The following is a 142382-nucleotide window of genomic DNA, read 5'->3' on the forward strand; positions in this document are numbered from 1 at the left end:
ATGAATTTTTAATAAGAAATGGATTTGATGTAATGCTCTTCTCACTATGGTTTCACTCTTATAAATTTTTAATGTGAATTTCTCCTTCATGTGATACTCCTCTCCCATGAATTCTTCTTTATTCTTCTCATGAAAGATAAATTTCATGAATTCCAATAGATATCTTAATCATTAAAAGATAAATTTTCATATGTGATAATTATTTGCAAGATTGGGGATTTGATTTCATATGGATATCTCGATCCTTTTCATGAATCCCTTCTCTTTGTCAAAATAAAAGCATGTTTTAACGAAAACTTATTTATTGTTTTTGACTTGATGTAAATCATTTCATAAATTGAGTTCTTAATGGATTTCCTCCTTACCTTCTTTCCTCTCTCTTCATACAAAATGTGATGACAAATGAGGAGAAGTTGTTGGAATCTATCGCTTTAATGTTGATAACATTTAATGATGAGAACTTTTGAGTGTAAAACTTGCTTAAATTTTTTTTATTACACTTGTATTGTTGAATTGTTCTCCTTTTTGTTGATAACAAAGGGGGAGAAATAATACCAAAATGTGGTAAATTGATGACAAATGTTTGTAATGTATTTCATCATATATACTTGAAATGTTTGCTTGATAAATTTCTTTCATTATGATAAGATATCTAGAGCTTAAATTACTATTTTATAATTGATATCTTGTCATAAAATGATGAATTACTATCTTTGTCATCTTTCATATTTGAAATATCATACTTGAAAATGGATGTCATGCCTTGATATCATTTTGAAAAATACTTGGTATTGTATTTTGAGAATGTTAGATCATGATAGGAATCATGATGTACATGGTGATAAATTTAATAAACTTATCTGATCAGTTTGTTTCTTGAATTCAAAGGTCTTGAATTCAAAAATGTCTTTTCTCAAGTATGGCATATAGATAGGGGGAATTAAGGTTAACTCCATCATAAATTGATTGCCATCATAAAAAAGGGGGAGATTGTTGAATCTCATATTTTGATGACGAAGTCAATTATAAATTGTTTGATCTAATCTATATGTTGAGAAAAGTGTGCAAGATTAACTACGATAGCAGCAAGACATAAAGTAGGTGTTGTGCCAGAGTTAAGATCGAGATCTCATTGGGAGTTCGAGAGTTCATCGGAAGTTCTACCAGAACCAACCAAGAAGTCTAGGAGCTTGCCAAAGAAGCTAGTCGGAACTTGCCAAGAAGATCGTCGTAAAGTCCAGGAGCTTACTGGGAGTCCGCCGAAGCATTGTCGAGAGTTCGTCAGATATTTGGCAAAAGTACGTCGGAAGCTCGCCGGAAGAGCAATTGGCACATCGGAATAAGAAGTACTGTGATTATGTCTTATTTATCATAGTTAGAGTATAAATTAAGTTATGATTGGGAGGTAATTCCACTAACTTAATTAGGGGCCAATTGGGCCCTCAATAGGGCTGAATTAGCCGAATTGAGCAGCCAATTCAGCCCCTAAAAATATGGCCGGCGATGGCACCGCTATGGCCGGCGGTGGGACCGCTATGGCTGGCGGTGGCACCTCCTGGAAGGTAGTGCCCCAGGATTTCTGGGCGGTGGTACCGCCCAGACTAGGTGGTGGTACCGCCGATAGTGAAAGCTACCAGCGGTGGTACCACCTAGTGTTAGATCAGTGACGGTAGTTCCGCCCAATAACAACGGTGGTACCGCCAGTACCCCAGAATCCGGGGATGTGACACTTTTTTGCTTCAATTTTGAAGTCATTGAAGCCTATAAAAACCTCACCCTTTTCAACATGAAATGACACAAAAGCATTGGCATAATCTTGAATTCTTGAGTCTTAAAAGTGTTGTAAAAGTGAGAAGAGTTCTTTTCCTTCATCTCTTAGCCTTGTAACCATCCAAGAAAGAGGAGTGAGACTTGTAAAGGTTATCTCCTACACCTGGGAAAAGGAGAAAGCATTGTAAAGAGGTGGTTGGCCTTCGCATATTGAGGGAAGGTCTTTAGTGGATGCTAGTGACCTCAACGGAAGAGGAATCTGAAAGTGGATATAGGTCACATTGACCGAACCACTCTAAATTCTAGTTTACTTTTCATTTGTATAATTTACATTACTGCAAATCTCCTTAATCTTCTCTTGTTTTTTTACGAAAGCTTTCAAATTCAATTTCTTTTCGAAACAGATTGAATCGAAACCATTTTCATTGGAATCAGTTTTAATCGAAACAAAGACTTTTGAAATCCAAAAAGTTTTCCGTTGCACTAATTCACCCCTCCTCTTAGTGTCGCTCTTGATCCTAACACTTTTATCATTTTATATTCAAAAAATTATTATTCCTTAAATCACTAAATAACTTAATGAAGGCGAGAAATAAATAACATTAATAAATTATTATAAAATATTAATATTATTGCTGATGACTTGTAGAATAACCATAATCGATAATTTTGAAAAAATCTCAAAATGAAAGGGGACATACTAATTTTAATAAGTATGTGATATATTTATAAGAATTATATTATGATATAAAAATCAAAATGATTCCTCATTATGTTCATAAGTTATGGAAAGTGATAATTTTGAAAAATAGTACGATACAATAAAAGAAGAGTTAAGATCAATAGACTAGAGTAGCATCTGATCACAGGTCAAATTAGCTAATAATTGTGAAAGAGTTTGTTATATGTGAATCTTTAAGAATAAATATAACTAAAGAGTTATATCAAATAATATAAAGTCAGACTTATGGTTAATGATTTTACTAATAAAGAAAGCATTAACCATAACGAGATATTTTTTCTATATTTTTTAAAGAACTCGTTAAGAATTATCATAATATTAATGACTTATTATGATTTTGAGTTATATTTGATGAATGTGAAAATAACTTTTTTGAATGAAAATTTAGGTGAAAAAAATTATATGAATTAACATAAACAATTTATAAAGAAAAAAATAAAATTTGGTACATAAATTTAAAAAATCTATTTATAACCATAAATAAGTTTTTACATAATAGAATATAAAGTTTCATGATACCATTATTTTCTTTAGATTTAAGAAAAATATTATTAATTAGTATTTATATCTAAAAATCAGTGAAAATACTTATTATATTAGTCTTGTACGTAGATATTAATTTGTGATATTGGTTTATTGCATGAAATTAAAAAAATTTCACATGAATTTTAATATAATTAATATAATTGAGATAACTTATCTTATTGACATAGAGATACTTAGGATACATCTCATTAATTATTAAGATTATTTAAGAAAAAAATTATTAATCAAATTTTAGAGAGATTTAATATATAGCTTTGTTAATCAAATAACAAAAGTGTAAGATTTAATCAAAGCTAGTGTTTTCTAAAAATTGACTTATAAAAGAATCAAATAAAAAACACATAAAAGAAATATTTCGTATAGTTGAAAGTCTATTATATGCTCAAGTCTATTACAAGTATTTAGGAATTAAATATTAGAAAATTATAATAAAAAATATAATAAAAATATTTACAAGGGATAAAGGACTATGCTCATATATAGGAAATTAGATCAATTTAAAATAATAATATTTTTAAATTACCTCGATGGTAAAAAATCCATTTTATGAATTATATTTACATTAGTTGGAAGAACAATTTACAAGAATAGTACAATGCAAATTATATTATTAATAGTAGAAACTGATTTCATGGTATTCTTTGAGGCTACTAATCAAAATTTATGCCTATGAAATTTCATCTCAAGACGTGGTGTGGTTAAACTCAATTGATAAGTCATTGAAGATATTTTATGATATACCATAATTGCTTTCTTCTTTAACAATGATAAATAGTATAGTAGTTCTAAGCCTATTAGCATATATTATTTGGTGGTTAGAGAAAGAGTCTAGAAATAACTATTGTCAAATAAGAACCTAAGTATCACCGTATTAATTACGGGCCTTACGATCTAAAGTATTTGAAAAATATATTTTTATGATCGAGATTATGAGTAACCCATAAAAGATATAATGATGCATGTTTGAGAGAATATTATTATTGATATTCTTGTTTATGTAATTAAAGTTACTTATTTTTATTTTCCTATTTACATTTATATATATATTATGATTGAATATGAATAATAAAATTATCTTAATAAAATAAAATATAAGGGTCATTTTAGATTATATTAGGAAAGACTAATAGTGTTGTAGTATATAGAAGAAAGTATGACAATGATAACAAATAACTAATATGACTTACATTATTAGTTAGACTTAATATAATATTATTATATTTATTAGACTTATTAGTACATTTTTAAATTCGTGTGCATATAAATGATTTTTAAAATTTTAGAATCCAATAGAGCAAAACTATTTTTAAATATATTTTATTTTATTTATTTTAATTTTAAACTCTTTTATATTTTACTAATTAATTAGATAAGTTAGATAATGTTAGATTCTATGATCTCATCTAATTAATTAAGATATATTATATATCTAATTAGATTCTAATTACGAACATCGATCAATAAAAAAATTAATTATGGTAATATTCATTCGATGATAATCTTGATGAAAAGAACTCTCATAATTATCTTTTATAGACCTTTTACTCTTGTTTATATATAAACAAAACCTTATAGGGATCCTATCATGATCATAGACATCTTTTCTCTTATCTCCCAATTATTTTTTCTATTCCATCAATTACAGTTATTCTGAAAATAGGAAGAAAAGAGAATGAGAGTTTAGTTTATTTCCTATGTAGCTTCATAGCGCATACGGATCACACGGTGTGTTACTTCACGACATCCAATATACCCTATTGATTATCATGTTCAAAATGTATGCACATTTTATCTTAGATCTATGATGCTTGATTTCAATTTTGATATTAATTTTTTATATAATAATTTTATATTTTACACTCCTCTTTAGAAAGAAATAAGAAGATTTGATGGGTCGTACGTAAGTTCTTGACAATTTAGTTGACTATCTCATTTCTTTCCTTACGTATATTGAAATCACAAATATATCAAAACTTACTTTGGAGGAGGACGCAAATATCATGTATTAGGAGAAGGCACTAGGGAGGAGGTGGGTTCCTCTTCCTATCTTCACCGATATTCCTAAATTTAGATTTCATATAGATGTGAGAATAAGCCATCCGTCATCGCTAGTTTGAGTCCATCCCCCACTACAGCAACCTTACAAGATATTCCACTGCTTCGCCATTGTGCTTGCAACAAAAAAATAACATTACTAGCATTGTATCTTAGAACAAATCCTAAGCACCCTATCTGATCATACTCAAGAGGTCCATCACAGTTCAGTTTTTTCACCCATCCATTTTTGGGGTTTAAGCCACCTAGCCTACCATCGTATACCTTGCAGATTAATCATCATATAGTTTTAGCCTGACCACTGGTCAAGACTAAAAGCTACAGCCTTACGAAAAAATTTTTCTGATTGAAATCAGTCTTCTCATTTCTAGTCAGCCACAGCCATCAAAGATAGTAGGCACTAATAGACACCAACGTCCAGCCTTGTCACCCAAAAGCAGCCCGCCTCTTTTGGGTGTTATAAGCTTCTGTAATGCCATGTTTGAAGCTTCCAAAGCACCACAAAGTTACTCTGGAGAGCACAAATACCCGTTCATTTTGTTGATATATGATTCATAGTTATCTAGATTGTTATCATGATCTAGTGGTTACGTGATGATTTCAATAACCACTTGATCATGATCTAGTAGTTTCAATAACTACCTTATGATCTAGTAGTTATAGGGTGGTTGTCATTAGGTCCTATAAATAGGACCGTAGTTCATCTAGCAAGACATTGAGATTGAGGAGAGGAAGATAAAGAGTCTGTGTGCATTTGGTATCTTGCAAGTGTTCCTTCTGTTTTTAATACTACATCAGTTTTCTTGAGTCAAAAGGATTCTTTTTACTCGTATCGTAGTATTCTGTCACTTCCTTGTTCCTCCATCTCCAACATTTGTGGTATCAGAGCCTAGTTTCAATCTGAACTGGGCATTATGGCTTTTAACGGCAATTCCGTGTCTCAACCCCTTATCCCAATCTTCTCGGGCAAAAGTTATGAATTTTGGAGTATCAAGATGAAGACTCTATTCAAGTCTCAAGATCTTTGGGACTTAATAGAGAATGGATATGCAGATCCAGATGACGAAATCAGGCTGAGGGAGAATAGAAAGAAGGACTCAAAGGCATTGTTCTTCATTCAACAAGCTGTACATGAGACGATCTTCTCAAGAATTGCAGCAGCGACAACCTCAAAGCAAGCCTGGTTGATACTTCAAAATGAATTTCAAGGCTCATCAAGGGTGATTACGGTAAAACTTCAAACCTTCCGTCGTGAGTTTGAAATTTTGTTCATGAAAAGCAATGAATCGGTACAAGATTTTCTTTCTCGAGTGACTGAAATTGTTAGTCGAATGAAATCTTATGGTGAACATCTTCCTGATCATATAATTGTTGCAAAGGTTTTGAGAAGTTTAACTCCGAAATTTGATCATGTTGTTGCCGCAATTGAGGAATCAAAAGATTTATCTACTTATTCATTTGATGAACTAATGGGTTCCTTGCAAGCACATGAAGTAAGGTTGAACAGGTCACTTGAAAAAAGTGAAGAAAATGCATTTTAGGTTAAGGGAGAGTCTTCTACTTCAGAAGAAGACAAAAAATCAACAGGAAGAGGACGTGGCAGAGGAGGATTTCGTGGTAGAGGAAATGGAAGAGGAAGAGGACACTTTGATGAATAAGGGCAATCAAATTATGATCAAAAAAATTACAAAAGTGGAATTCAATGTCACTATTGTAAAAAGTTTGGTCACATGAAGGCAGATTGCTGGAAAAGAGAAAAACAAGCAAGCTATGTGGAGAAAATTGAAGAAAATAGTAAGTTGTTTATGACTCATTCACAAATTCATAACATCTCAAATGATATTTGGTTTTTGGATAGTGGATGTTCTAATCATATGTCAGGCATAAAATCAATATTTAGAGATATTGATGAGACTCACAAGTTGAATGTTAGACTTGGAGATAACAAGCAAATCCAAGTGGAAGGGAAAGGAACAATTGAGGTGAAGACAAATCAAGGGAAGGTAAAATACCTTGATAATGTTTTCTTTGTTCCTACTTTATCACATAATTTGTTGAGTGTTGGACAATTAGTAAATGATGGATATCAAGTAATATTTGATGATGGTTCATGCACTATTAGAGATAAGAAATCTGGTTTGATTATAGTAAATATTTGCATGACACAAAACAAGATGTTTCCACTTGATGTGTCAAATATTGAAAGACATGCGCTTATCACAACTCAAAAGAATGAGTCTAGTTTATGGCATTTAAGATATGGACATCTTAACATTAAAGGTTTAAGGTTGTTAAGTCAAAAAGGAATGGTTTTTGGATTGCCTAAGATTAATACGCTTGACGTATGTGAAGGATGTATATATGGCAAACAAAGTAGAAAACCATTTCCTATTGGAAAAGCATGGAGAGCATCTAATTGTCTTGAATTAATTCATGCTGACTTATGTGGACCTATGAATACAAAATCATTTGGTGGAAGTCAATATTTTTTATTGTTTACGGATGATTATAGTCGCATGAGTTGGGTATATTTTTTGAAATTGAAATCTGAAACATTTGATAATTTTCGAAAGTTCAAGGCACTTGTAGAAAGACAAAGTGGTAGATATATAAAGACACTTCGGACAGATAGAGGTGGTGAATTTTTATCTAATGAGTTTAGTTCTTTTTGTGAAGAAAATGGTATCCACAGAGAATTGACAGCACCATATACACCGGAGCAAAATGGTGTAGCTGAGCGAAAGAATCGGACTGTCGTTGAAATGGCAAGAAGTTTGCTTAAAGGAAAACATCTTCCAAATCAGTTTTGGACAGAAGCAGTTGCAACAGCAGTTTATTTGTTGAATATTTCACCAACAAAGGCTGTTATGAATCGAACTCCTTTTGAGGCTTGGTATGGTATGAAACCAAGTGATAGACATCTAAGAATTTTTGGTTGTATTGCTTATGCTTTGGTGAATTCACAAAATCATCACAAGCTTGATGAAAAATCAGAGAAATGCATTTTAATTGGTTATTCTTTACAATCTAATGCATATCGATTATATAACCCTATTAGTGGCAAAGTTATTATTAACAGAAATATTATGTTTGATGAAAGGGCAAGTTGGAATTGGGAGACCAATAAAGGTGAAACACAAATGCAGATTCCAGCAGAACTATACACTTCGCAGAATCAAGTGACAGATCCTGCTCCAACAAATTCATCGTCAACCTCACCCAATAGCAGTTCAAATTTAGATTCCTCAGATGAAACCCCTCTAAGAAATTTCAGATCACTGACAGAAATTTATAACTCAACATTTGCTTTGTTTATTTCAGATCCGACAACTTTTGAGGATGCAGTTATAAAAGAGGAATGGAGAAAAGCAATGAAGGAGGAAATCAAGTCAACTGAGAAGAATGAAACTTGGGAGCTAATGGATCTACCGAAAGAAAAGAAAGCGACTGGGTTAAAATGGATGTTCAAAACAAAATTTAAATGTAAATTATTTGGTTTCACTGATAGTGATTGTGCAGGAGCTTTAGATGATCGAAAGAGTACTTCAGGCAAGTGGAGCTATCACAATGAAGTATTGTGGAACGGATGAACAAGTTACGGATATCTTCACCAAATCACTTTCATTTCGAAAGCATATTTATTTTATGTCGCGAATTGGTGTATGCAACTATGAATCAAGGGGGAGTGTTGAGATATGATTCATAGTTATCTAGATTGTTATCATGATCTAGTGGTTACGTGATGATTTCAATAACCACTTGATCATGATCTAGTAGTTTCAATAACTACCTTATGATCTAGTAGTTATAGGGTGGTTGTCATTAGGTCCTATAAATAGGACCGTAGTTCATCTAGCAAGATATTGAGATTGAGGAGAGGAAGATAAAGAGTCTTTGTGCATTTGGTATCTTGTAAGTGTTCCTTCTGTTTTTAATACTACATCAGTTTTCTTGAGTCAAAAGGATTCTTTTTACTCGTATCGTAGTATTCTGTTTCTTCCTTGTTCCTCCATCACCAACACATTTATCATCGGAAATGGATTTGTAGTGTCAGAAAAACAATAATGACATGTCGTCATAGGACAGTCGTGGAATTCATTTGGCTATGGCAGATTGATTGTATCTTTTAATGGTATTCATGAAACCATCTATCACGAGTTTAGTACATGGGAACGTATCAGTAATTTACGTAATGATTTGGTAACCTTTCTTCTCGAGATCGTCAGCTCCAGCAGTCTGAAAACACCAACAGGAAGCACTCATGCCCGCCTCTTACTGTGACTTGCTCTTCTCCAGTGAGACAGGGCAGACTGCGACCGACGACGGTTGCGTGAGGGATCAGCTTTGGGAAAAGCCGAGCGGCCATGGGATGGTCGCAAACAAGCAGCATCATCATGTGGACGGAGGTGTCTGGCCGCCTAATACTAACCAGCAGCCCTTGCAAATTGCCAGTGCTGTGGCTCAAGATGCAACAACACATCAACAAGGTGGATGTGTCAGCAGCACAAATCATGGAACCAGATGAACCTGATGGTTGGTGTCAACATCAGGTGAAGAATAAAGGAGCACACAGATAGGCCAAACGAAACAGGACCACCAACCCACCCAGTCCATGTGATAGTTTCATGAGCTCCAAGTTGGGACATAGTTGAGTCAGCCTGCAGTAGCTGGAGTTCTTGCTGTGACCTCCATGAATTCATGCTTCACTCGAAGCAATACATTTCATAGAACCATGTTCAATAGCAAAATAAATCCGCTCCCCCCCAAAAAAAAAACCATCTAAAAGTTGCATGGGGTTTGATTTTAGATAAAGCCAGAAACACAAACATAGTTTTCTTCTAAAGATCATAAACGCAAATATGTATGTAGAGTCTTTTCCTCCAACCACTTATTCCGGACATTCATGCAAGATTTCGAACATTCCTTCATACATTACAGAAACTACACATGCAACAGTACTAGTCGTGGACATTTGAACATAAACTGAGGAAGAAAATGAAGCAGCAGCAGCAGCACGCACGAGCGAAGGTTGTACTCATCCACGTTACATTTGGTCCCACTCCCACCATGGCAGGTGGGCCTCCTCCTCCTGGTGTTGTAATTCCATGAACATGGCATCAGGGTAATAGCTGCATCCCTCGTCGCTCAAATCGTCGTCCTCGGTGCGGATGCCACAGGCGACCAGCCCCACACCGTGGTAGGTCTCCGGGAGGTAAGACTGCCGGCTGCTCTCCTCCGGGTGGTTAGTGCCCTCCGCTTCGACCACCACTGTGCTCCCGCCACTCCCAGTGCTCAACTCCACAGTCTGCTGGATGTTCGGGGCCATCAGATCAGCACTTGAAGCCGCCTGCTCATGCTGCACTACCCCAGTGACCTCGGATGCACCCTGCTCCTTCGCTTGTAGCTGTTCGATCAGTGAGTTCACCTGCAAGAGATGTTGTCTAGTTAATCTCACCCGTAAATTAGCGGAAATAGCACACGCTTTAAACTGCTTTTTCCGCTAATTAATTCAGCTAATAATAGGCAAAGGAGATGAGAGATGATTATCTATCTAAGCTATTTGCAAGATTACAATCTCTTAATGAATGACATCAAGTTTCATGCGCGACCTTATGAATAATGGGAGTCCCTCCATGTCTTTTCAGGATTCCACTCACATTCATGCTGGAATCTGACTTAGTAACCATTGAGCTTCATGTCAACTCATGGTGACGTTCACCAGAGGTTCATGAACATTGTTGACTTATTTTCATATGATTTTCGTACATCTGTAGCACTTTGATAGCTCTACAATCGTGTATTTATTTTGCTAGTGGAGTCAGCACAACAGCCGTCCAGATAATATTTTATGCATGCAAAAGACATGAAACACAGGCTATAAGTTGAAATCTTAAGGACATTTCCGTCACTTTGGACGACCAACTGCGCCAACCGATGAAAACACGAAATGTCTATAAGCATTATAGTTTCCAAAGACTCCAGATTGGTTGACCTAATTAGAGTGCATGAGTGGTAGAACATAGTTTAATTATATAGCAATAAAGTATGTACACAAATTGCATTACCTAAAGCAAATTGTCAGATTGAGGTGACCGGTGTCGAGCATATGGGGAGAGAGAGAGAGAGAGTACCTGCGACCGCAGGCGGTCGTTGTCCTTGAGGAGGGCATCGTGATTGGCCAGGAGAGCGTCGTAAGAGGATCTGAGCTGATCGAACTCGCGCTCGAGCTGCTTGTTCTTCCATCGAGCACGCCGGTTCTGGAACCAGACCGCCACCTGCCTCGGTTGCAATCCTAGTTTTCGAGCTAGCTCGCTCTTTCGCTCAGGCTCCAGCTTGTTCTCCTCCTCGAAGCTCCGCTCCAATAAATGTATCTTTTTTACTCCAAAAACTCATGGTTACCATCCCTCGATAAATCAATCAACATGAATATATGCATGAAATTTTGCAGGATTACAATAACAGTTTATGTTCGTAGAAGACTTAAAAGCAACACAGATCGTAGAAATATGATGCCATAAGCTAAATATTTTGAGACACTAATGTATAAATTGCTTGTGATCTAATTTTTCCTTTCCACTTTGACCAAGCAAAAAAGACCCCTTTTTTTTTTGACTCAGCTATTTTGCACAACAAATCATTTTGTCCCATTCTTTTGGTTTCTTTTTTTGTTTTGATTCTCTAATAGTTATGATGATAACGAAGAGAATCTTAAGAACGCACACGAGTGTTGAAAATAAGAGCTACGCTTTACCTACCATTTCAGAGTTTAATTCTCTAACACACACCTGCTTTATGATTAGGGTTAGTAATGAGATCGGTCGAAGGACAAAAGGAAAGCGACAAATTTGGAATTTGGTGATTTGAGAAGGGGCGATCGGTAAAAGAATTTCTAGGGAAAATCACCCTAAAATACTAGTAATGATCATTCTGGGAAGAAGAATTACCTGTTCAAGCGTGAGGCGGCGCTTCTTCTCCGGCAGCTGTTCCTCGTAGTACTCCTCATAAATCTCATCCGGGGAGGTGAAGAACGGCCGCCGCTTGCTCGCACCGCCATCCTCCCCAGCCACCACCGACCTCACACCTTCAGTTCCACCCCAAAACATTTACCAAGCCAGAACCAAAGCCGGACCAAAATAGCGGCAAGCGAGGTAGTACCTTGAAAGATGGGACTCCCGCCGCCCAAGACGAGCAGGCGGCCGCGGGAGGACGAGGACGAAGAGGAATCAAAGATCAGACAGCTAGAACCCATCCCTTGGTCTTAGATCGGATCGATCGACGGTCAGATCTGGATTCGACGGGTATGTATGTGTCTGTCTAGGTACTCGCTTCTAGATATGAGTGTCTATGTGCTCTTTCTGTCTCCCTTGGATGTCGATCTGGATCGATCGATCGATCGAAGGGGATTCCCTGCGGGAGCTTAAAAGAAGAAGAAGGCGAGGATGAAGATGGTCTTATGGCGGAAGAAGCTGGTGCTCCAGAGAAGGCGCGTCGACGTCTTCATGGGGTAGAGGGAAAACCCCATCATGCAGGTCGGGGTTGCGGGGACCTCAGGCCAGCAGCAGAAGAAGTAGAACCCTCACCACCACCTTCCGGCGGAGGCCCGCCGGAGACCGCCTCAGAGCCCGGCGAAGACGGAGAGACGCCGGGAGAGAGAACAAAGTCGCTCCAAGGAGGGAGTTTCCGAGAGGGTGTCGTCGCCGGAGCTCGAGATTCCGGCGGAGGAGGACTTGGCGGTGGGGTGTGGATTTGTCGCTAATATTGCGTGGTTTATTTGGAGGGCTAAAGCTTGGGGATTTGGAGGGGCGGGCATTTTATAGCGAGAAATTTTTTTGCCGAATGGACGAAAATGCCCCTCGGCAAAGCAAAATAAAATAGATAAATAACAAAAAATTACTCAGGAGAAAAATTAAACTATTGGATTGGGTGGATACATATTTTTTATTAGTTAGAAAAAATATCATAAATAGATTTTTATTTGGAAAATTATTGTGGGACGTCTTTATTTCCTGACTCGTTCTCCAACTAATTGGACGCTATTAATTTGGTAAAGTGCTAAGGGTGACCTAACCAACGTTGATAAGTAATGATAATATAATAGGCAATGGCATGATTAGACTTACGATTTCTTTATTGGGAGATTATTTTGAATCTATGGTGCTGGGCCATTTTTAAATTAGGTCCTGTAAGGTTGTAATCCATGTGATAGATTTTGTACATAACTCAGATTAGATCCACTTGGATTTATATATATATATATATAATAAAATAAGCATTCTTATCGTCGCCATCTACTTACTGTATCATAAAAATAATCTTTAGAAAATATATGATTTCTAAAGAAGAGTGTATTCCTTAATTTAAGATCATAAATAAAGGAATCTTTTTGCTTTGGGCTCGCTCAACTGTATTTCCTTTGTGCTCGCTCAACTCCAAATGCCCCCAAACCGCATGGTGAAAGGATGCGATCGACCCGATGATCCGTTAATTGGGGTTGCATTTGACGCTCCAAGTGACCAAACCTCGGGATGCAAAAGGGCATCCATCATCGGGTGATGTCAAATCAACACGATTATTTGGCACATGATTGATTGGCTTTCTCTTCCGGAGACTGCCAGATCCATCCAACCCACATCTCCTCAGCAACCACGTGGAGCTGCTTCCGTTGGTCCTCGCTCACCTTATCTTCCGACCCTTCATTCAATTCCTCTCTCGTATAGTGAGTGATTGATAGTCTTACATAACATAGTTTTTACCCGTCGTTATAATAATTCTTCTATAATCAACCATCTGTGTTGAACTAAATTGGGACATCATAAATTATCATCATCTTTACTCTTGGAGATGCCACGCACTGTTGGATTAATATGACTACAGAAAGGTTCACCCGTCATATCTAATATCTCGATCATCACATCACATGGATGAACAAGACATCATAGTATAGTTAAAACTCTCATCCTTCCTACTACTCATACGAAAGGGACTTGGGGCGGGGTAGGATGTCTCATGCGCAACACATCATTGATCAAATGAGTATTCCTATTCTCCAATTAAAACATGGCACTTGCTGGAGTATCTTTGGATGTACTGAATCATATATAGAATGATGATCTAAAAGCTTACATAGATAGTTTTCTTTTTTTATATATTTCCGTACAATGGATTACATGACAGATAAAATTAAGCATAGGTGAGATGAGCGGAGGATCAAAATCGTTCCCGACCCAAACCCACCACGAGAGGCCAAACAAACAAACAAAGAGTTCCGAGTGTGACGTGCTCGGGGAAGGAGACAACGTCAAGGGACAAAAAGTAATCCAACCGCGGGGGGCGGGGGTCCATCGTCCATCCGACACGCGACAAGTGTCCACCCATCCCCATCCCCATCCCCCCCGACGGATTGCCGACTTGCAAACATCCAGGGAGGTCGATGGCTTCCATGTCGACGCCGCATCGACCGTCGGATCTCGATCCGATGGTCCATGTTGATGATGTGAGAGGAACTAGAAGACACTGACATGTTGTGCATGCGCGCTCGTTGGGGTCACAAAAATAGAACATGTGGTTGTCACGCTGCCGCACATCAGTTTGGGCATGGCAAGTTAATATCGATCGATGGGGAATAATGCAAATGTAAATTAATTTAATGTGAAAAAGAGTTATGTAGTCCACAGCTTGGATGCATCAAAGAAGAATGTAGGGAATTCCATTCGGCATCCTCTTTTGAATCCGTGAAAGAGATGGTGATGGGTAAGGCTTGCTGCTCAGTACACGGCTGCTGATATCCTTTGTTGTATTTTGTCTTCTTATCATAACGAGTCAATGGTTGCGTTTTGCATCTAACTCGATTAAGCTGAAGCCGATTGGATTTTTAGACTTTTGATTTTTTTTTTTTTTCTCTGATCAGATTTTACACGTGTAATACATGATCCCAAAAAAATCAATGCACAAAATCTTACCTCCATATACCTGGAGAAACATTTTTATCTTGTGATCTAAAATAAAATATGCCAGTGTGTATATATACATACATATATATACTTATAACAAAATAATTGATGATATTTATTTGATTATATTTTATAAATATAATATCAATTTATGTAATCTTGTCTCTATACAATTGTATATATATAAAAAAAGAAAGATGTTATATCTTATAATTTACCATAGCTCCATCAAATCTTATAGTCTATATCGTAGGGTTTGAGGTTCCTTGTCAGAGAATGAACATCAAATTTTTTTGAAAATGAAAACAAAGTAGATATAAAAGTAGATTCATGTCTTTACACTTATATTACTTTTAGAAGGGAAAACAAAATGGTAAGAAGAAGGTGATTGGGGGAATAACATAGAGGGAATGCCCAAGTGGTATGTCAGAGGTTGAGTTGTGTAAGTTATGCCCATTAGGTATGATATCATGCTGATAATATTCGAACCAAATCTTGCATCACTCTGACTAAATGGATTTGTGCTACCTCAGAAAACCACTAGATTTCAGATTCCACACTCGAGCCACATCAAATGACAAGCTCATCTTAACTTCCACAGATTAGAATATCTCAACTTCTGCTGACTACTAAGTTGATTGGATCATCCAATCAGATGAATCAACACCTCTTATTTTCCAACAGCGGACCTGAAGGCTAAAAAATAAATAAAAAAAATAAACCAGTGGATAAAAACTATTTAGCTCTTATTACATCATATCTGAGTCTCGGATCTTGTGAAGTCATAAGATCGGGGAGCATGGAAGAGTCTCATCAAGGCAGTGCAGAATCCCTGAACCTTCGTAATGGGGAGAAGGCAAGAGAGAGAGAGAGAGAGAGAGAGAGAGTCCAGTGGGTCTCCACTCCCACCAACAAAGCTAAAGCTCTGTAGCTTGATGTTTACCAAATCTCATCAACTTCCTTTTGTCGTTACTGTCATTTCCTATAGTTACTTGGAATGGATGCACATAGATCAACATGTCCAATTTGGAGGCTGCACCATTGTGGCTGCTACCTGCAAGCAATCCTGCACATTTGACTTCTCCTGCGGCATCATCAATGCCACAAGTCAATTGGGTTCGTAAGTCTCAATGCGTGCCTTCTTTATTTTTATTGTTCAACGAATGTGCTGTGAATGTGAAGCAAAGCTATCGACTTTATGTATAGACTTACTGAAGCTCGCATACCATCATATCAATATTTTAATTATAAAATTTAATAAATGAGATTTTGAGATCTCAACATTTGATAAATGGAACGATATATCATCACAATATGTCTACTCGGGATTGATAAATCTACTCGGGATTAAGAATAAAAATGAAAAAAGAAACTAAAAACAAAGTGGCTAAAACTGGATAGAATATATGTTTGGGTAGGTGAAGAAGAGTTCACTAATTCCTCCAAATACATTCGACCGATCACCTAATTCTTTCTGGCATGTCAATGCTTTGCACTCGCACTTCAAACAAGTTGTGGCATACAAATTTTGACCAGGCAGGCGTTTCAAGTTGCCTCACATGCTTGGCACGGTGGAGATTAACTTTTTTACAGAATTGAGTTCGACACATAGGCACGCAGATGTCACGACAACAAAAGCCACTTTGTCCAACTCGGTGTCATCTTTTTATGGCTTCATAGCACCCACACCCGCACCCATAGGATCATCATCTATCTGGTTTTGGATACATGTTGTACCCAACACATCTTTCCCAGGCTAATCATATCTTTGTTTGTTGTTAGTGGGGAGTTGCAGGAACCACTTATTAGTATTGGCAACAAGAATACCAATGAAAGCTACAACAGAGAAGAAAGCTACAGTAATACTACAGTAAAAAAGAAAGCTGCAATAAAAAAGAAATGCAGCAAAAGAAAGAGTTCCCCCTACTTTGCCCTGTAGAGGCAAAGGATGTGAAGAATGACAAGCTTCGATGGTCGTGGAGCCTCACTCGTCTATGGTGAATGACAAACTTCGATGGTCGTGGAGTCTCGTTCGTCTCACCTGTTCTAATACCATATTAGAAAGAATAGAAGATAAGAAGTTTTATTGAAGTCAACAGAATAGATGATTTCTCTCAATATAGTAGAGAAATTTTCTCGTATAATTGAAAAAATTTTAACTGATTGAGATTCTATGTGATGAATGCTCGGCACGTGTTTTGTAATCTTTCTTTAATTCCTGATAGATTCTCTCGAATCGGGGAGTTTTTGCTTTGTAGCAATAAGATTCAGAAAAAGGGTTGGGGTCGCATCGCCTTTGTCACGACGAGGTGACAACCAAAATCGACAATAACAACTTTTACAAAGAGACTACTAAGTTTTATTTAAAGAAGAGATGTGATAAAGTTTAAAACCATGTTTTTCGGATTGCCTTATCGATTAAGAATCCACAAAGATAGAATACTTCATCTTCTCTTTGCCGTCTTTGATCAACGCTGCAGAGTGAAAACCAAGTCGTGCGTGCGCAAAACAAACTGTGGTCTTTCTTTTTCTGTCCCTTGTTTTCTTAGCTACGAAGGTAAGGACTTCGAAGTAGAAGAAGAAGATGATCAGCCAACTTCGATGCAGTTTGATGGAAGGTGCCTATAGCTTTTTAAGAAGAAAAGTGGGTGGGAAGAAAGGGAGGGTGGTGAGCTGAGAAAAGGGTAATGCGATTGCAGGATGGAGCACAAGAACAAGTAGGATGCCTTTGGAGATAAGGTGCGCGTCTGAGAGAGAGAGGTCGGCGCACGAGCTAGCGCTCCTCCCTCTTCTTCCCACTGCTGCGGCCTCCTCAAAGTGCTGCTCGCTGGTGCTTCAGAAAGCTTGAGGACCACCTTCTTTTTCTCTCTAGTGTGAGTGTGAGTTAAAGTTGGGATCTCATAATCTAATCTGGACTACGTAGCAAGCAGCAGCATTGCTTTTGTTCTCTCCTTCTGTTCCTTTCTTTAAGAAGGAAACCGGAAAGCCAACAGATGAAAGCAGTGTCTGTGTTTCTATTTTATGGCCACAGAGGTTGCCCACTTCCGAAAGTCGAGCTACAGGCGAAGATAGATAGTCTAACCTAAATCAAGCTAAAAAACAAAAACATAAAGAGAACGCAGCTTTCTTCTCCTGATATCCGAGTGTTGGTGGAGAGAAAAAGAAACAGGAGCACTTGCAGGCCAAGTTGAGCTTGTGGTGCTTGGCTTCATGTGATTAAATAGTTCTGACAAAGTTTAGGATAACTTCATAGTGTTGTTCTCAAGCAATAAACAATTTGTCATCGCATACGTGAGTTAATTGATACTACTCGCTTGAGCAACAGGGAACAGATGAATTTAAGTGGCTACAGAAATGTTTTGTCTTGTTTCTGCCATATGCTGCCGTGCCAAAAAGATTGATGAAGCACATGCCATTCTTGCATAGCATCAACATGGTTGTTACATACTTAATTCTGCAGAACCAATCAAAGATGACTGTTGGGCTGACAGCTCATATAGTGGGATTTTTTTTCTTAATCTAACCTTAATTAGGGTACATGATAGTTGTGAAAATAGATATAAATAAGGCAGCAATGAGTGCAGCACGTGTGATCCTTACAGTAGCAAAAAGGAAGAGAAAAAGATAAAAATCTAAGGAAAAAAAAGGGAAGAAAATAAAGACAACATAGATAGACTGTTTGTGATTACTTGGAGAGAATTAGGAAGAATTTAGAATTTTGAGCACGGTGACGTAATCCTTGTATCTCAGTTATTTTCTTGTGATTGTTGCTAGGGTTTTAGGCAAAAGATTGAGATTTATATATTCATTGTTATGGATTATCTCTAATTTACCCCGTGGTTTTTACCCTTCACATTAGAAGGGTTTTCCACGTATATCTTGGTGTTCTATTTGATTATGATTCCATTTAATTCCGCTGCCTCTTATGGCTTGCCAATATTTATTCATATACAAAAGTTTATTTCTCTTTATATCCTATCAATTGATATCAAAGCAGGGATTTGGTGATTTAATTTTGTATTTGAACATGGAGGCCAATAATGTTTCTCACATGATTAGTTTGAATGAAAATAATTGGATGATATGAAACCAAGAATGAAAAATCTCTTGTATTGCAAAGATTTGTATGGACCTTTGTAGGTGGATAGTGCAAAACCCACAACTATGACAGATGATGAGTGGAAGAGATTAGATCGAAAAACAGTTGGGTTTATTTAATAATAGCTTGATGATAGGGTCTTTCACCATGTTTCTATTGAAAGTTCTGCATATTCTCTTTGAAAAAAATTGAAAAGTCTTTATGAAAGAAAAACAATTGGCAACAAAGCTTTTTTTATTAGAAAACTTGTGAACATAAAATATAGAGAGGGTGCTTCTATGGTTGAGCTTTTGAATGAAATGCAGAGTATCACTAACCAGTTATCCTCTATGAAAATGTCTCTTGATGATGAGTTGTAGGCATTGTTACTTCTTAGTTCATTACTAGAAAGTTGGGAGACACTGGTGGTTTCCCTTAGTAATTCTGCGCCAAATGGTGTTATCATTATGAGTCAAGTAACAAGCAATTTGTTGAATGAGGAGTTGAGACGAAAGAATTCATCAACATCTTATAATGATTCACAGGCACTTATCTTAGAGAACAGAGGAAGGTTAAAGTATAGAAGCAGTTCACGCATGGATAGAAGCGAGTCAAGATTAAGAAAAGATATTGTTTGCTATAATTGTGGTGAGAAAGGACATTATAAAAATCAATGTAAGCAACCTAAGAAGAACAAGAAAAAGGAAAAAGAAGTGGAGTCTACAGAGTCAAAGGAGAATACTACAGCTATAGTGCAGGGTGGTGATTATTTGATTTTGTCTCCTTTTGATGATATTTTTTCTTGTGTGTATCAGGATCTTGAGTGGGTGATTAACATAGGTACTTCATATCATGCTACATCACGAAGGAAGTTTTTTGCTACATATAGGTCTGAAAATTTTGGTGTTGTCAAGATGGGCAACTATGACATGACAGACATCATTAGCATGGGTGATATGCATTTAAAGATCAACCTTGGCTGTAAATTAATGCTTAAGGATGTGAGGCATGTGGCTGACTTGAGGCTGAATTTAATTTCAGTTGGAAGACTATGATAGTAGATTTTACATAGGGCAATGGAAGCTCAATAAGGGTTCTCTTATTATAGCTAGTGGAAAGAAATGTCATACCTTATACAGGTTGTAGGCCAAAGCTTATGGTGAGCAGTTAAATGTTACAGAGAAAGACTTCAACATGGAGTTGTGGTATAGGCAATTGGGACACATGAGCGAGAAGAGGCTACAAGCTCTTTCCAAAAGAGAGATATTGCCAGACCTTAGAGGTATACATTTGCACCCTTATTTTAATTGTTTGGCTAGTAAACAACATAGAGTTTCATTTGCTAGTCCTGCTATATCTAAAAAAATGTATGCCTTAGATCGTGTTTATTATACATATATATGTGGTCCTTCGAGGACAAAAACTTCTGATGGATCTTTTGATATTCTTGGTATAAGTGATGCACTTTATTTTGTCACTTTTATAGATGATTTTTTCAAGAAAGTTTAGGCCTATGAAGACCAAAGATTAGGTGATTAATGTCTTCAAAGAGTTTCATGCTAGGGTTAAAATGAAGATAGAAAGGTAATTGAAATGTATAAGATCAGATAATGATGGTGAGTACACATTATTATTTAATGATTATTGTAGGTCACATGGGATCTAATATGAGATGACAGTTCCTGGTACACCTCAGCATAATGCAATTACAGAGAGGATGAACCGCACCATTATGGAAAAAAATCAGATGTATGCTTTCACAGGCCAAGCTACCCAAAAGTTTTGGGATTCAGTTTTGAGGACCGTAGTTAATGTGATCAACTTATCATCATGTACAGCCCTAGATGATGATGTTGTAGAGCATATATGGTCAGGGAAAGATGTTTCCTACAGGCATTTGAGAGTATTTGGTTGTCGTGTATTTGCACATGTTCCAGACAATGAGAGATCCAAGTTGGATGATAAGACTAAAGAATGTATTTTTCTTGGTTACTCACATGATCAGTTTGGTTACAGGCTTTGGGATCCAGAAAAGCAGAAGGTGTTTATAAGCAGAGATGTAGTCTTCTTTAAGGATCAAACCTTTGACGATTTGAAAAAGAAGATATCGGCCAAGACTTCTGTAGAAGGATTAGCAGATTGTGACCTAATTACTCCTCCAGTATATCAGGGTGATGGGGGAGATGTGTAGGAAGATGGTGTAGAGCCTAATATTGATCTACTTGTGGGACATGTTAAGCAAGAAGAAGTTGGAGAGCAACTTCCCGTAGAACCTTAGTTAAGAAGATCTTCTAGACAACGTCAACCTTCCAGATGATACTCTATAGATGAGTATGTGATGCTTGTTGAATCTCGTATTTTGATGATGAAACCAATTAATAATTATGTTTATGTTTTAATCTGTGTTTTGAGTGACAGCCTCTAGTGGATGCCGATGACCTCGTCGGAGGAGGAAGCCGAAAGTGGATGTAGGTCACATTTGACCGAACCACTCTAAAATCTGGTTTGCATTTCCTTTGTGCTATTTATCTTAACTGTAAACTGCCTTCTTTACTTTACTTCAAATACGTTTCCGTAAGTTTCAAAGTTATTATCTTCATGAAATGACTTTTACGTCGGAATCAGATTTCAACGTACGAGAGATTTCACGAAGTTATTATTTTTATCCACTGCACTAATTCACTCCCCCCCCTCTTAGTGCTCTTGATCCTAACAATGTTTACTGATGCAGGTGAACCAAAGAGTTACTATGAAGCAGTTGAAAGTGAGCAGAAAGAGGAGTGGTTAGTTGCTATGCAAGAAGAGATGTATGCTCTTCAGAAGAACCACACTTATGATTTGGTACTACTATCAAATGGAATGAAGGCCTTGAAGAATAAGTAGGTTTTTAGGTTGAAGACTCAAGAATATTGTTCTCAACCAAAGTACAAAGCTAGATTGGCTGTGAAAGGCTTTGGTCAAAAGAAAGGTATTGACTTTGAAAATATTTTTTCTCCTGTTGTTAAAATGTCTTCTATTCATGTTGCTCTTAGTATTGCTGCTAGCCAGGACTTGGAGGTTGAGCAGTTAGATATTAAGACAGCTTTCCTTCATGGTGATTTGGAGGAGAAAATTTATATGGAGCAACCAGAAGGCTTCAAAGTCAAAGGTAAAGAGAACTTTATCTACAAGTTAAAGAAAAGCTTGTATGGGCTAAAGCAAGCTCCAAGATAGTGGTATAGAAAGTTTGATTCATTTATGACAGAAAATGGATACAAAAGAACGGCTTCAGATCATTGTTGAAGAAGGAACTGAGTGAGTCTTTTGCAATGAAGGACATGGGGCCAGTAAAGCAAATACTGGGCATGCAGATTTCTCGTAACAGAAAAATGAAGATGATTTGGTTGTCACAAGAGAAATATATCAAGAAAGTATTAGAAAGGTTTAGTATGAGCAATGCAAAGCCAATTGGTTCTCCTATTGTAGGTCACTTCAAGTCATGCTCAGAACAGAGTTCATCAAGTGATAAGGAGAAGGAGAAAATGCAAAAGGTTCCTTTTGCTTCAGCAGTTGGAAGTTTAATGTATGCAATAGTATGTACGAGGCCAAATATCACATATGCAGTTAGTGTTACTAGCAGATTTCTTGTAAATCTAAGCAAACAGCACTGGGCAGCAGTGAAGTGAATTTTGAAATATCTCAGAGGGAGCTCTAAGGTTTGTTTAAGCTTTGGAGGTAGACCACCTGTGTTGATAGGTTACACAGATGCAGATATGGCAAGAGATATAGATACGAGGAAGTCCACATCAGGTTATATATTTATTTTTGTAGAGGGAGCTGTGTCATGGCAATCTAGATTGCAAAGGTGTATTGCTCTCTCCACCACAGAAGCAGAATATATTGTTGCTACAGAGGTTTGTAAAGAAATGTTATGGATGAAAGAATTCTTACAAGAATTGGGGCTGAAACAGGAAAATATATGGTGCATTATGACAGCCAGAGTGTCATCCATTTATGTAAGAACCCAATGTTTCATTCCAAGTCAAAGCATATAGTTGTAAGATACTATTGAATTCGAAATGTATTTAAAAAGAAGCAGTTGTAGCTTTAGAAAATTCACACAAATGACAATGGAGCAAACATGTTGATAAAGACTTTATCAAAAGAAAGACAGGAGATATGTCAACAACTGGTTTGTATAGCTTCATATTGAGGAGTCATGGGACAACCTCCCTTATGGGCTGAAGGGGGAGGTTGTTGGGCTAACAGCCCATGATTCAGCCCATAGTGGGCTTGAATAGCCCACAACCCATCTTCTCTCTTAATCTAACCCTAATTCATATTAGGGGGGTGTGTGGTGGTTACGAAAATAGACATAAATAGGGCAGCAATGAGGGCAGTAGGCGTGATCCTTGCAGCAGTAAAAAGGAGGAGAAAAAGATAGAAATCCAAGGAGAAAGAAAGGGAAGAAAACAAGGACAACGGAAAGAGATTGTTCTCAATTATCCAGTAGTGTTCTCATCTCAGGTTAGATCAAATCTATAATAGATTTTTACTGTGATTACTTGAAAAGAATTATGGAGGATTTAGAATTTTAAACATAGTAATATGATCCTTGTATCTTAGTTATTTTCTTGTGATTGTTACTAGGTTTTGGGCAAGAGATTGAGATTTGTATATTCATTATTATTATAGTGGATTATCTATAGTTTGTTCCGTGATTTTTACCCTTCATATTGAAGGAATTTTTTACGTATATCTTGATATTCTATTTGATTGTGATTTCATTTAATTCCGCTGCATATTATGATTTACTAGTATTGATTCATATATAAAAATTTATTTTACTTTATATCCCATCAATAACATTGGTAGGGAGTCCAAGAACATATACACCTATACGCAAAAGTTCATGGTAACTCCTGCAGTGTTTTTTCCGAGGGACTTGATTTCAAGTTACAACATGATCAATATCTCTAATATTTAAATTGAACTGATAGAAACAGATGAAAGTGTGCTGTTTACCTGCGAAAGGAATAATCTTTTATTGTCTCCATAAGAGGCACTACTGGTTATAAAAGCCCTCCATCCGAGTCCCGCGAAGAGAAGAGCTGATAGATTTGGTCCTTCATATTCCTTCTTTCTACTTGAATTAGCGAAGAGGTATGCGAATGTAGGAAACATTTGGATTTCCACTTGATGGATTCTGGAATAGAACTCAACAGACTGCTAACAACTGTTGACAGTAAAAGAGGTCAATCTAATGGAATCAGTTCAGCTTTCAGGCTTCTCAATAAATTCGGAATATTTTTTGGAGCTGAACTTCTCTACAATGACTTGGCATCAAAGTCATATCTCACATGAAATTTGTATTTTTCTATTGGAAGAAAATTTCAATTTGGTCTTTCATTTATTATAGAAGGAAAATGCTTCATGTTCATGAAGGACCATGAAACCTTTTCTTTGGCTATGAGAAACAAGCTTCTGTAGCTAAAGTTTTCTTCAGCCTTCCCCCTTTTTTCTTGCTAATGTTCATTCATGGTTCTTGAATTCTTGTAGGAAGTTTGTTCAGCATCAGATGGTAAAGTTCGATTGCTCGTAGCTTCTGCTCACTAAATTTTCTAATGGTAGCTGAATGCCAACAGCTTAACAACTTAATTTCTGGCCTCCGCTTATGTCCTCGATGTATCAAGCAATCAGCTTATAATATCCTTCCAAACAGCCAAAAATAAGGTGATAAGCTTTCAAAGTTCTGCTGACAGATTTTATTTCATTTTATCCTGCTTTATAAAAAATCATTGCACAGAATAAGTTGTATATAGTATGTGGTCCTGTAGTTATAATATGTTGTATCTTGAATCAAGATAGTAGGATCACTGATGTCCTATGGTTTCGATGAAGAACTTGCCGGCATTCATTTAGCCGAAGATATACAGAAAGGCTCTTGAAACACTTTTTACAAATTGCTCCATACATAAATAATAACATCTTTCCAACCTAAAAAGAAACATTTTTTATGATTTAACATTTAATCAAATCTGACTATGGTTATTTGGCTGCCAGGTTACTTGTGTTAAGAACTTGTTGGATGCAGTCAGGAAGCAAAGTGGGACAATATAACCAGACTCATTTGTATTAGCTGATGCATGCATTGTACAATAACAACATAACATGCCATACCCTGCATACCTTATCTTCACAAAAGATAAAAAAAAGTTACAAAAGAATCACCTTCTGCCTGAGAATTTTCAGTTCTCAACGCTCCCAGGAAGAAGTTTCCTAGTCGACTGTAGGGCCGTAGAGCTGGTGGTTCCAAACCGAGCTGCAGCAGCAGGAATGACCCTCGAAGGAGACAGAACCTCAACAAGCGATGCATTGTATGAGTCTGTGCCTAAACGGCTCTGCAGCCATCCCTTCCCCCCGGAGAATCCATCCGTCACAATCCAGCAGTTCTTGAAACCAAGGCTGGTGAGTGTCCTTGCGACAAGTTTCGCTATATCAGAGTAGCTGCACATTTGAATTGTATTGTGTGCCTCAACTCACTATATCATGAATTTATAATGGAAAGACTGAAGTTCTGAGCAGCAGGAACTCACGAATCCATTATCACGATGTTGGATCCTTTGTTGATTTTCTTAAGGTACGAAATCTTTAGCGCGGCTATATCAGCTTCCACTTTCTTTGAGCTCGTCACAAGGCCCTTTATCTTGCTAGGAAGTTCCTCCAAACTACAAGAAAAAAGTGAGCTCAGTAGTCGCATCTTCTGCTGTTTTATATAACAACCAACAAGCACATAGGAATAGAAGGTAGAATTTCTTACGGCACTGAGATCATCTTGTTCTTTGCATTCGAGGGCAGGCGAGGAACACCAGCTTTATTTTTGTCTTTCTCTGATCTTATGTCAATCATAAGATAATTCTGTGCGGTTATCACGTCGAGCGCCTGAGCAGGACTGAGATTGCCTGGTGAAGAGCAAAAGAAAGGGACAAATAAGAACATAGTCGTCCACCAACAAAAATAAAGTTATTTTTGCAAGAATGAAACATGAAGCGTGAGAATTGGTAACCCAACTCTTGTATCATGTACATATACTTGTAGCATTTCATGTACCGTGTTACATGTGGCAAAATAAGAGTTAAGCTTGGAGTCTCCAAAATTGGGTGTAGATTGAATGAATAATGAACATTATCCAATTTTACGTATGAACCAGTCAAAAAGAAAAGTCACACTAAAATATATACAATAAAAGCTCAATGAACAAAAGATATTAACAACTCTAAGGCTTTTAGATTTTTCTATAATGTTGTTTTTACATAATTAAATGCATAGCTAATGACTAGCAAGACTAAGACATTAAATTTAAGGTAACAAGCTAAGTGATTCAATATGTAGGTCAACCAAGTAACCAGATATTAAATGATATATACTGTACCTGCACTCATACAATTATCTACTTCATTCCACATCCCAAGTAAACTGTAAGTCAGAATTGCTCGTTGTTAGTCTCTTTTTATTTATTACAAGAACTTCATTGTTCCTTAATAAGTCTAACTTCAATCTTATGCCAACAGAAGAAATTGATGCAGTCAAACTATTTCGCCACATTACCTTCTGCAAATTTCTCTTAACCAAAAAGTACAAGCTATTTAATTATAAATACAAAATGGTAAACCAATCCTCCTAAGTTCTCGAACAAGATGATCTGTTTGGAGAACAATGCTCTTCGATATAAATTCTCATTTAGTTTCTCTCCATTAATCCCTTATGATCGATGTCTTCCTTTTTTGCAAGCATAACTCAACTATTGCTCCAAGCTACGTAATGTAAGTTTCATGCATAATTGGTGTTGTTAGTTGCATAAACGTATAAAAAGACTAGATTTGAGAGTCAGAATATGTTTGATGAAAACCACATTTCTGGTTGTTCATCGAGCATGTAATTCACCTTTATAACCACGGAAGTTGAAAGAAATGGTGGACCAAATTGGTGGGAGAAGAAGGTATCCAACAAACAATGCTCCGGCAGTGACAACAACCACTGAAGGACTAGAGGATGTGATCTTCTCCACGGTTGCCGAAGCAAGGGGCTTTGCTCCTTCTATGATTTTTGTTGTCTGCTGTGCTGCATCGGCGATTGTCTGTTGAGATAAAAACTTCATCAGGAAGGTGATCCTCTGTATAAACTAGTACTAATGGAATTTGAAGAATCCAGAATTAGAGAGTTGAAACATCAATAATATCAAGATTCCACAATGAATACATAAGTACTTTGGACAGCCATAATTCGACAGAGAAAGAAACTTGACAGGCTCTTAACAGAAGTCATGTTAAATAGGATATTAATGTGAAATAAGCGTAAAAATGACTTGGAAGTTTAATCTCCTAGGAAAATAACTACAAGATTGATGAATAAAGACGATTTTTTATTTTGCAAAGGGTAAAGGCTCATGACCCGACCTGACCAAAATGCTTAAGACCTGTCCTATTACTAGATCGGTTCTATTACCAAATGTCATAACCCAGCTGTCTATCGATTTTATTTGACGTAAATCACTTACCAAAATGCTTAAGTTGAAATTGATAATAATATTCTCATTCGACCCTTATATGTTAATCTTAATCTTGTCCATTTCCGATATAGGATATAGGATCTTGCAATAATCTATCATGGTCTTTACCAACGAAACCCCAGCCGACATCTGATAAATTTTACATCTAAGCTAGCCAGTTAAGCTTAAAATTGAATAAGTTCTTAACTACGACATAGGAAGTCGAGGGTTCAAAACCACATCAGATAAATTTTACATCTAAAATATTGGTATGATAGGGGGCTCAAAACCTAATTTAAACTTCTAAAACATTGGTCTCTAAGGTGCTAGCTAACTTGTAAAGGATCATCTTAAGGTCCTAAGATCAGAACCAGTCTAACACCACTTACCAGTAGCAAAAGAGAGAGAAAAAAAGTATCTATCGACATTTTGTATTTGGCAATTAGAAAATGACGCACATTTAGCCTGGAATGCAGAGAAGAGGAGGAGGAGGAGGAGAACAAAGAAACAACCTGTGCTGCGGTCAGAACAGGACTTGGATCAACCCCAACGCTCTGAAGCGCTTCTTTGGCCTGCTTGGAAGCATCGGAAACCACCGGAGAGGCGATCTTCAAAGCCTCCTTACTGGCGCTCTGCAAGATCGGTAGCGCGGCGTCGACTCCTGGCTTGAGCGTCTCCGACAAGGACCTGAACACGTCCAGGGAGAAACCCCAAACACTCGAACCAACATCAACTACCTGGCCAATCGTGTCCTCCGCCTTCGATAGATGGAGAAGAAAGAAAAGATTTAGGGCAGTGATCTAAAGATAGAGAAGAATGGGGAAGGGGGCGTCGTGTGGAACCTTGGTGAGGGAGGAGACGATGTCTTCCTTGGGGAAGGAGAAGGCCCTGGCTTCGCCGGGGACGGCTGCGGAGAGGACGGCGACGAAGGAGAGCGCGGCGGGCGTACGAGGTGGGAGCAGAGGAAGAGATTGCTTTGGGTGAAGCAGCTTGGACTGATGATGTTGTGGCTGCGCCTGTTGTGGTTTGGACAGGGGAGGGCGAGGACTGGTCGACGCTGCCGCCGCAGCTCGGAACGCCACCATCGCCATCTCCTCTTCCTCCTCGTCTCCCTCCCCCCTCGCTCTACTGCTGCCGCTGTGTGTGTGATCGATGCGGACTTTTAAGACTGATTCGGTTGTGGTTGGCTCGATCGGGCGACGAGTGGATTGGGTGCGTGCGACAGTCGGCGATCGAGTGGTAGGTTGTGTTCGGTATAAGAGTAGATCTTCTTCGCCGGACCTTTTGTGTGGTGGAGGGTTGTCGAAGAATCTGACGCTGGATTGTGTGGACGAGGAGATCTGCCGGGTGATGACGGTGAGCGCCGCCGGAGCGTCCCAATCTTCTGGAGATTGCCTATTTCGTCCAATGCAGGGAACAGTCATCCGCACGCCGCCGCTGCCCCGCACAGATCAGGTTTTTGAGAGCCCCACGCATGCTTTGGGTCTCTAATACTGTACCCTTTCTTGACATAGACAGGTAATCTTTAGAAAATTGTAATATGTTTACAATTACTTGTAAATTTTGAGTTCTTAGCTCCATTATCTCTTAAAATACAACAAGATTTATTATCACCTCATAGTGATTGTTATTCACTAATTCTTAACTTGCTAGGCTAAATGTCATTAAGCATTGCGCTATATGCGTGTATATATCTTTGAATCTACATGTATGCTTGCCTACTTTTCATTAAAATCTACAAATGCTCCTATTTGCCAAGTAAGCACATAGAGAGCTCAAGCAATGTATTCTCTTATGGAAATCAAATTAGAAATCGTCATCTGTATCACACGTTTGATATTTCTAACCAACGTTAAAGTTTGATCTCAGAATTTTGCTATGAATAATAAAAGATTTATAAGTTGAAGTATAATTATTGTATATCAAGTGAATGATTCATAGTGTCTATAGTAAAGGGTGAAGAATATCTAAAAACAGGAAATGTTTTTTAAATTGTCCTGTTTTGGGCCCATTGTTTTAGGTTTTTTCTGTCCCATTTTTAGAATTCCTTAATATTTTTTTCCCATAATATTTGAAATGCTTTCCGCCACGATCCTTTTCTTTCTTTCTTTGTCCTATTTTTATATATTATATTTTTTGATATTATTAAATATACTATAATATGATATAAAAATATTATAATTAGATCGAGTCACTCCAAGTCAAAAGGTTAAAAAAATAAATGATTGACTATGAAATTAAGCATATGATTTTCTATTAGGTATTAGGTTCGAATGAATCCTATTAGAGAATTGAGAGGCAATACCCGTGAAAAATTCAAAAAATGACTTCTTTTTTTTTCTTTCGAAATTTCGTCCTTGTGTTTTTGTTTTTAGAAACAAAAAGCAATAAAATAAGAACATCAGGGAAACAGAGCGAGAGCACATCAAACTGGGCCGGACTTCTCCGAGCCCAACACTAGTTTCGTCCCCTAATCTTCCAGGGATTGCACTCTCGGGCTCTCTAATCTCTCCTTGGGGAAGAGAGAAGACGGTCAGAGGGGGAGACTTCCCAGGGTTCCTAAACCTACTCCTCTTGCTGCTCTTCTTCTTTTCTGAGATGGAGGCCGTCCGCCTCCCGAGTCCGACGAGCTGCTGCTGCTGCTTCTCTCGGTCTTTGATCCATCGAAGACCGTCTCTGCTCCTCCCCGCGAGGTACCCTCTCTTGATTCTTGCTCAGCTGTTTTTCTCTTGGCTAATCTCTCTACTTTTTTGGGGTATAGATCTTCTTGAACGTTTGCTATTTTTGGGTTCTTTTTTTTGTCGGATCGCAGGATGCCGGCGGGGAAGAGGGCTGGCGGAGCAGCATTTGGGACTCCGAGGTGCTCGTTGGACGCGGCAATCGGCGGCGGCAACTATAGTTACGGTACGATAGATAGTTTGAGGTTTGTTTACTTTGTTTGACGCAATTTAAGGGTAAAAAGGAGAAAAAAAAGAGAGGATCTTTTACTCTCTTGTTTTCAGTTCCAATTGAACTTTCTATTCTTCGTTAAATAGCCTAATGAACTGTGATCAGCTTCTTGGGATTTTGTAAAAGGAAGGAAAGAAAACACAGAAATAGATGTTCTAAATAGAGGTGGCCAAAGGGTGTTGGGAAATTCCTGCATAGTGATACGCAGTCAGAACTAAGGATTTCTTCGTTCCTGCTTAACTTTGTACAGATCGAAAGGTAAGGAAAAAATGTCGTACTAAATATATTAAAGTAGATGGTATAAAATCAACTATCAAAAGATAATCTCGTTAAATGGATTCATACCAGAGGCCAGCCTTGAATTGTTGCCACTTGCTTTTGTTGTCTAACCAGATGGTTTGAACTGAATTAATTTTGTCTATCATACATTAGGATGGAAGGCCGTGTTGATGGAAAAGACATACATGTACAATATAGAGGTGCCATTTTATGTGTATGTGCTTTTTCTAGGAGACACACTAGGTGCAATTCTTTGGTGCACTTTGTATGCCATCTTGATTGAGATGAAATGCAAAACTTTGGCCTCGATGAACCTCTGGACTTAGCACACCTTTACTAAATTTGGTTCCGTGTCGTTGAAATTGATTTCTCTTCATGCCTTAATATTCAGGAACCAACATGGCACACACCATAGTCTGTGAACATGCTCTGTCAAAGCTATTGGCTCAAACTAGAAATATGTTTTTCTTTATCGGTATGTGACTATGTTCTGAGCTATATGTGATGAGTTCTTGTGTCTAATACTGATCTTCTTATACTGTCCATGGATATTCTAAGCACATTTTTCTATGATTGGCCATTTGGCCCTTTTAGTTCTTGATGCATATGAGCATGACAATCATGAGGCGAGTTCATACATGAAAACGTAAACAACTTTTTTTTTTCTCGATGCTTAATCATAGATGTGGCATCAGGATTTTTTTTATCATCCTTTTCTGTATTTTTGTTGGATCTTTTATTTTGCATACTGAAAACAGAAGTGGTTTTAGTATCTGACTTTTTTTCCTTCAATTCACAACTGTATTCCACTATAATTTTTAAAGTAATTTTACTTTATTTTGCAGAGTATGTTCCTAAATTTCCTAGGATGAATATAAGGGATCCTTATAAGTGTCTCGGAGTCGGTCATGATGCCTCTGAAGAAGAAATCAGAGAGGCACGCAACTTTCTTTTAGAACAATATGCTGGGCATGAAAGCAGTGTGGAGACCATTGAAGCTGCTTATGAACGAATACTGTTTACCAGTTTCAAGGAACGTAAGAAAACAAAATTCAATTTGAAAAGCAGGTTAAGAAAGAAAGTAGTGGAATCACCTCCCTGGATGAAAAGATTGCTTGAATTTGTTGAGTTGCCTCCGACTGATGTGATCCTTAGAAGACTTTTTTTCTTTGTCTTCATGGGAGCATGGAGTGTGATAAATTCTGCTGAATCTGGACCTGCTTTCCAAGTAAATTTTCAATTTCTTTGTCATATTTTATGCACTACTATGCCTGTTCTAAGGGTTTTTCTCCTACAATGCAAGGCTGACAACCTATATTTGATGAAACATTTTCTCATCATCTTGTTTGTTTGCTTGAAAGTGCCTTTGAAAGCTGTAATCAACCATAATTTCCTGATTCAGCTAACAAATTTTGATGAGCAGTAGTTAATATTTGCATCACTACCTTTGCTAAGTACAGATTGATTGCTCGATGAACTATTAATGCTTCTTCATCCTGTTTTAGTATACACCTACTTGACCATACATAGTTCATGAGGTTATTGGTTGGCTGTTTAGCAATTTTCATCAACTCAAATCGGCTTTCTGTTTCTTAAGTACCTTATTGAAACCATGCTATTTGAATCGACAGATGGTCAGGAAACCTTGGGTGCACAGCACTTGACTATGTTTCTATTTCTAACTTAGCTTCTATCTTCAAAAATTAAACAGTTTTACCTGGATTAAGTTATGTAACTTTCTAGCAATTTGAACCGGATCGATGTTCACCTCCAATTCATGCACCTAAACTGCTCTGGAACTGGGCATTTCTTTACGTTTCTTTTTTATTTATTTTTTGAATGTATATGAAGCCAAGCTATTTGTATGCTAGTATTGATATGGCCTGTGGTTTACAATTTTGCACTCGTCTATATTCTGCAGGTTGCTCTATCAATCCTTTCATGTATTTATTTCCTCAATGACAAGATGAAGAACCTTGTCAGAGCATCGGCAACCGGGTAAGTGAGAATGCTACAATATCAAAAGAGTTGATTACAACAAAATCTCTCTGTTGCTTATCAACCACATTAAATTTCAGATTCGGGGTGCTTCTTGTTGGGTGGGCTGTTGGATCAGTTGTGGTACCTATGATCCCATCAGTTGTACATCCGAGTTGGACAATTGAACTCTTGACCTCTTTGATTTCTTATGTTTTCTTATTTCTAGCATGCACCTTTCTCAAATAAAGCCATTCTACCTTCTTGAAACATGTAGAATGAACTTTGGATTTCATGCAACCATCAACTAAATCAGCTTCCTCTCGGGGAACAAATTTTTTGAGCCATTTGTTTTTCCCTTGTACACCATAAAAGTGCCTGAATTCTTAGTAACTATGTATGCTTAACACCTTTAAAAGATTAGTTTCTCAAGCTCATATTCATTGTTACACTGTAATTTTCTCTTCTAATTGTCATCTGTCGTCACATAAAAGGAGAATAGGAACCTTATTCTGAAGGCAGCTATCCCTAGTGCATGTTGAGGAGCTATTTGAGAGAGAGAGAGAGAGAGAGAACATGTGCTCGTGTGGTAAGCGTTGGCCATGATATTCTTTTTTGTCTCCAACCATGTCCTTATCTGAAGGTCAAAAAATTTTTTCAATGCTGTTTAAAGTGCAGTCTCAATTAATTATTGCTTTAGTACTAACCTCTTAGCAAACATGATGGCTTTTTTGTGTCCAAATCTTTTACTTTTCTTCTCTCTTTTGTTAAGTGTGGATACATATCAAAACCTGGATTGGAGTGAAAACATTGCGTTTCGTTTTTCCTGTCCGTTAAAGATTGATAGGTTATTTCATTCAGTAGAATTCTGAAGTTTATGGGCCACCTTTAGAGTCTCCCGTAAGATGTGTTGTTTGGCAAATATCTCCATCAAAACGTGATGCCAATCATTTACAACTTTGAAAATGTAGCATCTGTGAGTGAGGAAACCACAAGTTACAGGCATACACTGAACCAAGGTGGAAAGATCAACGAGCATAGGGATAGTAACCCCCGTGCCTCTTAGCTCTATTGTTTCGCAGAGCACAACAACCAATTGAGTAGACTATGATGAGAAACACAAGGAGGGCAACATTGAAGATGGAAACCGCCTTCCACTTGGTCTTCAAGGTTGCAAGCACACCTGCCTTGCATGAGCCACAGTCGTAGCACAGCTTGTCCTGGTCATTGCTCCACAGTTTGCAGTCAGCATCTGTCGATTTAAGCCCTGTTGTGGGAATTGTCCAAAAAGTAGCATTCTTGTACTGGAATCCACAGAATGTTGGGGGCTTGCAGCACCCAGACTGCATCAAAGATCGAGAAGTGTGGTGAGATATGTCTGACTTGATGTTTCTTGGTTACTTATGAATAGTGTAGCAAAATCAAATATAAACAAGATTCATCATAGTTGGAATTATTAGAGTCAGATAGTCTTTCTCTAATCTATTTGTTTGCCTAGCTCAATTGTTTTCTGCTATCGCAGTTGCACGCAGAGAAAACATGAGAGAAAAATAATGTTACGATTGATTGATGTTCTCTAAGAATATCCTCTCTCGCTCTCTCTCTCAGAATTTTTGCTAGATAGACAATCTAAAAGATAGAAACTCTTCACTGAACGACCACAAAGAGCACATCGTCATCGATCAAAGTAATTAACAGTGAGATTGAGTGATTTAAGTCGTAAAAATAAATATCTATTCATATAATAAGACGGTGTTTATCGACATTATATTTCTTATATCGATGAAAGTTGCCGTGTATTACGTACGAGCAAGGTGAGAGGAAGCAGCACCTGTAAGGGTGATAGGTTTTTGGCGAAGAACTGGCTGGCCTGGAGACCAGCGAAGCCCTCAAACCCGGCGCATACTTGTGCGTCCTTCAAGCAGCCGTCGATCTGCCTCCACGTCTCCCAGTTCTCCACCCTCTTCTGCAGCCATCCCGAGTAGTCGCTGAGCCGGTACTCCTTGAACCCCACGCCCGACACCGCCTCCCCCACGCCCTTGTTCGTCACCACGAACGCGAAGATGGTGAAGACGATCATGGCGAGGATCAACAGGAACATCACGAAGAGGTAGAGCCACATGAAGAACGACACGCGGCAGCAGGCGCCGATCAGGCCCAGCACCGACACCACCAGGAGGAACCCGCCCAACACGAGGAGAGGTAGTTGCAGGAACCTCTCGCACTCCGTCGCGGCATGGAGACGGAACCACAGCCCGGCGCCGAGGATGGGGAAGGAGATGAGCAGGGTTAGGAAGTTGAGGAAGCCCACAAGGCTGTTGCTGATCTGAACCATTGTCTTCTTCCTTGTTTGACGTCGATCAATGCCAGTGAAGCCTTACCACAAGAAACATGCAACAAGGGAAGACGATCTCTCGCTCTTTCTCTCTCTTTGTCTTCTGTCGTTGGAGAAAGAGGAAGGGATACAGTTTGGTCTCAGCATTTCATAATAAAGAGTTGAGAGGTTGTCATGCAAGGTGAAAGGGAGGGAAAGAAGGAACAGCAGGAGTGGGCGATAGATGGGTGTTGGAAGATTCGTGAAAGATAGATGGAGGGTAGAGATGAGAGGCATCTATATAAAGGATGACAGTTAGAATCGTGGGGCCGCGGCTTGGCCTCGGTTTCCTCCAACCGTTTGGGAAATGATAGACAAGAGAATGTCGGGATATAAATAATTACGTCAATATTAATAATTTTTATTTTAAAAGGTTATAATTTGTTAATTCATTGAATTTTCTTTTTTTTGTAAATGATAAATAGCAAAAACGAGATTTTATTTCAAGACCTTCTTATTAATAGTCAAAGTCTTTACCAGTTGATATTTTCGACACTTATCACGTAAGATTTCGAATACTCAATGTTTACCCAATAAATTAAGGAAGTCAATCTTATATTTCGCATTATTTAATTTTGATTCAAGCTGTTGTTATTGCGTGTGGTGGCCACAAATTAATTAGTTATATTTTTTATAAACACCATATTAATGGAACTATTTATAGAGACCTTCTAGAAGAATCATATCATGTAACTATTTTTTTTTTTTGTGTTTCGTCGATCCAAAGTTTATATGGGAAGTTTTATTTATTAAAGCTTTTATATATATGATTCTTTTCTAATCAGTTAAAAACTTTGGGATCAGTGACGAAAACTCTTATCATTATATTTCTTTGTTTTGTCCAGTGATTAATTAAAAATATTTATAAAATATTTATTTTTCACTTCACTTGTACCATATATTTGTACAATCTCTCTCCACACATCCTTAAGTGGGGGGAGGTTGTAATAATTTCAATGTTAGTCTTATATTGAAAGTGAATAAAATTTTAAATTAATCTTGATGAGCATACAATTTACACTTAAACATGTTGATCAATAATTCAGATTTTAATTGATTAGTTATTCAATTGGATTTGATAAGTATTTTGAATCGATAATTCCAACTTAAAAAGTCAACTTAAATAGATTAGTTATTCAATATACTCAATTACATACAACATCAGGTATGGTGGTCTAAGAAGAGAAATATGTGCAGACCAGATTGGTCTGAGATCTCCAGAAAGATATTTGTAGAAGACGTGAGCTGCTCTCTTTGATGTACTACTGAAACAAAAAGAGTAGCGGTGGATGCGCAGTACTGGTTGGATTACATTAAGTACATTGAATAACATGCAGAGTTGTGCCAGTAAAATTTCCCAACACTTGGCATAGGGTTCTCTGTTGCAGTCTCTTTTGTTCAATGGATGAGTGACGAAGACATGTCAAGGACAGGTAGTGCAGAAGAACCTCACAGGCCACAATATAAAGGCATCACCTACCTCTCGAGGGCTCTCGATGATTAAGATTCCGCTGGTACGGTTCTATATAGAACTCGATTACACCGAGATATTTGTTGAGTGTTGATTGCATCTGAAGCTCCCGTTCTTGCAAGGAGAGTAGAGAAGAACAGCTTGCAGTATGCAAAAGGGAAGGATGTGCTCTCAGGAAACATCAACCTCAAGCCCCACTTTAACCAATCAATCCATCATAGAACTTGTTCCAAGCCAAAAAGAGGAGTCTTCGCCATTGTTCTACTCACCTACATATCCGTGTATACATCTTCGCATGCCCAAACATGCATCATATGCTCCATGGATGCAGCATGTGGAGGCATTCGAGAACCCTGAGCAATGGACTCTAGCTAGCTTCGTAGAACTTTACGTGGTTAAGTGATGGCAGACTGCTAGTCTCGAAATCGACCATCAATTTCTGTAAAAAGCTTCCATGGTTGCATTCTGTTTAAGCTACAGGAGACCAGATTCTGTGTCCTCTTTGGCAAATCACATGCAAAATGGTGCAACTGCAGTGTCCTTGCCATGTAGAACTGTCTCAACCTTCAGATGGTTAAACCCGTTCGGATAGATTGAAAATGATATCTCTTCGATACTCTCAGAAGCACGAGAAGAGAGCTACGGCAACAAAGATGGCACGATGATGGAAGCAGAGGCCTATAAATTATTTTGCTGCGGCATCTCCTCCATCAACTTTTGGGCACAAAGCAAATCATCTAACGTCCACCATCCACTTGGCTTAGTTCCTAAGAAAGCAGCTACCGACCAGCACTATAAATCGAGCAGTGATCTGTCTCTCCTTCCAAGTGCACAGAGGACGGAAGGAGAAGCGAAGACATGGGAGGAAAGAGGGGTTCTTCCAAGTCCTTCGGCTGCCTTTGCTTCGGGAGGTCGAGGAACAGAGACGAAGAGGTTGACTGGGAGCAGAGGTACACGAGGAGGATAAGTTCGAGCGATGAGGACCGGGGACGATGGATCGGCGAACCGGATGTGGACAAGAAGGCTTCAGATTTCATCGCTAGATTTTATGCTTCACGTTTCATGGACTCTGAGCATCAGGCTATCATGGTTTAGGTTCCAAGTCGCACCATTTTTTTGTGCTTCTTCTGTTCATCTCAGTGTGTCACGTAGTGTGTCCACCACAATGACTGCACAACGGAGAATAAAAGCTTGCCATGTTTCTTTCTCTCAATTTAACCTTCGCTTTGCTTTTGTCTGCCCGTGTCGATGCTTCTGACCGCTTGTGTTGATAGTTGCTGTCGCGGAAGAGTTAAGCTTTTGTTATACAGGCAACAAAAAAAATCTATCTTCATTTTGAAATCTTGCAAGAACATGCACTAACTAACATCTTTGCCATGTTTGTTTCTCTGGATCAAGAAATGAAGGAGGAGGAAAGATTTTCTTGCCACGTTTGTTCTTCTCGATCTGGAAGAAAGATGTTAGCTTTTGACTGATTCTTCATATTATTCGGTGATATAATCTAATCTTTACAGCGAAATAAAATCTCGGTTTCCTTTCTTCAAGCTGCTAATGTTGCAGACTGTATCGACTCATAAATGACTAGCATCGACAAGAAAGTAGTCCACAGACACTGTTGTTGTTCGGTACAACGATTAATCATATAAACTGCAACTTAATGTGCATGCGAACTCGATATTCTCTCAACTCTCGATGAATCTACTCCGATCCAGCTGAAGTGCCCCTAATTTGTTTCTCAGCGGTGCAATGCAGGAAGCTTTGTGATTCCACTGTTCTACACGAAGTGACAATATCAGGTGTTTTTGTGCAAAACCCTAACCTGTAGACTGTGTGCGCATAAAAGAATAATTTATCATGTGCTGATTTGGATGATGATCTTTGTTATGACTCTAGCAAGGCTAATTTGTTTCTCTTTGCCATCTTCCGAAAGCTATGGAGCAAAACCTTCTCTCTTCTCCATGACTCTCAGCATTTTCCATTGTTTTTCTCAAGTTTTCCACACATGCATCTTATCTTAATCATCACCTAACATTCATTCTCTTTTAAGGTCTCATTCCAGATCATTCTGGAGTACTCTTTTCTTCTCTCATATATTCTGACATTTCACTACTCATGAAAAGAACTCCATTTAACCTGAACATTCTTTTGGGGGGCATCAAACCTTGTTCTTTCCAGCTGTTGCTCACGAACGAGAATCTAACCTGCTCATCATCATTGTCTTCTACGACACACACGAACACGTTATGACACCATCTTTAACTTCAGCATTGACTACCATGATTTGATTCGAAGAAAAATTAAATTACCAACAGGATTCAAATTGAAACTAAATAGATGGGAACTAAAATCAAATCGATCTAATGATTCGTAGGTTTCATATCAAATCAGAACTGATTAGGAGCAGTTCGATTCTGGTTCTCAGGTTTGGGAAATCGAATATAGTTGGTTCAATATTTTGTTTTTAGAAAAAGGGACAATCAAAATAGAACTTAATGTTGGGCTCAAACGATCGGCCCACATTCTGCGCCTAATCCAACAATTGGTGGAGGGGCAAATGATTGGTTTGCCTCTCCCAACTACTATATTAATGATTGTTTTCAGAAATATTTTGATTATTTTATAATTATAATATAAAAAATATAAAAAAATAAAAATAATCTATTTCAACAACTAAATAATAACTAGTTTTGTGGATATTTTAGAGAAAAAAATATAAAAATCTTATAAATACACCAAACCCTTCCGTCTTCCTTATTTGTTTGATTAAGCACTCCTTAAATATTATTAAGAACTCATATGCTCTCTTAAACTCTCTTGTAACCTCGTAAGTTCTCTCTGATTCTAATAACAAGTGTAAGCTAATACTTCGAGCCTTTTGAAAGTCCAACTATGACCATTCAAAAAAGCTAACATATCGACGTTGAGTAAAAGCCAAAGGAATTTGATATGTCGGCCAAAGGAAAGCCGGACATCTTCAAGTTGTACTTTAAGAAGATTCAAAACATCGATATCTCATATCATATGCAACTATTGAGATTAGATTTTTAAATTTAAAGAAAGAGGAGGATATGAAATTTTTTGAAATTATATAAAGAAGAAACATCAAACATAAGTCCATATGAAAAAAATCAAACATACATTTTCGAGCACCCCACTAAAATCAAACATACATTTTCGAGCACCCCACTAATCTTACTTTTCTTTTTCTCTATTGAAATAAATCATGAAGTATTAGCTAAATCAATTTTCATTCAATATTTATCTTTTAGTTTTGGTGAAAAATTTAGTTTTATTTATTATTGTCAAGAGACTTTGAATTTTATAGCCAACCTAGTTTCTCAAACCACACGGCACTTTATGCAAAAGAAAAAAAAAATTATAAAATATTTTTTGAGCTTTTGATGATCGTGTTTCTATTTGTGTTTATATTTGGAGAGGTGAATTAGTACAATAGCATGTCTAACTGATTTTAAAACTATATTGATAAATCAACATATTTCAAAAAATAGATTAATCAAAGTTAAAGTCTTGAGTAAAGAGAATAAAACTAGATTATAAGTAAATGACAAGTAAAACGCATACTAATTTATAGTAGTTCGATCTTTTCGATGTATATCTACTTTTAATTCCTCTTTTCTCAAAGCTAATGATTTTCATTACCAATCTTCTTTCCAATGAATAAAGATCAATTATCTTTGTTATAAGTCTCTTCTTTTCCATGTTTAAGAGATACCCTTCGTACTCTCTTCTTATAAGAGATCTCTCACCTTCTATAATGAGAGCCTATAGTACTTCACTAGCTTAAGAATGGATATTTCAATAAAGCCTAAGTAGAATATTTGTAGACCCTAAAAGGTTTAAAGAATAAAACCAAAAATTTAAATCTTTACCATTTTTGGGATATGGGTGGTACTACTATTGACACTAGGAAATACTATTGCTATAATTTTTGAATTTTGGGTGATACTATTACCATAACTATAAAAGCTAACAAAGTATTGTTATAGGTAGTACCACAACTATAAAAGCTAACAAAGTACAAATAATACTTATCAATTAACTCAAGCAGTATTATTGTTGATTCTCGGATTTTGATGATGAAATCAATTGATGAAATTATGAACTAATATGCGTTTAAGATAAATGATGTAGGAAAAACTTTGATTGTGGACTTGAATCATGGAAGTAGAATCTAATGTTGGGTCAGAGAGCATCATGTCAAGTGATTGGTCGACGTGCTAGTAGATAGAAATTGTACCATGAGTTTGAGTATTGGGTCAAAAGAATCATGCATTACGCTAAGATGATCCGATGTTGTGGGAAGTAAACATACTGATTGAGCAATACGCTAAATGAGAGGATGATGTATTGAAGGATCGGACGAAGTGTCGGATATACCAATGACATACCGGACAACGTAGGCTTCATGATTGTAATTAAGTCTTGGTCAAAGTTTAGAGTCTAATTGAGTCGATTTTGGTGTGTAACCATGCCAACTCAATTATGAGCCCATTGGGCCTGAGTTAGGGCTATTTTGGGCCAAGTAGAAGGCCCATTTAGTGACCCTTAGCTGGCTCAAGCGATGGCACCACCTGAGGCTCAGCCTCTCAAGTTTAAAAAATAATTAAAATAGAGAGTAATAGTAATAAAGAACAGAAAGAGAGTGCAAACCAAATTTATAGTGGTTCGATCATCGTGACCTATGTCCACTCCCGATTCCTCCTTTGTGGAGGCTACCGACTTCTACTATCAATCTTCTTTCAATAGACGAAGTTCAACTACCCTCTTATAATCCTCTTCTCATTTTTATAGGTTTAAGAGGTAACCTTTATAAGCCACTCACCCCTCTCTTAAACTGATATTAATGCTTAGAGCTAGAGGAGGGGAATTCTCACAAGATTACAATAATATTTTCCTCAATTTTTATTCTCAATTTATGTGTTCACCGAGCAGAGATGAGTGAGGTATTTATAGGTCCCAAATGGATTCAAATTTGGAGCCAAAATGGTCTCATCTCGATTTTTCGGGGTACTAGCGGTATCACCGCTTGTCAATCTGACATTGACATTGACACTGGGTGGTACCATTGCTCAGTTTAGCGATACCACTACTTGACATAGTCTGGGAGATTGTGTCTAGGCAGTACCATCGCCTAACCCTTCTATGGGTGATTGAATGAGCTTTCCACTTGGCCCAAAACAATCCAAATAGGCTCAATTGACCCATAATTGAGTTAGTAAGATTCTTCCTAAAATCAACTCAATTACAATCATGACTACTTCAATCTAGACAATCGATTACAAATAAAATACTATGTTATTCGGCATGTCATTGGTTCATCTGATGCTTCATCCGATCCTTTCGGCGCATCGTCCTCTCTTGTAGTGTATAGCCCAATCTACATGTTTGACCTTAGCAACATCTGATCTCCTTGGTGCAATGTCCGATCTTTCTAGCTCGATACCTAAACTCATGGCACAAAGCCTTTCTGTTGGTATGCCGATCGATCCTTCGACTCGGTATTCAATCTTCTGATATGTTCCACTCCGGCCCAACATCTGATTCTATTGCTTTAATTGATTTATCTTTCCCTAATTGAAGCTAGTTCTACATCACTCAAAATGTAAATTAAATTATTAATTCATCATTTTATTTCATCATTAAAATATGAGATTCAACAAGTAACTCAACCAAAACCTCTTTCCTTTACTATAAAATTACTTGATACATTTTATAAGTTATTTGATGATTTTAATTAATTAGTAGGAAATATAAAATGCTAAAAAAAAGGGGATTGTGCTTCTGTTTCTAGTGATTTTAAAAAATTAAAAATTTGATCATGATAATTGCATGTTAACACCTTGTAAGAAGCAATAATATATATATTGATGATTTGTGTATTGCTTTTCATTTTCAAACAATGATGTAATGTAGACTAGGGCATCACACTATTTGAAACTAAAAAGGGAATGTTTTTTTTTTTTGAAAATTTCACTATTCCATCGAGTTTTCCATAAGAGATTGAAAAATCTATTTATGTCATTTTGAATCTCTTGAAAGAGATTTTGATGATTTGAATTTGAATGAGTTTTATCCAAATCTTACACTTGATATTTGAAATTTTTTTACGAATCATGATTTTGATGACATGAGATTTCTTATGCATAAATAAGTTCTCTTATGTTTCTTTATGCTAAAATAATTTTTTATCCTAATCATGATTTTGATTTCTCGATATTTGATACTTGAGATTTTTTTTGGGAATCAAGATCTCTTATCTCTTATTTTTTTTTACCATTTCCTAAAGAGAAAAATTATCCAAATGAATCATGATTGTTTTTTTATTACAATTTGAAAAAAGAGATTTATCCAAATGAATATTGATTCTTTCACTTGATATTTATGAATTAAGATTTATTATGAATTAAATTTTTTCATTAATTATCCTCCTATGATTCATCTTGGTATTTACTAAAGAAGAGATGTATTCAAATTAAACATGATATATTACTTGATTTCTTGATGTTTATGACTTAAATTTTATTACGTACAATCACCTTGTATTTATAATTTATATATCTCATGATATGATTGAATCATTGATGTAAAAAAGTAAAAAATTACACTATTGTATTTTTCCATTCTCTTTGACAATAACAAAGGGGAAGAAAATCTTACTAGCTTGCACATTTGAAGGAAATAAAACTTGCTAACTTACAAAAGGAAGCAAAAATTGTTGGCTTGCACATTGCAAAAGAAAACAAAATTGCTAGGTTGCACATTTCAAAGAAGCAGAAACTTACTATCTTGCACATCTCAAGAGAAAGTGCTAGCTTACTCCTATCAAGAGAAGCAAAACTTGCTAGCCTTCATGCTTCAAAGAGAAGTAATACTTGCCAACTTGTTAGCTTGTATGTTCTAAAGTGATGTAAATCTTGCTAAATTGCTAGTTTGAAAACTTGCTAGTTGCACTTCTCCTTTTTGTTGATGACAAAGGGGGAGAAGTTATGATAATTTGAAATTTGAATCATTCATGGTGTACTTTGATGTTTTGAAATTATGATTATGTATGCAATACTCATGATTTTATTATGATGATGTATATGATGCATTGTGTATGATGTGATTCATGATTAAAATTGTTTATACTTGGATTAGAAGGTTATCATTTATTTCAATATGACATGTTGATAGGAGGAGTTTAGTTTATACTCCATCATCAATTTGTTATTATCGTTAAAAAGGGGGAGATTGTTGAATCTCGAATTTTGATGATGAAATCAATTAATAAAGTTATGAACTAATATACGTTTAAGATAAGTGACGTAGGAAAAACTTTGATCGTGGACTTGAATCATGAAAGTAGAATCTAACGTTGGGTCAAAGAGCATCATGTCGGATGATTAGTTGATGTGTCGAAGGATAGACTTCGTGTCATGAGTTCGAGTATCGGGCCAGAAGAATCGAGCATTGGGCCAAGAGGATTGAATGTTGTAAAAAGACAACATGCCGATTAGGCAATACGTTAAATAAGAGAATAATGTGTTGAAGGATCGGACGAAGTACCAGATGTACCAATGACAAATCGGACAACGTAAGCTTTATGATTGTAATTAAGTGTTAGTCAAAGTTTAGAGTTTGATTAAGTTAATTTTAGGGTGTAACCATGTTAACTCAATTAGGGACCCATCGGGCTTGAGTTGGGGCTGTTTTGGGCTAAGTAGAAGATACATTCAGTAACAATTAATTGGCCCAAGTGGTGGCACTGCCAGGGCTGGTGATGACACCGCTTGAGGCTTGGCCTCCCAGGCTATTTGGGCGGTGGTACTATCCATACATAGTCCCCCAAACTATGTTAGGTGATGGTACCGTCAGATTGGGCGATGATACTGCCAATGTCAGTGTCAGACTGGGCAGTAGTATTATCTAGTGTTAGATTGACAAGCGATAGTACTGCCAGTTTGTAACGGACAAACTTCTAAACAAGATGTCGGATGTAATGCTTATGTCTGTCCGTTGTCTTTTGGCATGTTCATGCCTTGTACAGCAGGTAGAGGGGCGGCCGAAGGCTAAATAGTCCCATGTTAGTTGGGTTGGTGGCCTCTTTAGGCCTGTAAATAAAGGTTGTGTCATGTGGACACGTGCGAGAGCTTTTCGGTCTGTAATGGATCATTTTACCCTTTGTTGTGCCACTGTTCAGAGCTTGTAAAGTCTGTTTGTAATTTGCATTGTCTATGAAGTGTTTTTCGGACATGTTTGCTTGTGGATCCCGATTGAGGCGTTCTCTTTAACCCGTTCTCTCTTTTGTTGGTCCTAAGGGACAATGGGAGGCTTCGGGGAGGCTGACCTTTGCGGACGGACGCGCGAGGGTGCCGCACGCCTTAGGCAAAACCAGCTAAGGTCGTGACATTATGGTATCAGAGCGGGACAAGCACTCATAGAAACACTTGACATGCAAACGTGGGGGACCTAGCGGGGCTGCGTTGAGGGCAGTCAGCACACGCGCGACCGTTTGAGGGAAAACGGGCATGGAGATGTAGGGAAAAGAGTCGCTCAAAGGAGCGGGCATCTGAGATTGGCATTCAGAGGAATGGCCAACCCTTCGCGCAAGAGGCACCACGAGAACAGGCAAGCTTGGAAGAATTTGGAGCGCACAAAGGTTAGGATGGCTGAGTTTGAGCTACGGCTCAACGTTGACAACTTTACTTGATGGTGCTCAAGGCAAGCGAGGCGCTTGGCAAAGGACGAGACCATGCAAAGTGGAATGAGTTGCTCAGCGACCGAAAGAGTTGTGCAAAGCTCACAGAGGTGAGGGGAATTGCTAACTCGAAGAATTCGGTACTCATGCATGGGCTTGTATGCGGACGATGGATTGTTCGTGGCCATCCCAAGGCGGTCGAGACTCGGCGCCATGGAGCATTGAAACTTTCTCTTCGACATGCGAAGGATACGTCCGGAGGAGGCTGAAGTGTGCAACGAGTTCAGCATGTTGCTAGGCCTTGAGGGGTGCAGCGGTGGTTGTATTGACGTGGAGGCGCAATCTAGCAAGTGCGTTTGCAAGAGGTAGAACAATGCACAGTTTGTTCAGCAGATCGGAGTAGTCCAAGGGGATGGTGGTCTCCGAAACGAAGAGAGATGTTGCTCCAACGGGACAGTTATCCAGGAGGGATAAGTCTCAGCACTCCAGAGGGAGAATCATGTGAGACGGACTTCACATGTTGAGGAGGAGTACCTCACGAACAACAACTCCACGAAGCTCAATGGACCGAGCAAGCAGCGAGGAGTTGCCGCATGATCTCGCTCGAGAGAATGCATTGGTGGATGCATTGCGAGATCAAGTGGGGGAGCGACCTGAAGCAACTTAAATGAAGGCACACTTAGAGTCGATATGGAGATCGGACTCAAGGGAGGGTTGACCCGTGGAATGGTGGGCGCGAGGGCCACCATCGACTCAATGCAAAAACGAGGAGCGGAGCAACTTGGGTGTAACTTGGCGAAGTACCCAAGCCGCCTGAAGGGAGCTAGTAGAGAAGTTGGAACATGGAGCAGAAGCATAGTGCTTTCCTTAGACAGAGGTCAAAGACATGAGCTCTTGCAGAGGCAAGGGTAGGATCATGTTGTTCCATGGGTCCTTCATTCTGACGGAGCGGACTCATCTTGCATGGTGCCAAAGACGAAGGGAGCTTCTGGGCACATGCACCTTATCTCGGAGGAGCATTTGATGGAGGAACTAAGGCGACTCAATTTGCGGAGGCGAAGTTGGGTTCGGAAGGCCTTAGCACGGGGCAAGAGGACGCAGAGGCGGGTACTCTTGAAGAATATGCCACAGTGTTACCATTCAAGTTGCCATGAAGGAAGCAGTGCGCAGCGGAGATTGTGCTGGTAGGGGCAGAGGCCCAGGATCCAGACAATGGTGCACAAATTACAGTGAAGTCGGTGGACTTCGGGAGCTACTAGGCGACGGACTGTCCTAGAGCGGTGCTTCATCTAGGTGTGACCCAAGAGTGGGTGGATGAAGGTCGATTGCCAAAGGAGCGAACAAAATCGAAGGTGGAGCAGACCCTGCGATGTATTGGCAGAGGCCACACATGGAGGGTTCACAATTCGAGTTTATTCCACAAGGATCAGAATGCAATGGAGATGTCACCAGGAGGCGACATGGTGCAGCGGATCGTGGTGGAACAGTTCGTGGCAATGCGACACACACGACATAGTCCCGTGAGGGATGAGATCATATGGAGGTATGATCGGGAGCTACTGGGAGCTCCGCTTTGGTGAACAACACGACGGCAAGAAGGGCTATGGATTCAAGGAGTGAAGGCCATGGTACCGCAGAGGCGGGTCTTCCGGGCGTGCACCGAATTTTGCATCGGATGAAAACCTTGGTCATCAGCATATGGGGGCTGGGTTCCACCAAGGGAAAAGTTCGAATGCAAGTACCAGTGAGTTCCATGGGATGGACTTGATCATACAGAGGTATGATCGAAGCAGCTGGAGAGTTGGACTGCTCCAGAGCTCATATTCGCTTAAGGGAGCCCGACAAGTCAGAGGACAAGGTCGAGTAAGCGAACGTTGCTACCAAGGAAGCTAAGGAGAACAGAATCGGTGCAAACTCTACAACGTGATGGCAGAGGCCATGGATGAGAGTTGCAGTCTGTCTTTCCATCGACCAAACAGACTGCTTGGAGAACACAGAGGTGTTGAAGCAGGAGGTCGAAAGGGGCGAGGAAGCGACGACGAGTCCAGAGGGACTTAGCTACCCAAAATCAAGCATCAGTTAGAATGGAGGTGGACTCAGAGGAGTGCCACGGAGACATCTCTACTGATTGTGAAGGAAAGGGATACAGAGGCGAGGCGACGGATAGTAGGGCCATGGGCATGGCAGCGCCATGGTACCGCAGAGGCGGGACTTCCGTGCAAGTCATTGATCCCTTGAGGGAGAGCGCTTGGTCGTGAAAGGGGCCGAGGAGGTGGAGCATGCAGAGGCAATCTCCAAGTACCGAGACAAGGCTGAAGGGCAGAGGCCAAGAAACTTCGTAAGACCGGTGTCAACAAGTTTCTCATCAAGATAGCCGTAAGTGAAGGACTTCGGGTCATGCAAGAGTGCACGACCAAGGAACGAAGCAGGCAGTACGCGGTGCTGTACCTTTGCTACTCAGTGGAGTAGGCGGCAGGGTTGATGGAGAAGACGGTACAATCCCAGAGGCGACCTCATCTATCAGAGAATTACTCCAAGTTGGGGTGAAAACTTCCTGCATTCCAGAAGTTCAATGGCATTGAGAAGGTGAATCACAGTAACTAACTCAACGCAAGGAGTGCAAACACTTCAAGTGCTTCAGAAGTGTGAGCAAAGAGCAGGCGAAGACCAGTAACCAGCTCGATGCATGAAGTACAACCTCGAGGAGGCGGGCGAAGTCAAGTAACTTTTGCCTTCTCAACTCTTAAGAGAATGGGCGAAACCGAGTACCCCAATTCTCTTATCTATCCAGCAGAGGAGCGCTGCACAAGTTCAAAGACCCTTCGAAGATAATGGAAGACAATAGTTGTCAAATCCTCACCAACGGTGATCAGTGCTACTGAGAGTAGATTGTCCGCCTCATTTCCCAACGAAATGACAATCGAAAGCGGAAGTGATGCGAACCTACTTGGATGTGACAACTAAGTGAAAGAAGAGTCAATGAGCAGATTTTGTGGAGGAAAGACCCAAAACTTCAGAAGTTTGCGAGGCGATGCTCGTTAAAGCTCCAACAAGCATCCACCCAGTTCAAGCAGCATGTGGAAATTTTGAGAGACTGGCGCACTAAGGATGGTCTTTTCCTTCATTTGGTGGATCCGCAGGAATCGGCGAGGATCAATACAACTCAGCCAACCCCACACCAGAGTCAGAGTCATTGGCGAGTTGAAGCAGCATGGCGGATCAAAGGTTCGACTACTCAGAAACAGCAGCGGAGAGCAGCTGGGAGCCAGGAGGCGCATTGCAGCTGGAGCGGAAGATTGAAGACTCAGCAAAGGCGAAGAGTTGCAGTGTTCACAAAGGCTTCGACGAGGACATCGAAGGGATAAGTGGGGGAGAATGTAACGGACAAACTTCTAAACAAGATGTCGGATGTAATGCTTATGTCTGTCCGTTGTCTTTTGGCATGTTCATGCCTTGTACAGCAGGTAGAGGGGCGGCCGAAGGCTAAATAGTCCCATGTTAGTTGGGTTGGTGGTCTCTTTAGGCCTGTAAATAAAGGTTGTGTCATGTGGACACGTGTGAGAGCTTTTCGGTCTGTAATGGACCATTTTACCCTTTGTTGTGCCACTGTTCAGAGCTTGTAAAGTCTGTTTGTAATTTGCATTGTCTATGAAGTGTTTTTCGGACATGTTTGCTTGTGGATCCCGATTGAGGCGTTCTCTTTAACCCGTTCTCTCTTTTGTTGGTCCTAAGGGACGATGGGAGGCTTCGAGGAGGCTGACCTTTGCGGACGAACACGCGAGGGTGCCGCATGCCTTAGGCAAAATTAGCTAAGGTCGTGACAAGTTGTTAGTTTGACAAGCGATGGTACCACCCAATATTGGTGGTGGAACTAATAGTACCTTGAAAACATGAGATGAGATCATTTTGGCTCCAAATTTAAATTCATTTAGGACCTATAAATACCTTACTCATCCATGCTCAGTTAACACAAATTGAGAATAAAAATTAAAAAAAATCCTATTGTAATCTCGTGAGAATTCCCTTAGCTCTAAGTGTTAATTTCAGTTTAAGAGACAGATGAGTGGCTTGTAAAGATTATCTCCTAAACCTGTGAAAAGAAAAAAAGGGTTATAAGAGAGTAGTTGATCTTCGCCCATTAAAAGAAAGTCGATAGTGAAAGCTAGTGGCATCGATAGAGGAGGAATCAGGAGTGGACGTAGGTCACGACGACTGAACCACTATAAATTTGATGTGCACTCTCTTTTTGCACTTCATTACTATTATTCTTTGTTTTAATTATTTATTATTATTTTTTCAAGTGAAGCACACTTTCGATACGGGCTTTACCGAAACGATTTTTCTAAATCATCGAAGTTTTTCGATAGCACTAATTCATCTCCCCTCTTAGTGCCAATTTCGATCCTAACAATTATCAATTGGGCTTGGCGGTACCATAGCCTAGGCCTAGTTTAGGCTATTATTTTAATCTTTTAATGAGCCCAAATTGATTTAGATTCAAGCTCAATGGTTTTTTTTGATAATAGGTTTTATTTTAGCACTCAAATTAACCTAAAATAATTTTGATTAAGACCTTGATAAATCAACTATAGTCCCGACACTTTTACGAAGCTTTTGGCACATTATACACTCTTCTAACATGTCATTCAATCATCTTCTGGCTCCTTATCTGAACTTTTAATATATTGCTCTTTCCTTTAGTATATCACCTATTCCACTAGTATGTCAACTTTCCTATAACATCCAATTATTCGATGCAATATTCGATCTTTCTAGTATGATGCCTGAACTTTTAACATGAAGTTCGACCTTCCGCACATCAACCAATCCTTTCGCTCGATGTCCAATTTTTGACATGCTAATTTTTTGACACAACATTTGACCGTCGACCGTGACTTCAGGTGCTGAATGAGTTGTTCAACCGGCCTAGTACATCCCTGTTAAGGGTCCAGTTGGCCTCTAACTATGTTAGTGGGATTACCTCCCAATCCTAACTCAACTTAAGGTCTAACTATGATAATTTAAGATACTAACTAATCAATCTTGGTTTGGTATGTTAATTATTCTTCCGGCGAGCTTCCGATGAACTTTCGACAATCATTCGGTAATGTTCCAGCGGATTCTCGGCAAGCTCCTGAACTTCTCGGTCAATTCCAACAGAACTTCCGACGAACGTCCAAACTTCTAACGAACTCTCGAACTCCCAATGAGGTCTCGATCTTGACTCCGGCCCAACATCTACTTCATGTCTTACTACTATCGTAGTTAATCCTATATACTTATCTCAACATATAGATTAGATTAAATAATTTACCAATTGACTTTATCATCAAAATTCGAGATTCAACACTAACATATGACTATTGTATCTTTCTTAGACTCACTTTTAGTCTTTTATTTTCTTCTTGCTTGATTTATCTTGTTTTTCCTCATGAATATTTTGAATCTTTTGGTAAGAAGTTGATAAGACCCTAGGGTCTTATCGTCAAAGAAAGAAGGGAAAAGGGAAAGGAAATGATCACTTCGAGGGGATCGACCTCCTAGGGTTTGTCAAAAGACTGAATAATATTTCATTGATTTATTCCTTGAAGAAAGGGTTACATCACTATTTATAGAGTTCCACCTAGAGTCCACCAAGACTTGGACTCTTAGTAATAAATAAATATTAAATAAACATCTACCCGACTTTAACTGAACTAAACATACTCAATAAATATTATTCAAAAACTTATAAAATAAAAGGGCCCTAATAATTCCTCCCTCTTCAAATCAGCCTTATCCTCAAGGTTGAGTAGCATTAAACTCGGGGAGCTTCTCTCTCAGCATTTCAGTCATAGGCTATCTGCAACGCATCACAACCCGTTGATCAAGTAAGTAGGGTCTCCACTTTTTGATAGTATAAGCAACGGGTCGGTCTTTCAGTGTAGTCATAATTAATTTTATCTTTGAACATTTGCTATCACAAATAAAAATCTGTCCATCAGCGATCTTTACTTTGAATCTGTCACAGCTTTCAATGTGGTAGGCTGATTGGGCTGCAACTTTTTCTGTCAATAAAATTATTAGTGCTACCCGTATAAATCAAAACAGTGACAGGCTGATGCTTTAAAGTTCCTCCGATTTTCATAGTTTGTGGGTTAGCGTAGCCCGCCAATGCATGCACTATATGTGTGATGACATCAATATCTTCATCAGTTTTTACACCTTTATGATTGGAGTCCAACTCTTCTACTTCCGATTCCTCTCCAATTGGCTCAATCATTAGAAGTTGCTCTTGTTTACATCGATGCTCCATGCTCCACTTTTCATTATAGCATAAACCCTTCACTAATCTTTCTTTGAGTTCTTCTCGAGTTAGTCTATGAGTGATAGGATTTTGACTAGGAGTAGATATGGTGGGCTGCTTGCTGCTCATCTATTTATTGACACATCTGTTTTAACAATATTCCATAATGATATTTTCCTCATGCAGGCGTGCAAATGAAATCGCAGCTATGATGGTGCAGGGTTGACGAGCCTTAACTTCACACTGAATCTCTAGATTAAGCCCTTCAATAAATGTACCCAAAAGTTATCATTCCGACCAATCTCTAGCTTGATTTGATAATTTTTCAAACCTGCTATGATATTCCAATATTGTAGAAGTCTGATAAATTTTGGCGAGCTGTCCATCAACATTCTCATATTCTGATAGGCCGAAGCAAACAAAAAGCCCTATTTTGAATTGCTCCCATGAAGGAACTCGATGGAAAGTTTCATACTAATCATATCACTGGATTGCATCTCCATCAAGCTGGATTAAGGCCACTTCTACCTTGGATTCTTTTGGGGTTTTGTGAAAACGAAAATTTTTTTTTACCCTAGAGATCCAACTGGTCGGATCCCCATCTTCCTATCTCAGAAATTTCACCTTCATGTGTGAGTAGTTTGTGTCACAGTCTTAAGGCCCTTTTCCTGTATTTTTAGATCTATACAACGTAGAACTTGAGCTCCCATCTTATTGAAACCCGCTAAAGGGCTCCAATAAGCTCTTTTTGAAATCATGAAGGGTTTCTTGTAGCCAATTCTCAATTCTGGTTTCCAACTCTTCCATTTGTGCTTTTATTGAGTTATCGACAGCCATTATGTATGACTGCAAATCTGTAATCTCAACTCCTGTTTTTGATGTCGGTCAAGGGTATCAACACTGTCGATGCAAAATTGCCGAGGAGGTGGACGCCGAGGGTAGTGCTGCAGTCGCTGCATTAGAGGAAGAGTTGCTGCCCTATTTCTATTACTACGTGTGGTGAGAGCGCCGGGGCTAGAAGGTGACTGCGTCGATGTGGCTGTAGTTGTTGCGACCAAGGGGCGATCATCAAGCAGCGGGGTTGAGGCTGTGGTGATGGCAACTTGAGGTGATGGCAACTTGCGGTTGTGGCAGAAGATGCTAAGCAAGGAGGAGGTGGCATTGAAGCGGTCGGGGTTAAGAAGATGAATCGGTGGTGCATGCGCTACTGGGTTTGAGGCAGGGCAGCGTACTTGCTACGGTTACTGCATGCGTTGCTAGAGGTCAGCTGCTGCAGAATGAGGGGTTGGTTGTTGGCTGGGAGCAACGACGGTGGTGGTTACAATCGGTGACTGCGGCAATAGAGAGTGCCACTATTTTTGTTGCCACTGCCGCATGCTCTGTTTTTGTCACACCATAGAAGGAGTTGGCCAGAAGGATCACGAGCGGTTGAGGAGAAGGCTATGGTGGCTGGCAACAGCGATGGTCGCTGGCCGGAGCGCAACGACAACGGTGCAGGAATTGCCTTGCAGCGGTAGTGGGGAAGAAGGGAAGCAAGGGTGCAACTGGCTAAAGTAGGGTGTGGGCTGCCAGTAAGCAGGGGCAGCGGTGCTAGAGAGGGGAAGGCTGGTGGTCGGGGAGCAGAGGTGGTGGTGGTCGAGCGGCCGGGAAGCAACGGTGGCAGTGGAGAAGGAGGCAACGAGGGTCGTGACAAGTATCGATGGGGGGCTATGGCAACAGAGGGAGCTCTATTTCTATCACACCGCAGAAGGAAAGGTTGTTGCCGAGGTTGAGAGGCAATAGTGGCGGTGCAGTTGGGAGCAAGATCATCGAGAGTGAGGAGCAGAAAAGGGGTGCCAAGGCTAGGCATTGCTAGGGGGTGGTCAGTTGGTTGGAAATAGCGACGACGACCCTTTCTCGGTTGCCCTATTTTAGTCGCTACGAGGAGGGGAGGTCGAGCAGCTGCAGCTATGACCTAAGGGGAGGCAGCAATGGTTGTGGCTAGGAGGTGACCGATGGTGATCAAGCGACGATGAGCGGTCGGGGTGCAGCGGTAGTGGTGGAGTCACTAATGATTTGAGGGAGAAAGAGGAGATGAGAATTTAGATTGGATCGGGAGATGGAAGGGATGAGGTTGGCACTGCCGAGACTGCGAAAATCAGCTCTACCGGACTAGTAGAGTGAGTTGAAGCATCGACGATTTTCGGCACTTGGTCGGAGAGCAACAGCGGCGGGCGACGGGTGGGCTGGACGGAAGCACGATGCGACTTCTTCTTCTTTCTCTCTCTTTCGCTTTTTTTTTATGATAACTACAGCGTGAACGTCGAGGATCACTACTCTGATACCAAATGATAAGACCTTAGGGTCTTATCGTCAAATAAAGAAGGGGAAAGGGAAAGGAAATGATCACTTCGAGGGGATCAGCCTCCTTGATCGCTTCGATGGGATCGACCTCCTAGGGTTTGTCAAAAGACTGAATAATATTTCATTTATTGATTCCTTGAAGAAAGGGTTACATCACTATTTATAGAGTTCCACCTAGAGTCAATCAAGACTTGGACTCTTAATAATAAATATTAAATAAACCTCTACTCGACTCTAACTGAATTAAACGGACTCAATAAACATTATTCAAAAGTTCATAAAAAAAAAAGGGTTCTAATAGAAGTTTCATGTCTTCATTATCATCACTTGAGCTTTTGCTTTAGTAATTTTCTTTGGATTTGAGAGTAATATTCTTTCTTTAGATTCTTCTCTCTTTCATCATGTGCTTTGCATGTTATTTCATATATTATTAAAAATTCTATAAGTTATTTAAAAGGAACATTGTTCAAGTCTTTAGTTTCTTGTATTATTGTTACTTTTGAATCTCAACTCTTAGGAAGAGATATTAAAATCTTACTTACCATTCAAGATTAGTATAGCTTTTACTAAGATCTTTTAATCCAACAATATCCATAACACTATTGTACATGTCATTAATAGTTTTATTTAGTTTTATTTTAAATAACTCATAACTATATATAAGAAGATTAATTTTGGATTCTTTTACCCTACTTATGCCTTAGTGAGTAATTTCAAGTGTGTATTATCATGTGTAGTGTCACAAGTAAAAGCTAGATTAAACTTATTTTTATGAAAAATATAAAATAAATTATTCATAGCTTTAGCATTTAAAAAATAATTTTTTAAAATTATTTCATTTATTCATTGGTTTAAAAGATTTTTGAAAAAAAAAACTCAAGAACATTCTATAGGTCAAAATCCACAAAAGGTAAACAAATTATTATTCTAGTTTTTCAATAAGTGTAGTTTGTCCCATTAAACATAGAAAACCGAGTGATGGAGTGAACCTTTTGATTACTTAAAATAGTCATTAGATCTCTCTTAAGTATTAATCAAACTAAGAGAACCTTACTTTGATACTAATTATTAAGATCTTAATGGTAATAGGATTGAATTAATATAATATTTTTAATTAATTTTAAAACTCGATTAATAAATCAATATATTTAGAAAACTAAGTCGTAAGTAAATGACAGCTAAAAAGAGATAAATCAATTTATAGTGGTTCAATTTTTTGACCTATGTTTACTCCTAATTTCTCTTTCCACGAGATCATCAACTTTTATTATCAATTTTTTTTCTAACGAGTGAAGATCAACTACTATTATTATAATTCTCTCCTTTTTTAGGCTTAGGAAATAACCTTTATACTTTCTTTTTACAAGAGATCTCTGTTAGGATCAAGAGCGGTACTGAGAGGGGGGGTGAATTAGTGCAGTAGATAAAATCACCGGTTTGAAAAATTATTCATTCGATAAAATCAATTTTGGAAAGATAACTTCAAATCTCATTTGTAAGTGTAGTGAAAGCAATAAGTAGGTAAGACAGTTTGCAATAAAGATAAATTGCAAGAATGGAAATGCAAATCGAGTTTTATAGTGATTCGATCGTCGTGACCTACATTCACTCCGCCGATTCCTCTTCCGTCGAGGCCACTATCATCCACTATCTTCCTTCAAAAGGTGAAGATCAACTGTCCTTACAACTTGATTCTCCTTATGATAGATTCAGGAGAGAACCTTTACACCCCCACTTACTCCTCTCTTAAACCATACTACCACTTAGAGCTTAAGAGGAGTTCTCATAAGATTACAATAGTGTTTTTCTACTTTTTTTCTCTCAATTCTTGTGTAAGTTAACTAGGGATGAGAGGGGTATTTATAGGCCCCAAGTGGATTCAAACTTGGAGCCTAAAAATGTCTCATCCCCGATTTTTAGGGTACTAGCGGTACCACCGCTTGTGCTGGGCAGTACCATCGCTAGCATCACTAATACTAGGCGGTACCACCACCTAGCAGTCTCTCAGAGACCGTGTCTCAGTGGTACAATCGCCCAGACCGACGGTACCACCGCCTAACACAATCTCGGAGACTATGCCACGACGGTTCCATTTGTTGGATCACTGTTTGAACCTTTTCACTTGGCCCAACATAGCCCAAACTTGGGCCCAATTGGCCCCTAATTGAGTTTACCCAATTCCAACCCAATTATGTACTACTATGAATTTTAAGGCATACATTAACCTAAATAAGTATGATAAATCTAGGTTTCTTCCACTGAGTTTTTGGTGATCTTCCGATGATCTCTCAGTAATGTTCCAATGGACTTCTGGTAAGCTCCTGGACTTCACGACGATCTTCTTAGTGAGTTCCGATGAGCTTCTTTGGCAAGCTCCTGGACTTCTTGGTTAATTCTAATAGAACTTCCGACGAATGTCCGAACTTCCGACGAACTCTCGAACTCTTAACGAAATCTCATTCTTGACTCCAGGACTTCATTTTGCTTTATGCCTTAATCACTATTGTAGTTAATCCTACACACTTAAAACCTACTTTGATCTAGACAATTATTACAAGGCTTGAATCAAATATTGTTTGGCATATCATTGGTTCATTGACGTTTCATCCGATTTTTCGGTGCATCGTCCTCTCTTGCAGCCTATTGATCAATTGGTCACTTGACCTTTGCAACTCCGATTTCCTTGGTGTAATTTCTGCTCTTCTTGGCTCAATGCCCGAACCCATGGCCTGAAGCCTTCTGTCGATACGTTGATCGATCCTTTAGCTTGACGTCCAATCTTCTAACATGTTTCTCTCCTACCCAATATGATTCTTCCTGTTTTTAATTATCTTTCTTTGATCGAAGCTTCCTATGTCACTCAAAATACAGATCAAATCATAAATACTATCAATTGGTTTCATTATCAAAATTCGAGATTCAACAATCTCCCCCTTTTTGATGATAACAACTAATTGATAACGAAGTTAACCTTAACTACTCCTATCAATATGCCATATTGATAGAACCTTGAATTCAAGCTGAATTCAAGTTAAAGCAATATTTCGTCATGAATATTTTATACATTATATGCATATCATTGCATTGCATGCATCATTATCATAAGTTTTGCATGCATTATCATAAATATTTTAAATCATTGTGGCATCAAAAATATCAAAGTATATTATATCTTACCATGTATGATTCTCATATCATTATATCTTCTCCCCCTTTGTCATCAACAAAAATAAGAAGTGCATCTAGAAAGTTTTTGATATATAATTTCAATTTATTGCATTATAAACATAATATCAAGTTTTATCATTAGTAATTTTCTTTCTTCTCTTTTGAGAAGTGAAATTTTTGCTTCCTTGGAAAAGTGCTAGCTAGCAAAATTTTACATCATTTTACAACATGCAAGCTAGCAATAATTTTAAGTTTTATAAATTTATAAATTTTGCTAGATGTGAAAGTTAGTATGTTTTACTTCTTGAGATCGGCAAGGTAGCATTTTTGCATCTCTTGATATTGTAAGCTAGCAATTCTTGGTGATGTTTAAGATAGCAAGTTCTTTCTTCTCTTTTGACAAGTGCAAGCTAGCAATTTTGCTTTCTAGCATGTTTTTCTCTTTGCAATTTGTAAGCTAGCAAATTTTTTTCTTTTGAGATGTGCATACTAGCAATTCTTTCTCCCCCTTTGTCATTGGCAAAAAGAGAGGAATAATAAAATAATGGTGTAATTTATTTTCCTTTATATTAATTTTTAAATTATGATAAAGATAAAGTATTATTCTTATTGTAATATGTCATAATTGAGAAAAACCTCGAATTCAAATTAAATTCAAGTCAAAGCAATTTTAATCATGATTCACATCATATGTAATACATCATATACATCATTTCATATCATCACATGAAGAATAATAAGAAAAAATTTAGTGATGAGATATACTTCATGAATACAAGGAATTAAAAAAAATCATATCATGAAAAATGATATCATGTGAATACCAAAAGATATGATTCATTGTGATAAATCTCCTTTTAAATAATGAAATGATCTTCAAAAAAAATTTTCAGTCACGAATTCCAAAAAAGATATTCTCTTTAGCAAATCACAAAAAGAAACATAGGAGAAAATAACATATAAAGATTTTAAGTATCAAATATCAAGAAATCAAGATCGTGATTTGGATTAATAACTCATTCAAATCTAAGTCATCAAAATCACTTTAATAGTTCAAGAGATTTATAAAATAACATAAATAGATTCATTAATATTTTTTTAAAAAAATCAATAAAGTAGAGAAAAAGAAATTTTTTAAGGAGAAAGTTTTCCTCTTTTTAGTATTTCAATTCATATGATTGATTTCATATAAGCATGTCCAAATTTTTTATACCAAATAAAAATATGCATCAACGTTTAAAATCGAAAAAGAACTTTCATTATGACAAAGATCGATAATCCATAAATCACAACATAAATAATTTTGAAATATAAACTCATTCAACATGATCATTATGTATTATTAGATCATCAAGCATGATTTCATTAAACATAAGGCATCTTTAATCAAAATCGAAAAGCTATACAGAAATTATAAAAAATACACATTATTGCTTCTTAAGAACATTCATAAGATTAATCTTATTTGGTATACAAGCATTAGATTTATATTTAACATTTTATTATATTTTCATAAAACATTCAATTATCATTATCATTTTTAAAATTACTAGCATGATCCCTATATATATATATATATATATATATATATATATATATATATATTACTAACTAATTAAAAAGAACTCATATATATATAAAAAATACACATTATATATATATATATATATTACTAACTAATTAAAAAAAAACTCATAAAAAGCATCAAGTAATTTTAAAATAAAGCAAAGGGGTTTTGATTAATCTTAAAAACTCATATATATATATACTCTTTGTTGGTTTGTTTTTCATCTTCGGATGAGCTCGATTCATCCCAAGCTGCCTTGAAGACTTTTTTCTTCTTTGGCAGCTTCTTCTTTTTAAGTTTATTTTTGCTTTTTGATTCTTGTTTTAAGAACTTTTTAAGCTTTATTGTGAGAAGTTCAAGTTCATCATCACTTAAGCTTTCGCTCGAGTGGTCTTCTTTTGTTCTAAATACAAAATCCTTCTTGTTCTTTAGAAAGTTGTTCTCAAGTTTCTCATGTGCCACATAAGTAATTTCGTAGGTCATCAAAGACCCGATAAGTTCTTCGAGAGAGAAAATATTCAAATCCTTGGCCTCTTAAATGACCGTTACTTTAGGATCCCAAATTTTAGAAAGAGATTATAAAACTTTATTAATAAGTTCAAGATTCGAAAAATATTTGCCAAGAGCTTTTAAGCCATTGACGACATCTGTAAAATGGGTGTACATATCAACAATAATTTCGCTTGGCTTCATTTGAAAAGTTCAAAATCATGCATCAAAATATTTATTTTAGAGTCTTTAACTCTACTAGTGCCTTCGTTTATGATTTCGAGTGTATGCCAAATATCAAAAGTCATTTCGTAAGTAGAAATCCGATTGAATTCATTTTTGTCTAAAGCACAAAATAGAGCATTCATGGCTCTAGCATTTAAAGAAAAAGTCTTCTTCTCCAAATTATTCCAATCGCTCATTGGAAGAGAAAACCATTGAAATATATTTTTGATCATATTCCATAAATTTAAATCAATAGAAAATAAGAAAACTCTCATTCGAGTTTTCCAATATATGTAGTCAGTCCCATTGAACATAGGAGGATAAATGATAGAAAGTCCTCTTGAAATATGAAAAGAGTCATTTCTCTTTGTTGTTAAACCAAATAAGAAAAACGTGGCTCTAATACCAATTGTTAGGACTAAGAGCGCCACTAAGAGGGGGGGGGGGAGTGAATTAGTGCAGCGGAAAAATCATCGGTTTGAAAAATTCTTCATTCGATAAAATCAATTTTGGAAAGATAACTTCAAATTTCGTTCATAAATGTAGTGAAAGTAGTAAGCAGGTAAGGCAGTTTGCAGTAAAAATAAATGGGAAGAATGAAAATACAAACCGAGTTTTATAGTAGTTCGGTCGTCATGACCTACATCCACTCCGTCGATTCCTCTTCCGTCGAGGCCACCAGCATCTACTAACGATCTTCCTTCAATGGGCAAAGATCAACTGCCCTTACAACTCAATTATCCTTTTAACAGGTTCAAGAGAGAACCTTTAAACCCCCACTTACTCCTCTCTTAAACCACACTAGCACTTAGAGAGGAGTTTTCACAAGATTAACCAAAAAGTGGATTTAAACTTGAGCAAAAAAGTGTCTCATCCTCCGTTTTCAGGGTACTAGTAGTACCACCACCTGTAACACTGACACTGGGCAGTACCATCGCCTTACAGTCTCTTAGAGACTGTGTCTAGGTAGTACTATTGCTTGACACAGTCTTAGAGACTGTGCCACGACGGTTCCACCTGTTGGGCCACTATTTGGGCTTTTTCACTTAGCCCAACATAGCCCAAACTTAGACCCAATTGACCCTAATTGAGTTGGTCCAATTCCAACCCAATTATGTGCTAACTATGAATTTTAAGGCATACACTAAGCTAAATAAGTCCGATAAGTCTATATTTCTTCCAGCGAGCTTCCGACGAACTTTTAACGATCTCTCGGCAATGTTCCAATGGACTCCCGATAAGCTCTTGGATTTGACGATGATCTTCTTAGTAAATTCCGATGAGCTTCTTTGGTATGCTCTTGGACTTCTCGGTCAATTCCGAAAAAACTTTCGACGAACGTCCGAACTTCCGACGAACTCTCGAACTCCCAACGAACTTCCGACGAATGTCCAGACTTCCGATGAACTCTCAAACTCCCAATGAAATCTCGTTCTTGACTTCGGGATATTATTTTACTTTATGCCTTGATTGCTATTATAGTTAATCTTGCAAACTTAAAACTTACTTTGAGGTAGACAATTATTACAAGGTTTGAATTAAATGTTGTCCGACATGTCATTGGTTTATTGACACTTCGTCCGATTCTTCGGCGCATCATCCTCTCTTGTGGCATATTACCCAATCGGTCAGTTGACCTCTACAACTCTGATTTTCTTGGTACAATTTCCGCTCTTCTTGACCTGATGCCCGAACCCATGGCCTGAAGCCTTCTGGTATGTCGACCGATCCTTTGGCTCAACATCTAATCTTCTGACATGTTTCTCTCCGGTCCAACATGATTCTTTCTGCTTTTGATTGTCTTTCCTTAATCGAAGCTTCCTACGTCACTCAAAATGCAGATCAAATCATAAACACTATTAATTGGTTTCATCATCAAAATCTGAGATTCAACAATCTCTTATCTCGTGCAACTTAGAATTTTAACTAAACTTAAGAATAGGAGGAGACTCAAACTATAAGAGCTTGTAATACTTCACTACCTTATGAATGAGGTGTTACATTAATCAAACATGAGTGAGGATATTTATAGATCCTAAAAGGCTTCAAAAATAGAGACAAAAATTTAAATCTCTAAAATTTTTTGAATGCATGCATACTATCATTGACGTTGTAAATTTAGACTCCAATGGTTTTATCGTTATAATTTTTAAATTTTGGATGACACCACCACCATTGAAAAATCTAAGAAAGCACAAATAATACTTGTCGATTGACTTAGGTGATACTATTTCTTAAGCTTGGTAGTATGACCACTCAAAACTAGTTTAGGCTATTGGTTTAACCTTCTTAATAGGCCGAATTTCGCTTAACTTCAAGCCTAATAACTTTCTTGACAAGTAAACTTTGTTTTAGTGCAATACTGGCTTAAATTAATCTAAAATAATCTTGATTAAGATATTAACAAATCAACCATAAATCTGACACATTTATGAAGCTTCTGGCACATTGTATGCTCTTTCAACATGTCGTTCGATTTTTCAATAGTTTATCCAAACTTTCAACACATTATCTTTTTCTTCGGTATATCACTTATTCTATTGGTATGTTGATTTTCTTATGACATCCAATCTATGTAATATCTGATTCTTTTAGTATAATACCCAAACTTTTAGCACGAAGTCCGATCTTTAACATGTTGATATTTCTTTGGCTCAACGTCTAATTTTCCAACATAACATTTGATTCTCTTACTCAATAGTTAACTCTTTGGTGGTTTATTCTAAAATCAAAATATTTTTCTACTCATATTAGTTTCATAAGCTCATTAATTGATTTTATAATCAAAATTCAAGATTCTAAAGAATCACTTATTATTTATAGAATTATAAAAACTATTTTAGAAGAATATTATTTAGTTTTAAATTTTTTTCTATTGGTTTTGATAATATAGCGACAAATACCACTTTTATCTTGGAATCATAACATGTATGTCAATATGCTTTTGGTAGTGTTTTTTTTTTTCATATTAGGTGTGTTTATCATATTTTAAATTTATGTATACAAGAAAGCTTAGTAACACTTGAAAATTTTCTTACTCTAATTAAAGAAGCAAATTTATTCTTACGAAGTCATCCACAAGAAATAAAAGAGTGGCTTAGATTTTGTAAATTAAATGGCAAAAGGCCCAAGAGATTTCCTAGGGATCTTTCTACTTGATGGATTTCAAATGACTTAAAATAATTTTTTGAATATAAAAACTATTTATATACTTTTATTGTAAATAATGTTACATAAGTTAATTTATATCCACAATATTAGAACGTGTACGAAGGAATATTTAAAATTTTAAAAGTTTTTATAATGCTACCTATACCTACCCATATATTTTTTGTTATTTGTATTAATATTGTTGGTGAATATCAATATGATAATCATTTAAAAATGACTAATGACTATGAAATCAAAATGGATAAATTATGTTTAAAAATTTTATCGATTATTTAGTTTATTATGTTTTTGGTCCTCGTACTAGATTAGATGGGTTAAGTGATTATTTAATCCCTTACTATGAAATTTTATTGGAGTAGATATTGATATTGGTGATAAAATTAGAAAAATAAAAAAAAAAACTCATCATTAACTTACATGATCATTATAGTGCTAACTATAATAGACAACAGACTAAACTTCTCTATCCATTGATCTAAGTTAGTAGGGGTAGTAAAATCTGTAAGGGAGAAAAACTATTATTACAAAAAAAAAAATCATCAGACTCAAACTTCAAGCTTAGTATGTATCTAATATTTTTTTTTGAATTTGGTGATAGGACTATAGGTATAGAGTTTCTTATTTTGAAATGATGGGCATAATACAAAATAAAATTTTTAATTTTGATAATAATTATGAGACAAATAGTAATAACTTTAGTGCCAATAATAGTTGTGGAGAACTGATCAACCCCGGAATATGACCCCCGAATTAGTTGAAGCTCAAGTATATATTAATGATTAAACAAAGATGATGAAGCAAACCAAAAGATCATCCACGAAAACAACAACCTCCTATTCAACATATAATCGAAAGGATGATCAAAACGTTTAACATTGGAAGTGATTAAAAAATTTATAATTTTATTTATTTTTATATCAACTTTTTTGTCATTACACTCATTATAGTTATATATTCTTTTTCTTTTTTTTTTCAAATTTTAGGAAAAATAATTTCTTATATTTTAAATTATTTATAATTTTAAAAATAATAAAAATTTATCAGTTCACACCGAAACCAGAATCGGCCCTCATCGGTTCAGTTTTGGTTTCAGATTTTAGAAAATTGAAATTGTCTATCTGTTTGAAATCGTGATTAGGGCTACTTATCCTCAAGACTTCATCCCTTTTCTGCCTTCTTTTACATGTCAATCATTAGTGATCTTTCTGAGCATTACATTACTCTCATGTTTCAAGCATATCAAAATGAACATGTATTGAATAGCTTTAAGAACACAAAAGAAAGAAAAGGAAAGGAGAACATGATTTACTACTAGTCTAAGCTTTACGAGAAGCTTTTCTAGTTGACTTTTAGTACCATTTAGACCTCACTTTAATGCTGTGTCTGAAATCAAAGGTCAACACCAAGCTCCCATCAATCCTCTTCACGACAAACCTTTCCACCAACACGTAGCACGCAAACTTCTTCCACCTATTCATCCCTTCGTACTGCTCCAACCTCACCATCCTCTCCTCTTCATCGGCAATCCACCCTCCTCTCCCCTGCTCCCATTTGATCCTTTCCCACACTGCCAAACTCAAACCAATCCCCGTAGCTCTCGAATCTAATGGCTTGAACCATACCATGCCATCATCGCCATGCACAGTTCTGTCCTGCACCACCTCTTTGCCGCCATCCATCATAACCAGTAGGCTCCCGAAAAGAGCATTCACTTCCACAACTTTGTCATGGCCACTGTGGTTCTCACAAGCATACACCTTCTGCCAGAACTGCTCCAGTGAGATCTCATAGAACATGGAACGCTTCATTTGGTCTCGCAAGCGACATGATTCCTTGACAAACATGAACGGGCAGTACCATCTTCCGACAGTAATCTTCGGGCCATCTGCTGCACCTATCGGGAAGTTGAGGTCGGGCAGACATGCACGAAGACCCGCGTCGAGTCCCCAAGCCTCACGTAACGCATAATGCTTGGGTTTTGAGGCATAAAGCTTCCAGTGTTCCCTCCCTAGTAATGATGGAGGATGTCCGTCAGGAGCAACAGATTTCGCTGTAAATTTCCCGTTCCCATCATCCTTGATCTCCATTACTTGGTATACATTTCTGTGATCGAAAGCTCTCAATTTTGCATCCTTTACACCACCATGGCAAGAGCAGCATGCGATATCTTCCTTTGAACATGTATATACTTTCCTGTGGATCCAGTTCGTTTCGTCGTCATAATCAAGAATAACATGCAAGAAAAAGTACAGTGATGAGGATTTAGGATGTTACCCTCTCTTTCTTCCTCTGGCGACGATGACGTAGTATCGAGTGGATGATAATGCATGACCTACCGCAGGGATGAAGCAAACGGTAGCCTTGTTGGATCCGTTCTCACCTTTGAGTGGAGAGTATTTGATGGTAAGGATTCGGTCCTGAGGGAATGGGAGATTTCGAATTCGAGTCTCTTCGGGGCACCCAAAACAGCATGCGGACTCAGGTTCAGATTCCTCGTCTTTGAGCACGATATATCCAGAATTCGAACCTGGTTTTGGTTGATCGAGAGACCATCTTGAGAGTGTCTTTGCTGCGTACATGGATATCTGCTTGTGGGCATCAGGTTTAGAAGATCGTAGCTCTCTATAGATAGCAGTGAGGATAGAACGAGTGAAGTTGCCAAGCAGCTTCATCCAACTCGTTTCTTGGTTGCACTTCAAGTTTAAAGACTTCATGGTTGCACGTCAATGAAGCAAGTCAACTTTACATCATCTTCTTTTTGTTTTCATTTATTTGATTTGAGGAGAAACCTCTGGATTCATACAAACACCATGTTTCTGACGTCTTCAAACATGGCGGCAGATGATGCGATGATGTGTTGACTTCCATTTAATAGCATTCGTTGACTTCTGTTCTGTTTCTTGAGAGCGCGGGTGGCTTGAAACCATTGATTTCATGATATTTGAAACGAAACTACAAAGAACGAAGAGGGATTTCCTTTTTTACAAAGAAAATACTCTCCTTCCTACCTTTATACATCTTTTTCTTTTCCCCTCATTTTTTTGGAAGAGCAACCCTGTCCAAAGGCATCGAGGGCATGTACATACTAAGAACATAACTTGTGTATCATTTCTTATTTTGACCAGTCAACGAAGAACTTTCAACCACAAAATCTACCTCTCCTCTTTGAAAATCCAGACATTCTTGTTTATATTATAGAATTAAATATACTAAACAAAAGAAAAAAAAAAGAGATTCAGAGAGCTGAGAGAGAAAGTAAAGGGTAAACGCAAGTGGGCCATCATGGCCTGATTGGCAGCCTCCCAAAGAACAAACAATAAAATATCAGAAAAGAATACTAAACGAAGCTAAATAACAAGTCTAATAAGAATTAAAAATAGGAATGAATGATTCAAGATACATAAGAGGGTTTAGAAATACATATCTTTGGATGACACCTTGTCCAGATGAACATGGGAATGGGAATCATTTTTTTCCTTAAATCTGTAAATCCCACTGAGTGTTGGATGTGCAAATGGATTTTTTAAATGTAGAGATTTTTGATTGATTAAGCTACACAAACCAATGTTGCTTGGGCACATGAAATCCTTCTAGGTGTAGAAAGTCAATCTTGAGAGGCCCTCCCATCCCTGCAGAAGCAAAATACAAGCAGGTTAAGAATAGGATGAGTTTTGGTATTCGCTCATCTGATAGTTACACAGGCAAATATAACTTAATATTTATATGGAAATTATTTTATTAGTTTTAAGGCATTTACAGAACATTAGCATCCTCACAAGGTACATGTTAAAACCACATATCCCATCGTGGTAAATAAACAAGATGATGAAATATTATTATCCCATCCTATCTTTATATGTAAAGGTTTGAATCTTTTGGAAGTGCCACAGTTGTCTAGAAATTTAACACAACCAGATTAGAAATTTGAAGAGTAGCTATCATAATTCTATCTTCTTCATTTAAGATCATCAGCGACAAACAAATGATGGTTACAATGTATGGTTTCTTTTTAATCTTATTACAATGAAAAGATGAAAACCAACGGGCATAACGCATGAGGAATGTCTTTAAATATTCTCCTTAATTTACTCCTTGGTAAATGATCATAAACAGTTATTGCACTTTTTTTGTCTTCATTAAACTAAGTTTTAATAATCTTGAAAGAACTATTTTATAGTATTTCACATCATTATGTAAATTAAGCATACCTCATAGTGATAAACATTAGCTCAAAGTTTGGTAACCCATAAGGCCTTGGAAACCATCTTTTCCTGTTGATGGAGGAATCCATGGAAACAATTTACCCAGACTCTTGCCTACTGTACTAAGATTCAGTCGCCTTTCTTTAATCCCAAACTTTGCTCGCTCTATTGCCTCCATCATATCATCTCTAGTAACAGTCTCAGCATCTGCAAGTGCATGCTATAAAATCTGATAATTCGGCCTTAGAAATAATAGAATTTTACAGTAGCTACGATGATGGGGAAATTTGTTCTCTCCAAAACTTTAGATGATAACAATAAAGCACATCAAAAATTTGACAAGAGAAATCAACAAGAGTAGAATAAATCTACAAGAAAAAAAAGTTGCGGAACCTAGAAGAATATAGTATCACATAATCAAATTTTAATGTGCTTCATGATAAAGGGCACCTAAACCAGTAAGATTCATGTATCAAAGAAAAAGCAGGGTCCAGGTGGGTCGACAAAAGAGATGAAGAAAGCACTTGCACAATGGGGGCTAACATAGAAAGGCCTGAGAGTATAAAGATAACAGGACAAAATTAGATCCTATCTAGTACTCCTCCCAACCAAGAAACAAATTTTGATCAACAGGCCAAGAATAGAAAGGAATAAAATACATGTATCAGTTTCTCTTTAATAAATTTACTAATAAATTTCTTGGCAAATAATCATATACTGACTTAACCAATGCTAGTAATGGTTTAAAAAGATAGCACAACCAACCTCTTCGAGCAGCAAGCAGAGCAGCTTCATTGACAATGTTTGCGAGATCAGCACCAACAAAACCTGCTGTGAGAGATGCAACAAGGTCACAGATTAACTCAATTTCTTCCTCCAGTGGTATTTGTCTCAGATGGACAGCCAAAATTTTTTTACGCCCTTCAAAATCTGGTTCACCAACAAGCACTTTCCTTGAAAAACGTCCTGGCCTGCAGAGAGCAGGATCTAGTGCTTCTGGTCTATTTGTTGCTGCAATAACAATCACTTTTGTCTCTGACTCAAAACCATCCATTTCTGTCAGCAACTGTAAATAATAAACCAAGCCATATTTAGAGAATTTGATATAAAACAAATTAATAAATGACCAATAGATAGAATTCAAAGCATACCTGATTAAGTGTTTGGTCCCGCTCATCATTGAAACTTCTTCCACGCTTTCCTCCCACTGCATCAAGTTCATCAATGAATACTATTGACGGTGCACATTCTTTTGCCACATTAAAAAGGTCTCTTACTCGTGCAGCTCCTCTTCCAACAAACAGTTCTACAAATTCACTAGCAGACACTGAGAAAAAAGGGACTCCTGCCTCTCCAGCAACTGAGCGAGCTAGTAATGTCTTCCCAGTCCCTGGAGGTCCCACAAGCAGCACACCTGTGGGCAATTTTGCTCCTAACTTTTTGTAGTTCATTGATCCTTGTAAGCAAGATACTATCTAAAGATAACAGCTTTGTTTGATTAGAGTTCCATCACAGCAGAAAAAAAATATGGAACTAGGTAAACATAGATGTGGTCTTAAACAAATAAACATACTCTATGTTCATTTAATCTAAATATCACAAATCAAAAGAATAACCAACAATAGATAGTAACTGCATAAATGAAACTAAACATACCCAATTTCTGCAGACAGAACTGATTTATAACAGTTCCATAAAAAGAAATTTAGGAAAATTTCTTCTTAGAATCAAGTGCTTATATATATACCACATGGTATTCAAACTTATCATTGTCAACAAAAACAGATACAGATAGAACCTCTTATATCTTTAAAACATAAATATTTAGCAATTTTGCCTCGAGTGTAATGGGTGTTTTATGAACATGTCCATGATTGACAAGGAAGAACAACTTAACTTCTCAGATCCTATATACCAAAATATCTAACAGAAGAGAATATAATTTAATTAATTTCAATAATTTCACAGCAATATATTGAATCCATAAATTCCACCAGTTCCATCTCTGACATAATATATTGTTTCAAATCTGAGTTCTTTGAACAATCAATTAAGGACCATGAAAAAATTAGATCAATCAGTTGAAACCATATAACATGCATGCATGAAAACCATGGATTAGTATATCAAAGATTGCAAAGTATGAATAATACCACAAGGACTTTTGTAATAACTTTAAGAGTGCAAAGATTTAAAATTATGTAAGTTGGTGACCGACAATGTGTTTCTTCATTTTGTCAATCAGGACGCTTCTAGGTATTATGCCTACTCCAAATAGCAGAACTTGACAAAGACATGACAGACTGATCTTTGTGTGTAGATGAAGATGTCATGAATTGCTAAAGATCAGATCATCAACCAAAACATAGCAGAAGAGACTCTAGGAGACAAGTGATCAAAAGACTACTCATGTTGAAAGAGTTTGCATGACTAGGAGATTGGTCAATAGATGAACAACCTGTTGACAAAAAAATCTGCATAGACGGGATCAACAATGATTATTCATCATTTATTATCTATTAATGTGTTTTGGCTGTTTCAATCACTTATTTACCCATAGACAGAAGGAGGGTGAGACTTGGTACCATAGCAAGTTTGTTCCTTTATGAACTAGGTGATCAGGGTTCAAGTCATTAAAACAATTTGATCCCCTCAAACTGTACTCATTAGGAGCCTGATGCACTAGGCCGTATTTTTAAGGTAGTTAAGTGTGGTGACAAATAATTTTTTCATTAATTAAGGAAAACAAATCATAAGTTCAAAAAATAACATTGTGTTCAGATACTGAAGACAAAGATAAGATAACATAAACTTAATTGTTTGGTCCTTATCCACATACTATTAGTCAAGGTCTTCAATTTTTAATAATACCGTCCGATATGGGTGGTACATACCGGTCCGTCAGCAGATCGGTATACGGACTGCCCGATAACGGGCAACATATATATATATATATATATATATATATATATATATATATATATATATATATATATATATATATATATATATATATATATATAAGGCTGTTAGGATCAAGAATTGGGGTCGGCACTAAAAGAGGGGGGGAGGTGTGAATTGGTGCAGCGGTAAAAATTACGTCTTCAAAACTTTCGTACGATAAAATCTATTTATGTTGAAAACCGATTTCAGAAACTTAACTTTGAAAGCGTACGTAAGAGAGTAGTGGATGTAAAGAGCAAGTAAGGAGGTTTGCAATTAAAGTAAATTGCTTAAAGAAATGCAAACCAGATTTTAGAGTGGTTCGGTCGTCGTGACCTACATCCACTTCGCCGATTCCTCTTCCGTCGAGGCCACCGGCATCCACTATCGATCTTTCTTTAATAGGCGAAGATCAACCTCCTTCTTACACCCCTCTTCTCCTTTTACCGGGGTTAGGAGACAACCCTTACAAGCACTCACTCCTCCTAAATAGAATTCTAAACTTAGACTTAGAGAATGGGATTTCTCAAGTGATTGCAATAGCGTTTCTTCACTTTTAAACTCTCTGTGCTTGTGTAAGTTAACCAGGGATAAGAGGGGTATTTATAAGCTTCAAGTTGATTCAAACTTGGGGCCTAAAAAGGTCTCATCCCAGGTTTCCTTGGTACTGGTGGTACCACCGCCGTTCCTGGGCGGTACCACCGCCGAACAGGGGCGGTACCACCGCCCAGGTTTCCCAGGGTGCTGTTCCCCAAGCGGTGCCACCGCCGACCAAGGTTTCAGCACCCTGGTTGGGCCTTAAATCCGACCCAAACCAGTCCAACTTCGGGCCCAATTGGCACCTAATAGAGTTGATGGGATTACCTTCCAATCCCAACTCTAATTATGTGCTAACTACGATTCTTAAGACATAATCTAAGCAAGATAAGTCCGGTTACTTCCGGCGATCTTCCGGCGAACTTCCGACGATCTCTCGGCAATGTTTGCTGGAACTCCCAAGCTCCTGGACTTCACGACGATCTTCTTGGAGAGTTACGACGAGCTTCTCTGGCAAGCTCCGAGACTTTTCAGCTGGTTCCGACAGAACTTCCAACGAACGTCCGGACTTCCGATGAACACTTGAACTTCCAACAAAATCGCGTCCTTGACTCCGGGACTTCATTTTGCTTCATGCCTTGCTATCGTAGTTAATCCTGCACATGTAAAAACACACTTCGATCAAGACAATTAATACTAGCATTAATCATGTTGACCGGCATGTCATTGGTCCCTCGACGCTTCGTCCGATTCTTCGGCGCATCATCCTCTCTTGCGGCCTATTGCCCAATCAGCTAGTTGACTTCGCAACTCCGATATCCTTGGCGCAATATCCGCTCTTCTTGGCCCGATGCCCGAATCCATGGCACGAAGCCTTCTGTCGATATGTCGATCGATCCTTCGGCTCGACGTCCAATCTTCTGACATGTTTTCCCCTAGCACAACATGATTCTACCTGTTTTAATTGTCTCATCCTGATCGAAGCATCCTGCGTCACTCAAAACGTAAATTAAATCATAAACACTTATCAATTGGTTTCATAATCAAAATCCGAGATTCAACAATCTCTCCCTTTTTTATGATGACAACCAATTGATGACGGAGTTAACCTTAACTCCCGGAGTTTAAACAAACTCCCCCTATCAATATGGTATATTGATAGAACCTTGAATTCAAGCCGAATTCAAGTCATTGCAAATTTCATCATGAATATTTGCAACACGTCATCATGCATAACATGATTATACTTCTCCCCTTTTATCATCAACAAAAAGGAAAAGTGTAACTTTCTAAGTGTTTAGACATAGGAGTTTTAATCATTACATAATAAATCTCAAGTTTTATCATCATTGCAAGCTAGCAAAAAATTTAAGATGTTCAAGAAGACAACTTTTGCTTCTTGAAATATGCAAGTTAGCAATCTTTGCTTCTCTATTGAGATGAGCAAGCTAATATGTTTTCGCATCTTTGGAAGCTAACAAGTTTGCCTCTTTTTATGATGTGTACATTAGAAATTCTTTCTCCCCTTTTGTTATTGACAAAAAGAGGGGAATAACAAACCAATGGTGCACTTCATTATTTTTCAAATTATAACAAAAATAAAGTGTCATTCTTATTTCAATATGTCATAATTGAGATAAACCTTGAATTTAAATTTAAAGAAAGTCAATACAATTTTAATCATGATTCTCATACATGATATGCAATACATAAAATACATCATCATAATAAAATCATAAGTATTGCAAGCATCTTTTGAAGTATGCAAGCTAGCTAACAAGCTAGCAAAATTTCTGTCCCTTTGTCATTGTCCAAAAAGAAGGGAAGAAAATAATTTTGTAATTCTTTTTCCCTTTACAATAATTTTTAAATCATGACAAAGGTAAATAAATAACAAAGAAAATCAAGCCATGAATGTCAAGATCATAGTATTGCATGCATTCATATCATCACATGGAGAATATCAATAAGAACTTGGTGATGAGATAAACATTTCATGAATACAATAAATTTTACATAATAAAATTAAAGTCATAAATTATCAAGATGTGAAGTAGCATATCATGGTTAATTTGAATACATCCTTTTTAGTGAATACCAAGAAGAATCATAGTTTGAAAAATCTTGATTCATAGAAAAATCTCATATATCGAATATCGAGAAATCAAGATGATGATTTATAAAAAAAATATCACAAGTTATAATCAAGAGAAGAATCATCATTCATTTTCAATTCATTCAATTTGTCAAATCACATTTCTTGTGTATGCATGATATCAAAATATGATTTCAAATCTTCAACATATAACATGCATAATTTCAAAAATTGAAAGGAAAAGAGAAGAATTCAAAGGTACAAAGATTTCAACTATCTCGTAAACAAATGAAAGATCAAGTCATGAATCCAAAATTCCATGAATTATTTCGACAAATCTCTTTTTAAATAATCAAAATGATCATCAAAGGTAATCTCATGTTATTCCAAGCAATCAAGATCATGATTTTGATAAAACTCATTTCAAATTCAAATCATCAAAATCTCAACATTACTTTCAAGAGATTTAAAAAGACATAAACAACTTTATCAATCTCTTAGTGAAAAATTGATAAGATAGAGAAAGAGAAATTTTCAAACAAATGTTTTTCTCTTTTTAGTTGTTTCAATTCATGTGATTTATTTCATAGAAGCATGCCTTTTTCATTTATGCCAAATAAAAAACATGCATCATTCATTAACACGGAAAAAGAACTTTCAAAAGATCGCAAAAACTATCATGCATAAGTTTGAAATATAAACTCGTTAAGAATGCATTCAAATCATCATTACATTTTCATTAAGATATCAAGCATGGTTTCATTGAACATGATATTGAATGATTTTTAAGGACATCTAAACTTCTTTAGTTTCAATTTGTGTGATTGACTTTATATTAGCATTCCCAAATATTTGTTCTTACGTCAAAACCATGCATCAACGTTTAAAACAGAAAGATCTAAACTCATCAAGATCAAAAAGTGTAACATATAATTCCAAAACATATGATTTCAAATCATTACTTCAAATCATCATGCATAATTTCGAAAAATAAATTTATTAAACATGATATCATCAAACATGATTTCATAAGGCATTTTTAATCAATATCATTTAGTTTGTTTATCACATGCAATTTTCATTATCATTACTAGAAGGATAAGCATGATTCTTAATTTTTTACATTTTTATTACATTATTAAACATGCAATTTACAAGAAATATAAATTAAAAAAACATCACAAAAAGCATCATGTAATTTTGAAATAAATTAAGAGGGTTTCGATTACCTCATCGTTAAAAGCGGTTAAAGCATAATTTGCCACCTCGCCTTTGTTGATTTTCTCCTCGTCTTCGGATGAGCTTGATTTGTCCCAAGGAGCTTCCTTCTTCTTGTGTTCATAACAAGTAGTTGCGTTCTTTTTGTTCTTTAATTTTTGTTTCATGAATTTTTTAAATTTCATGAGTAGTTCAAGTTCATCATCACTTGAGCTTATGCTCGAGTGGTCTTCAATTGTTTTAAGTTCAAAATCCTTCCTGTTCTTTGGAAGGTGGTTCTCAAGTTCTTCACATGCATTGCACGTCATTTCATAGGTCATTAGAGACCCGATAAGTTCTTCGATCAAAAAAGTATTCAAATTTTTTAATTCTTGTATAGTCGTTATTTTCGAATCCCAATTCTTAGAAAGCGATCATAAAATTTTGTTGACAAGTTCAAAATTCGAAAAACATTTGCCAAGAGCTTTTAAACCATTGACGACGTCCGTAAAACAGATGTACATGTCAATAATGATTTCGCTAGGCTTCATTTGAAAAAGTTCAAAATCATGCAATAAGAGATTGACTTTAGATTCTTTAACTCTATTCGTGCCTTCATGTGTGATTTCGAGAATGTGCCAAATATCGAAAGTCGTTTCGCACAAAGAAACCCGATTGAATTCGTTTTTGTCTAAGGCGCAAAACAAGACATTCAGAGCCTTTGCATTTAGAGAAAAAGTCTTTTTCTCCAAATCATTCCAATGGTTCATTGGAAGAGAAGACCTTTGAAAACCAAATTCGATTATGTGCCATAAATCGAGATTCAATGAAAGCAAGAAAACTCTCATTCGAGTTTTCCAATAAGTGTAGTTCGTCCCATTGAAAAAAGGAAGACGAATGAGAGAGTGACCCTCTTGAAAGTCGAAAAGAGTCATTTCTCTTTGGGTGTTAAACTAAATGAGAAAACCTTGCTTTGATACCAATTGTTAGGATCAAGAATCGGCGTCGACACTAAAAGGGGGGGGTGAATTAGTGTAGTGGTAAAAATTACGTCTTTAAAACTTTCGTGCGATAAAATCTATTTACGTTGAAAACCGATTTCGGAAACGTAACTTTGAAAGCGTACGTAAGAGAGTAGTGGATGTAAAGAGCAAGTAAGGAGGTTTGCAGTTAAAGTAAATTGCTCAAAGAAATGCAAACCAGATTTTAGAGTGGTTCGGTCGTCGTGACCTACATCCACTTCGTTGATTCCTCTTCCGTCGAGGCCACCGGCATCCACTATCGATCTTCCTTTAATAGGCGAAGATCAACCTCCTTCTTACACCCCTTTTCTCCTTTTACCGGGTTTAGGAGATAACCCTTACAAGCACTTACTCCTCCTAAATAGAATTCTAAACTTAGACTTAGAGGAAGGGATTTCTCAAGTGATTGCAACAGCGTTTCTTCACTTTTAAACTCTCTGTGCTTGTGTAAGTTAACCAGGGATGAGAGGGGTATTTATAGGCTTCAAGTTGATTCAAACTTGGAGCCTAAAAATTTCTCATCCTAGGTTTCCTGGGTACTGGCGGTACCACCGCCGTTCTTGGGCGGTACTACCACCGTAGTATCTAGTACTTGGCGGTTACATCGCTAACAGCATTGCTGCCGGCTGCCGACGGTACCACCGCCCAGGTTTCCTGGGGTATTGTTTCCCTGGCGGTGCCACCGCCGACCAGGGTTTCAGCACCCTGGTTAGGCCTTGAATCCGGCCCAAACCAGTCCAACTTCAGGCCCAGTTGGCCCTTAACAGAGTTGATGGGATTACCTCCCAATCCCAACTCTAATTATGTGCTAACTACGATTCCTAAGACATAATCTAAGCAAGATAAGTCCAGTTTCTTCCGCGAGCTTCCGGTGATCTTCCGACGAACTTCCGATGATCTCTCGGTAATGTTCCGATGGACTCCCAGCAAGCTCCTGGACTTCACGACGATCTTCTTAGAGAGTTTCGACGAGCTTTCTCTGGCAAGCTCCGAGACTTCTCGATTGGTTCCGATAGAACTTCCGACGAACGTCCGGACTTCCGACGAACTCTCGAACTTCCAACGAAATCGCATCCTTGACTTCGAGACTTCATTTTGCTTCATGCCTTGCTATCGTAGTTAATCCTGCATATGTAAAAACACACTTCGATCTAGATAATTAATACTAAGCATTAATCATGTTGTCCGGCATGTCATTGGTCCCTCAACGCTTCGTCCGATTCTTCAGTGCATTGTCCTCTCTTGCGGCCTATTGCCCAATCGGCCAGTTGACTCCGCAACTCCGATATCCTTGGCGCAATATCCGCTCTTCTTGGCCCGATGCCCAAATCCATGGCCCGAAGCCTTCTGTCGATGCGTCGACCGATCCTCCGACTCAACGTCCAATCTACTGATATGTTTTCCCCCGGCACAACATGATTCTACCTACTTTAATTGTCTCATTCTGATTGAAGCATCATGCGTCACTCAAACGCAGGTTAAATAATAAACACTTATCAATTTGTTTCATCATTAAAATCCGAGATTCAACAAAGGCGACGTCACCTTTCCCTTCTCCTATGCAGGGCAACGTCGTCGAGGCGACGCGACGTCGTCTTTTATAAAAATATTTATATATAAAAAAATCTTTTATATATAAATATATATAAGATTTTTTTTACTTATATATATATATATAGGCAACATCGCCCTTCTTGGGGAGAAGAGAGAGGCAACGTCACTTCAGCGACGTCGTCGAATTTTTATTTTATATATATATATATATATATATATATATATACACCAAATGATATACCGCTCGGTATACCGTATCGTACCGTACCGAGCGAATGTCGAAACTCTGGTACAGTACGATATTTCAATCCTTGCTATTAGCAATCAGGTAATATGCATCTATAATGATCATCTTCCTAATGAGTACCATTTATAAAATTGAGTCAATACTGAAAAGTACGTAAAAAGTAAAATGAGAGATAGGGAACAAGAGTAAAAGCTTACCTCCATCAATTCTAGCTTGGCAGCATCAACTCCCTCCACATCATCAAAACCAACAGACTGCTTACTAGGTCGCCGCTTCTTTGCAGGGCCATTGCTAGCATAGAATTGGTGATAAAGCAACCACAACATTGGGGCTATTGGGATCCACAAAGTAATCAATGTGATAACAAGACTTCTCAATAACTTTACTGCAGATTGAGGAGCAGAACTGTATGTGGTCCCTCTCTCTCTCATCAAACCAAGAAGAAAACTCTCATCATGCTCAACCTTTCTTGTAGAGTATTGCCACTTTGAGATAGATTTACCACCTCTCTCCCTTTCATTTGTAATGCTTTCAGATGATTTTGGTGCACTGACATCTGAGACATCGACAGTCAGTGATGATTCTTCTACTGACTTCAAACTCTCATTATCTTCAAAATGCTTATTAAAGTAAATATAGCGGGAATCCTCTTCGAATTGAACAGCTGACACGCTTCCACTCTTCAGGGCCGATACAAAATCAGAATATGGAACATCCACCGATGCAGGTCTAGCTGTGCACTTCAAGAACAAGAAACACACCCCTAGGGCAACAGAAAACCAAGCAGATAGCATAAGCTTCTTCAAGTTTCTGAGCAACACTGTTCTAGCATTTTCCACCAATCGTTGAACCGACAATCTCCTCAATCTATAAGAGAGCAACCGCAACCTGGGGCGCAATCTCAGGGAGAATCGCCTTCTCGACCTGGGCTTCCCTCGAATCCCAAAATGGGTATGCTTCTCGTTGCTGCTCCTATCAATCTTCGCAAATACAATCCTATTACATTTGGACAATAACCGAAATCTCCGCGAAGAACCCCATAAAGAAAGACATCGGGAGTTGCGACTACAAAGAGAGGAAGACGAAGTAAGATCCCAATGTCTTTCTTCCAAAGACAAGATTTTTCCTTCTTGCAGGCTCAATCTCCTTCTATGAGAGAACAATCTAGGCCAATTTGAAGAAGAATGGTGAGGGCTAAATACCCCATGAGTTGAAACCAAGGAGAACGGGCTCATATCGGCACTTCTGCCCAAGAATCAGGAGGCTTTCGCTTCAGTTTGAAGGCCAAGAAATCATTAAGCAAAAAAATCGATTTTTTTTCCGATCAAAAAGAGCCCGAAACCTGTGAACAAAAAAAATCTATACATGCCTACAAAAAATGCTACAGGAATTCAAGAAAAGGCTTTAGGAAGGAGGCAGACATGTACCTCCGTTTGCTCTCGAGGGTTTTATGCCCTCATCCTTCTCATTTGTTTTGCTCTTTATCCTCGATTTTATTCCACGAGGAATTAAGAGATTGGGTGTGGGATTGGGGAAGCGTAATGGATAACGGGCGCGGTTCACCTGTATCACCCCAGACAGGGAACACCAAGACCATGTCACACCCGATTCATTAAGCCTAATGACAGTCATAGTCGATCAGCTTTTTCGAATACCCGTCTCTATTCGATCCACATAGTAGATCCGAGACCCTTTAAGTATAAAGTAAGTAAACTGCGTTAGTTAATAGCATTGATGTCGGATTCGGATGAAATTATTAAGAATCCGATCCGTTGTGGGCCAACAAGCTTGGACCCGCAAAATCAGCCAGTCCCCGACTTCGATCCTTCACACACAAAGCTTAAAGGAGGAATTTATGATTATAGTTAAACTAAAATAAATAAAATGTAAAAATAGAATACATCGGCGGATCTCACAAACATTTCTTTCTCTCTCTCTCTCTCTCTCTCTCTCTCTCTCGTTCCAAATTCTAATCGTGCGATTCGAGTTTGTTCCTTGAAGATACTTAAACCTTGAGGTCGGTTCCAATTCTTCACTTGTGAATTGTTGTTAGCACTTGTTTTTCTCGATTAGATCCGGCAATGAATGTTAGGTTTTCATCGGCTTTGCTGAAAGCACCGAAAGGATTCGATCTTTTGCTAAATTCGAGCGTTTTTGCTCTGTATTCTTGGATTTAGTTAATTTGGATAGAACTTCGATTTCTTTCTCGAAAATTGTTCTTCTTTTCCCCTTTGTTTTTGAGGCGTTGGGCTGTTCTCCATTCAATAGGTTGGCGTTTTTGATTGCGATCAGTTTGTTAAGATCGTGTAGATGTTTTGGGAGTGAGAGTTTTTGAACAGGGTGGAGATGTCCATCGTAATAAGTTTTCCCGGCCTATTCTGTAATTTGGTTGTGTGGGGATTGGATTTTTTTCTTTTATTTGTCCAAGATAGAGTACTCATGATTATTGCATTATAACTTAGGTGGATATGTTTGTGTAAATTTGATAAGCTTGACTCGCTGTGTGCATGAAACCATAATTTAAGTCTCAAGACACCATCAGATGCATCAAAAATTTGATTATGTAGAAATGTAGCATTTTTATCTCATTTTTAATTTTTTTTATAACTTCATCAAGATCAAATATACAAACAGTTTTCTTGGAATCATATGACATGCAAACAACCTTGAAGTTTGGCTTTCTCATTGGCATTTGCCTCTGCTAAATTTGTAAAGTTGAATGCCCTGAAGTATCTCTTGATGACCAGTTTGTGATTTTTCTTTCCTTTGACCTAGAACTTACAAGTGCAGGTCCATGTGGAGATGTATGAATTATTTGTAGTGCTTGTCTTGCAAGGGGTGGTTTACTGACTAATAAAGGGGAAATGAAATCCGCCACTGCTGAGGTGGATCCAGGATCATATCTGCTTTCAAGAACAGTTGATGGTTTTGGATTTACAAAACAAGAACAGAGCAACTCAACAGAGGCCTTATCTAGAAACAGACCTGTGGATGACCATCCCAATGACAGGCATGTTTGACAACATTGGATTTTTTATTTCTCCCACTTATGCATGTTTCTCCTTTGTAAAGATTATCCAATTTAAGTATCATTGGTGACATAAAACAGGGCAGTCAGTAAATATTATCATTTGCAATACCATTCTATATGGGTCAAGAATTACAGAAAGGGTTAAATGTAGATCATATGAGGCACTTTCTTTCATATTACTGGCTACTAGTATATAGATCTGACAGATCAGTTAGTCTTCATTTTAGTGAACTGCTACAAAATACTCCACATTTGTTATATTGCTGGATGAGAGTTATTTTACACATGTTGCAAATACATGAAATAATGTTAGTGTACTTATGCAATCTGTTCATGTTTTCAAATATGAATATATGAAATAATGTAGCTGTACATATGCAATCTTCACATGTTGTAAATATGTGAAGCAATATTATCTTTTGGTAAATTCTTCCTTGTTTCTTATTGCATTTCTTCCTCAAAGGATTTCAACCTAATGGACAAGACATAAACAGTATTGTGACACATTCTACTAGATATGAAGACTTTGAAGTTTTCTTTTCTCTGTTCAATTTATGAAATATTGTTGTTATTTATCCCTACTGCTGCTGCTTTCTTTTCACTAAAGTTCTTTACAAACTTGTATCTGTTAGGAAGTTTCATGGTGTATTTTTCAAAAAAGAAAAAACAACAATGTTTGTACTTACATGTGCATCTTCTTACTACTAATCCGTGGTTATTGATTTTTTACAGAGAACAAAAGAGGATAAGAAAATGGAGGAAAATGATAGGTGTTGGTGGGAGTGACTGGAAGCACTATGTTAGAAGAAAACCTCATGTAGTTAAGAGACGTATTAGAAAAGGCATCCCTGACTGTTTAAGAGGACTTGTTTGGCAGTTGATTTCTGGAAGTCGAGACCTCCTGCTAATGAATCCAGGGGTTTATGAGGTACTTTCTGTTTCATGCTTCGTAAAAGGTATACCCTATTTCACCTGAAGTGACATTTCTTGTTGGACTGGTGCAATCTGGATCTATATGATTCAGAAGCATCCAATATTGTTTAGTACCTAATACATAAGTAGAAATGTTATTTTAACGTAAAGTAATGTTTTAAATTATCTATTCTTTTATACGACAAGGCGTTCTGCAGCATCACTTTTAAAATCAAATTTATGTAGAAAATTATCAAATTTTCTTAATTGTCATTGCAGTTTTTGCAGGTTTCTTTACCAAAATATGCACTGTGTGGTTTCATCTTTAGCTGATTAAAAGAAAGCTTAAACTGCTAAAACTTTTGCTGCAGCAACTGGTGATATATGAGACATCAGCATCAGAATTGGAAATAATTCGAGACATATCTCGTACTTTTCCATCACATGTTTTCTATCAACAGAGACATGGACTAGGGCAAAGATCCCTGTACAATGTTTTAAAGGCTTACTCTGTATATGACAGGGATGTTGGATATGTTCAGGTTTAGTTGTCAACTGTATAACAATTCAGAAATCAATCAATTAAAGATTTTGTTATTCTTAGGATATCATTTGATGCAACCTTTTCTGCTGCAGGGCATGGGTTTTTTAGCAGGTTTGTTACTTCTTTATATGAGTGAAGAGGATGCCTTCTGGCTGTTAGTTGCTTTGTTAAAGGGAGCCATTCATGCACCAATGGAAGGCTTGTACCAGGTAACTGCATTTAATCTAAGTACTCATTTGTCTAGCCATGTTATATGAAGTTCTTTCTGACTCTATGCTTTCTTATTTTACATGTACAGAAGTCATAGTAGTATAGAGGTGATAAATTGTCACTACAGTAACATTACCCTTTATAATCTGTATATCATCTCCCCAGTTTGTGTGCCTCAGAATGTTTTGGTCAAAAAGGGCATGGATTACGTCAGTATTATTCTTCATCTTACTCCTGGTCTTCAAGAGTTGTTGTGAGGTTGTCTGGATTTTTGCCTGAAAGAAGTGTTTGCAATTTTGCCTGGTTTGTCTTGTATCAACCAATGTTTACTGGTCTGAGACCGAACTGAGATGCGAGATGTAGACCACCCCCATTTCGCGAAGTCCGGTCAGGTGTATTTTTTAAGAAAAACTTTAAAGTTAGTCACTCCTGTCTGCTTCAACACAAGCCCCCGTCTCCATACATGCAAAGCCCGAAATCGCAAGCTGGTCACTCCTGTCTGCTACTTACCTCCCTGCTGCCCACCATGCATCATCAAGCTCAGGTACCTTCCTCTTCTTACATTGCTTCCTTTTCTTCCTTCCTCTTTCTCCATTGTGTCTTCTTCTTTCTTCCTCTTTCTTCACTACTCCTATTTCCTTTCCTCCACTGCCTTCTCTTCCTCCTTCCTCTGCCTCCTCCTCCTCTTCTTCCTTCATTTTCCCATTCTTCTTCTTCCTCTTCAGTAGAAATTGGTGTTCCATGTGTCAATTCACTGTACCAATTGGTATGTATCCTGGTTCGAAATTGCAATCCTTGCTTAAAAGTGAGATTGGGAGGATACATGAAGCCAAACATACATGACAGGTAATAATACACCAAGAAATCTTATTAGCTGAATTTTTGCTTATTAAAGTTGGCTTTTAGAAAGATTCTATATGGGGTTAAGGTAAATGTTATTTCTTGTCCCTACTCCCTATAGCATAGTATTTATGAGCTGTATAAGTTCCCACTAGATGTGTTCAATTTAACATAAGCATTTCTTTGAGTTGTCAACTTAATGTGTGGTTTTTTAATGTGAGATGTTTCTGTGGTTTCAGTGTAAAGAAAATGTTATCATCTCCAGTTAAAAAGTGGAAAAACCGTACCATCACTTTTATAAATCTTGGACACATATGACCCTCTCTCTTTTTATTGTTGTTCTTGGTACGGTATCCTATTTGCTATATGCTCTTACAAAAGCTGAGTAACAAATTCTTGCTCAGATATTGAATGTACAATCCTTTTGCTTCTGTGGGTGCAAATAATATTGAGTTGTATAGAAAAATTGGTATGCTATGAATAAGAATGCAAAGTATCTACTTGAGTTTTGGTGTTATGGTGATGGATTCATATAATTATTCTGTAGGGAATTTTTGAAGTAGTTCTGATATGATTTTGTTACAATAAGATGTTGAATGGAGCTCTTCTGTTTTAGTTAGAACATAGAAGCATATATTATGGCATTCTTAGTTAAATTGATGCTTACTTTATGTTTTGAACTTTTGCTTGTTGAGTAGGCAGGCTTGCCACTTGTTCAAGAATACCTATGTCAATTTGAGCAATTGGTGAAAGAATATTTGCCAATGTTGGGAGAACATTTTACTCAAGAGATGGTTAATCCCAGCATGTATGCTAGTCAATGGTTCATAACAGTTTTTTCGTACTCATTCCCATTTCCACTTGCACTTCGTATCTGGGATGTCTTTCTCTTTGAGGTAGTAATCTGATTTCTTTCCTTTGTTTAGATCATGTTTATAGAATTTTGGTCTAACGATTTGCAATTGTTTGGGTGTCTATGTACTAAATTAATGTTCACAAAGATAGTTTGGATGCCTATGCATCTAAGAGATGATATGTTTTCTTAGTGTCTGGATTCTTCCTACATGTGAAGCATCCTGATGGTATTTCTAGTAATAGCTTTTGGATAAAATATCTTCTGAGTTCGTATTCATTTATTATCGATTCTTCTCACATATATTTAGTGCGTATATTTTTTGTGCTCAAGGTTGTCCAAAATTGATTATTTTAACTGAAAATTTTGAAATATTTCTACACTTATTATGGATAATTTTGACAAACAGTAGGTCTTATTGATTGACCCACCGCAATAGCCTTCTAAGTAGTCTATTATTTTTTTTCTTGGAAAGCATCACATTATATAGTAAACTTGACTTAGTGCATCTAAGTCAATTTTTTTTATCATCTATGGTTGTAATATTTATTTTTGAACAGGGTGTAAAAGTTGTTTTCCAAGTTGGCTTGGCCTTGCTAAGATTCTGCCACGATGACTTGGTAAGAAATGTGGTAAATTTTATCTCAGTGGTATGCTTTAGAACTTTCAAGTTATTGATACCACCAATTTACAATTTTAGATAAAATTACCCTTTGAGAAACTACTGCATGCCCTGAAAAATTTTCCTGCGGAAGCGATGAATCCAGATAAACTATTGCCACTTGCCTTCTCAATCAAGGTGATGATTACTTTTATTCTCCTGCTGTTGTATTTATTCTTTTATGTCTGTTCTTTCTATGCTTGTAATATGATGGATTGAACCTTATGGATTCTAAAATTAGATGCTCATACTTTCACGGTTAAACTCAGCTAGAACATTTGCATCCTATTTCATGGAGGATTTGTTTTTTCCTTGAAGTAGGTGATTTGTTATTCTCATTTGAAAGTAACAGACTTTATAAGTATTACAGTGCAATCTCACTTAAATCTTCAACAACCTAGTAGAATCAAAACTATTCCCACTCAAGCATTTATTCATTGTAAAATTGTTGAATAGTGCTTCCATTAGGAATACTAGTATTTTTTGGATGATTTCCATAACCATTCTGTTTTTTTTTTTAGGTGTCAAAACGCTTGGAGGAGTTCAAAAGAGATTATGAGAAGAGGAAGGAGAGACCTTTGCCTCATTCATTGCCATCATTAAGCAGCTCTGGTATACCAATTCATAACCTAGCTGGCCTTGAATGATCAGTTTGTGCCTGGTAATTGGTCCTCTACATAAACCATTCAGTGTGACAAGAAAGATATGATGTAATGGTATTTACCCGCTGTAATATAGATTCTTTCCTTCTTGTAGATTCTGTTTGGACAACTGTAATTGTTTTCAGTTCTGATTACCAAGTGAGTACCATTTCTTGTTCTTTCATCAGTGTGGATTTCTGTGGTGTCCGATATGACTTAGTGAACTCTGATAGTGGGCTGTAAACCTGATACTCTATTTTTCATGTTGTGCAGATATTGCTTCTAGTTTTTTCACATACCTAATCTATCTTGTGATACGATACAGAATGGTTAAAATATCTTTAGAAAAATATTTGTCTCTATGCAGTACCATTAAAAGGTAATACAAAACAGGTTCTATATTATAATATTCCTAGTACAGGCTTTAGCCAAAATGATGATAAGAATGAATCCTGTATGTACTTAATTGGACTCTTGTTGATGAACTCACTTGCAGTGATTTCAAAAGGTGCTTGCTTAGGTTCTCGGGCGAGGCGAGGCAAGGTGAGGCTCGAGCGGCGCATTTCAAAGAGGCGTCACGCTTCATTTCCAAGCGGCGCGTTTCAAAGAGGCATCGTCTGGGTGCTCGCTCGAGTCCAGGCACTAGGCGCTTCGGGCGAGCGCATGGGTTAAACCAAGCAACCGTACTAGCGTTTTAGGTCTGGTTCGATCTCCAATGTTTTAGTTGGTTCAATCGAACCAACTAAAGCACCAATATCAGTGCGACTTCCCCAACCCTAACCTTGCTCGTCGTTCACACTATCGCTCCCTTGTCACCGCTTGTTGCTCCCGCTGCTCCCTATTATCGCTGTCATTGTCGTTGCTCGTTGCTACCGTTGTTGCTACCACTATCGTCACTCCCGCTACTGCTGTCGTTGCTCGTTGCTACTGTTGCCACTATCTCCGCTTGTCGCTCCCACTCCCGCTGCTACCGCTGCCACTGTCGCTGCTCCTGCTGCTACCGTTACCGCTACCATTGTCGTCGCTCCCGCTACTTGCTACTATCGCTGTCGTTGCCATTGTCGTCGCTCGCCGCTACTGCTCCCACTTTTCTTAGTTAGCACCCTCGGTCTTTCCTTACACTCTTCTCTTCTCTTTCAATAGCATACTGTTAACAGTATACTGTTAATTGTATAGTAGTAACAATATTTATATTTATTAGATTAATAATATATTATTTTGATTTTAGTACTATTAATTTTTATTTATTTGAAATTATTGTTAGGTTTTAGGATAAATGACAAGTGTATAGAGCAACTCAATAAAGTCTCTAATGGCATAAAAAAAAGATCCTGTATGGAAGTATAATTATCTAAAGGATTCGAAAGATCCTAATGCAGTGACTTGCATGTTCTGCGATAGGACTACTAGATGTAGTATTTTTTGTGCAATACAACATATAGTAGGAAATTTCAAAAATGCAGCAACTTGCAAAAGGTGTCCACTTGAGGTAAAAGAATAGTTGCTGAGTTATATAAATAAAAAGAAGATGCAAAAGAATGAATCTTACGAGAATTTACTAGAAGACAATGTTGAACATCTCAGTGATGAAGAAGAAGATTATTCTATGAGTATTAACCCAAGTGGGAAAAAAAATATATGACAAAAAAAGAAAAGAAGTTATGAGTACTAAGAATGGTAAAAAAGGACCATTGGATCTATATATATTTCAAGGATCACAGAAGCAACAAGGGCAAGCAAGAGGCTCAAAATTTAAATAAACAAATATAAGTAATACTTATGATAAAAAATAAGAGGAAGAACAATTCAGTACATTGCTCGCTTCTTCTATCAAGCTGGTCTTCCTCTTAGTACAACTAGTTTAGACAGTTTTAAGGAAATGATTGAAGCTATTGGAAGATATAGTGCAGGATTAAAACCTCCATGTTATTATAAGATGTGAATTCCATTATTGCAAAAAGAGTTGAATTGTACAAATAACTTACTAAAGGGTCATAAAGAATCATGGACAATACATGGTTGCTCCATTATGTCAAATGTTTGGATTGACAAGAGGCATAGGAGTATAATTAATTTTATGGTTAACTATTCTTTAGGGATTATGTTTGTGAAATCAATAGATGCTTCATCTTTTGTAAAATCTGAAGACAAAATATATGATTTATTTGACAAGTTCGTGGAAGAAATTGGAGAACAAAATGTCATCCAAATCATAACCGATAACGGAAGCAACTATGTATTAGTTGGTAATATTCATCTTTTAATTTTTTTTAATTTTTAAATTATTTTATCTTTAATTAATTGTGTTAAACTCTAAGGTCTTATCATTTTTGTTATCCTTTGTCTTGGGTAAATTGCTTGAAACAAAATGACAATACTTATATTGGACTTAATGTGCGGCATATTGTATTGATTTAATATTGGAGAATATTAGAAAGATCTTAGACATCAAGAAAACCTTAGAAAGAGTAATTTTTATTGTTGGATTTCTTTATAATCATATTAGGGCTTTGAATATAATGAGAGAATTCACAGGAAATAAAGAATTAGTGAGATATGGTGTCATCCGATTTGCTACTTTATTTTTTACATCACATAGCGTGTATCGTTAAAAACATAATCTGAGAAACATGTTTACCTCTGAGAAATGGGTGACAAGCAAATAGACAAAAGAAGCAAAAGACAAAAGGGTTATTGATATCATCTTAATGTCATCCTTTTGGAATTTCAAAGTGCAAGATAAGATTATTCATTAATTATCTTTATATAAAAATACCGAAGGTCCTTTTGGAATTTCAATGATCGATCCAAGACAACTATGTCTCTACGTATTAATAATTTGATATAATTAATTTCATCTATAGTATGTTACTATGTTATTGCTAATAATAACATAAATTTTGCAACTGAATGATGGGGTCTATTTGAAAATTCCACCCCGAACTTATTACAATTTGATATCAAACTACTTAGTTTGATATGTAATGCTTTAGGTTGTGAGCGAAATTAGAGTGTCTTTAAGCATGTAAAGATTACTAAATTTTTTATTTTAATTAATTAATTAATTTAGATAGATATATTAATATATTTTTAAATTATATGACATGGTAGATTCACTCAAAGAGAGAAAATCGATTGGAACATCAACGATTACACAATCTTATTTATATAAAGTATAATAAAGCTTCGAAAGCTCGTCATGATTTATAAAATAGAATTGACCCAATCTTATTGTAAGATATTGATGATTTAAACGAGTGATTGGTGGGAGAACTGAGTGTCAACTTGTAAGATACCGAAGACGAGCTTGTATTTGAAGATAATAGATTGACATGGGGAGATGTAGCAAGAGCTTCAGGAGAATTACAAATATATACAAGACAGATGATAAAGAGATTTTCTTAATTTAATCGTATATTTTTTTTTAATTTTTAAATAATTATATTATATATTTTTATATTTTAGTATTTTACTTCGCTCGAACGAGCGTCTGGCGAGCGCTTAGCCCTTCGAGCATTTTTGGACCTTAGCGTTTTTTTGTCGCCTATGGCTTTTTAAATCACCGCTCGCTTGTTGCTATGCTTCCTAATGTTGGTGATTAGTCTCTTGTTTGTAAGCATAGATCAAGTTGCAATTTGTAGTGCTTAACCAACCAATCTCCAATCATCTGACTCATATATGATATGGAATTCTAGGAACAAGGTTTTTATGTCTATTTTAAACAGCTAAGATGCACATTGTTGTCAATGTTACACAGCTCTAAGGGTTTATCAACTGATGATTTGTCATCGACATCCACTTGCACCCTGTGGGAGTTGTTGCTTCTGACTCAGGTACACGTAATCTTGTCTTTTTTTCCCTGTTCTGATGTCTATGTATAGCATTTAATGTTGAATTTTTTGTCTGCTGACTTGTCAGTTCATGATTGAGCAACTTTTTATAGTGTGGTTAATAATTGTGGCCTTTTATGGAATCTATTGATCTGGATTCGGTACATCATCCATTGCAGCTGGTGGAGGTGATCATATCTAGAAACGCATTAGTGTAGTGTTAGAGTATAGGGTTGCCAGAAAAGGAAAGGAGGTGCTGCTTTGCCCTCATGGCACTTTGTGAGTCTCCTTTAATAACACACAAAGAGAATGATTGATTGATTGTAGATTGTTTTCTTAGCAAACTCTCCCAAAATTAGTTTTTTAACCCAAGCTATTGTTTGACTAATCAAATTCTTGATAAACAATTTGAGACTATTTAGCTACAGTGCCATGTAAAATTATGCATTTAAAAATGTGCTAATATAATATTTTATAAGTGCCTTGCACTCCAAGAACATTGATCAGATTCAAAATGATTGCTTCAATTAAAAGCAACCCAATAACTCAATGTAAGAATGAAGAACATAACATTTTCCTAGAAGCATTATTTGTTGATTATATTCTACTGCAATTGTGTCAGTGAATCAATTTGCAAAGGTATTCATGAGAGCATACGCTATAAACTAAATGTTGTTGAGGATCACCATAACCAAACTTGAGACATCCACCAGAGGCATAATATAGGTTACTTGATGCAAAATTGATATTTATGCCATTTGTTTAAGTTTCTTAATATTGATGTCAAAATGTTAAGAAATCATTTACAAGCAAACACCTGTTGCCTATAAATACCCTCATCTGACCTATTCTTTCCAGCGATAACAACTCTCTCTCTCTCTCTCTCTCTCTCAGTGGGATCTCTCCACTATCTTTTGCTACAAAGCTTGTGGGGTTTCGTTTGCTTGAGGGGTCTGGTTTCTTCTCTCTTCCATTCGGGGCCTGCACAAAGATCTCTCTCTGGTGTGTGTTGCCTTGGCTTTCTTTAAGTATTTGTTTGGATTTCAAGACTCGTATCTCCAGTCGATTTAGAACCGTGACATGAATTTAGAGGTTCCCCTTGTGTGTGTTTTTGTGTGTATGCTTTCATGGCAGAAAGTTCTTTGTTGAAATGGAACTCCTCCTGTTCATGAGAAGTCTCTTGTGGAAGTAAGGAAGCAGTATTACTGAAGAAGACAATTGAGGCATGGTTGGCAGTTCTGCATGGTTCAACTTGCCTATTTATGTTTCTTTTTCTTTATCTGTTGCAGCAGTAGGTATTATAGCATTTGGGATATATTTTTTATTAGTGTCATACAACATGATTCCATAAGGTTGGCCCGATGTCGCTTTTCGAATGTTGTTGTTGCATCTTCTATAAGTCAGATGCCCCGCTTGAAACAATCCAAATTGGTTGTTTCTTTGTGTCTCGTCAATTTTATAATATACTATTATTTTCTGATAAGGTTCATATCGAAAGCTTGTCTGACTAATTCTTTTTTAATACTTTGAGAATCAGTAAAATGTTTCAGAAAGTGAGTGAGCCCTAAGTGTCTGCCTACTTGGGAGAGACTGCCCAAACCATAATTACAAAGGACTATAGTGGAGAAGGTTTCCTTTCGGAGAGACCATGTTGACTGAGTATGCTTATGACTGATTGATCGAAAGATGCTTAGGTGACTGACTGATCGATTGAAGATGCTTAGGTTACAAGTGTCGAACCTCTTGACAACTTAACTGGTTCCATGTGTCGAGTTCCCAAACATAGCCTTATCATCTATTCGTTGGATAAATAGAGTAAAGCTGTCATGAAATCACTGACTACTCATGCTTTCCATCTCTCGTTTGCAGCAAGACTGGATGTTCTAATGGACGCCAAACGTGGTGATCGATCAGGTAGCAACTATTCCAACTACGAATCTCCTCCGGTCTACAACGTTGAAGAGATCCGTCCTCATGGTGGAATCAAGAGGTTCAGATCTGCTGGCTACTCCAATGTAAGTTTCAAGCAAGAAGCAATCATGATTCACGACTTAATTGCATCGACATCACTCTTCGAGTTTCCTTGAATTCCATTATTTCGACTGCAAGAAAGATATACTGTGTTGTGCTCCAACAAAGTTCTCTCTGGATTTAAGTGGGTGATCTTCAAGAATCGAGTGGAACTCGATACAGATCATAAGCAGGAAACAAGTGATGATCGTTTCCTACACCTGTGAGACATGATAATGACATTGGAATTTAACCTGTAGCCCCCATCCAAATCTCGTATGTTGATATATCTGCTGCTCACTCTAATGACAATATTCAACTCCATTCTTTGCATGTTTGCAGTGCGCTCGCAAGCCCTCCTGATGACCACAAGTGACACTCTTCCAGAACGCACGCGATTGCATTACTCGCTCGATTTGATCTGCATACATACCGTTTCTACTCACTTGTGTGACTGTTTCTTCCGATATCCCACCGAAATGGCATCGCCTGTCTCTGCAATTGGATTCGAGGGATTCGAAAAGAGGCTTGAGATCTCATTCTCTGGGCATGGAAGAAGACAAGACCTTCGATCCCTCTCCATGGCACAACTGGATACCATTCTGCGACCAGCTGAGTGCACGATAGTAGCAGCACTGTCGAACAAGTTTGTGGACACCTATATCTTATCCGAATCCAGTCTCTTCATCTACCCTCACAGGATCATCATCAAGACCTGTGGCACCACAAGGTTGCTCCTATCGATCCCTCCTCTCCTTCATCTGGCTGCAGACTTGTCTCTCTCGGTTGCATCTGTAAGATACACTCGCGGAGGCTTCAGATTCCCAGAAGCACAGCCGTTCCCTCATCGCAGCTTCGCGGAGGAGGTTGCGGTCCTCGATAGGCACTTCACTCGGCTTGGTTGCAGCAGCAAAGCATACAGTATGAGTAGCTCGCTGAAGTCTCAGCAATGGCATGTGTACTCTGCGACTGCGGCGCGCTCCGACCGACCTCTCTACACTCTCGAAATGTGCATGATGGGTTTGGACCGCAAACGTGCTGCAGTCTTCTACGGGAAGCAGCACAACACAGCGTCCGAGATGACCATTGCTTCCGGGATCAGCGACATCCTTCCCGGCTCCCAGATATGTGAGTTCCAGTTCGATCCCTGTGGTTACTCCATGAATTCCGTCGAAGGAGCTGCCATCTCCACCATCCATGTGACGCCGGAGGATGGATTCAGCTACGCCAGCTTCGAAACGATGGGTTATGATGCTGAGGTGATCGACTTGGGCCGGCTGATTACTCGGGTTTTGGCGTGCTTCAGACCCGCCGAGTTCTCGATCGCGGTCGAAACAGATGGCGTCGGTGAGGGATCGCCACGGGGAGTTGCGTTGGATGTGAGTGGGTATGTCAGCGGAGAGAGAAGGTACAAGGAGATGGGAAGAGGCAGTGTGGTGTATCAGAGTTTCAAGGCATGTGACTGTGAATCTCCGACATCAATTCTGAAGAATTTGTGGGATGATATGGATCCTCACAGGTCTAATTTGTAGAGGTACGTGGGTGATTCAACAGAGTTTTAGATGTATTGTGGTATCATTCTCTCTCTCCCTCTCTCTCTCTCTCAGAGGTACGTGGGTGATTCAAAAGAGTTTTAGATGTATTGTGGACTCTCTCTCTCTCTCTCTCTCTCTCTCTCTCTCTCTCTTGCAAGCAACACCCTAAAATTTATGGGGCTATTCAATCAACCCACCTTGTGGTTTCCAAACATACAAATAAAACGAGTGGTAAAAGTTACATTCTATAAATTTATAATACAACAAATTAATTTGATAGTACTATCCATGACTCAGTTATTTTAGTTTAAAAACTTAAAAAATCTTGTCCTATAATTTATATCTAAAATATTACTATAACGATAATATACCTCTCATTTATCTTAGGTGAGATTAAAGGCTCCAAAAACATCATCTTACAAGATTAAATATCGAATGTTTTATTCTGCGGTAAATTAGCATACTTAAAACATTTATTTTGGTGGTATGTAAATTCCATCCTATAAAATTTGTCACTCATATATTAGAGAGATTAGATGATCTAAAGCATGGGCCTAAATCATCATCCTATATATATATGTATATATATATGTATGTATATATATATATATGTATGTATATATATATGTATATATATGTATGTATATATATGTATATATATGTATGTATATATATGTATATATATATATGTATATATATGTATATATATGTATATTTATATATATATGTATATATATATATATATATATATTTGATACTGATGTTTGTCACTCATAACTCATCTTCATGACTCCTAATTTGTTTTAAAAAAATAAAAAATAAAAGCTTTATCTGGTGCTCAAACTCATATTTTCTCTCTCTCTTCGTACTGTAATGTATGTGAGATGGGAAAATCCATATCACCAAATCCCCTATGTCACTAAAGAGAAGGTTTGATATGAACCGTCAAATTTATCATAATTCTGCTAAAAATCTTTTAATTATTCATGTAGAACAAATGATAAAAGCTAAAGCTAAAAGGACAAGAGAAGTCTTGATTTATTTATTAAAAAGTATTTGGAAGGAGTAAACTGATTAAGACTCAGTCAAGATTTTATAAATGCAAGAAGAGCCTAAAATGATCAATATGATTCAAATAAGTTTAAATCATGAAGAGAAAGTTCAACTTTGAGAGAATGATAATTTTTTAGTCTATTTTGAGAAATAAAGGTTATTTAACTATATTGGATAATATTAAGAATTATGGGTTTATTCATGAATAATCATTCAAATCAATTCAAGACATATTAATGAGTGATCTATATTCATGAATTAGGAATACGAATGTTATTTAATATATTTAATAGATTCATTTCCTTTATACTTAGTTTTTGTATTATATAAACAAGACTGACTCTCTTTTGTAAGGAAACAATTTAGAAGTATAATAATCTTCCAACACCGATGAGTATTTTATTTTTTAAGTTCTTGCATGAGGCGTTTAAACCCCAAAAATCTTTGATTTTTCTTTCAATTTATTAAACTTGTTAGTTTGTGATGTTTTAAGGGAATCAAAATACTCTTCTAATTATTTCATCAATTTTATATTGATAAAATGATTAGAATAGTTTCCCTTACTTCAATTTACATTCCATATGTATCATAGCTCTTTAGCTATCAGGATTTATGATTGTTAAGTTGATGATTTCCGTTAGTATTCCCTCACCCTTATAGTGTTGAATGATTAAGAGAGTCACCATGCTCCACTTCAAGCTTTCAAGACTGCTTCTCCCTGTGTTCTGATTCCCTCGGGCAATAAAGCTTGACCACACACGGACATATTTGTTGACTTGTTGAGCTCCTCTTTACCTATAGAGATCAGGTGATTCATCGGTAAACCAAGTTCAAATGTCCACATTTGTGTTCCTTGTTTCCCCCTCCCTCCCCAGCCATGAGAGTTTACACTTCCAAGTCAACTTTGATCCAAACTTTACAGCAAGGTTTACTTGCGTAAGATTGCTAGCTGTTCAAACAAAATGCTTATCAAGCGCAATTGTTTAAACCAAAAGGAGGTGCCAATGTTTCTCAACTTTTGATTGGTCATATACTAGGAGAAAATGTCAGGTTCATCATTCGTTTGTTTGTTTGTATGTGTAAGGCAGGTACAGGGGAAGATAGCAGAATACCTCTCTTTCACAACATTTTGGAGCATCTGACATGCTTTAATCCAGGTGACAAAAATGAGAATTAGGCATCATTCTTGTGGATCAGTGTTGAGGAGGCATCTCCAGTCACAACAACTCACCAGTTTGGGCAACAAAATCATGCTGAAGAGATGTTTGTTTCCATCTGGTGAATCTCTGGTTGTAAAAGTCAACCTGTAAATAGAGAACAGGCTGACCTTTTTCCACAACTTGTAAGCCATTTGAGTACTAGTAGCTGCCATAATATCAGCACAACGGAAATCCAGATACTAATGTCAATGATATTGAATCATGATCTTTTGTGGCCTCATCGTTCACATATCAGCAGTAGTCAGAAGATATCCCTGTTAATCTTCATGTTCCTCTTCACTCTCTGAATCTAAAGAAATAATTTATCAAGAAACATCAAAACAACAGAAGGCATGGAATTACATAAAATATGGAATGCAGAAAAATGAAGATGGGAGCTATTGAAGGTTGCAGACAATCCATAAACAGAACCCTACAAATGTATCATTGACCACTAAATATTTATATATATTTTATTTTTATGTAGAAAAATGTTATATGAGACAGCACTTACCCGATCGAATATCGTCTCCAACACTACCTCTAGCCATGATTTCTTTTACAAGAGTCTGGTAGATAAAAACCCACCGATAGATGTGAAGAACAAGTAGCGAGAATAGAAGAGTGTTGTCCTTCAAACTTGTGCTTCTCGTTGTCCTGAGTTAAGATGGCTTCATAACTGCAAGACAAGGTAAAAGAACCATTAAACTGAATCTCAAAAAGCCCAAGTAAAAAACATTCTCTGGAAATAGAATTGAGATGCATTAAACTTAGTCTTGGATCAAGATTTATTTTCTTTTTTCATTATGCTTGGAGAATTCCACGTTCTGTTAAGTAACTTATGCTTAGCTGTACTATGTACACAGATTTGTAGCATAAAATGGTAAACTATTCTTACCATCAACCAATGTCAATCACATTGAATTGTCAAAGTCAAAATAAATCAAAGTTGCAAAACTCCCCTTTCTCAAAAATATTAGACCTATTTAGGAGTTGGAAGAATAGCATTTGAAAGCCAATTAGTTGCAAGTTGTACGTTGGAAGAACAATAGGATTGGTTTATGCCTTTGTGCTGCCCAAAACAGACCAAAAATAGCTCAATCATAGTACAAAATAGCCAACAACTGCATGCCATGACTCACACTCAGGCGCAAAAATCCTTATGACCATCCAAAACTTCAATCCTTCTGCAAAACAGTCGATCTGCCTGAACAAACCGAGCTACTCCTAATTCTCCTTTATAAATCTATGGATGGGGCACTCAATCCTTCCTAATTTGCTCTTCTACTTAAAATGATGTTCAGCATAAAAAGATGTTGCATGAATTAAATTAATTCAAATACCAAAATAATCTTAGTTCCCCATCAGAGGTTTGACTCGTCATGCCGAGCAAATACAATGAATACAAAATAGATTGATATGGAAGCCAACTTGTGTAATCTACCCTGTAATGTCAATTCACATTGAACCAATATACCTAAATAGCATCATCAATAAAAGTATATCAATCAGTATTAGCATGAGATACTTACCTTGTACTTCGGAGGATCCAGAATGGATAGTACGCAAGCCAAGGTAAAATCCATGATGCAACAAACAGAAGAAATGATGTGTTAGCAAGCCATTCAGAGCCATTATACTTAGCCATCTTTCCCACTTCCAAAAACACATCACTTGCATCATGTATGGCGAAAACAACTGAACCAACATGAGCAAAACTGTACAAATAGAAAGATATAAGACAAAGGAAATAAACTTTGACACCTAAGCTGTCAAATGGACTTTAAAAGTACCATTTTATGAACATCTTCATCATCCAGGTCTTTGTGTATCAAGTTGTCTATGGAGCATAACTAAATCCATACAATGTTATTGGAATCCAATTTGGGGCACAAGAGCATATGAACTGGTATAATAAGTTGGTAATAGCCTATTGGTGGGACCATAGGAGCAACCAATTTCATTTGATTCATGACCATGGTTCAATTAAACTGAATAACTATGTTCCACGTGTAACACCGCCGATGCTGGTCTCAAACCCGAATGGAAAAAGGTGGAAGGTTACATTAGGTCACTAACAACCAACGTAAAATTATATCAGATCTCATGAACATGAATCTTAATCGATTTCAATATAGAGCCCCCAAATAGTTGGGACTTACGGCTTTGTTGTTGTTCTAGTTATTGTAACTATGTTCCACCTGTAGAAGTGCAGCCACATAAACCTGATGGATGAGCACTTACATGTACAAAAGCTCCCAACTTAGACACATCTTAAAATACAGTGAATGCTTGATATAGTGGCACATTATGTTATTATTTTGTGCTCTTCTTCTCAAAATTCTACCAGTACCACCTCACTCCACCAATTAAAATGTTATGGTATACTAGTTTAACAAAATATTTCTCACAATTAATTTAAATATGCTCTAATTTGTACATGTTTTTACTCTGTTCTCTTTAACTTATTTGTATGTATATGACAGAGATGCAGATTATAAATGAGATTTCCTTTTTACTTGAAGCTCAAAGAGGTTAATTTTGAAAAAAAATTTCTATTATTTAAAGTGTTTTGTTTAAATAATACAAACATATCCTTTTTCATGAAAGATAGTCAAAATAAATTAAATTTAAAATTATATTTAGAACAAACAATATGACAAATGATTTATCTAAAAAAAGGAAGAAAGAAATATTTGTCTCCAATGAAAGGACAATCAGATAAAACATATATGCAATCTGAGATTTGCAAAGAGTAGTAAAAATTTACAAGAAATATAAGTTGACCAACATAACCTGCGAGCTAATAGAACAAATATCTCCATGATAGCTATTTGTTAGAATGATAGCAGCAAAATTAAACACTTATATCCAGCGGAATGACTAACCTGAATATGTAAGACGGCTGAATAAGAGCCAAAGTTGCTAAATGATTAGGCATTGACACATCGAAATCGGATTGTCTTGTTTCCCAGAACATAGTGCATGTGTAGAATGCAGCAGCATACATGTAAACTGCCTAAGTTTCAATGTGGATGAAATTTATATTCAATAAATATGTCCATAGACAGTTTAGATGCCATTAGAAATAAAATTGCCAAGAAAAAATAAATTTACTTTATTTTCTGATCTGGCCAGACCTGATCTCCTGGTCCTATCCATAAGTATCTGGTACTTTGTAAACCATGGTTCACTGTATGTAACAGGCAGGAACAGAGACTCTCCTGAAAGAAAATAAACACTCTTCCATGCTGATTCCTTAAATTTGTTAATTTTTCTTCTCCTTTCGTTTTTCCGTACTGAAATTTCCATGAACTGTTCTAGGTATAAGCTGCATAGACAATGTCTAGAGATCGAGAAAAACATTATATTCAGAATGAGAATGAGATATTCCATAGGTATAAATGAAGAACTGCTAAAAGTGAATTAAACAAGAAATGAAACATCTGGAATCCATAAACCAAACAACATATGGATGCTAAGACAACCATTCTTTCTTTGATATGGACTATCCATCAGAATCAGATGCATGCTAAGGAAATATAGGCAAATGTAAAGAATAATAATCCTTGTAATTGATATAATGCTTATATATTCTTGTCATCAAATGTAAAATATTACAAGCTTTTCAGAAACTTGAAAAAGCAAAAAACGATTGTTTTATGTTATCAAAATACAAGTACATATGTGACCAAAAACTTAAAAGAGTTTGTCAAGTGCCTGACTAAAATAGTCAAACCACATTATTTGTTGGGGTAGATGCAAGAATTCTACCATATTAGATGCTAAGACGCATACCATCATGTCTAGAATTGAATGTCAGCGTATGCATGGTACCATACACTGGATATAAGGGGGACATGGTGGAGCTAACAAACTCCATGGGATTAACTCAGCTGTAATCAAAGAATAGTAAAACATTCAACAAATAATTCATACAGTTTCTTTTTTTTTTAACAAAGGTAACTAACTATCTATTAATCAAAGCTGTGTTATAAACTGAGCAACGAGGGGATCAGCAGCAGAAAACATAAAGCTGGAAAGCTGGGATCTTGCAAAATTGGCCAAGGTGTGGCTTACACAATTATGAGCCCTGGGGACATGGTAAATACCTAGGACAAGTAGTGAATAAAAAAGGAAGAAGCTATGTAGCAACATATTCCTCAAAAACCAGGGAATAGGATTGATTCCTTTTGCAATGTTCACTATCTCCAAGCAATCAGAGTAGATATCAATGCAGGGGAGTTGGAGAAACTGGAGTCCTTCCAAAAGGGGATTTGTTTCTGCCATCAAAGGGCTCGAAGCCTTGCTGTAGGTGCCTCCCAACCAAAGCTGCACAGGATCCTCCAACATTTCCTCAGGACTTTGGGCAGAATTTATATAGTCATTAGTATAACAGCTTTAGCAGTGAGAATGATAGCTGTGTTTGGCGTCATCTCGGTTAATCCAAAGAAACCAAAGTGCATAGGCAATGATGCCTGAGTAAGGCAGAATGAAAAGAGCGATCATTTCAGCATTTCGGTTGTTTATAGATTACAAATAGTCATTTCAACAAAATAAACTACAATACCGGCACTTAAAAAGAAAACTTTTAAGGTGCTCCGAATCACATACCTCCAAGAGGAACCTATCGAGGAACAACATCACGAAGAAGGGCAGCGCCACGAAGTCCCCGTACGCGGCGTACGACTCCAGCTCCCATCTCATCCACCGGAGAGCTTCCATCACATCCATCTGTCGCCTGATCACGGGGCGGAGAAGGTCCAAAGAGAAGCTTTGGGAGGCCGCCGGTGCCAATGGCCGGTCGAAATGCGAGCATTTTATATCAATGTGTGATGGGAACGACATGCGATCGCAAGTGTTCATTATATTTTTCCGGCGATTCGTCGCACTTACCTCCGACCGAAACAGGCGAATGCGGATCCTGGGAAGGATAAGTGTAGTTTTCTCATTATATCGCGGCCGTCCATGACCTTAATTTAAATGGAACAAACGGCTTCGATCGAGCGTCGAAAATTTTGGGATTAGATCCAGAGAAGATTTACGATGGACAAGCCGAAGTCAACCTTTCAGAAGTCAACATCTCATTGACCCCATTCGTATGACCAATGGATTACGTGGAATATGCCAATTGGACGGATTCGAAGATGAAACTACGTGGTTTTGATAAAGCCCGCACCAAAAGTTACAGAGACGGAGAACAGCAATTGGTTGGTAGCAATCCAATTCTGGTTCTACAACACCGTGAGATTTAACACTGGTACGATGAAACTGTTTTCTCTCCATCAACCAGTTTGGATGAAACTGTTTCCTGTAGGGCTGAATGTGTAATTTGAGGGGGGGAATCCAAGAGCCACCTCCGTGTCTTCATCAGCAAAACGCTTACAGCTTGAGATGGAGTGGGCTTTACAGATCTGCATCTGGTCACACTTGCTATTTGTAATCAGAATCAACATTTACATCTGGTAGAAGTAACACACAAAAAATTAACATAATTGACTAACATGAGAAACGAGCAATCTGTATGTTTTAAAGATTCAGCAAAAAGATCCTTTTTTTTTTTTTTTCTAATGGAAACCAACACAAGTCGCGGAAGAGCAAATGTGGGAAGCAACCTCAAAGATTCAGAAAGGAGTACTGGAGCAACAAGTATCTGCTAAGGTTAGAGCCATAGCAGTCATTTACAGGGTAGAAGTTTCCTCAGTAAGTAAAAAGAAAGAACAGTATCTCTTGATCTGTTTGTGGTTAGTATTCAAACAGGTATGGGATGTAAAACATCAGTACAGATTGCAGTAAAAGAGACTACAAGTTTGCTGATCCATCATATTGTATGGCACCTGCAATACACTGTTACCTCGATCCAACGATTAATCTTGTCATGGCTTTCTTCCTGAAATCCATTCAAGCAGCATCTGGAAAGAGAATTTGGATATGAACTTGTCTGAAATCAATCAGGTGAACTCATTATCTGGTTAGATTTCTCATCCAGTGTTCCTTGACCATTGTCTCTTTGGCAAATCACAATGGCAACAATCACATCCAACTCTATCAGCTCCAGAGTGATGCCAAAGCAATTACTGCATGCTAAACAGCTCCAATGGTCTAAAGTGCAATACCTGAAGTTGTAAATGATGGAGAAAACTGTCATGGAATGTTCTTCACTGGAGTTCATCAAATACGCCAATGAAAATATTAAATGAATCTGAGAGGGGGATAAGAACCTGGCATCCGCATAAATTTAGATGCTGGCAAGGGTGGTTGCATCATATTAGACATCGGCATTGGTCTTCGTGGTGGCATTCTCATCGAAATGGTCTCTGTTCCCTTTACATCCACAACAACCAGGTCAGAGGTGAGAAAAGTCTTTGCAGTAGCAGCAGCATGCTCCAAACAGCATCTAACAACCTGCTCCAACAGGTGAAAAGGTCATGAATGTATCTCAAATTAAGAGGATACAACTTTGCAGGAATTTTCGACATTTGATTCCCAGAAAGATAAAAATGAAGATTATAAAAAGGTCATTGCTTCAATTGTTCCAGATGAATGAAATATGAAATAGGATTATTCAATTTCTGAAGTTGAGAATAAATGGTGAACATCAGTAAGATTTTAAGCACAGTATATCTGCATTATTAATATATCTCTATAATGAATAAATTATTATTAGAAATCTTCGGCAGGTCTAAAGAACTTATATGGATCAAATTAAGTCAAAAGAATACATTAATCTATTGGAATGCTGCAACTATTGATATCTGCTATTCAAGGAAATGGTTTACAACCTTCTTTAACTCCTATAACATGGACAATTGGCACTTTTGTACCAGATATGGATGAACCCACAAAAAGATGATGCACTTGCAGTAATCAGAACATGTGAATAACATGTGATGTATAATACAGGCCCCATCTCATAAAGCACATAAATATATATTGCTTGTTCATACATTTTCATAATAAATGTGCAAGGATTTCAGGAGAAGGCTGACAAGAAAGTTGGCTAAGAAACAGATCTAGCTTTTCATCAACTTAATTGTGTAACCTTGATTGGATTTAAAAATAACAAAACAAATCTAGCTTTCATCAACTTAGTTATATTTTACCTTGGATGGATCTAAAATGCCAGCAGCTACCAAGTCCTCATAACAGTTCATAGCTGCATTATAGCCATATCTTATGTCATCATTAGACAACACCTATAAAAAACAGAAACTTGAATTATACTAGTAATACATAATTAAGTAGAGAATTCAAAATACTAGAATATGAGTTTGAGCTTTCATAGCATGACTTGGACACCTTGTTGACAATAACATCTCCATTTACGCCAGCATTTTTTGCTATCAGTTTTGCAGGGTAACTTAAGGCCCGTTTAAAGATATCAGCACCAATCTGCAGAAAATAGTCAAGGAATTACATAACAAGAAAATAACCTGACAAACAAGTCCTTCTGTAAGATAACAGAAAAAATAATTTGGGAGATTTTCTTTTGCTTTTCTGATAAAAAAATTGTATTTAGGATTTAGTGCAGGCACTTGCCCTAGTATATGTCAGCACAGGTTGCATGTGCCACAACCATGGTAGATAATCATGTATTGTTTGCCAGTAAATCACTTGCAAGAAATGGACAAGGAAAGAATATGTGCAATACCTTCTGTTCTTCATTATCCAGATAATCTTTGATACCATCAACCATGGTAGATAACCTTAATAAGGTACACCCACCACCAACTACAACACCTTCTTCAATAGCTGCCTGTAAAAGTGTAAATGCACCAATTAATTTGGAAGGAGCAGCAAGATCAGCAGGACCACTTAAAAAGATAAATACTCAGGGAGTACAGCGAAGGATAAAAAAGAATGAAATATCATCTATTCCTGGAGTGTTGGAGAACTATATTTCCAGGGAGAGCTAAGGTAGCCTTACTATATGAACTAATACAAATTCTCCGATGCTACTAAATAACCTGGAAGCTTTGGCTATGAGGATACAAGTTGGTGCTATATATCTACTATTTTATTATCAGTGTTGGATTATATTATGTCAAGTCTCTGGTAGGACTGACCTTTGTTGCATTTAGAGAATCTTCAATTCTCAGCTTTTTGTCTTTCAATTCAACCACTGTTTGTGCACCTACCTGTAGAAATATAGTTCAGCCTAGCATATTAAAACTTCAAATATATAGACAAACTGCATTGGTAGCAGAAGCTTCTAAAAACAGAAGTTTTAGGGCGTACATACCTGAATAATGGCAATACCACTACATAGCCTTGCTATCCTCTCATTCAGTATTTTCTTCTGGAACTTCTCTTCAGAGTACTAAATCAAAACATTGACATTAGATAGATAGAAAGACATATGGTTGTTGTTTTAATTAAAGAAATCAGCAAAAAGTTGGTAAAAGGATGAGTTGGATTAAGACTTATGCCAAAAGCTGACCAATACATAAATTCTACGAAAAGTAAACCTAATGAGCAAATCTGCAGATATAGTCATTTCAACAACTTTAGTACTTACCAGAATAAGGTTGATATTCAGCAATGGAATTTAAATATTAGACACAGAAAAGAAAGATTACTCCTTTAAAGAAACAGTGATGCTAGTAAACACATTAGAGCAAATTGTATCCATCTAGTCATGAAAGACATCACTAAACAACTTTATCAAAAATGTCAGAAGAGACATTTTAGAATTTTTGCTGAAGTTTCTTTGACAGTGAAACAATGAATGTCAATTTCATGAGGGAAAAATATTATAGCATGATTGCTGAGTAAACTTCATTAGAGGGAACTGCTTCAGAATCAGAAAACCACCATTATTGGCTGAGTGATTGTTTGGTGTCATAGAAATTTAGACACAACACTCTCTTACTTCTGAATTAGCTACTACAACTTAAAATGGGTACAATTATCCAAGAATACCAGTCACCCTTGTCCACGAAGACCATCACAAGTCCACCTAGCTTCCAGATCAATAAAATTAATGATCTTCACGATAGTATATCACCACCTTTCTGAGAGAGAGAGAGAGAGAGAGAGTGATGCTGTTCAAGTTCCCGTTGACCTTAACTATTGATTGTCTACAAGCATATGTTTGAACCCTCCATCTGAAGCACCCTTTGTCTGGGTACAATACTCGCTAGCACTTGTAGCTCGTGATGTATTAAAAATTGTACAGAAACCATTTCCACAGATAGCTAGACTGCTTCGTTATTGCTTCAGAAATCCAGAACATTTCAGTCATTGTGTCTAATACTGAAGAAACAAACAGCGTTTGACACAGGGACAGGGTTCTCTATGGTATATACAAGATTGCTCCTAGAAAAAAACAACTATAGTAAGTTTTGAAAGGTTTCCATATAAAAAATCAACTGCCATAAAATAAAGTCGGTGGACTGAATAGGAACTATAGATTAGGATGAATTTTATTTGAATGTCGTACTAGTGATGAAGAGAAAACATAGGCAAAGGCAAAAAACAGTAAGTTTTGGTGAAGTTTGAGCATAAGCAGTGACCGGGTAACAGTCTCTTGCAAACAACTGAAATTAATTGCATGGTGGATGCACCACTAGAACAAGTGTTTGTACCTGTTCAAGACTTCTTATCTGAGCAACCCGCTTTTCCACTGCATGCTGGGTGCTCCCATCAGTTACTATTAAAGTTGAATCCTTTCCTATTATCACCTTCACAGAAGAACCCAAAACCTCCTTGCCAACCGTGTCAAGAGTCAATCCCATATCATCTCTAATAACAGTACCTGCAAACCGATTATACGTTTCAATGTCAAAAGACAGCATAAGTCAAAGCAAAACAGTAAAAAAGGTGGGTGAGAGTTGCATAATAATCTAAATTTTAGCAAAAAGGCATTAGTTTTAGACTTTTAGTACATATTTATTACTCCTCATTTTTTTCATCAACCTACTACCTCCAGTCAAGACAGCAATGTCATTTAAGTAGTCAGTCTTTCGCTCTCCAAAGGAGGGAGCTTTGATAGCAGCTGCCTTCAGAACACCTTTGAGTTTATTTCTAATAACTGGGGCAAGAGCTTCTGGCTCAAAATCCTCTGCAACTATCAACAACGGAAAATTCTCTTTGACTGCACCATCCAATATTTTTAACATCTCCCTTGCATTGGTGATTTTTTTGTCAATCAAAAGTATCTGTATTCAGAACATGCAAATTACTTCACAGAGCAACATAGTAATTACGCTAGTGCTGCATTCCTTACCTTGCAGTTGTTGAACTCCACTAGCATATCTGCACGATTGGTAACAAAGTATGGTGACAAATAACCACGATCAAATTGCATGCCTTCAACAATTTGCAAGCCGTTCTCTGTGCTTCTTCCATCTTCAATTCTAACTACACCTTTCCTACCAACTCTTCTAACAGCTTCTGCAATCATACTTCCTACTGCATGGTCATTTCCAGCACTAACTGCTGCTACATTTGCAATTTCGTTGTCTTCAATCTGCAATCATCCTTCCTACTACATAGTTTAAGAATTCCATAGGAATACATCTAAGAATATACTCTTATGAGCACAATTGGTTGTATGTAGGAATAAATATACTCCTCACAAAGGTAAGGATAAATAACTTTAGAAATGAACTTCAATGATAAATCTGGTATTTTAAAAACACAATGTTTCACTTAAGTACCGATCATACCTCCCTTGACATCAACTTGAGTTTGGAAACAAGAGCTTTAGCAGTTTTTTCAATTCCCCTTGCAACTTGTATAGGATTCATTCCAGCAGCTAGTACCTTAATCATAATATAACAATACCAGAAATAAAAAAATAATAATAACATCACCATCAAGAAATTTTAGTTCTTAAAAAAAGTAGAATCCTTGTCTTGTTTGATAGGAAAAGGAAGATCATTAAGAACTTATATTAGTCTTCTTGAGAAAAGATTCCCTAGGTTCCATTTGGATACGGAAGACATAACAAAGCAATCCGTAAGAGTGAGCAATGATAAGACTTTCATAAAGAGTGAGAAAAAGATGAAAAGTGAAGAAGATGGAAGGAAACCATACTGAAAGCCCTGTCCTGGTAATTTGTTATTTGGTGACTAGAGCGAGAAAGGTGCAAAAAGTTTGAAAAGAGAGAGTGGGATGCTTAAAAAGAGCATGGACAGATTCATACATACCTTAACACCTTCAGAAATCAAACCCTGAGCAAGAATGATGGAAGTAGTGCATCCATCACCAGCAAGATCATTTGTTCTTGCACCGGCTTGTCTCACCAACTTGACACCCACATTCTCCAATGGGTCCTCCAATTCAACCTTGGGAAAACCCAAAAGAAAAATTATGCGAAGGTAAAGTTGTTCTGTAAAAAGATGAGTGAGAAAAATCAAATGTTTCAACTTAAATGTTTTCTTCCAACATCAAGTACAGAAACCCAAATCTTTTACGAAAAACATCATTGAAACTGTTTTTGTTAGTGCATGGTTGTGAAACTACAAGAAAAAATCGATGCAAGATAGTCTTTTAAATCAGTTATTTGCTCATTCTGAAGTATTTATTATAGGAGTCAGGCACATTGTTATCAGGAGACCTGCCTCAGTTCAAAAACTGCAGGAAAATGATGAGGATTCATAGCAAACTTAAGCCAACCAACCAAATCAAGAAGAAATGAAATAAAATCATTGATGGAAGTGCTAAATTATATTTCCTCGTTGTGGTAACACAACAAGCATGTAGTAATTTGAGAATATATCATTTTTCAGCTAGTGTTAGAGAAATTCTATCTCCTCGGTGCGGTAACACAACAATCCTTCAGTAATTTGAGAAATATATAATTTTTCAGCTAGTCTTAGAGAAATTCTATTTCCTCTTTGTGGTAACACAACAAGCCCGTAGTAATTTGAGAAATATATAATTTTTGAGCTAGTGTTAGAGAAATTCTAATGGATTGCCCCCAACGTAAGAAGCAAAACTGAAAACTAGAAATAAAATGAAGCCACATTAAGAACTCTACCATACTAAATCTTTTGGTCGACTGCCGAAATCATAAGAAGTAAATCCTAGAGTAAGAGCAAACGATACAGGATTTATCCTCCGTGGTACCTCTTTAAGAACAGTCTCCCCATCATTGACAATCCTAGGAGGGCCATACTTGTTACCCAGCACCACATTCCTTCCCTTGGGACCCAAAGTCACTCCAACCAAATTCGCCACCAAGTCCACTCCAGCCTGCATCAAAGCGTTGTTCATCAAAACTGTAACTAAAAACAGAAAAAAGAACAGGAAAAAGAGCTCGAGAGATTGGACCTGTAGCTTCTTGGTGGCAGAGAGGTCATGGTTGAAGTGCAGCTCTTTGGAGATGGGCCTGGGGGGAGGCCTCCTGGGTGAGAATGGCAGCTGAGGAGCAGCGAGAGGAGTGGGAGAAGTTGCTGCCATCGGTAGAACACTGCGCCGATGGCTGTACCTCGGAACCCACAGGGAAGCCGGAGGAGTGCAGGCAGGATAAGGGTATCCGTGACCCAAACGAAAATGAAGAGATAGGAAATGGACCGTCGGAGATAATATGTTTCGAACAACCTTAGCAGCTCAATGTGGTAAGCAGACCGTACGTTCTCAAGAAAATAACAGTTCACACGACCTTTTAATTTTGTAAATTTATTTATCTTCCACCGATAAAGATTTATTTATTTTTACTCACTTATTTATTTGTTACTTTAGTTATTAATGTCTCACGGGTTCGAGTACATGTATTTGCCGGGGATGCTGACGGCTTACGATCTTCTGCAATTAATAGAATGATCCGATTACGATCGGATCCAAAATGGTTTGATAGACTTTTTCTTTTATTAAATTGGTATTTTTAAAGTTATATCGGACCGTTCACATCCCAAAATTCTCAATTTATATCAGCTTTTTAAGGGTATGAAATTATGAGTTTTTATCAAATTTATTTTTGAAACAAAAACTACTTGAATATTATAATAGAAGATTCTGTGAGGTTTTAAGGATACAAAAAAAGATTTTTGAATGAGGTTATATTGTTTTTTGGTCCAATAAAAAAAATTAGTGTAAGTCATTGTCTATTATTTTCCCAAAAAAATTAGAATTTTTAATGAGGTTAAAAATAATTATTTTAATAGTTTTTAAACAAAAATAATGATCGTTTAGGCCTTTATAAGTTATTTATAAGGTTTCCTGAAAAGTTATTATTTTTTTTTATTTTTTTGAATGAGGCTACGCTATTTTTATATAGTTCCAAAAATAGTGTAATTTAAGTTTTCAAAAATATTTTGCTGTGCCTAAAACCTAAAAAAAAATCTTATATAATAATATTCAAGTGGTTTTCCTCCCAAAATTATGGTAAATTCACCTTAAATTAGATAAAATAAAAAGTCTAAATTTCACACTTTTAAAGCGTTAAAATGAATTATATATATATATATATATATTAATGACTTAAAAAGATAAAACTTGATCATTTGGATCTTTGTAAATAATTTTTAATATTTTCTGAAAATTTATGAATTTTGGAAAAAGGAAATTTTGAGTTAGAATATTTTTGACTGGGATTATACTATTTTTGCATGAGACCCAAAAACAATGTAATCAAACTCAAAAATAGTATAAATAAAGTTTTTAAAACTTTTTTGTATCCTTAAAATCTCTAAAATCCTTCTCTAATAATAATCAAGTGGTTTTTTTTCCAAAAGTTATGATAATTCACCTTAAATTGGGTAAAATAAAAAAAATCAAAATTTCATACTTTAAAGAACTGAAATAAATTAAAAGAACCTATATTTTTTTATTTAAAAACAAAAAGATCATTCAGGCTTTTTTTAAAATTTATTTTCAAGGTTTTCTGGAAATTTAAGAATTTTTTTTGACGTGAGTTGCACTATTTTTGTAGGACTTAAAAATAGTCTAGCTCAGGTTTTCAGAAACATTTTTGTATCCTTAAAATATCAGAAAGTGTTTTATAACAATTTTAGATGTATTTTTTCTTTTCCCAAAAGTTATGGTCGGTTCATCTTAAATTGGGTAAAACAAAAGGCTTGAAATAAATAAAATACATCTATTTTAATGACTTACTTAAAAATAGAAAAAGAAAAGGTAATTTAGGTGTTTGTAAGCTATTTTTAATATTCTTGAAAATCTGAGAATTTTTAAAGAGGATGAGATATGGTTTACAATGTTTTTCTATAGAACCCAAAAACAATGTAACTTAGGTCTTCAAAAAACTTTGTTATATAATCAAAATCTAAAAAAAATCTTCTATAATATTAATCAAGTGATTTTTGTTCACAAATTATGATAAATTTACCTTAAATTGAGTGAAATAAAAACAAATCATAATTGCACACTTTTAAAGGTTTAAATAAAATTATTAAAAAATATATAATTTAAAATAAATTTAAAAAAAAAGATTATTTAGGTATTCGTAAGTTAAATGGAATATTTTCTGAAAATTTAAAGAATTTTGGAAAAGGAAGGTTGTGAGTTATAGGATCCCAAAATAATGTGCTTCAGGTCTTCAAAAACTCTTTTGAATCGAACATCACAAAACTTTCTATAACAAAAATCAAGTGGATTTTGTTCCAAAGTTATAGTAAATTCATCTTAAATTAGATAAATTAAAAAACCATAACTTCACACCTTAAAGGATTGAAATATATATATATATATTTATATATGTATATGTATATATCTTAACAATAGTAAAAATGGTAACACCTTTGTAAGCTACTCTTTAGAGTTTCCTGAAAATTTTAAAATTTCTCATTCAAGAATAATATAACTTAGATATATTATTACCCAAAAATAGCAAGATTTTATGAAACATTAAAAATGTCAAATGAAGTCATAATTGATTTTTTTTATAGCAATTAAGAGATCTATTTTCGATTAATTCAACTCTTAAAATTTTAAAATTTTTATTTTTGATCAATTTAAGCTGAAATTATAATGTTGTAATTATTCCATTATTTTGTCTTATAATTTTGAGATTTAATTATATATGCATTTTTATTAATATAAATAAATATATAATAATTTTTATTAGTTATTATTTATATTAGATCGATTTCTGATCCAATTGGGAGAAAGGGAGGAAGAAAAAAAAAAGTGGTCAATTGTATCTTTATCTCTTTGTTTTAAATTACGGCTCAAAAATAAAATAAAAAATGTAGGGTATTTGGATTTTGATCAAGAAATTATTAAGAGTATGATCATGGAATGACTTGACTAACATCTTCCAGTGAATTAAATAGTAAAATTAAATAGTAAATCATACATAAATAAGAGAAAAAAATTCATTGATCTCTGAATTCAATTGGTTAGAGATTTAGGACTCTATTTATAGAACCTAGAAATATCTCAAAGATCAACAAATGCTGTACCTTTGTTTAAATATTTGGAAGAAGGTTCTACTAATTAATTTGTCATTGTCCGAGCCGTGAATCCGATGTGCGTGCATAAATCTATCTCTCCGTTTTGCCTTTCTCGTTGTCTCTAGCGGGCCTTCGATTTGCTTCGTCGGGCAAGCATTATCGTTGCGAATCTCCTCCACCTCCTCCTTTGGATCGTCGACTATTTCAAAAGAGGGAACATGAATAAGAGAGGTTAGAATCTGGCCTTTTCAACTAATCGGATGTTTCGTTGATTGGATTGGGTTTGGATCAGAATCGTGTCCCAAATCTTTGGTTCATCTCTCGGTTTTGGATGAATTTTGCTTTTCATTTGCACCTATTCTCAAGTTTCTTCTTTAATTAGTCTATCAGTGATCAATCACCTGTACCTCGATGGCCATACACAAAAAGTCACCTAATTTTGTATGTGTGTCTGGATTTTTTTTTTTTTTTTTTTTCATGAGTCCGTTTAGTTTATATGTTTATTGAGTCGATTTGATTCAGAATCAAGTAGAAGTTTATTTAATATTTATTTATTATTAGAGTTCAAGTTCGGATGGACTCTAGATGGAACTCTATAAATAGAGATGTAACTGCTTCTTTTCAGTTATCTATGAAAAATATTATTCTGTCTTTTGACAAACCTATGAGGCCCATCCCTTGAAGCGATCAAGGAGGGCCGATCCCCTCGAAGCGATCAAGGAGGCCGATCCCCTCGAAGTGATCATCCCCATTCTCTTCATCTTTTTTACGATAAGATTTTAGGGTCTTATCATTTGATATCAGAGCAACGATAAGACTTTAGGGTCTTATCATTTTATATCAGAGCAGCGATTCTTGACGTTCTCGCTGTAGTTCGTCATCTCAAAAAAAAAAAAAAATTATGAGTGCGAAGCCGGCAGCCACGCACGCTGTTCCTTCTCAACCAAGAAGGAACATTTGCTTCCCGGTGTCGACCACCCCTGCTTTCCTTCTCCTCCACCGCCGACGCTGCTTCCTGGTCGGCGACCATCGCCACTGCTGCTCCCCGGCCAACGCCCACCGCTGCCGCTGTGCCCCGGTCAGCAACCTTCTCACCTCGCCTCCTCGCTGCCTGTATCTCGCTCGAGCAAGAAGGGTTGCGGCCGTCGTTTCCCAGCCAGCGGACCACCCATCGTCGCTTCTACCGTCGGCAACGCTGCCCTAGCCGCACCACCATCACTGCCTTCCCTTGGTTGTAGCTTCGGTCGTGCGATTTGTCGACGTCGTTGTTTCTGTGGTGCGATAGAAACAGAGCAGCCGCCGGTCCCTCTACTGTCGTAGGCGCCGGTTGCCTCTACCGCCGCCACTGTTTCTCGGCCACTTCAACGCCACCCTCTTCTTCGTTGCCGAGCCACCACCGCTGCCAGCCACCGTGCGACGACCGTCGCACACCTCCCAGTAGCCGATCCTCCTTGCTCTGCATCCGTAGTGCCAGAAACAGGGCAACTCACTGGTTGCCCTTGTTCCCAACCGTGACACCGCTGACTCCTCCTTCTCCACCGCTGCTGCTACTTCTCGGCCGCACGATCACCGCCGCACCGCCATTGCTAGCATCGCCAGCGGCTCTGGCTGTGGTGCGATAGAAACAGAGCACCCTGTTTCCCATCCCCAGTAGTGCACGCAACATCGATTCCTCTTCTCAACCTTGGCCGCATCAACGCCGCCTCCCCGTTGCTTAGCATATTCTGCCACAACCATAGGTTGCCATCACCACAGCCTCAACCCCGTTGCTCGGCGATCGCCCCTTGGGTCACAGCAGCTGCAGCCACATCAACGCAGTCGCCTTCCAACCTCGGCGCTCTCACCCCATGCAGCGATAGAAACAGGGCAGCTACTCTTCCTCCAACGCAGCGACCACAGCACTACCCTTGGCGTCCACCTCCTTGGCAACTTTGCATCGACAGTGTTGATGCCCTTGACCGACACCAAAAATAGGAGTTGAGATTACAGATTTGCAGTCTTACGCAATTGCCACTGATAACTCGGTGAAAACACAAATGGAAGTATTGGAAATCAGAATTGAGAACCGACTGCAAGAAATACTTAATGATATCAAAAAGAGCCTACTAGAGAGCCTCAACAAATTTCAACAAAATTGGGGCTCAAGTTCTACGTTGCATAGATCTGAAAATACAGGAAAAGGGCCCCAAGATTATGACACAAATTACTCACACATGAAGATAGAATTTCCGAGATGGAAATATGGAGATCCGACCAATTGGATCTCTAAGGCAGAAAATTTTTTCCATTTTCACAGAACCCCAGAAGAATCCAAGGTAGAAGTGGCCTCAATCCAGCTCGAGGGAGATGCACTCTAGTGGTACGATTGGTATGAAACTTTCCTCGGAGTTCCTTCGTGGGAGCAGTTCAAAAGAGGGCTTCTTGTTCGCTTTGGCCCATCCGAATATAAGAATATTGATTGCCAGCTCGCCAAAATTCGTCAGACTTCTATAGTGTTAGAATATCAGAGTAGGTTTGAAAGATTATCAAATCAAGCTAGAGATTGGTCGGACCGACAACTTCTGGATACATTTATTGAAGGGCTTATTCCAGAGATCTGGTGTGAAGTTAAGGCTCCTCAACCCCGCACTATGATAGCTGTGATCTCATTTGCAAATCTACATGAGAAAAAAATTAGCAAGGAAAGATCAGCAAGGGGTTTGTACTATGGTGAAAAATGGAGTATGGAGCACCGATGTAAACAAGGGCAACTTCTGATGATTGAACTAATTGGAGAGGAGCCAAAAGCTACGAATGTGGACTCCGATCATGAAGGCATAAATTCTAATGAAGACGTTGAACCTACCGTACATACAATGCATACATTAGCCAACTACTCTAACCCGTAAACTATGGAAGTTGGCGGAACTCTGGAGCATCAGCCTATTATAGTTTTGATTGATACTGGTAGCACTAACAATTTTATGGACAGTGAGATTGTTAACCAATTGGCCCACCACATTGAAGACTATGACATATTCGAAGTAAAGATCGTTGATGGACGGATTTTCACTTGTGATAGCAAAGGTTCAAAGATAAAATTGATTATATAGAGCCAGAAGTTTCATGCAACGATTACTACACTGAAAGACCGACATGTTGCTTACACTATCAAAAAGTGGAGACTATACTTACTTGATCAACGGGTTGTGATGCGTTGCAAATAGTCTATGGCTAAAGTGCTAAAAGAGAAAGATACAGCACACTAGTCTGTCCGATTATCTCGATGTCTCTCTCAAGTAACCTATGACCGGGATTATTTAGGATATGTGTTTAAAGGCGAATCAGTCTCATTATCGTAATCTTATCATGATCCGATTTTCATTGCATAGATCAATGAACATCACAATATATTCAAGTAATAGGTAATATAAAGTGATAAAATGTCAAGTAATAATAATAAGTAAAAAGACTACGTGTCAAGTCACATGTGTCATCACTCACGCGATTGGCTTACAAAACATATATAATTAGCAATCTACCACTTGACCTAAAGCAATCACCTATGTGTCTAATCCTCATCATACCCCTATGACGCTCATATGATACAATAACTTTGTTAGTAGATCTACAATGTTATCTTCAGATGGAACTCTTTTCACTACTATATCTCATCGAGTCATGATCTTTCTGATCAAGTGGAACCTCCTCAGAACACTTTTGATGAGACCTAGGTTCCCTCATTTGAGCAATCGCCTCGTTGTTATCATAATATAAGAGATTTGGCTCCTCACTGCCCAGCATGACTCCCAGATCTATGATGAACTTCTTCATCCAAACTCCCTCCTTTGCTGCCTCTACTGCAGCAATGCACTCTACCTCTGTGGTCGAGTCAGCAATAGTATCTTACTTGAAACTCTTCTAACATACTGCTCCTCCATTCAAGGTGTACATATACCCCAAATTCGACTTACTATCATCGATATCAGATTGGAAACTTGAGTTCGTGTAGCCTTCAATCCTGAGGCTACCACCTCTATATACTAGTAAAAGATCCTTAGTCCTTCTCAAGTACTTAAGGATACTCTTTATTGCTTTCTAGTGCTCCGAGCCTAGATCCGCTTGAAACCTGTTCGTGACACTCAGAGCATGCGCTATATCAGGCCTGGTATATAGCATGACATACATGATAGACCATATCGTTGAGGCATAGGGTATCATATCCATGTTCGCCCTTTTTTTAGGAGCCTTTGGGGACATACTCCTAGAAAGTGATATCCCATGTCTCATCGGTATGAGACCTCTCTTAGAATTTTTCATGCCAAACCTTTTGATAATAGTGTCTATGTACCTGGACTGAGATAAGTCAAACATCCTCTTGGATCTATCTCTATAGATCTGAATCCCCAAGATATAGGATGCTTCCCCTAACTCCTTCATGGAGAAGTGTCTAAATAACCAAATCTTTATTGTGGATAGCATTCCTATATCATTCTTAATGATTAGGATGTCATCCACATATAACACTAAGAAGGTGATAGTACTCTCACTTACCTTTCTGTACACACAAGGCATATCTTTGTTCTTAACAAAATCATAAGATCTGATTGCCTCATCAAATCTTATGTTCCAACTTCGGAAAGCTTACTTTAGTTTATAAATGGATCTAAGAAACATACACACATTATCTGGATAGTCTTTGGACACGAATCCATCAGGTTGTATCATATACACCTCCTCCTCGAGGTTGCCATTGAGGAATGGGGTTTTCACGTCCATCTGCTATATCTCATAATAATAGATTACTGTAATAGCCAATAGAATTCAGATATATTTTAGCATGGCTATGGGAGAAAAGGTTTTATCATAGTCAACACATTGTCTTTGATGATACCCCTTAGCCACTAGCCTTGCTTTATAGGTCTCTACTTTTTTATATATTATGATCTTCTTCTTGAAGATCCACTTGCAACCGATGGGTACAATACCCTCAGGTGCATCAACTAGGTTCCAAACCTTGTTGGAGTACATAGAATCAATCTCAAAATTCATGGCTTCTTGCCACTTCTCGAAGTCTATACTCGTAATAGTCTCCTCGTAGGTCTAAGGATCAATATCCTTAACATCCTCTTCTCTAATATGTCCCACATATCTCTCAAGGGGATGAGATACTCTGTCGGACCTACGTAAAGTCGAAACTTGTGTGCTAAGTGCTTGAACATACTTGGGCTATGGAGTGGTGCTTGAGCTAGGTTCTCCAACCTCGCTCAACTCTATTATGCTCCCACTATCTCCGCTAAGAATGTGTTCATTCTCAAGGAATATTGTTCTCTTGGCTATAAAGACCTTTTGGTCCTCAGGATGATAGAAATAATATCCACAGGCTTCTTTGGGATATCCTACGAACTTATATCGCTCTATCCTCGATTCCAACTTATCGGGGTTGTGTCTTTTAATGTGGGCAAAGCAGTCCCAAATCTTAATAGTCTTAAGTTTTTTCCTTTTCTATGTCTCATGTAGTATAGACACTACCGACTTAGTTAGAACTATGTTCAGAAGGTAAGTTGCGGTATCTTGGTCGTATCCCCAAAATGAGATGGGTAGGTCAACGAAACTCATCATGAACCGCACCATGTCTAACAGTGTATGATTCCTCATTTTAAATACACCATTGAGCTGGGGTATATAAGGAGATGTCCATTGTGATAGAATCTCATGATCCTTGAGGAACTGGGTGAACTTTGTACTCAAGTACTCACCTCCTTGATCTGATTGAAGAATCTTGATACTCTTTCTAATCTGGTTCTCCACTTCATTCTTATACTCTCTGAATTTCTCAAAGGCCTCGAACTTGTACTTCATCAAGTACACATGTCCATACCCTAAGAAATCATCAGTAAAAGTAATAAAGTAGGAGTAACCACCTATGACATGAGTTGACATGAGTCCACATACATCACTATATATGAGTTCTAATAGCTCGGTGGCTCTCTCACCAGTTCCACTAAAAGGAGAGTTGGTCAATTTTCTACGAAGGCAAGGCTCGTAAGTTGTATATGACTCATAGTCGAATGGATTTAGATATCTATCCTTTAACAACTTTTGGATCCTTTTCTTATAGATGTGACCTAGTCTACAATGTCATGGGCATGCACTTTTCACCTCATCTTGTTTCCTCTTAGACATGTTTACATTCATGATATGTGGAGTAGTGTCCAGCATAAACAATACATTATGCAATGTTCCTCTCGTGATGATCTCATCATCTAATAATATTGAACAACCATTGTTCTAAAAAACTAATTTATATCCACTAGCTATCAAACATGAAATGAAAATAATATTTTTGATAATAAAAGAAACAAAATAGCATGCATCCAATGTAATAATAACTCCACCAAGCAAATGTAGGGTGACCTCGCCAACAGCTATTACAACAACTTTTACTTCATTGCCCATTTTGAAGTCCATCTCGCATCTCGCCTCTCGCCAATCTCCTAGGTCTTTCCATAACCTACAACGAATTGTAAATATGATAAGCACTACTAGTATCCAATACCCATGTGTTATCATAAGAGTCTAACAAATGGAAACTGATCATGAATATACCTAGAGCTTCTCCAAACTTCTGTTCACCATCTCTACAAGGTACTCTTTACAGTTTCTCTTCCAGTGCTCATCTTTGTCGTAGTGGAAGCATTGGCCTTTGTTCTTTACCGGATCTTTCTTAGCAACCTTTGTTTTACCTGATCTGCCCTTGCCCTTGCCCTTCTTAAGGGATTTTTTTGCTTTCCTTTTATTTTTGGTCTCACCAGTATAGAGAATTGGCTTCTCTTTCTTGGTAATGCTCTTTGTCTCCCTCAACATATTGAGGAGCTCAGGGAGAGTTACTTCAAGCTTGTTCATATTAAAATTTATTATGAACTGTGAAAAGGAATCTGGTAGGGACTGAAGCACAAGATCCACACACAAGTTATCCTTTAGAATCATTCCTAAACCTGTGAGTTTCTCTATCCACTTAATCATCTTTAGGACATGGTTCTGAACTAATGTCCCCTTAGTCATCCTAGTACGGAAGAGGCTCTTGGATATCTCATATCGCTGAGTCCTTCCCAGTTCCTCAAACAGTTTGCGGACATGTAGGAGAATGAATTTGATATCCATCTTTTCATGCTGTCTTTGTAACTTAGGAGTCATGGAGTCCAACATATAACACTGAGCAAGAGTAGAGTCATCTATATACTTCACGTAACCAGCAATCTCATCCTTGCTTGCCCCTTTCTCGGGTGTAGACATCAATACATCAAGGACGTACGTCATTTTCTCCACCGTGAGAATAATTCTCAAGTTATGAAGTCAATCTGTATAATTCGGACTAATGAGGCGGTTGACATCAAGTATGTCATGTAAGGGATTTGAAAATGATATTTTTTAAAAATAAAGATGCAGTAAAAATAAATAACATACAGATTTTATAAAAATAAATAAATAAGATATGGACTTCTATCTTAATCTACTCCCACTATTTTACTGGCGAGTCACGCGACACCCTCAACATATGAAATAAAAGTCTCTAGTTGGGTTTTAGTAGGGATCGAGATCCAATCAGTATTTTAGTGTAACCTCGAGGGACTCGACCACAACTCTTTATGATTCTCGTCATATTCGACCTCCAAACCACCATGGTCTCAAGAGACTCAACCAACCATGTTGTTCGGTTAAATTAACACTATCGTTACAAGATGAGTCTGATTCGATGATATACTCTCGAGGGACTCGACCAAGCATACCATGTCCTCAGGTCACCGATAACATCTTTATGTCATAGGGAAGATAGCGAATCACAATATAAGTGAGCATCGTAGGACTTGACTAACTCAACATACATCGAGAATCGGTCCCTACCAATAACGATGGAAGGTCACATGGGTCAATCTAATTACCTCACATTTACCAACTCAATATTATTGAAAGAGGGGATTTTTTATTTGATCTCCTAATATAACATGTCACACATATACATATTTAATATATATATATATATATATATATATTTAATATATATATATATATAATGTATACAAGCAATCACATATCACATGAGCAATTACACCAGATGATCATGGACCATAGTCTAATGTGATCAAGCCTGAGCTAGTGGGCTTAATCACTCACATCAAGATATATGTGTGCAGCGGTGCATCTCCATGCCCTGTGATCGTCTATCTCATCCTCATCGGTTTCGTCAACATCTTGACGCATCTCTATATATCGCGATCATTCGTCTCGTGGGTCCCACTATCACTTCCACGCTCTCGTTGCGCCTCCTCGTGTGATTACAACTTAATCATAGACATGCAGGCCCGATAATAAATGAAAAATAAAATGGAAGCTCGTAGGCCCTAATAATAATAATCACAAGTACACACGCATCACACGGTCCATGATTATTCGTTCACATATCATACATCACATATAAATATTATTATGTAGGACTACTAGATGATAATAATAATAATAATAATAATAATAATAATAATAATAATAATTAATTTTTTTAATTAATTAATATTTTTTAAAATTGAGGCATGTAAGGAATTTTTTAAATTTTAAGGGGTATTTTGGTAATTATGATAAAAGGATAGAACTTGGAATTTCTGAGGGGCAAAACTATCTTTTGCCCAAAAAACCATAAACCTTCCCTTGCCTTTGCTTGTTGCGGTCGCCACTACCCTGCTGGCGATGGCCCTGTGCGGTGGGGACATCGCGGCGAGCTACCCGCGGGCGGTGCCGCCCTTGCAAGTGGGTGCCCTTGCAGGCACTATCGGTCTCATGAGCTGCTTTGCTCGTGGGTGCAGCGCCCACCGGCACCGCTGCCCTGCCGGGCGGGCACCCCTATGGGCCCTGCCGCCCCTACGGGCGGTTTTGCCCACGGGTGCAACACCTGTAGGCGCCGCCCCTTGTGGTGTAGTGCCCGCCCCTACAGGCACCAATGCTGACAGTTGGCTGCCGGCAGCAGCCTGATGGTCGCCAACCCCTTGCATGCAGATGGCAGTCCATCTACGAGGGCAGCAACAATTGCATCAATGATTTTAACGTCAAAAGCTTCTCTAAAACACAATACACGTAGTTCAAAACTAATCTTTCACATGAACAACCTGGCTCTGATACCACTATAAGGAAATCTTTGCGGGTATCACATGCACAACAGAAGGATATGAAAATAAAATCCTAAAATTTCTCATCGATGTGTTCATCGTCGTGTGAAGATTGGTACACAAAAATCCGCGAAACTTAAAACCACGTGTGAGATAGTATTTTACATAGGTAGATCGTATATCCCTAAATCCTTGCATATCTGTAGGAGATGATGAAAAAAGTCAAGCGCCCTCCTCTCTAGTGGTGATCCACATAGTGGGGCTACGATGATGTTCCTTAAATCTTCTAGCCTGCTATCTAAGGAGAAGGGGAGGAGAATGGGAGAAGGCAACCTAAAGAAGCTCTAGCTTATGAATCATTGGTTCCCTCCTATTTATAGAGGTCCCCTATCAACTTAACGTTAATGGATCCTACCCTATTGGATATTGGATCTTCATCCAACTACCCAAGCCTCTTAGATTAGTCGATCTGTATCCAATAATCTCTCATTGGCTCTTATTGGATCTCATCCATAAGATCCAATAATTTAGAGGCTTATTGGATATCCAATAAAATAGGGGCTCCGACAGATATCTTATATCTGAACCTCTACTCATCGCAACACATACCATATGTGTATGACCCTCTGTGCCTTATATCGAGCTAGCCATGAGTCATACCTATCAGAACTCCTTTTGACTCAATGAATTATTATCTCCATAATAATTCACTTGACTCATTGATTGCGGACGTACTAGGCCACTTCGTCGCAGTCCCCAAATGATATAGGGGAATCCAATCCATTGGACCTGTTTGTCCTCGGTCACCGTATACCTATAGTCTCTCATCCATATAATATCCCAAGGACCGTATATCAAGCATAGTGCTGTCAGACCCATACGGTTTCTACTCGAGTCTCGCTTTAATCGGATTCTCCTAGATAACTTTTTTTCTTTGAATCCGAAAGACCTTGGTTAGGGATTTGTTTAAGCAAAATCATATGAGATATTGCTCTCATGACACTAAGAGTGGATGATCCTCTATCGACACTCAATAGTCCTCGTTAGGTTGGCTATCACTCTCGATGACCAGCTCTGATAGATCTGGAACCTCCAGACCTATAAGTCTGGTATCAAAGAGTGGAATCTCAAGTCTTAGGACCAGATATACCACTGGGATTACAGAATCGTTATATGACAATTAGGTATCATCAACCATCCAACATTTTGTAAGCAGATCAATCATGAAACTTATTATCCAATGAGCACATGTATTTTATCTCTAGTGACCCCACACGAGCAACTATGAGACCAACTACATCCATCATATGAACGGTATATAGTACACCTGTCTGTCTAGATATCTCAATGTTCCTTTTGAGTAACATATGATCGGGATTATTTAGGATGTGTTTAAAGACAAATCAGTCTCGTTATCATGATCTCATCACGATATGAGCTTCCAACAAGTAGACTTCTACCTGTAATTATATTGTTAATGATGTTGTTTCTTCGTTATTTAGGAAAATCTTCTTGATTACCGATCTTGAAATTGTTTGAGAAGTATTAGTACGTTCCTTCTTATTCTTTATAAAAAATGCATATCTTCCTCACAGTGAGATGTTTTAGAATTCTTTAGCCCGTCCATGAAGCTCGACGTTTTTGATGTACAAAATTCAAATCTTTTAATGTCACTTTTACTCATTACTTGTAACGTACAGGTGGAGGTACTGGATTCTCTATTGGTCATACTGCAGTCCTGACTAAAGCTGACGAGCTTGACGGCCATGTACATCCACCTTGATCTCCTAATTCCAGCAGAGAGACGATATATTGAGCAGGGGCAGAAAATTGACATGAAGAGATTGGCTAAGATATCAAGCAAATCTCACCGGGACCGGATTCAGGAATTTAACCAGTACTTGGCAAATCTCAGTGAGCATTATGACATTCCCAAAGTTGGTCCTGGTTAATGATGACCAGAGCAATCTGATTCATTTTTTTGGTGCCTGGTTTTTCCTTCTGTACTTGATTTGTGTTGCGCCTGTCATCTGACATTTTTTCTTTGGAGAACCAAAGTCTATGTTCTGAAGTGCTTTCTAGTGTTCGAGAACGATGATCTTGAAATGGTGTTTATTCCCTTTGGTGGAAAAACTATGGCAAATTGTAGTTAAGTCCTAATTTCTAGGGCATTGTTGCTTCAATCTTTTCCAGTTCTTGTTGCACCAGATGACAGGATATTATTATTATTATTATTATTATATATATATATATATTTATTTATTTATTTATTAACAAAGGAAGAAGGTCTTACTAACCAAATCTGATTAGTACCCACCATGTCCCTGAATGCTTTGCCATCACACTAAAGATCAGCATCTGTGCTTTGTTATTTATTAACAAAGCAAGGTGTAAAGAAGACTTGATTAATCTAAAGCTGAGTCCAAGCATGCTCAAGTCCCAAGAACACCTAACAATGACATGAGAGATACAGATTAGTGAACTCATTTGCTGGAATCAGAGACTGTCTCAACATTAAACAAAAGACTCCCCATGTATCTTCTCACCCTCTTTTATTTGATCTTCCTACTCTTTCTGTGTTCGTGCAATGATTGGAGGAGCAGCTCTCGCATCTCTACCAGCTCGAAGACCTCATTGTATATGGTGTCTTTATGAAAGCAAACTACATGCAACAAGGCTGTTTTTGACAGTCGAGTCTTCTTTCGTCCACTCCTTTTTATTTTTTTTTCTTCCTTTTTTTGGAGTGAAAAAGAAACAAGTAATATGCAGTAGAATTAACCAAGTAATGATGTTTAATTATGTAGTAGCCACCAGATTATTTTCCCTTAAAAACTTCGTTAATTCAGAGATCAAACACAAAAGTGAACTTCGAGGTCGTGGGAATGTCGTCATCCAATTCTTTGTTAACCTCATTAGACATGAGCATTATTAACAGTAGTTAACAGTTTCATCAATTGTAAAACAACCCTATACACATTAATATGTTGAGGTTTTCTGTTGTTCAACAAATATATAACATATATATAATCTAACCGTTCTCATTAAGTTCTTCATTCATTATCATCAATTTTTTTAAAAAATATAATCATTCTTATTAAGTTTCTTATTAATTATCATCAATTTTTTATTTATTGTGATCTAAATATTTTCATTTTTCATTCATTATGAATATAATAATAATAATTATTATTTATTATCATTAAAATTCTTCATGGTCCAAACATTAATTAATTTTATAAAATTGATGGTAATGAATGTTTTTTATAGGAGAATGTCTAAATAAGGGTTTTGGTCCTTATTCTCTATCTCTCTTAAGTCTTAAGGATTTCCTACACTATCTAAAGCGAGAGCCCTAAGCCGAGAAGCGTCAAAATATTAAGAAAATCTATTGTTGAAATTCTCGACAACAATGATCGGATCAATTTTTATTTCCCCATTAGTTTCTTTATATTTCTATTATGGTGGTTTAAAAACATGTTTTGGTCTTAAATATTTTTACATTTAATATCAGGATTAACCTCTTCTTGATATGAAAAAAATTTTCATTTTTATACCATAAATATTGCTTAATTTTGGTTTCTCTTTTGAAACTTTTGATTCATGGTGTTGAAAGTTATGAAGATATAAGATTTTCAGTATTTTTAGTGAAATTGAACATTCATTAATAGTAAAATGGGACCAAAAACTTATTTATATAAATGTTCTCCCATCAAGAACTTTTGTTGCCATCGACTTCATAATGTTAAAAAATTAATTCAACTTTGAAAAGTTTGAACCATAATAAAGAATTTTAATGATAATAAATAAAAAATTAATGGTAATGATTACATTCATAATAAATAAAGAAATTAAAATGATTACAATAAATAAAGAAATTAATGATAATAAATGAGGAACTTAATGAGAACGATTACATTCTCCCAATTGATCAACTTAATGACTTAAATTAATCTTTCTTAAGAAATAAATACATGATAATTCATGGTATTATCATCCATGTATTATATTTAGTTTCTTAAGAATTAATCTTAATATGGTAATATTATTTAATAAATAAATCTTATATTTATTCTTAGTCCAATATAAATATATTTTCTTAAATTAATATACACACATATTTTCTTAAATTAATGTGTCCATAAATATAAGAAAATATTAAAATATATAAGAGTTTAAATATAATTACAAAGTAGAACCAAGTTTCATTTTTTCTATATTATTCTTGAATTTCAAAGGTGGAATGCCTTTAGTCAAAAGATCAACAATCATCATATTCAGTATTAATATGCTTAATGACTAAATAATTAATGTCGATATATTTACTTTAACTTTTACTTTTATTGTTCTTAACCATAAAGATAGCAGTTTATCGCAGAAAATCTTTAATAGCCTAGAAATAGAATCCATGACTCTAAACTCTTAAACTATACGTCATGTGAGGTAGCCTCAAAACATGAGACAAACTCAGCTTCCATAGTAGTAGTAATCAAGATCTGCTTGACACTTATCTAAGAAATAGCTCTGATACCAAATGTTAAAAATTTAAGACCAAAATATGTTTCTAAACCATTATAATAAAAACATAATGAAACTAATGTGAAAATGAAAATTACGTACCTCCTGTCATTGTTATCGAGAATCTTAATAATGATTTCTCTTAATATTTTGGTACTTCTTGGCTCATAACTCTCGCTTTAGATGATATAAAAAATCCTTAAGACTTGAGATTGAGCGCATGAACCAAAAACTCATTTATATACACGTTTTTCCATCAAGAACATTTATTACCATCAACTTCGTAACATTCAAAAATTAATTCAAATTTGAAACGTTTAGACCATAAAGAATTTTATTGATTAATAAATAAAAAAATTAATAATAGCAGTTACATTCATGATGAATGAAGAAACTAAAACATTTATGCCATAACAAATAACGAAATTAATGATAATGAATAAGGAACTAAATGATTACATTTGATATAAAAATAAAAAAATTTAAATTAATTCATGTCAGAGGTCAATGTCGCTCTAATACCAAATGTTAAAATGAATTAATTTTAATTAATTAAGATTATATGGATCACACATCCTTAATTAATTAAAATTATATATAAAATTAAAATAAAGATCACATAAGCAATTAGACATAACATTATGATTAATTATACTTAATATAATAAATATTATTCTATAGGATCTTTTATTATATTTATATAATTAATTAGGATAAAATATCATATTATTTTCATAATTTACTCATAAGGATTATGAATTGGTACATAATTTAAAGGGTTCTATCATAAAGATCGTTTGAATCTATTTGAATTAAAAAATTAGGTCTATAGCCAATTTTTATGTTATGAGATTCCTTTTTTTTTTTTTTTTTTGCATGTTTCACATTGGTAAAACATGCAATTTAGATTATTAAGCCTCAAATTTTGACATAAGTATTTTGAATTTTATATAGTTTCTTAAATTATTAATTTATATGATATTCAATATGACATTCTTGAACTTAGGGGCCATCTAGGGTAGATGAATATTGATTATACTATTAAAAAGGATGAACCGCCTATAGTCACTAATACCAGCACTCCAGCTAAGGTCGCACTATATGAGTAATCGAAGTGATCTAATCAGCTCAACGTGATGTTTATCAAGACTAAGATAATTGCTAGTATGTGTGGTTCTATTGATCAACATAAGAAGGTCCAATACTTGCTACAAGTTATCGATGAGTAATTTATCACTTCAGAAAAGACACTAGCAAGTACTCTAATAATGAAATTCTCATCCCTCATACTCATCAATGTAAAAGGTGTCACGAGCATATATGCAAATGCGGGACATTGTAGCTCAACTTAAGAAACTCAAGGTTAATATATCAGAATTCTTCCTAGTGCATTACATTCTGAACACTCTTCCACAATGGTACGGGTCTTTTAGGATTTCATACAATACACATAAGGATAAATAGTCAATTAATAAATTAATGATCTTGTGTGTTTAAGAAGAAGAGAGACCAATGATGGAGTTGGGTGAGAGTGCATTGGTGGTAACCACTCACGAGAAGAATAAAACTGACAAAAATCAAGCCATTCAGAAAGCTAATCAGTAGGAAAAAGGTAAAATATCACCCCAAGCTAATATCAAGAAAGAAACAAAGTGTTTCTTCTATAAAAAGAAGAGACACATGAAGAAGGAATGCATGAAATTCCAACAATGACTTAAAAAGAAAGGTAAACCAACCTCGTTTGTGTGCTATGAATCTAATATGACTAATGTTAATATTAACACATGGTGGATTAACTTTGGATTAATAATTCATATTGTAAACTCTCTTTGCAGGGTATGCAAAACCTAAGAAAGCTAGTAAAAAGTGAGCAAAGCATCTTATCAGACAATAAGATAGGCTCACATGTGGAGGCAATTGAAACATACATTTTAACTTTAAGTAGTGGCTTTGTTTTAAAATTGGAAAGAACCTTTTATGTACCAAGTTTCTCATTAAACTTGATTTCTATTTCTAGACTCATACCATTTATATATTCCTTTAATATTCAAAATACATCATTTTTTTTATTATATAAATCTAATTATGTTAGGAATGGTATTTTGTCTGATGGTCTTTATCGTATTTTCTTAAAAAATAATGACACTCATAGTTCAATGCATATTTATACTAGCACTAAAATGTGTAATATTAATGAAGACTCATCTATGTTTGTTAGGATTAAGAGCAGTACTAAGAGGGGGGGTGAATTAGTATAGCGAAAAACTTTTCCGATTTCAAAAGTCTTCGTTTCGATTAAAATCGATTCCGACGAAAATCGTTTCGATTCAATTTATTTCGGAGAGAAATTGAATTTGAAAGCTTTCCTAAAAGTGCAAGGAGAAGATTAAAAAGGTTTGTAGTAATGTAAATTGCACAAATGAAAAGCACACCAGCATTTAGAGTGGTTCGGTCGATGTAACCTACATCCACTTTCAGATTTCTCCTCTAACGAGGTCACCAGTGTCCACTAAAGGCCTTCCTTTAATAGGTGAAGACCAAACACCTCTTTATAGTGTTTTTTTCTTTTCCTAGGTTTAGAAGATAACCCTTACAAGCCTCAATCCTCTTTCTTGGATGTTCACAAAACTAAGAGAGGGAGGGGAGGACTCTTTCTCACTTTTACGACACTTAACACCCCAGAGATTCAAGAATATGTTAAATACTTTCATGTCCTTTCATGTAAAAAAGGGTGGGGTTTTTATAGGCCCCAATGGCTTCAAAATTGGAGTAAAAAAGTGTCACATCCCCGGATTTCAAGGTACTAGCAGTACCACCACCGTTACTGGGCAGTACTATCGCCATTGATCTAACACTAGGCAGTACCATTGCTTGACAGGGGCGATACCACCGCTGGCAGCATTTACTATCGGCAGTACCACCGCCCAGACAACCTGGGACATTGTCTTCCAGGTGGTGCTATCGCCGGCCAAGATTTTAAGTGCTGAATGGGCTACTCAATTTGGCCTAATTCAGCCCTGTTAATGGCCCAATTGGCCCCTAATTAAATTAGTAGGATTATCTCCTAATCCTAGCTTAATTTATAGTCTAACTATAATAATTAAGACATAATCATAACACTTCTTATTCCGGTGCATCAATTACTCTTCTGGCGAGCTTCCGGCGAACATCCGATGAACTCTCGGTAATGCTCCGGTGGACTCCCGGCAAGCTCCTAGACTTTATGACGATCTTCTTGGTGAGTTTCGATGAGCTTCTTTAGTAAGCTGTTGGACTTCTTAGTTGGTTCCAATAGAACTTCCGACGAACATCCGGATGTCCGACGAACATCCTGATGTCCGACGAACTCTCGAACTCCCAATGAAATCTCATTCTTGACTTCGATACTTCAATTTTCTTTATGCCTTGCTATCGTAGTTAATATTTTACACATAAAACACACTTTGATCTAGACAATTATTACTAAGCATGAATTATATTGTCCAGCATGTCATTGGTCCATCGACGCTTCGTCCGATTTTTTGGCACATCGTCTTCTCTTGCGGCCTGTTGCTCAATCGGCTAGTTGACCTCCGTAACTCTGATATCCTTGGTCCAATATCTGCTCTTCTTGGCCTGATGCTTGAAACTTTGGCCCGAAGCCTTCTATCGATACGTCGACCGATCCTCTGGCTCGACGTCCAATCTTCTGACATGTTTTTCTCCGGCCCAACATGATTCTTTCTGCTTTAATTGTCTCATCCTGATCGAAGTTTCCTATGTCACTCAAAACTTAGATCAAATCATAAACATTTATCAATTAGTTTTATCATCAAAATCTGAGATTCAACAATATTTTGGCATCGAAGATTAGAACATATCTCTATATAGAGAATTAAGAGATTAGATAACAATGAAGTACTTTTGATTTTACTGATTTTAATATTTTTGTAAACTATATTAAAGGAAAACAGACTAACTAAGTCTAAGAAATGTGCTAATAAGAGTTTAGATTATTCATACTGATCTGTTGTCTATATATTGATGCACATAATTAGAAATTTTTCATCTCTTTTATAGATGATTAATCATAATATATGTATATTTATTTGCTTCATAAAGTCTTTAAGAACCAATATGGTAAACAAATTAAAATTATGAGATCAGATAGAGGTGAAGAATAGTATGGTTGATATAATGAGAATGGATAAGCACCTGATCTTTTTGTTAAGTTTCTTAAAAAATATGGGATTATTGCCCAATATACTATGCTTGGTTCTCTAGACCAAAATGGTGTTGTAGAAAGAAGAAGCCTAACATTATTAGATATGGTGCGGAGTATGCTTAACAACTCCAATCTTCCTAAATTCTTATGGACTAAAGTACTAAAGATGGTTGTATATATATTAAACTGAGTTCCAACCAAGGCCGACCTAAAGAAAATATTTGAATTATAAAAATGTTGGAAATCGAGTTTGCGACATATGTGTATTTGAGGATATTCATCTAAAGTCAGGATATATAATTCATAAGAGAAAAAATTGGGCTGAGGACTATTAGTGAGTGTTTCATTACATAAGCTGAAAATTCCAAAGGTTATAGGTTTTATTGTCCATCTCACACAACTATGATTGTGGAATCAAGGAACGTTAAGTTTCTTAAGGATGACATAATCTGTAGGAGTAATCAGTTCAAAAATATAGTTTCTGTAAATAATCATATAGAATCTCAATCTTTAACATAAAATGATAGATTAGTTATAGTTCATAGCACTCCTTAAGTGCAAACATGTATTGAATAACCAATTATTGATATTCCATAAGTTGTTGACAGATCAAGCAGTTCATGAATTACGAGAAGCTCTTGAACAACTAGTTGAACCACAAGTTCCTCAGGAAAATATTGGTATAACATTAAGAAGATCTATTAGAAATAAAAGATCAGTAATTCCTAATGATTATGTTGTATATCTATAAGAATCTGGCCATAATATTGGAGCCGAAAATAATCTTGAAACCTTTTCATAGACCATAAATTACAAAGAGTCAGATTTGTGGTATAATACCATGAAAGAGGAGATGAATTCCATGAAGAGCAATGGAGTTTGAGATCTTATAGAGTTGCCTAATGGGGCAAAGGTCATTGGCTACAAATGGGTCTTTAAGACCAAAAAAAGATTCGTTAGGCAACATTGAGAGATATAAGGTAAAACTTGTTGTAAAGGGATTTACTCAAAAAGAGAAATCAATTATACGGAAACGTTTTCTCCTATATCTAAGAAAGATTCTCTCCGTATCATTTTGGCATTGGTTGCTCATTTTGACCTTGAGTTATAACAAATGGATGTGAAAACAATATTTCTTAATTGAGATTTTGAGGAGGAGATTTATATGAAATAATATGAAGGTTTCTCCTCTAGTGTTGGTGAGCACTTAGTTTGTAAGCTTAAGAAATCTATATACGGTTTAAAATAAGGCTCCCACTAATGGTATTTTAAATTCCATGAAATGATTTCTCCATTTGGATTTATTAAAAATCTCATAAATCAATGTATATACCAAAAGGTTAGTGGGAGTAAAATATATATTTTTATTTTATATATAGATGATATTTTGCTTGTAACCAATGATAAAGGTTTACAGATGAAACAATTCTTTTCTAAATACTTTGATATAAAGGATATGGGTGAAGCATCTTATGTCATTGGCATTAAGAGCCATAAAGATAGACTTCGACCCATTTTAGGTCTATCACAAGAAATCTATATCAATAAGTTTTTAGAAAGATTTCATATGAAGAATTGTTCATCAAGAGTTGCTCCCATTATGAAAGGTGATAGGTTCAATTTGAACCAACTTTGAGAGTGAATTAATAAAAAACATCTCATATGCTTCTACCCTAGGAAAAGACTTATATATGCTCACGTTTGTACTAGACCTAATATTGCATTTGCTATGGGAATACTAGATCAATATCAGAGTAATCCAAGTATGGACCATTGGAGTATTACAAATAAAGTGATTAGGTATCTTTAAGGAATCAAAGATTATATACTTATGTATAGACATACGGATAATCTGGATGTGATTGGCTACTTAGATTCAAACTTTGTTGACTATGTTGATTCTTGTAAATTAACATCAGAGTATATTTTCACAATGGCTGGTGGAGCTATTTCTTGGAGAAGTGTCAAGTAGACCTTGACTACTATTTTTATTATAGAAGTTAAGTTTATCTCCTGTTTTGAGGCTACTTCATATAGTGTTTAGCTTAAGAGTTTTATTTTTAGGCTTAGAGTCATGGATTCTGTTTCTAGGCCATTGAGAATTTTATGTGATAATTCAGTTACTATATTTATGGCTAAGAACAATAAAAGTAGAAGTCGAAGTAGACACATCGAGATTAAGTATTTAACTATAAGAGAACGTATACAAAAACGAAAGCGATCATTGAGTATATTAGTACTAAATTAATGCTTGTTGATCCTTTGACTAAAGGCATACTGTCTCTGAAATTCAAGGATCATGTAGAGAAAATAAGACTTGGGTTCTACTTTGTAATTGTATTAAAACTCTTATATATTGTGATATTTTCTCATTCATATGCACATTAATTTGAGAAAATATATTTGTATTGGATCAAGAATAAACATAAGGTTTATTCATTAAGTAATATTATCATATTAATATTAATTCTTAAGAAACCAAATATATTGTGATACATAGATGATAATACTTGCTCTTAGAGGACTTATTGCTATGATTTATATATTTGTTTGTTAAGAAAGTTATTCAATAAGATTAATTCAAGTTCTTAGGTTAAACGTATAGAGCAAGTGGGAGAATATAACTGTTCTCCTCATTTATTATCATTATTTTTTTTGGAGAATATAACTGTTCTCATTAAGTTCTTCATTAATTATTATCAAATTTTTTATTTATTATAGTCTAAATATTTTAGTTTTTCATTCATTATATTCCGTTATTATTAAATTTTTTTATTCATTGTCATTAAAATTTTTTTATTATGGTTTAAACATTATAAATTTGAATTAATTCTTGAACGTTATGAAGTTGATGATAATAAACGTTCGTGATGGAAGAACATCTATATAAATGAGGTTCTTAGTCCTTGGGCTTTATCTCGATAAGTCTTAAGGATTTTTTACACCATCTAAAACGAGAGATTCGTAATTTTCATTTCCTTTCCTTATGTTTCTATTATGATGATTTAAAAATATATTTTGATCTTAAATTTTCTTACATAACATGCTTAAGAACCAACATGTTGAGCCTTACAAAGAACCTCATTGTATTACCAATCTCAGAAGCTTGCTTAGATGTTTGTAGGATAATTGTTTTCTAGATAAAAGAATAGGAAATTTTAGATCAGGTTAGACAAGAATTAAACTATTAGGACTAGAGTAATGTGAAAACTTGTAGATGTGTGGAGCCAATTCCATCTCAATCTATGGGAAAACACCTGTCCCTGTCCTGCTAAACTTGGCAGATATTATCATATAGATCGAGTAAAACCAAGAACGTCACTTAGATTTGCTGAATCTCTGATAAAAAAATTGATCCTGGCTTTTACCATTTCTAGGCATCTCCCGAGGTTGACAAAAGGGCAAGTCTATTACGTGGTCTCCTCACTCGAGGAGTTGGACCACCAAAACCATCATAAATCTAAGGTGAGCATACCAAAGAAAAGGTTGATTTCTGATTTGTTTCATTATAAATATTATCTTAATACAGCACTTTTTTTTTGTTCTTAATATAGAGCTACGTAAGATGCTGCCTTACTTTACGTCTCTGAAATCAATAGATTCCCTCAAATTTTGTTTACTATCAAGACACTAATGATCAGTTTAATAAGATTGCTTATATGATGTTTGTTGAGAACTTTAAATCAAGTAGAGTTGGGATGAATTGGTAAGACCAGTTAAATGTATTTTATTTTTCCTCAGCAGCTCCCACTCTGCAACATACAGTTCCATTCCTGTGCAAGTTGTTGCTGTGTTACTATAAACCACTTAAAAGTTCATTACAATTTCCAAGTAAGCCAAATGAAACTTTTAGATCTTAAACATGATATCATTGGAATGGTTGGCAGTGTCAGGTTGCTAGCATAAAGCTTGTATCAGATTAAAATAATGCCTACAAAAGCTAAAGAAAACCTACTATTATAATGTTACTTTGAATAAAGAAACTAAGGCTGGTGAGTAGGGGGAGCTTAGGAGTGTTTTCCTATGGATTTGGGATCCTCTCCAATGTCAGTGCAAGCATTAATCTTTCTCTAGCTTGGAAGATGAAGATGTGTTATCACTGTAACATTCACTAGCTATGGGAGCTTGAAACTTGGCAGTGTCAGTCCAACAACAGTAGCAGCAGACACAAGATAGAATTAAATACAAACACCAGATAGAATCTAAGTTTTTATAATGGTAGAAGCAATAGTTCAGTCGTTGGGAGCATGATAAGAGTGAAAAAGAAAGAAAGAATCTGGTGTTTATATGTATTTTCCCTTCTTTTCTTCTTTTGCTCCTATTGGTTTCACTTTTCAGTGAGTCAAACAGAGTCATTGTGGTTATGTGCTGGCCATGACTGGTTTGGTTGCGCAGAGTAGTGATATCTTTAACCAGAACATGTTTAACTCATCGTACTTCTTGGGGATTCTCTCCTGGCTTAGTCCTTTCACCTCTGGTTACAGCTGGGTATCTGTGTCCTTGTTCATCTCCTAGGGTTTGGGAATCATTGGCCTGCCACATTTTTCATCTGTCCATCCTGTCCACAACTCTTCGATCCCTTTCTCACGTTGTGATATGCAGGCAGAGGATGGTAGAACTACGCTGGGTCCTCTTTGCCGGTGAAACCTGGATTTTCTGTGGTGTGGTTCCAATGGTTTTCTGCTTTTTCTGAGACTCACTCCTGAACAGGTGGTGGGTTGGTGAATTTTTGGTTCTGCAAGTTGTCCTGATGCCATAGATCCTCTTTCTTTGATGCATGTAACTTGTTGTGGTAGGTAGGTATCTTCAGTAGGCGAATTCTGTTATTTAATACATTCTTTATCTGTTTCCAGGAACTGAGCTCCTCCTCTTCACCTATTTCCTTTTGATTGGTTCATTGATGATACCTTTGCCAAATGACCCTTGGGGGCAATTTGTCTTTGTGAACTTTCGATTCCACCCTATTGAGATCAAAGTAGGTAGCTGTTCACTGTTTTTTTGACTTGATTGATCTATTTTGTGTGAGGGGCATTGTGAAATGGATATGCATGCAAAGGATGGATGTGACTCACTTGAGAATGAGGAAACTTTGGACTACTACACCTCTGGAAATTCTTCTGGTTGGTATCAAAGCAATCCATCCATAAGTTTTATCTCCCACAATTCTTCAGTCTCTGTTGGTCAAGGAACTCAGATAGGTTCCATGACTGATGCTTTCAGTACTGGCCTCTGGAACCTTCCCACAGAATCAACAAGCTTCGGTTTGTGCAAGAATAGCCTGCGAGAGAGTAGCAATCAGATTTCGATTGGAGGAGTTCTCTCACGAGCTGGTTCTGGGATTCTGCAACCAAGTTCATCACATTTCCCATCCGATTCAGCTTTCATTGAGAGGGCCGCAAGGTTTTCGTGCATCGATGCCAGTAATTTAGGTGGCATGATGAATCTTTTCGGTGCCGATCCATCACCAAATTCTCATCCTAATGCTTCAAGAATGAACTCTGGAGTTGTTGCAGATGCCTCATTTTCTACTGATCATGGATCCAAGAATGACAGTGCAATGGAGGAACAGAAGGAGAAGGATAATTTCGATGGCATAGCTGCTCTGAGCAGTGAGTCTAGTCTGCCTGATTTCACCGGTGCTCACCAAGAACATCCAACTGGGAATTCTTCCAAAATGAAAATGAAAAGATCGAATGAGGTTATTCCTGTCCTTTCTCTCAGATATATTCTCTTATTCTTTTGTCGCCCTTCATTGATCACAAGTAGGCACCTAACCGAGCAATAACATTGTAGGATATGAGATTAGAAGAAGCAAAAGTAGCATCACAGATTTCTGGTGATAACATGGGGTTTGAACATATAGCTGAGAATAGCAGCTCAGGGAAGCACGTGAAAGATGGCACTGAATCATCCAATGAAGATGTCATTCACGTCAGAGCACGGCGTGGCCAAGCAACAAACAGTCACAGTCTTGCAGAAAGAGTAAGGTCTTGCCACCATTGGAAATCTCCATTTTCTAGAGGGAAACCAGTGCAACTTTCCTGGTTTCTGAGGTTCAGATGATCTCAGTATAACAAGTTTTTTGTGGTCAACATCTTCGATTCATATGTATCACAGGTGAGAAGGGAAAAGATCAATGAACGGATGAAGCTGCTTCAAGACCTTGTTCCTGGTTGCAGTAAGGTAGTATTCTCGAATTCTCTTTCGATTTCGACATATAAAGTCTGTTCTATCGATCCATTTTACCTTTTCACGTTTGAATGTAGGTCACAGGAAAGGCAGTGATGCTTGATGAGATCATCAACTATGTTCAATCACTACAGCAGCAGGTTGAGGTATGCTTGATACCATAAACATATTTTGTTACATATTCAGACATGATACCTCTGCTCAAACATTAACTCAACTCTTTTTCATTGCCAGTTTCTGTCCATGAAGCTTGCAGCCATTAATCCATGTACAAACATGGATACAGAGGCTGTTATTTCCAGATATGTAAGTGGTAGCAATCTTCATGCTCGTCGGACCGACAATTTTTTGGTTGCTTCCACTTTGTGTTTCTGTACCGGTTTATCATTTATCTATTTAACAGATTAAAAGTGCATATTGTCTTGCATTACATCAAAATCCTTCATTTATTTGGATAATCCACTCTTATGTTTTTCCATGGAAGCTATTTCAGTCCTGCGATGGCCCATCAGCTACGAGTGGTTTCTCAGCAGACATTGCTCATCCGCAGCTACAACCATCTCAACAGGGTTTGATTCAAGCTGGGTTATCCGACATTGTAAATCCTCCTGATTTCTTTAGAAGATCAATAAATACTCAAATGGCTGCAGTAGATGGATCCAAAATGCAGGTATAATTTCTTGTCTGATCATACACATCACCACTTGGGTGTTGGTAGTAATGTCTCATGAAACTGTTTTATCAGGGAAATGGAAAACTAGGTAGAATTATCTATTCTATGTGACACTTTGAAAGCAATGCTTGATCATTTCATGAACAGGTAATGATTCTACAAAAATATTTAAGACAAAACAATGTTTCCAATGCAAAGGAGCAAACGGATGTACAAGGAACTCAAAAAAGGTTCACGAGATGATGATGTGAAGTATATATATATATTTAAATCATGCGTAGAATTTCTAACCAGTCGAACCATATTCCATTTTTAGGTCTTTCTTGTCACCATGATTGTCTCTGTAGTTGCTATTTAGACTTGCAACTGTTGCTGATCATTCCCAGACCAACATTTTCTGGATGACCGAGTCGGGACTTGAGCTCAACTACAAACAATATTCCTTCATAATCACTTAATCTGATTCGTCTTACCGACTTAGGAGTTGATATTTATTCTACAGACTGTTGAATGTTGTTTGTTGACATTGTATGTTAGCTAAATATCATTCATCTTACTATTGTCTGTTGTCTGAAGTAAACATGCTGATCTAATGAGCTAACTAAATTGACTTGGTTTAATCTTAGAGCACATATTTTAATAAAACCTCTAGATATAATCGAGTTATGCTGAGATGATACAAGATGATTTTTGTTAGCAGGATTTCTCGTCTCTACGTTTACTTCCAGCGAGTGTTATACTTTCTTAATTCTCTCATTTTCAATCCAAAAAGGAGGGAAAGCAATAGCCTCATCTGGGGAACCCTATATGTTAAATCTGCATACATAAAACAACAAGTCTTGTAGATTCCTCAGGAACTCAGAAAGCTTTTCTCATTGGTTATACTAGAGTACTTCATGTGGAAGACCAATCAGGAACCTTAATGTGAGCATGTATGCCATTGTTAGGAACCTTTGCATGTCTCCTGATAAAACCATCACATAGTTGTCACATAATGGTAAGATATTTCTGCATCATATTTTGTGCTTTCCCTGGTGGCACATAATCTTTCTTCGTATGTGCAGGTGCATAATGCATGGGACGAAGAGCTCCACAATGTTATGCACATGGCATACAGCAGCAATGTGAATCTCGATTCTCACAGAGTTCATCAATAAACCTCAAATTGTGCATGAAGCATGATACCCTGACTGTCCTTGTGGCTGATCGAATTCACAGTTCGCTCATCCCTCGTACGCTCTGATTTCAAACCAAAGCATTCATTGTTGTTTCGAGTATCTCGTTCTTATTGGATTCAATCTTGTGCAAGGAAATTATAAAATCTTTAATGCATGGAGGATGAGCTGAACAGTCATCAAATCTCACTACTGCTCATAATAAGTACGGTTTCACAAGTGGATCTGATCTGATAGCCACCAATTACATCAAGATGGGAGCATAATTTTGTCAAGACAAAGTTTCTCTCTGAGATTGATCATAGATAGGCAGCAGAAAGATTCGATTTTTACTCAAAAAGTAATGTCAGCTTCCCCGATGCACTTTCCTCTGTAGATCTTGGTGGAAGCAAACTTGAAGAACAGAGAAGAAGAAGGAAACATGAAACGGATGCATAACTCCTACTTTTGCAGCCTTCATACTTTTTTTGTGTTACAAACCATGTGAAGTCATTTGCAGAGCTAAACACAACTGTTCCAATGATTTAATGCTGTATGCGCTTCTTTGTTTCCTTACTGGTTTTTCTTTAACACATTAAAGACTGGGCAAGAAGCTCCCCTCCCTATTCGTGACTGTAAAACTTTGCAACTCGGAAAAGTTACCGCAAAAATTAATATGACATTTACAAGATTGAAAAAGTTACCGCAAATTTTAATCTGGATAGTCGTTGGTCGTCAGGACAAACATAGTCTAACTTAATATCATCTTTAACTTCAGATTTGAAGCTCTCTTTCTGATCTATCTTGTACTTTCTCAACAATATTGGATTTGGAAATTGCATATTGTATTTAGAAATTGCATGAAATTATATACTCATGATGTTATATAATTGGCCTCAAAAATATATAAATAAATACATGAAACTTGTATGAAAGATTGGATTGGAGAAATCAATATTTGTTGTTTATTGAGGTTTCTTTTGGCTGTTTGCTCACGGCACGCTTCTCGACGTTCATCATCCTATCCGCGTCAGTCGGTACTTGAATCGTAACTAGAGCCACGACACGAACACTATCTTCCACGATCCGCGCAAACCAGACGCTGACATCCACCACCAACATCGCGACATGAGACATCTCCCTGGTGATCAAACGCGAGCAAGTTGAGACGTAAATGGAGGGACAGATTAAGCTCGTGGGCGAGATGATCGTGATAGCATGCGTCCGAAAGATGCTGAACGCCGAGCAAATTAGAGAAAAGACAGGCGAGCGAGGAGAGACACCGCAAAAGTGAGATAGGAGATGACGCGACGGGGGTACGGCGGACACACGTGTCGAGGGGCGACTGGATCCACGCTCGCGCTGCGAGAGGTGAAGGTAAAAGGGGGCCGCGTCACGTGAGGAGGTGGGTATCAGCATCGAGGATCGAGATGGATCTGTGTGGGCCCACGCGCGACGTCCCGTGTCTGGGCCGGGTCTAAGTATTATTTGATTAAACGCATGAAAATTATCATGATCTTACAAATAGGAAAAGCTTATTAATGAAAATAAAAATATATGGAAAATTAAAAGAAAATAAACAGGGATGGAAAGGGTAAGAGCAAACGGAACGTTCCGGCTCCGCTACTCGACGGTTCCGTTCGTGGCAGACGGCGGCGGACGGACTTCTTGACGGAGGAAGCCTCCGTGATCTCGCCACGCTCCACGACAAACGCAACGGCGCGGGTGGGGACCGCCGCGCACGCCGCTAGGCCGCGGTCCCACGCCCCATGTGGCGATCCCCCGAAAAGGTCTGGGACGCACGTGACGTGAGCCCCCCGCCAACCCCCTCACGTGCCCCGCGGCGCCTGGGCCCGGCGTCCGGTTCCCGCGACAGCGACCTCCGCCGGATCTCCACCGTCTGCCGTTTCCACACTTCGTCAGCTACCCGGTCACCAACCTGACCTTTCTGGGAGGCAGTCACGAGAGAAAAGGTGGTCCCCCGGACTCTCTTCGTATTCCGACTAACGAAGAGGGCAGGTACAAAAACCGAGTACAAACGAAAGGTAACGAACGAAAGTGCTGCTCTCTTAACCACATGCGTCGCTTCATCGAACCATCATACCCCACCACAAAACCCGGTTTTCGTGGGACCCGCTCCGCCAACTGCCGTGAGCTGGCCACGTGATGAGGAGAGGCGACGGTAGGCGAGCCCCAATTTTTTTAATCACGTGACACCAACTCATCTATCAACGACAGATGAAGACCCTAAGTTCGTCTCTCTCTTCTCTCTATCTCTCTCTAAGAGATACCGGCATCAACCGTATCATATTACGCATGAGAGAGATGTAATTATAAATTACAGATCCCTAAGTGGATACCTTAAAAGAGAATGTCTACGTATCCAAACAGAACATCAGCTTTGTTCTATTAGTTAATTCTTTTTTGGACGAATTTTTGAAAGAAAAAAAATAAACTTTGACTTTTTTTTCCCTTAGAATGATACTTCTTAAAAAGAAAATCCAAACAATGCTCCTCACCCTTTTTTCCCTGGGCAGAGCAATAGACTTTGCTTACCCTACTTGAGTTTAACATTTGAACTATGTTAAGAAGATCTAAAAAATGATTGGTATAGTATATGATAAGTTACTGTCATAAGTATGGATATCGATCTCGATAAAAAAAATAAATAATTTTTTTTGTTCATCTCTTTTTTGTTTATCTTCTCATTTCTCTCTATTCCTTTTGTTTATCTCCTTATTCTTTATCTTTTCTTTTCTTTTTGAATAATCAAGAAGAAAAAAAAAATCATATAAGTATATTGAGCCTCTCAATTGGTCCAAAACACTTGATAAAAATTTGAGTCAAAGAAAATAATTCCTAATATATAATGCACTATTTTTTGGATTTTGGGCAAAAATAGTGCATCACATATTAGGAAATATTTTTCTCTAATATAAATTTTTATCAAGTATTTTGGACCAATTTAGAAGCTTCAATGTCAAAAAAACATTACATGGATCCATGTTATTTTTGTGGAAATGGGAAAGAGTTTATCAAAAAATAAAAAATAACACATAATTCACAAGCTAAATAATTCATAAAAATATCAAACAAATTTTTAAAATAAAAAACCAATGACATATGTATATAGGTACAAAACAAACTTTTCTAAAAATTTCAAATCATTTAGGCTAGTTCGATTATGTGATGCACTGTTTTTAGGTTTGGGGCAAAAACATTGCATCACATATTATGAATTATTTTCTTGAATCCAAATTTTTAGAAGCTCAAATGTTAAAAAATATTGAATGGATTATATTATTCTTGTGAAAATAGGAAAAGTTGGCCAAAAATAATAAAAAGGCATAGTTCATAAACTGAATAATTCATAAAAATATCAAAAAATCTTTAAAATAGAAAACCAATGACAAATATCCATCTGAGTCCATTGTAAATATTTTCTGAAAATTTCATGTCATTTGGACTAGTCTTTCAATTCGATGCATTACTTTTTGATTTTGCACAAAAATAAGTGCATCACACACTGAAAAATATTTTCTCAAGCTCAAAATTTTTATTAGGTATTTTAGATTAATTTAGAAGCCTAAATATCAAAAAATATAGAATGGATCCAAGATATTTCTTTGGAAATGAAAAAATATTTACCAAAATAAAAATACCATATAGTTTACAAGCTAAATAATTCATAAAAATATCAAATTAATTTTTTTGAATAGAAAACTAGTGACATTTATCTACGTAGGTCTAATGCAAATCTTTTCTGAAAATTTTCAAGTCATTTGGATCGGTCCTTCTATTCGATGCACTATTTTTTTAATTTTGGACAAAAATAGTGCATCACATATTAAGAAATATTTTCTCAAGCCTAAATTTTTATCAAGAGTTTTTGGACTAATTTAGAAGCTCAAATATTAAAAAACATTGCAAGGATCCATGATATTTCTATGAAAATAAGAAAAAGTTGGCCAAAAAAAAAAATAAGACATAGTTCACAAGCTAAATAATTCATAAAAATATCAAAAAAATTTTAAATAGAAAACTAGTAACATATGTCCATTTGGGTTCAATTGAAGTTTTTGCTTAAACTTTTGGGTCTACTGGACCAGTCCTATGCAATTCACTATTTTTGGATTTTAGACAAAAGTAAAGCATCACATATTTGAAAATATTTTATCTATCTGAATTAGCAGTGTTTTGAACCAATTTAGAAGTTCAAATATCAAAAATATTTAATGGATCAAATGATATTTCTGTGAAAATAGGAAATAATTTTACCAAAAAAATAGATAGTTCACAAGCTGAATAATTAATAAAAATATTTAATTTTTTTAAAATAAAAAACTAATGACATATGTCTATTTAGGTTAAATTGAAGCCTTTCCTAAAATTTTTTATGTCGATTGGAATAGTCCTTCTATTCGATACATTATTTTTAGATTTTATGTAAAAATAGTGTATTACATATTAGAAAATATTCTTTCAAATTCAATTTTTTACTAGGTATTTTGGACCAATTTAGAAGATCAAATGTCAAAAAATATTACATGGGTCCATGATATTTCTGTGAAAACAACAAAAAGTTGGCCAAAAATAAAAAAGACACATAGTTCACAAATTGAATAATTCATAAAAATATTAAAAAAAAGTTTCCTAAAATAGAAAACTAATGACATATGTTTGTTTAGGTCCAATTAAAGTATTTTCTAAAATTTGCAGGTCTATTGAACCAATCCTTCTATACGATGTACTATTTTTAGATTTTGCCTAAAAATAGTGCATCACATATTAGGAAATATTTTCTCTAACCTAGATTTTTATTAGATATTTTTGACCAATTTAGAAACTCAAATATCAAAAAAAATATTGCATATATCCATGATATTTTTATAAAAATAAGAAAAATTTGGCAAAAAAAAAAAATAATAATAACACATAGTTCATAAGTTGAATAATTCATAAAAATATCAAAAAAATCAATGAAATATATCCATATGAGTCAAATGCAATCATTTCCTAAATATTTTAGGTCATTTGGACTAGTCTTTCAATTCGATGCACTAATTTTGGATTTTGGTCAAGAATAATATATCACATAATAGGAAATATTTTCTTTAATTTAATTATTTATTAGATGTTTTGGACTAATTTAGAAGCTCAAATGTCAAGAAAACTTTGCATGGATCCATGATATTTTTATGAAAATTAAAAAGTTATCAAAAGAATAAAAAAAATAGCACATAGTTTGCAAGCTGAATAATTCATAAAATATCAAAAAAAACCCTAAAATAGAAAAACAGTGACTAATGTTCATTTGGGTCCAATTAAAACATTTCCTAAAATTTTCAAGTCTATTAGAGCAATCCTTATGTTCGATGCACTATTTTTAGATTTTGGTCAAAAATAACACATCACATATTAGAAAATATTTTCTCTAGCAAAAATTTTTATCAAGTGTTTTTGGATCAATTTAGAAGCTCAAATATCAATAAACATTATATGGATTCATGATATTTTTGTAGAAATAAGAAAAGTTGACAAAAAATAAAAAGTGACACATAGTTCATAAGTTGAATAATTCATAAAAATATCAAAAAATTATCTAAAACTAGTTATATATATCCATCTGTATCCAATACAAATCTTTTATAAAAATTTTAGGTCATTTGGATAAGTCCTTCCATGCGACACATTAATTTTATATTTTAGGTAAAAATAGTGCATCGTATATTAGGAAATATTTTCTTTGATCCAACTTTTTACTAAGTGTTTCAGATCGATTTAGAAGTTTAAATATCAGAAAATATTGGATGGTTCTAGTTTTGTGAAAATAAAAAATGTTAGCCAAAAATAAAAAGTGACACATAATTCACAAACTAAATAATTCATAAAAATATCATAAATTTTTTTTTTTTTTAAAAGTAACATATGTCCATTTGAGTCTAATACAAACTTCATAAACTTTTATTAAAAATTTTAGATCATTTAAACAAGTCCTTCGATATGATGTACTAATTTTGGATTTTAGGTAAACATAATACATCACATATTAGAAAATATTTTCATTTACCCAAATTTTTACCAAGTGTTTTGAACCAATTTAGAAGTTTAAATGCTAAAAAACATTGGTTAGATCCCTGATATTTTTTATGAAAATGAAAATGTTAGGATCAAGAGGAGGGGGGGGTGAATTAGTGTAGCGGAAAACTTTCGATGATTTAAAACGATGTTCGTACGATAAAAACGATTCGGTAAGAAAGCTGATTCGAAAATTACTTTAACTTGTGATGAGATGCAGTTAAAGTAAAGATATATAGGCAGTTTGCAGTTAAGATAAAGAACAGAATGTAATTGCAAACCGAAATACGATATTCGTACGATAAAAGCGATTTCAATATGAAAACCGATTCAGAAATTACTTTTACTTAAATTAGGCGAAGTGCAATTAAGATAAATAGCAAGAATAAATACAAACCAGATAGCACTGCAATTTTAGAGTGGTTCGGTCAATCTTGACCTACATCCACTTTTGACTTCCTCCTCCGACGAGGTCATCGATGTCCACTAGAGGCCTTCCTTCAATAGGCAAAGGCCAACCATCCTTTTACAGTTTCACTCCTTTTGATGGGCTTAGAAGACTACCTTTACAAAATTTTCTCTCATTTCTTGAAAGATCAAAACTTGAAAGAAAAGAGGGATGAGAACTTCTAGCCTTTACAACACTTTTGAGCTCTAAAATCACAAAGTAAGATCAAGCTTTTGGTGCCCTTTCATGCAAGAAATGGTGGGGTATATATAGGCCCCAAACTAGTTTGAATTTGGAGCTCAAAAATATCTTTTTCCGGATTTCCGGAGTCCTGACGGTACTACCTCTTGATTGGGGCGGAACAATCGCCTAACAGCTCGGAGACTAAGCCTCTAAGCGGTGCCACCGCCTAGTCTCGCTCGGAGACTGAGCCCAAGCGGTGCCACCGCTTGACTTTGGCGGTTGTACCGCCCAGCTTTCCTGGGAGACCATCTCCTGGGCGGTGCCACCATCGACCCTGGCGGTGCCATCGCCTGGTAGGAATTCTGGTCCGAATGGGTTGATCCATTAGACCCAATTTGGGTCTATCAAGGGCCCAATTGCCCCCAAATTAAGTTAATGAGATCACCTCTCATTCCTAACTTAATCTACATGCTAACTACGATATTTCTTAAGACATTTACTACAACTTGCTCCGGTGTGTCAATCGCTTCTTCCGATGAGCTTTTGGCGAACTTCCGACGAACATCCGACGAACCTTCGGCGATGCTCTGGCGGACTTCCTGCAAACTCCTGGACTTGCGACGATCCACTTGGCGAGTTCCGACGAGCTTCTTTGGCAAGC

General features: G+C 36.8%; 10 protein-coding genes and 1 pseudogene across 21 annotated transcripts; 4 read left to right on the forward strand and 7 right to left on the reverse strand.

Annotated features, from left to right (window-relative positions):
• Positions 1-9893: 9893 nt before the first annotated feature.
• On the reverse strand, positions 9894-12910 carry LOC135593351 (homeobox-leucine zipper protein HOX16-like). The gene is made up of 4 exons (XM_065083320.1): positions 12269-12910; positions 12058-12194; positions 11245-11484; positions 9894-10538 (listed from the first exon to the last, which is right to left on the reverse strand). Exons 1-4 carry the CDS (start codon positions 12360-12362, stop codon positions 10158-10160), a joined length of 852 nt encoding a protein of 283 aa, XP_064939392.1. The 5' UTR covers positions 12363-12910; the 3' UTR covers positions 9894-10157.
• Positions 12911-25227: 12317 nt separating this feature from the next.
• LOC103998306 (calcium sensing receptor, chloroplastic) lies at positions 25228-29107 on the reverse strand. The gene is made up of 6 exons (XM_009419744.3): positions 28511-29107; positions 28181-28426; positions 27065-27257; positions 25941-26082; positions 25717-25848; positions 25228-25627 (listed from the first exon to the last, which is right to left on the reverse strand). Exons 1-6 carry the CDS (start codon positions 29090-29092, stop codon positions 25369-25371), a joined length of 1554 nt encoding a protein of 517 aa, XP_009418019.2. The 5' UTR covers positions 29093-29107; the 3' UTR covers positions 25228-25368.
• A 1050-nt stretch (positions 29108-30157) lies between these two features.
• Positions 30158-33310, forward strand: LOC103998307 (protein CHAPERONE-LIKE PROTEIN OF POR1, chloroplastic). Its single transcript, XM_009419745.3, has 5 exons — positions 30158-30361; positions 30481-30572; positions 31742-32124; positions 32818-32894; positions 32975-33310. The coding sequence occupies exons 1-5, from the start codon at positions 30267-30269 to the stop codon at positions 33120-33122; spliced, it is 795 nt and encodes a 264-aa protein (XP_009418020.2). The 5' UTR covers positions 30158-30266; the 3' UTR covers positions 33123-33310.
• Positions 33311-33448: 138 nt separating this feature from the next.
• LOC103998329 (tetraspanin-8) lies at positions 33449-35558 on the reverse strand. Its single transcript, XM_009419773.3, has 2 exons — positions 34705-35558; positions 33449-34216 (listed from the first exon to the last, which is right to left on the reverse strand). Exons 1-2 carry the CDS (start codon positions 35206-35208, stop codon positions 33902-33904), a joined length of 819 nt encoding a protein of 272 aa, XP_009418048.2. The 5' UTR covers positions 35209-35558; the 3' UTR covers positions 33449-33901.
• Positions 35559-63683: 28125 nt separating this feature from the next.
• On the reverse strand, positions 63684-65892 carry LOC103998309 (uncharacterized). The gene is made up of 2 exons (XM_009419747.3): positions 64940-65892; positions 63684-64858 (listed from the first exon to the last, which is right to left on the reverse strand). Exons 1-2 carry the CDS (start codon positions 65377-65379, stop codon positions 64015-64017), a joined length of 1284 nt encoding a protein of 427 aa, XP_009418022.3. The 5' UTR covers positions 65380-65892; the 3' UTR covers positions 63684-64014.
• A 121-nt stretch (positions 65893-66013) lies between these two features.
• Positions 66014-78027, reverse strand: LOC135593353 (probable inactive ATP-dependent zinc metalloprotease FTSHI 3, chloroplastic). 3 transcript variants are annotated; one of them, XM_065083321.1, is made up of 6 exons: positions 77890-78027; positions 76660-77804; positions 68019-68342; positions 67633-67933; positions 66874-67074; positions 66014-66294 (listed from the first exon to the last, which is right to left on the reverse strand). In XM_065083321.1, exons 2-5 carry the CDS (start codon positions 77695-77697, stop codon positions 66890-66892), a joined length of 1848 nt encoding a protein of 615 aa, XP_064939393.1. In that variant the 5' UTR covers positions 77698-77804; positions 77890-78027; the 3' UTR covers positions 66014-66294; positions 66874-66889. The 3 variants fall into 3 exon arrangements, with proteins under 3 accessions (XP_064939393.1, XP_064939395.1, XP_064939394.1); XM_065083323.1 differs by having other exon boundaries at positions 76660-77707; positions 77890-78026; XM_065083322.1 differs by lacking the exon at positions 77890-78027 and having other exon boundaries at positions 76660-77877.
• Positions 78028-78346: 319 nt separating this feature from the next.
• LOC103998311 (uncharacterized) lies at positions 78347-84338 on the forward strand. 3 transcript variants are annotated; one of them, XM_009419750.3, is made up of 9 exons: positions 78347-78479; positions 79253-79472; positions 80226-80421; positions 80777-80947; positions 81042-81158; positions 82698-82895; positions 83413-83472; positions 83553-83651; positions 84035-84338. In XM_009419750.3, exons 2-9 carry the CDS (start codon positions 79327-79329, stop codon positions 84158-84160), a joined length of 1113 nt encoding a protein of 370 aa, XP_009418025.2. In that variant the 5' UTR covers positions 78347-78479; positions 79253-79326; the 3' UTR covers positions 84161-84338. The 3 variants fall into 3 exon arrangements, with proteins under 3 accessions (XP_009418025.2, XP_009418027.2, XP_009418026.2); XM_009419751.3 differs by having other exon boundaries at positions 78353-78479; positions 79238-79472; XM_009419752.3 differs by lacking the exon at positions 82698-82895.
• Positions 84339-88848: 4510 nt separating this feature from the next.
• On the forward strand, positions 88849-91634 carry LOC103998313 (S-adenosylmethionine decarboxylase proenzyme). The gene is made up of 3 exons (XM_065084691.1): positions 88849-88986; positions 89854-89999; positions 90337-91634. Exon 3 carries the CDS (start codon positions 90357-90359, stop codon positions 91524-91526), a length of 1170 nt encoding a protein of 389 aa, XP_064940763.1. The 5' UTR covers positions 88849-88986; positions 89854-89999; positions 90337-90356; the 3' UTR covers positions 91527-91634.
• Positions 91635-93532: 1898 nt separating this feature from the next.
• Positions 93533-97406, reverse strand: LOC103998330 (ASC1-like protein 1; annotated as a pseudogene).
• A 1979-nt stretch (positions 97407-99385) lies between these two features.
• Positions 99386-106298, reverse strand: LOC135586815 (ruBisCO large subunit-binding protein subunit beta, chloroplastic-like). Its single transcript, XM_065083324.1, has 14 exons — positions 106061-106298; positions 105857-105982; positions 104935-105072; positions 104452-104547; positions 104010-104252; positions 103707-103941; positions 103369-103538; positions 102024-102101; positions 101848-101919; positions 101433-101537; positions 101081-101173; positions 100885-100977; positions 100003-100186; positions 99386-99897 (listed from the first exon to the last, which is right to left on the reverse strand). Exons 1-14 carry the CDS (start codon positions 106187-106189, stop codon positions 99884-99886), a joined length of 1776 nt encoding a protein of 591 aa, XP_064939396.1. The 5' UTR covers positions 106190-106298; the 3' UTR covers positions 99386-99883.
• Positions 106299-131423: 25125 nt separating this feature from the next.
• Positions 131424-135584, forward strand: LOC135584140 (transcription factor bHLH49-like). 8 transcript variants are annotated; one of them, XM_018831327.2, is made up of 9 exons: positions 131427-132116; positions 132217-132396; positions 132510-132694; positions 132790-132978; positions 133114-133179; positions 133263-133331; positions 133420-133491; positions 133670-133855; positions 134923-135584. In XM_018831327.2, exons 1-9 carry the CDS (start codon positions 132035-132037, stop codon positions 135013-135015), a joined length of 1122 nt encoding a protein of 373 aa, XP_018686872.2. In that variant the 5' UTR covers positions 131427-132034; the 3' UTR covers positions 135016-135584. The 8 variants fall into 8 exon arrangements, 7 of the variants coding, with proteins under 7 accessions (XP_064939401.1, XP_018686872.2, XP_064939398.1 ...); XM_065083329.1 differs by having other exon boundaries at positions 131424-132425; XR_010479547.1 differs by having other exon boundaries at positions 131427-132694; positions 134923-135090; positions 135168-135584.
• Positions 135585-142382: the final 6798 nt, after the last annotated feature.

This window comes from Musa acuminata, chromosome BXJ1-9, assembly GCF_036884655.1.
Source record: "Musa acuminata AAA Group cultivar baxijiao chromosome BXJ1-9, Cavendish_Baxijiao_AAA, whole genome shotgun sequence".
NCBI lineage: Eukaryota > Viridiplantae > Streptophyta > Magnoliopsida > Zingiberales > Musaceae > Musa > Musa acuminata.

Excerpts from the sequence above, each read along its gene's own strand:
- LOC103998307 (XM_009419745.3), top strand. The coding sequence starts at position 30,267 with ATGGAGGCCGTCCGCCTCCCGAGTCCGACGAGCTGCTGCTGCTGCTTC. Across the intron at positions 30,573-31,741 it reads CGGCGGCAACTATAGTTACG|AGTATGTTCCTAAATTTCCT; the intron begins GTACGATAGATA and ends TTTATTTTGCAG. Across the intron at positions 32,125-32,817 it reads AATCTGGACCTGCTTTCCAA|GTTGCTCTATCAATCCTTTC; the intron begins GTAAATTTTCAA and ends TATATTCTGCAG.
- LOC103998306 (XM_009419744.3), bottom strand. The coding sequence starts at position 29,092 with ATGACTGTTCCCTGCATTGGACGAAATAGGCAATCTCCAGAAGATTGG. Across the intron at positions 26,083-27,064 it reads CAACTTCCGTGGTTATAAAG|GCAATCTCAGTCCTGCTCAG; the intron begins GTGAATTACATG and ends GCTCTTCACCAG. Across the intron at positions 25,628-25,716 it reads AACATCGTGATAATGGATTC|CTACTCTGATATAGCGAAAC; the intron begins GTGAGTTCCTGC and ends TCAAATGTGCAG.
- LOC103998311 (XM_009419750.3), top strand. The coding sequence starts at position 79,327 with ATGAAATCCGCCACTGCTGAGGTGGATCCAGGATCATATCTGCTTTCA. Across the intron at positions 79,473-80,225 it reads GATGACCATCCCAATGACAG|AGAACAAAAGAGGATAAGAA; the intron begins GCATGTTTGACA and ends GATTTTTTACAG. Across the intron at positions 83,652-84,034 it reads CACTTGCCTTCTCAATCAAG|GTGTCAAAACGCTTGGAGGA; the intron begins GTGATGATTACT and ends TTTTTTTTTTAG.
- LOC103998313 (XM_065084691.1), top strand. The coding sequence starts at position 90,357 with ATGACCACAAGTGACACTCTTCCAGAACGCACGCGATTGCATTACTCG.
- LOC103998329 (XM_009419773.3), bottom strand. The coding sequence starts at position 35,208 with ATGGTTCAGATCAGCAACAGCCTTGTGGGCTTCCTCAACTTCCTAACC. Across the intron at positions 34,217-34,704 it reads AAAACCTATCACCCTTACAG|TCTGGGTGCTGCAAGCCCCC; the intron begins GTGCTGCTTCCT and ends TCTTTGATGCAG.
- LOC135593353 (XM_065083321.1), bottom strand. The coding sequence starts at position 77,697 with ATGAGCCCGTTCTCCTTGGTTTCAACTCATGGGGTATTTAGCCCTCAC. Across the intron at positions 67,934-68,018 it reads GGGACCAAACACTTAATCAG|TTGCTGACAGAAATGGATGG; the intron begins GTATGCTTTGAA and ends TATTATTTACAG. Across the intron at positions 67,075-67,632 it reads TCTGCTTGCTGCTCGAAGAG|ATGCTGAGACTGTTACTAGA; the intron begins GTTGGTTGTGCT and ends ATGCACTTGCAG.
- LOC135593351 (XM_065083320.1), bottom strand. The coding sequence starts at position 12,362 with ATGGGTTCTAGCTGTCTGATCTTTGATTCCTCTTCGTCCTCGTCCTCC. Across the intron at positions 11,485-12,057 it reads GCCGCCTCACGCTTGAACAG|ATACATTTATTGGAGCGGAG; the intron begins GTAATTCTTCTT and ends GGAGTAAAAAAG. Across the intron at positions 10,539-11,244 it reads ACGACCGCCTGCGGTCGCAG|GTGAACTCACTGATCGAACA; the intron begins GTACTCTCTCTC and ends CATCTCTTGCAG.
- LOC103998309 (XM_009419747.3), bottom strand. The coding sequence starts at position 65,379 with ATGAAGTCTTTAAACTTGAAGTGCAACCAAGAAACGAGTTGGATGAAG. Across the intron at positions 64,859-64,939 it reads GCCAGAGGAAGAAAGAGAGG|GAAAGTATATACATGTTCAA; the intron begins GTAACATCCTAA and ends CTGGATCCACAG.
- LOC135586815 (XM_065083324.1), bottom strand. The coding sequence starts at position 106,189 with ATGGCAGCAACTTCTCCCACTCCTCTCGCTGCTCCTCAGCTGCCATTC. Across the intron at positions 104,548-104,934 it reads TGATTTCTGAAGGTGTTAAG|GTACTAGCTGCTGGAATGAA; the intron begins GTATGTATGAAT and ends ATTATGATTAAG. Across the intron at positions 101,174-101,432 it reads TGGATAATGAAGAACAGAAG|ATTGGTGCTGATATCTTTAA; the intron begins GTATTGCACATA and ends TATTTTCTGCAG.
- LOC135584140 (XM_065083325.1), top strand. The coding sequence starts at position 132,035 with ATGGATATGCATGCAAAGGATGGATGTGACTCACTTGAGAATGAGGAA. Across the intron at positions 133,492-133,669 it reads AGGCTGTTATTTCCAGATAT|CTATTTCAGTCCTGCGATGG; the intron begins GTAAGTGGTAGC and ends TTTCCATGGAAG. Across the intron at positions 133,856-134,922 it reads TAGATGGATCCAAAATGCAG|GTGCATAATGCATGGGACGA; the intron begins GTATAATTTCTT and ends TCGTATGTGCAG.